We start from the raw sequence: 124,833 nt of genomic DNA, 5'->3' as shown, positions 1-124,833 counted from the left end.
AAGCTCTAAACCTGCGTCGATCAGATTGGTGACCATGAAGGGTAAGTGCACTTATTTCATGTTCAGACAGGATGTAGGAGAAGATGAAACTTTGGTCAAAGTTAATCTGGTTTCTTTGTATCTCCACAGTTGTTGCTGCTCTTGTTTTGATGCTGCTAAATGTACAATTGAGCCTATCTTGTTATGGAGAGGGACAAATTTTATTCTGCCTGAACATACCACCAGGTGAGAACTTTGAGGCTTGGAAATGTGAATTGACTCAAAGTAGTATGTAAAATATGGTTTTATTGAGGTGATATTAGCCATTTATTAAATGTTGTATAATAATCTTCCAGCATAAAAGAATTCCTTACCACAGCTTCATAAAAATGTAAGTGAAATTTCTTTCCTCAAATTAGTTAGAGGTCTAAGCACGATCTTGCGTCCGTCCTCTCCTCCCTTGACTTCCTCTCTGCTGCTAAAAGTGTTCTAAAACACAGAAACACAAAACATTGAGCTGTTTTATTAAAGTTGATGTCGTAGCAATTATCTCACATGACATGACATCTTGTCATGAACAGCTGGACCAGTCATCAAAAATGTCATAAGGTTACCTATAGGCTTCACTGATCTAAACTTGACACTTTGATATGACAGTCCATTTCACAATAACAACCCGTAAATTTTTAAAATCAAATTACCTACGAATGTAGTCATTGTCATAAGATAAGATCATCCTTTATTGATCCCCAGGGGGAAATTCGGGTGTTACAGCAGTACCAAGACAAAGTAGCAAGTCAGTATGAAAAAAATAAGGATAGATGGATAAATAAAAAATTAAAAAATACAAGGTATATACAGCTGTTATACAAGTAGGAGTAAGTGACAAGATAAAGTAAAGTAACAGTTGTGGGATAAAGTGACATGGTATGCAGGATGAGGTAATACAGTATGGTATGAGCTCTAAGGTTTATGATATGGTACAATATAAGGTGCAGTATAAAGTGCGTAAGTAGATAATGATTGCAATTATAGTGTAATATAGTATACCGTATGGTACGGTAACAATAACAATATCGTAATAATGTACATTATGAACATATACATATAGAATACTACAATATAACATACTATATAAACTATACTATATAACAGTGACCAGTAGATATAATAGTATAATAGTGCAGCAAAGTAGTAGGTACAGTACAGTATATGAAGATATAACCTGGTAGATGTTACAGTATATGGCAGGTATATAAGTAAATCAGAACAGCAGAGTCAGTGAGGTGAGAGTTAGAGAATCCTGTAGTAAAGTTCATTAGGATGACAGTCCGTAGCTTCCACTGCTGTTGTACAGTCTGATGGCAGTGGGCACAAAGGAGCGCCTGAAGCGCTCAGTTCTGCACCTGGGTGGGATGAGGCACTGGCTGAATGTGCTGCCCATCTGCCCCAGCTCATTATGTAGAGGGTGAGAGGGGTTGTCCAAGATGGCTTGAATTTTGTCCCTCATCCTCCTCTCAGCCACTGACTCCAGAGTGTCCAGTTCAAGCCCAGTGAGTCTTGATGCCCAATGAGAATGAGTCTTAACTGAAGTTCAAAAGCAAAGCCAATGTTTCTGAAAGTTGATTTATATTCCTGAACACAGCGTCTGCATAAAGTCTGTGGTACGTTGAAATAACGCCCAAATGTTCCCAATCTCTCCCTCTTATGGCTGAAAATGGTCATATGACACATTGTCATATTGACCACATTGAGCTGGTTCATTTTTACAAACGTTAACCCATCCTGAAGAATAAGCTGAGGTCTGGTGATGTTACATTGCGGAGCCACTAGGTGGCAGCCAAACCAGGACTTTGAAATTGCTCAATGAGGAAATACTTGAATCACCAGAAAACATGGATTTAATATATGTATGTTGTAACTTTTAAAAACCTGCTCATATAAGTCAATCTACATAAAGATGGCCATTGTTGCAGTAGCTTTGCCCCCTCTAATACAAGCAATAACATAACAGTAAAGCAGCTGTATGTTCAGAAATCATAAAATAAATGCAGCTTTTTTCATGTAAAATCTGCTCTTGTGTTGCAGTGTGCTTATTTTGTAACAAGCGCCCAACACAATACTTCCCTACTGTTCTTATTATACTGTTCTTTTAGTTTTCAGGCCTGGTTTTTCCTCTCTGGTGATGGTCCTGAAGGACGTTGGGGAGATAAACTCCACTGTGTTTCACAGTGACGCCCTCTCCAATGTGACCAGGCTCAGGATGGAGGGCGCTGACATCACAGGGATCGCTGAAGAGGCCTTCAGATCTCTGCAGACCCTCACAGCTCTCAGCTTAAACCAGAACCTGCTCTCTGAGATCAACCCAAACTGGTTCGGTCGGCCTGGTGTCCTCAGCGAGCTCGGCCTGACAGAAAACCAGATAGAAGTTCTGGATGGGTCCATGTTTAACAGGCTCGTTAACCTCACCAGGCTCAGTTTGAATAAGAACAGGATCAGAGAAATCCATCCAGACACCTTTAGCTCCCAGACCAGCTTGTCTGAGTTGGACTTGTCTGACAACAGGATGACTCGGGTGTCACCGCAGGTCTTCAGGTATCTCAGGTCCTCTACAATCAGACTCGATGGGAACCCCTGGGACTGTTCCTGCGGAGCTGAAGACTTTGTTGACTTCCTGAAAGGTCTGTAAAATATTAGATAACAAAAAGTGTGAACTTTTAGAAACTGAAACTCCTCCTCTTTTCAGATCTCAGGAACAGATCTCTGCTTGTCAAACCGTTGGATGTGACCTGTGAGAGTCCTGCATCTCTGCGGGGTCGACCCGTGTGGAACGTGTCGGTGTGTGTGACATCACCTCCATTAGGACCACCGTCAGTGACAGAAAGTGTCCAACCCAAACCCACTGATGTCCTCCCAGCATCCACTGGTACCGGTTTTTATTCTTCTCCCAGTTTTTATTTGATATATACAATTCTGCAACATAACAATCAGGATATTTAAGATAATTTGAGCTGAGGATCTCTGCCGTTCCCTCTAGAAAAACTACTCACAACACCTCCAACGACACGTCCAACATCTGAGAGTGAAGCCTCAGCACAGACCAAACCCACTGACGCACACACAATGATCTCTTCACACCCTGGTACACACGTTGGTTCTTCTGTCCCATTGTAATGTGTGAAATTCTAGGGTTTAATTTTTACTCAGTGCCTCTGTTGTTTTCTCTAGTGACGCCTCCATCACGACCAACGTCAGAGACAAAACCCTCTGATCAACCCAAACCCACCGATAACCTCACGACAGCCGTGACACCAACTTTAGCGACAGGAACATTCGGTTAGTTTTGTTCATACTTAAATTCCTTCACCAATCAAAAACTACTTTTAGAGGAGATTTAAAGAGACAACAAAAGACAAAAATAAGTAATCAACTTGTGAGTTGATCTGGACTGTCTTAAGCTCAGCTTTTCTGGGGACAAAGTCCCTGCTGCTACCAGGTCTAGTTATATGCTCACACATTAGTATAGATTACTGTCAATAAACCAAATCTAATAAGCTTCTTGTTTGTGAGCAATATGAACTTCATGTCATCCAAGTTTCATGTTGACTCAGAAAAACTGACAGATAACGAGAGCGGAATGAAATTCTCTATTGTGCTTGTTTTTCTAACAATCTTAACTTTAATGTTTCTGAGGCCTCAATATTAGAATATTGATTCATTATAACTTGTGTTAAATGTGTTCTCATTAATATCCTCTGCAGGGCATTATCATATTACCTAACAGAATTCAACTGTCTTGGAAAAAGGCATGGAGACAAATAAATAGTTGTCTGTGTATAGCGCCACCATGTGGTCATTTATAGTGCATGTTATATTGTCATGTATCATTTCTGAGGTGTGGGGCTCTGAAGCCTTGTCCTGTTTTTCTCTGCAGTTTATAATTCAAAGCTAATTTAAGTCCCAAGTTCAGCTGCTGCAGCTCCCTGCCTGAACACACTTTCATTTGTTATCTGCCATTTGTAATATAAGCTAAATATGCTGCACAACACCTTTCATATAATGTTTCCAACAGCCTGGCTTTATGTTTGATTTGGTAAAAGGTCCAGTCTGAGCTGAAGTTAATGAAAAGGATAATTTTCATACTTTATTTGACACTGAGGTGTAGCTGTTCTTTTGTTCCCATTCTGTTGCTCTTGTTTGTGTTGTTTGTAGTGTTGTGTGTCACCTTGTTGTGCATGACACGATGGAACAAACTAAATAACTGACTATTGTTCACCAAAGCACAGATTCTAGTGTGAGGCCCATTGTTAACACGGGATAATTAGATTTATATTATATAGTTGCTTTCTTCTCTTAATTTTGTAGAGGCACAGATTTACTTTCTCCCAGGAGCTCTCATGGCCGTCAGTATCAGATTGAGAAGCGACCTTGTTCTCAAAACAAATGGTGTCATTTACTACTTTTTTTCTGATACTAGACAGCTCCTATTATTGATTGTGATGTTCTTTAAGGCCTGGTAATTTGACATAAACTCCTAACTTACTTTCACATTAGTCCGTCATTTTCTCTTATTAATTTAACACGTAAAGTAGACAGTTCGGCTTTCGATTGAGCAACTTTCCATCTCTTTGATTTGTCTGTTGTTTCCTTTAGCAACTTATGTGACATCACCTCCCTCAGCAACTGAGACCTCTGACCATCCCAAACCTTCTAACCCGCCCAGACCTGGATCTACACCCACTGAAACAGACGGTACGTCTGTTTCTCCTGTGTTCTGATCACCAAATTCCCCGACCCTTGTCTAAATACTTCATGTGTCTGTTGTCCCCTCTAGAAACTCATGCAACATCACGACCATCGTCAGACACAAGTCTTGTCTGCACACTTGTTGTTGTGATTGGTAGGTTTACTTTTTCTTTCTTTCTGTTTGATTATATTGAAATTGAATCCTCTGAGATGCTTTAAAATAATTCTCTTCCTCTGCAGTGGTCCTGTCTTTGCTGCTGTTTGTGGCGAGTCTCCTGGTGGTGCTGCATAGGAGGAAACGCAACAACAAAACTGTGATGCCCGGAAAAGAAAACAGCGGACAGAGTCAGTCTGCAGATCACTCGGAGAGGAGAGAAATCACTGAAAACCATCACTTGGACACAGAGACGGGCTGGAGGACATCCTTTATTGGAGTCAGAGCTAAGTCAGCTAATGCTATTCTCTTTACATCTAATTTCTGTGCTCCTGTGACAGATCAGGTGACTTTAAAAACTGAGAGAGAGGCTCAATCCGAAGACACAGAGGAAAAAGAAGTAGGTGGAGGAAGTGAGACAAAAAATCCAACTAAATCTAATGATGTAAACGTTAACCAAGCTGATCGTGAGGATAAAAACTCTCACAGCGTGTCAGTCAACTCTGACACCGTTCCTTATCTGAGCATCGGTACAAACCAGATTGAACACAATCCTGAACTCAGCAAACAGTCCACTGACGGTCAAAATCAGAGCTCACAGATGGGAAAAGTTATGGGGAGGATCTCCACCTGGCCTCCGACTGCGACTCAGTGGCAGGCAAGGTGTAAAATGAATAAGGAGGAACAAGAGGAGGGAAAAGGGTCTGATGTTTTCACTGTTTGGATGCCAAAGCTTCAGGGGGAGGTGAAGAAACAGTTAACCGAAGAAAAGTATCCGTCTAATTATGAACAGGACAAAAAGGAAGATGAAACCCAAACAGAAGAGTCCCTAAAAATGAACCCAGCTCATGTGAATTTTGGCGACTCTCAGTCCTTGAAGCCAAATGAGAAGGCCTCTTCTTTCACTCGACCAGAAGAGCTGCTAAACACAGAGAAGATGGTCCAGGACTCAAACGCAACCAAAACTCTGAACAAGGAAAACCCTGCTCAAATTAAAACCCTGACACCTGCAGAAAAGAGAACCAGTAAGAGCAGCGGCAAGGCGGAGCTGAGGAATGAAACAAATCGAGCAGAGACGAGCAGACAGAGAGCAGGAAACAGGAGCACAGGCTCACAGGCGCCCTCTGGTGGAGCCTCTCCAGATGATGAAACGCTGCTGTCTGGAAACGAGTACGCCTTCATGGACCTGCTGCACGAGGTGGTGCAGAACAACGGCCGCTGGACCCGCGAGAGGTGGAGGCAAACACACGTCAACAAGCAGAGACGTTAAACAGAGGTACAGAGGGAGTTTAGACAGTGATGTGCACGTATGACATACTCGTTTTATTTTGTCACTCGAAAAGTTAATTGAATTTATTTATTTTTTCTTCTGCTACGATTAAACATGATCTAAGATAAAGCTTTCTTGGCTCACTTAAATGAGGAGATTTTTACCACTCTCTCTCCCTGTGCAGTAGAGGCCGAAATATTAAGACTTTTAGCTGCTGAAGTTCCTACAGTTCCCATAATGCCACACAGAATCTTACATTAGATTTCCCTCCCACCTCTCCGTGGTGCTGTCATGCTAGTGTATGGAGGAACATTACATGTAGATATTGAGATGAAGTAAGATATACTTCTCAAAATACACCAGTCAAATATTTAAAGGTACAGGGCCCAGTTGTTCAAAAAATAAGAATTAATCTGATTTGGAGATCAACTTTTCTTCTGTCCAGGATCAGATAATCCGTCCTACCCTGTTTTTCAAAGGAAGCTGAGTAAGATGAACCTGATCCAGAAACAGATTGACCAAATGTGGATTACCAGAGCTCTGAATGGGACTTCATATTTCATAGTTCCACACATAAATCCACACAAAATAAAGACACTTGCAGTTCCTGTTTGAATGTTTGATGTTTGATATTGAAGCTATTTGGTGAAATATGTCATGGGGACAAAATCCTTTATTTTTTCCACAACCCTAAAGTCTCCCTCTGCTACTATGTCACAGCAGCGATTCAGCATTTCAAGAGCCAAATCTAAAAAAAAATGTCTGAAGTGTTAACATCAAAGTCACATTTAGTTCCTGTAATCCAGCCTGATCCTCCCCTCTGCTTGGATCAGGACAGTCCAGATTTTCTGGATCGAAGTTATCCCAAACTAACTAACACAAACTGGAGGTTTTATCTGGATAAAAGCCAAGATTGGATTATTTTATCTGATCACATAATTACGTTTTTTCTTTTAAACAATCAGTTTTCCAGATTTGATCCTATCCGATAACTTTAATTGGATCAGATAACCTTTGAACAACCAGGCCCATACATTTAAATGTTTTATAACCAAAAGCATTAAGCCAAATAACAGTTCAATGTAAGACTGGAGACATTCAGCACGCTCAAGAACATCATCTTACTTCACAAAACAAACTGTTATCGTGGCTACATGAAGCTGATTCTTATTAAATCAAGAATTTGCTAAATTGGACAGAGCTAGGCTACGTTTTCCCCCTGTTTCCAGTCTTTGTGCTAAGATAAGCTAACAGTTTTTTGTGCTTACCTCATAGATATGAGAGTGGAGTCGTTTTAATCATGGAATCACTCGGAAAGAAAGTGAATGTGTATTTCCTAAATTGTCAAATTCCTCTCTTGAGAATATAAATGACCTGCTGCTGTATTTGAATCTTTTTGACGGTAATTGTAATAGAGTCTCTACTAAACTATCAGTGAACAAAAGCACTCTAATGAAATGAAAACTGTATTTAACAGCAGTCAAATTACACCTTGTAATCATGTGATTGTGTTCACATTAATCATGTTGTCCGATAAGAAATAAAAAGGTCTTCATTCATTTTTCCTCTGGCTGCATGCAGCATTTATTTGTTCATATTTTATATGTCCAAGTACACTCGCTTCTCATAAGAAATAGTACAAAATGGATCAACCCCTTTTTGACAATGACTTAAAAACAGAAAGTGGAGGTAAACATAATGCGTCAGCTTTTGGTAACACCGAGACAACATGCATTCATATAAATACACAGTATCAAATAATGGCTCCAACTTGCAAGCAGTTGATTGGTTATGGGTTTCTCTAGCCGTGGGACATCACACCTAATGTCCTGCTAAATGTACAAAAAAATCATAGTTCTTGGCAAGCTATATCAAAACATGCTGTTTAGAGTTTACATGCCCCGTGTGGTATTGTAAGTATGGACAGGAGGAGATCTGAAGTGAACTCTGTGGAGTGTTAGGATTTGTCACAAGTGAGGACCGAGGACGACGTTAAATGAGTGAATCTGATCATCGATCGCACCGTCCATCGTGGTCGCTCACGCTTTCACTCCTCAGCTCTCCTGCCCTGTAAACTGACACCTCTGAGGGGCCAAAGAGCAACAGTGCATTCCTGTGGGACTCTCTGCAAAATACGTACACTGTTAAACAAAGAAAGCTCATGATGATTCCTCATAAACAAACAGAAACGAGCAGATCTCAAAGAGAAATCTGAGAATACTTCATATTTCTTTAACAGATAAAAAATGGCACTCACAAAAATAAGCTTTTCAGACGCCTGCAGGTTAAATCAAAACAACAGAATGCCCGACGTGATACTGCCCATGTGTCCTTTCTTCACATGAATGGTTGAATACTGTCCACCATGTTGCACAGATTCAGGTTAAAGGGTCGTGCTGTTCTCTCCGCAGAGCTTAGTGCAAAAATAGTTCAAGTCCTCTTTCACTTTTATCACACAGAAGACACCGGAACAAAAGCAACAAAATGGCAAACAATGAATATAGAAAGTTCTTATTTACAGTGCTTCAAATAAATATACAGTGTAGCAATGATAAATCAACATGAAGTACTGCACACTGACACTGCCTTATACACATCGCGTGGCCTTGGAGAGGAGAGCACTTCGTTTCAGCTCAAGAAGATCTTAGAAGCAGACAAACTGTGTCCGTCTCCGTCTGTGCAAAATGATTCTGCTACCACCTGAAACTGGAGATCACAATAAGTCCATATTTACAACTTAAAGTGAAGAAAACTTAAGTAACTAAAGAAAAACACTGGAGCCTGATGTTTGAGGCAAACACTGATATTAATATTTGTGTGTCTGAATATGAAAAGGCCTTAAAGGTTCTGTGATGGGCCACGAGAGGTCTTTACAATTCATACTTTTATTTTCTAATCGTACAATTTAGTGTTTGAGGTATTTTTTAGCTTAAATTGGAATGTGGATGGATTATTTATTTTCACTGCGTTGTCTTTCGCCCACTTTCACGTATATTTTCTTTTTGCTGAGACAGATGAGACACTTGGAAACCATCAGTTATAAAGCTGCATTCGTAAGACTGTTAGCCTAGCTTAGCATCAGCACTGGAAGCTAGCCGTGTTGAGCCCAAAGCCCACTTATAAGCACCTCTTTAGCTTATCACGTGACCCCCTATCTTTTTTTGCCTTTATTTATAGGACAGCTGAAGAGACAGGAAATGTGGGGAGGAGAGAGTGGAGGAAGACATGCACCAAATCTACTCTTATGTAGATAACGTTTCTGCAGAGTAACTCTTATTTTGTATTTAACTTTATTCTGGCAACTACATTTAATTCTGGCTTTCTGGGATTAAATCATCACAGATCCACTTCTCAGCATTTCATCTTTATCTCTTATTTTACCGTACATAGAATGCACATATTTAAAATTTTTTCGTACTTCTATATTATGTCAGATATTTCTGTCAGAGCAACTGTAACGCCGGAATTTCCCCCCGGGGATTAATAAAGTATTTCTGATTCTGATTCAAATATTCTGCGTTGAGGGCTGTAGCCTCTGTTTGTGGGGCGTTTGCTCTGCCAACTGAGCTAAACCAGCGCAACAAGTAATCCCTAATAACTTTTTGAATCTTTGCAACCCCAAAGTTTTCCCGAATTTCCCCTCTGGGGATCAATAAAGGATTATCTTATCTTAAGTTTAAAATTAAGTAAATTACCTTTCATAGGTTTTTGTAAGTTTTTTTTGTGCAACATGTTTATTACATTAGCAAGGTTTAGAGGTGCTGCTAACTGGTTTTTCCCCTTGCTTCCGTTAGCTTAGCCGTAATGCTACGCTAATCAAATCACCTGCCAGCGCTAGCTAACGATCATACAGATGTGAATGGTGACAAGCTTCTCATCTGACGCTCTGCAAAATTTCAAACTCGTCCTGTAAATCTAAAGATACGCACCGAGTAAGACTTTTTACAGCTTGAAAGATAAAAAAGTTAAAAAATATATTAAAACAAAAGAATACATTTTTATAAATTAAAGCATAAATGTATATAAATAAAAATAAATTCCCCAAAACAATAATTTGCTTCGGTTTAGCTTACAAAAATAACTGGTGTAAATAAAGATGCAGCCTAAAACACGTGAAAAATCAGAACTGCAATAAACTGAATTAAAATAAACATTAATTAAATAGAATTTGTTGTGTTGTTTTGGCCTTTTTTGCCTGTATGTAGAGAGAGGGTGGTGTGAGGGGGGGGGCGACACAGGCCCGAGGGCGAGGGGTGGGGGTTGAGCTCGGGGCCACCACATCGAGGATTGTGGCACACTGGCTGTCGTTTTAACCTCTCAGCTAAATCAGCGCCCTTGTTGTGGGCAAAATTGAAGTTTAAATATGACATTACATTTTGACCACCATGATTGTTTCATCTTGTGTAAATATTCAGCCTGCGCTTCCAGAAAATAATGTAATAGTAATAAATGTTACATATTGGCTTAAATATGTTGGATAGAGCCATCAGCCCCATGCATCAATCAGGCGCTTAGATAAATCAAATAACACTGACGGAACAAAACGGATGCATTTTGGCACAAAGTAGAAATAATTAAAGATATTTACAAAGTAATAGAGTAAACTGAAGAATGGCACGTAGTCGTGATTTGGGACACGTACAGCAGCATTAGAAACTATATTCACTCTTTAACAGAACCACAAAAGAATCTGTGTCCAAACCAAAACAACAGAGAGGAAACTGTTAAGTCTAATATGGCCGATAAAAGTGCCACTACAGTGTGTATATTCACAGGTGACAGTTTGTCGTAAAAAAGTTTGTGCTCATAAAGAAAATGAAAATGTTGTCGGATTTAGAAACAGATTGAGTAATAAATTAAGAAAAGTGCACATGTAATTAAATTGAATGATAAAATGCTTGAATTGATAGAAATTCGTTGCCTTCACTTGTAGAAAACATGATTGTTTAGGTGGAGGAGGTGGAGTTGCCCCAAGATTCAGTTGTTTGTGAGTTAAGGTAGAAACAAGCGGAGACGGGTAGGTCAGAGTCGTGGCAGGAGGGCAACTTCACCCCTGAAGTGATGGTTTGATGTCCTGTACAGTATGTGCGCAAAAACTCCTTTGACTTTCCAAAGACCCAACACATCATCGATCAAACCGGCGAGGGTGTTTTATGTTAGTACAGTCGGTGAGTGGGGGGGATCAGGGTGGATTACGAGGCACTCTTCATGCATCCTCCTGTAGCAGCTCGGTGGGAAACAGCAGCTCTCTCGTGGCCATCTTTTTTTAAACGTTGATTATTTCTGTTTTGAGGCTGAGAGACACATAATGCACATTCACGATGGACTGCTGCTCTTGGCCCGAAACGAGCCTCCATCTGTGGGACACAAACCAGCTCTGTGGGCCCAGGCGGGGTGCAGAGGTTAAGGGTCAGGGTGCGGAGGACTGAGGGGATTTCAGAGGTGAGTCTCGTCCCTCGTCTCTGTGCCAAAGTCCTGCTGGTTCCTGGTGCCGCGGTTCTGCCCCACCTGGGATTCCTCTGGCATGTGTGCCAGGGGGTCCGACCGGATGATGTACCTGTGGAGACAAAACAGACATCATAAACAGCCAGCAAGGAAAGGATGTTCTTAACATCTTAAACGCCACATTTGAGCAAGCAAGGCAGCCATAATGTCTGTTTTTTGCCTGTTACTGTGTGATCTACTTATTTAGGACTGTATGTGCATTAAGAGAGAAATTATTAGTGCTGCTAAACAATCCAAATCCTTATTATGAAATGAAAAGTTTTTATCAATCTCAGGTGTGATAATCAGGCTACAAACTCTGACACAGTTTAAACAGTTAAAATGACAATTAAAAATCTACTGGACATACAAAGAAGAAGAAAAGGGCAGGATGTATGCTTGTGGTTCTTACACGATGTCGTTGAGCTCCAGCATGGTGTCAGGAGGAGGGTTGATGAGGACGTAGGACAGCGTGTTCTGGTGGTCGTTCATCTCGTCTGCAAAAAGGAGACAGAAGAGATGTTCAGAGCTGCTCCTCCACTCTACAGAACATCAGTCAGGAAATGAGCCTCTAACACTGAAAATATAAACCTCCCTCTTTTCAACCTTTCACTGACGACAAAGTAACCTCGGTACAGAGTCAGAGCAGGTACCAAGTAAGGGGAATGCTCTGTTCTTAGTCTGGTTATCAGTCAAACAGATGCTTGTTACAACTGTTAATTTTACAGCCCATAGTAAGTTTCATTCATTAGTATTCAGATTACAGCCAGACCCATACTGAACAATTTAGGCTGATACTTATTCATATTTAAGGGTTTAAAAAAATCCACCGACAGATTTTTTACCATAACATTTAACATAAACAAATCCTCTTCATAAAGAAAAGCTTTTACTGAACATTTATTTAAATTAATGTAGCCTAAATGTCGTCTTACTCGCCGTTTTTTGTGTCTCAGTATAAAGTGTGAGATGGGTGAAAACTATGCTTAAATTCCAGATGTAAAGTACGTTAAAGAGCCTTCAATACTGTCCTCTGTGTTATGAAATGTTATGTCCTGTTTTTTTTGTATCCTGTCTTTAACTTTTATGTTGCAAACAGAGCTGCTGTGATGTAAAAGAATTGTCTGCCAGTAAAGTCATATCTTATTTAATGTAAATGACTTCTGACCTGGTTCACTCTTTTATAAAGCAACTTTATCATAGCTATCAGCCAACATCTTATGGTGTTTTATTTCCCCCTCGGTGTGTGTTTATGTTGGCTTCCTGATTTCTTTTGTGAAGCTCTTGAAGAAGTTTAGTATTAGTGAAGTTAATTACACATGCACCAATCTGATTGACTATTTATTTTGTTGTTAAAACAACTTGTAGAACATATAATCCACTGTTTTATTCTGTTCAAATATGAACACATGAATGGATTTGGATATAATTTTGAAAAAATGTGATCGTAAGATTTTAAAGAATAGGTGTTTTTAATCTAACACAACATGTGTTTATCTTCCTCTTGGTAAAACCCTATATTCAGAACAAACAGTGAACATAACAGTTTGATTGCTTTGACTATAAAGGTCCATCGAATCTGTTTTGCACTATGGAGGAGACACATTTTACTTAAGAATCAATAAGAGGAACCTGACTAACACTCAGTCCCCGGACCATTTTACTGTGTGTGTGTTTGAGTTATGTATGCCTGTATGTGTGTGTGTGTGTGTGTGTGTGTTCTATATGTCTGCATGTGTCAGTGTGTGTTGAGTGCTCTCTGGCGGCAGCTCCTACTTGCGTTGCATGATAGACAGAGGAAGGGAAAGGAGGGCACACATGTGTCTCCATCACAACCCACCTGCTTGTGGCCCTTTATAAAGCCGGGTGGGGGGGGGAAGAGAGAGAAGGGCTATCCGTTACTGACAGGGCACTGAGAGGAACACGGGGAGGCCCATGCTGCTGGCCCATGCGCAGCATCAGAACAGAGCCAACATGCATCCCCACCGCATTCCTCTTTCTCCTGCGCATTCAACACCGGACCGACAGGCTTGGTAAGGCGGCAGGATGCCATGCCAAAGGACGACACTCAGCCCCCCACACAACCCACCCGACACCCCACCCTCCCTCCCCTCCCCACAGAGTGACATGTGACACACCCCATAGACACACACAACATGCTCCAGCATCCGTCAGACTGGACCAAACGCAGAGCGACTCAAACCAAACTGAGAGTGAAGCAGAACACATTGGGAGTGTGAGAGTGGAAGAGGCTGACCTGCAGCTGCATCAACATCTGAAAGAACGTTTATCCTACGATACTAAAACATTAAATCCTTAAGAGGACAGAAGAGATGCTTTCAGGAGTGTCATGATTGATGTTAAGGACTCTACCAATGTGCTTTTCACCTCTAATCTGCACTTATTGTAGACTAAACAGTGCATACAATATGAATTATACCATGGCCACAGAAAACAATCCTTTCTGAGTGAGCAGTTCAAAGCACAGAAACCTCACATGCACTGTGCAGTCACACAGCAGAAGGTCAGGGGCGGCTTGTTCTGCTGTGGCTCTGTAGTCCAGAACAGTCTGTGAGTCTGTTTCACTGATGTTTGAAGGAGCTTTTTGAACATAGTCTAGCTCAGTTTTAAGACACTGCAGAAAGTCACAGTCATTACAATATTGGTAAAGACTATCACCTGAATTGTGTCATTTACTGAAGACCACTTCACTAAAGATACTGTGTACGTGAACAATTCCCACTGTCTACCTAGTACAGATGCAATTCCTGGTACTTAAGAGGCTGAATTTAACATACAATGCTACAAATTAATATCAAGTTTAATTACTTGTGTTGAATAATATCCTTTTTTAATTATTAGTGAAATTGTTAATAAATATACAAAAAATCTGCCCCACTTCAGAGTGCAATCAAAACCTATCTGCATGTTTATTTTCCTACCCAACATTCATACTCCGCTCTGGAAAAAATCAAGAGGCCACTGAGAAAATATGTTGTTCTCTAGTTCTTCTATTTATACGTTTGTGTTTGTATTAAACATCTCTATTACTTCCAAATAAAATATTGTCATTTGGGTCTTTTATTTGCAGAAAATGACGACTGGTTAAGATAACAAAAAGATGTTTTTCAGAGCTTGAATAAAGCAAAGAAAACATGTTAATGTTCATGTTTAAACAACAGAATACTAAATGTTTAACTCAGGAGTTTAGAAATAAATATTTAGTGGAATAACCTGATTTTTAATCACAGCTTTCATGCATCTCACAGTGCTGTTGGGCGACATGAGGCCACTCTTTGTCCCATGTCTTGTGATCATCCATCTTCCTCTTGATCACATTCAGGAGGGTTTTCAGATCTGGATCGGGCTGGCCATGACATGAAGAGAGAGATGCTGATTTAAGGAACATTTGGAGTGTTCTCCTTAATTTTTTCTGGAGCTGTATACTAAGTTTACCCCAAATAATGATTCATATTTTTACTTGATGATTATAAATCTTCCTGCTTACACCCTGGACCTGCTGAAGTTACTGTCCTAGAAGTGCAGTTTTACATCTGGGAGTGAAACCATTAGAGGTCAGTAAAAACAAGATTTTCAGCTGAGGTAGGTTGTTCTTCATCATGTCCATCTTTCAGCTTGGATTTGGTTGTATTTTAAGTCTAATGTAAGGGTTACAGAGCGATGACTGATTAGTTTTCATGTCCTTGAATTTGCTGACAACCAACCTATCACTGCAGAAGCTATATCAAACTGCAGGTAACAGTATCTACAGTGAGAGCAAAGTGTAGCTACACTTTCAGCACTTCTTCTCTTTGTATCTGTTGTTAAGTGGCCATGGTATAAGCGTGAAAATACACTGAGGTGTCCTGATACATGGAAACAACAGGCTAACAGGCGGAGGTGCAAAGAAGATTGACTTTCCTCCTTTGATTTGACTTATTTTCCACTTCAGGACACCTCTCATTCATCGTATTCCTCGCATCTACAACACGCTAACTATACATGTAACCTTCCATCCACAGACATAATGCGTTCCGCTCCACTCTTAAAGCCAAACTCTGATGCCCTGCAGGACTCTAGCCATTTGGGACGTCACCTCACGGGAACACAATGCAGAAAAGATACCAGACAGAGAGAGAGAGAGAGAGAGAGAGTGAAGAGCGAGAGAGAGAGAGACTGGCTGCTGATCTACTGCTCACTCTGCCATGACGCGCACACACATACACACACTTAAACACACGCACACACACTCATGCGATAAAGTTGCAGTACTGTGATCAACCAGCTAACCTGACGGCCTGGTCCCCTCTGTATACGGTTGCTCTGAAATGTCCTGCAACTCTAAGCAAGGGCATTCACTGTTAAACTTCAGCGGCCTACTGTTTTCATTTACAGTTAACTACAATTCTTATATCAATAAAAACAATTAAACATCTTCTAAGAATGGATTTATCTAGCTAATTTATAAAGGATGCTGGTGAAAGGACAAGTTCCTTTCTCCTCATGATGGATGTAACCACTCACATGTTGTAAAGGAGTTATAAACAGCACATAAATTACCTTGCAAATATCCTAGATTTACTCGATTCATGACATCGCTCGCAGTGAGATTAGAAACATCCTCTACAAAGCCAAAGGAGGGAAGAGAGAAGAGTCAGAGAAAAGGAAGCAGAAGCACAGAGTAAGAAAGGGGGGAGGAAACAAGAAAAAGAAAAGGATCAGGCAGGCAGCGAAGGCATTTGCACTTTCAAAAAGAACTTTGTCAAAAAGGTGAGAGCGATGCAGAGAAGCCATGCGTAAAGTGTGTGCACAGAATCACTTCCAAATTATTCATTGTCACACGTTAAGATCCTGCTGCAGTAATCCTCACTGACATTCAGGGTTCATAAGAAGGTCTTGAGCTTTTGGGGTTCTTCCTGAAACGTATTTAATCGACACGTTACATAATATTTGGCGGCACATCTGGAGCATGATTCTGCTTGTATTTTGAAGCGTGAAGCTGGGAGGAGACAGAGAAGTCAAAGAAAACAAAAGGAGCAGAAGAAGAATGCAGGCAATTGCAGTTTTTTTTTTGGACCAAATGCAATTGAGACGAGGTGTGGGCGCTCCTGCATCTTCATGCATGACGTGTTCACATCCACATGTTGGTATGATGATCATGACTATGTACTGGTGTGATGTTTGATGACACATGGAGGAAGAGTGTGAAACTAACGTGAGAAAATGAGTCTTTATGAAGGTTAATGACGATGTAGTGTGAGGATGATGATCTGTACTATCAAGACCCACACTTCAATGTCTTAATAGGTAATGAGATGAGGTGAGATCAAATGAGTGGAGCACAGATTTCAGGTTATAAACACAGCTTTTTATCAAGGCTGAAATAATGTAATTGGTTGAGAGTGGGTGGAGCAAAAGAAACACCTTTATTATACACGTTTTCTATTGAGTAAAAAGTAGATGTTAATGTGTTCTTGCTCATCTCCATGGCTGGGCCTGTCTGCTTTTAAACTGCAGTGTACCAAGGACAGGCTGAACAACACGTTTTCAGATTGGCAGGTTTGAGACGTCACAAACCTAAGGAGCCAATCCCGTTAATGGACAGGGCGATGCTATGCATATCATTATGTGCAACCTATGGCAACCACTTCGGCGATACGCGAGCCAGCTGTAACCATCATTGTCATTTTTGTCAACTCACTACTGACTACTAACGTTAACGTTACTTCTATCCATCCATCCATTATCTTCTGCTTATCCGGGGCCGGGTCGCAGTGGCAGCAGGCTAAGCAAGGCTAAGCAAGGTGACCCAGGCGTCCCTCTCTTTCAACAAGTTGCCATTAAACGATGACAGAGACATGTTTTGTTTTCGCGGCGGAGGGGGCGGTTGTAAATGTACATAGTGGACAGGGACTATGCAGATTATGGAATTTTAATGACGGAGAAGGAGGGGATGATTGTTAAGGTAATTTAACGTACTTTGCAGAAAAAACATCAGACACAATTTATTATTTCAAGCAGAGCATTTCATATGTCTTAAAACGTCACTGGAGCTGCTCTTTAACAAATGCTTTCAGGCGTTGGAGCTGTTGCTATGCTATTAGCAGGTTTAGCTATCTTTGCATCAATTAATGCAACCTAAGTAGCGCTAACATTGCTACTTATTTAAACAAGCTAATGTTATGATAGTGACTTGATTTGTCCCTTTAACGTCGCAATTATTAAGCCTTAATTAACTGATTGAATAATTGTTTCAACTCTCAGTGCCTAATATATTCAGCGTTTACAAGCAACTTTTCTGAGAACTCTTGCAGCTAAAGGAGAAAATGCAGTGTAGCAATAACCTGACCTTACCTGAAGTTTAAGGCAGGTGTACAAACCCAGAGCTGCATGTAACGCTGGTAGCTCAGCTGTTAACCTTCTGTTTCTATCATCATGATGAACACAAAAAATAGGGATGCACGGTATTGAATTTTTTGAAGTTCAGACATTTTTTAAGGTGCTTACCGTCACCTACTGTCTCAAAGAGTGAATGACAATAGATCATCAGAATAGGCAACAGCTCTCCTCCTGAGTGCGTATTAAAGTGTCATATTTGTTAAAATGTTAATTTCAGGTCAATGTAATGTTTCTAATAAAAAGAGCCACCACTTTTTTATTTTAGTTTGTATTCAATTTTCACGCCTTTAAAATGTTTCTTTTTCCACCCACTGAGATTTAATTCAACTTATTACATTGTTTCTGCCTCCAGAGCTGCTGTGGCCTAAAACATGTTTATAGAACTCAGAAGTACAATCTGCAACAAACATTATAACTTGCATTATCATTCATTTTTAAGGAACATTATGACTTAATAACTATGAATTAAACTAAAACAAAGACGTTGATTATGTGTTTAGGCTTGCTTTAGAACTACATGTTAACTTTAATGATTAAACTTTAACAAATTGCCTTTGAATTCTCACAATACCAGCGGTTCCACTCACCGTATCCCACGGTGGGCAGGCCCAGGTGCTTCATGCGGTTCTTCACCAGCTCGGACAGCTCCTGCCGCTCCGAGCGTCGGTAAAGGTTGAGTCTCTGCTGTGAGATTCTCTCCGCTCTGCTCGACGGTTTGGCGCTCTTCCTGCTCAGCCGCCGTGCCCACTGCATGCTCTTCTTCCTCAGCAGCGGGTGCTCTGATTGGTCGCTCGTGGTCGAGTTTCTGTGGGCCGTCTTCTCCTTCCAGGTGTCTCTGCGCTGGGAATGCTCCATGCCCTGCTCCACGTTGATGGACACCTGAGACTGGAGAGTATCGGGCAGTGTTAATTCTGGATGCTGTGTGTGTGTGAGAGGGCTCGACTTTGTCATGATGTTCCTTTTTTTAAAGAAATACCTGTCCATCTTACCTGAGCGTAACTGTCTTTGCCCTGAAACAAGAGAAGGACAAACACACATCCAAACAAAAAGAGATGCAATGAAAGATGGGGGCATCCAAAGCAAACTAAATCATCCAAAGCTTCAAAAAACAGCACATAAAATAGTAAATATGAGTTATTTACTATTTTATCATTCATTATTGGGAAATTAACACAAGCCAACTGATGTTCATGTCTTGTTTCAGGCTGGAGATTTAGTCTCTTATAGCAGTTAATTACAGCACATATTATTCAGAGGCTGAGTTGTATTTTATTTATCACATGGCCACTAAAATAGAATTAACTAAAAGTCAATTTCCTTCTCTTGCTTGGCATGAAACAACTAGAGAAATGCAAAAAGATGAATGTATTAAGGATGAAAAGAATCACAAAAGTAGAGATTTGAGCATTTAAAGCAGCTAGTTCGGAAGATAAAAAATAAGAGAGGGAGGGAGAGAGGAGAATAAAATGTGGGCATGAACAAAGGAAGGTCGTCTTAGGAGGAGAGGAGAAATAAAAGCATGCAAAGCAAGGAAGAATATCATGACAATTTGAAGAAGAAATGAAAGGAAGCCAAAGCCAAACCAGAAGCAAAAGCTGGAACCAAACTGAAAGCAGGGTCTCAGATGTAAAGCATCTGATCCAACTGAACTTACCTCTGAGGTGGAGAACATGTGCGACTCTGTGCGGTAGATCCCGATCGGGATCTCAGCGCTGGAGGAACAGAACTTCTGGAAGAGTCTGCCGTACGTCCTGATCCACAGGTGCTCCTCTGTGATCTTCATCTGAAGACGGAGGATGAGAAAAAGCAGAAAAACGCACTCATGTACTCAAAGTCAATACTCATTATACAACAGTTCGTTCTGACCAAGTAATCTGATTGGATGAGAAGCGTTCCATGAGTTGTGATAGAGAGAACAACATCACTGGGACTTTTCACTTTGTGAATCACTCCGCCTCAGCCAGGTGTTCTGAATACTGTTAATTAACATTACAGCAGACCACGTATGTCTACATTGATCAAGCTGGTACCTCTGAATCACACAGCAGACTCTTATTTCACTGGTTGATGATAAATTAAAACAAACAGATAAATAGTTGATAAAAACAGCTGATCTGTGGTCGCCTGTAGACACAGAGTGCAGGAGAAGGTCTGGGTTGTTTGGTAACAAAATTCCAGTTTCAGTTCAGTTGTGGAACTAGTTCAGTTGCTGTGATGATATTCAGTACAACATCAAGAACTGGAGTTTGATATTGCTTAATCATTTGCTCAGCAGTACGTTCATACTTACAGCACACAGGTACCCAGAGCCGGGCGTGGTGTCCAGACCGAGAAGAAGCCTGATGATAGCGATCATGTAATCTTTAACAAAAGACTGTCAAAACAGAGACAAAGATCATAAGGTCATAAGACTACATGAACACGTCCAGCTGCACATCAAGTAGAGTTAGACATGAGACATTTGGGCAAATCGATGCTTTAGAATTATTCAACAAAAACAAACATCTGTCCTTTCACATTATATTGTTGAATGAATAGAAGAAGTTGCGCAATTATAAAGTTCTGTTTCATACGTCCTTTGGACAGGCTGTCTTTAGGATGGGATGGCATAGCATATAAAATTTGATTATTGAATCTTCATCAATAGTTGATTACAAAATAAATTAAAGAAACTAAAAGACCAAAAACAAAATAATAGACACAGCTGGTGTTGATTATTTTTGGGTGTATAGGGCACTGAGGTCTTTTAAACAGATCAAAGTTCTAGTTTAGAAGTGTTTAGGTCACGGAGATCTTTTAAACAGATCAAAGTTCTAGTTTAGAAGTGTTTAGGTCACGGAGATCTTTTAAACAGATCAAAGCGCATAGCATAGGGGTCTAGGGCACTGTGTTCTTTTAAACAGATCCAAAGTGCATTCGAGGGTTTTAGAGCACTGACTTCTTTTTAACAGATCGAGGTGCTTAGTTGAGGGAATGTGTGAAGCACTGATATAAGTGTGGAGCACACTTGTGAAGCTCGGGAGTTTATTAGACAAACTCACACGTGGAACAACAAACGCTTGTCTGAGATGGCTTGAGTGCAAAGATGTGATTAAAATCTTAATAGAAACAAAACACTAGGAAACTAGATTATGGAACCTTTGGTGCCCCTTTAGTTTAGAGCCCCTTTTAATCTCTTTTATTTTTTTGTTCTTTTGAGTCTAAATTGGTATTGACACATTTTACTTAATAAAAACCCTTTAAAACTTTTAAGGGAGTTTCTGATTATAACATAACACACACATAAGAGTTTTCTTCAAAGATAAGCTAGTAAGTAAGCTCAAGCGCATCCACACTAAGACACACATACATCAGGTAGAGAATCTGTCAGTGCCCCTCCTCCGGCTGGGGCCTGGTTAAAAGCTTATAACTGTTGGGCTTTTTGAGGTTAGGGACACTTATAGATTCTTAAGATAGAGAGAAGAGCTAGTCGTAGGTTTCGGTGTTCCCCTTAGCGACCCTCTTTAGCTGGGGAGGTAAAAAGAGAGACTCCTACAGGGACTAAGTAGTAGACAACAAAAACTAAGTGAGTAGTAAAAAGTTTGTCAGGGAGGCGGGAGACCTACGGAGGCCAGTGGGCGAGAGTCACATAGTGGAAGCCTTACTCCGCCTGTCCCCCCTTCCTGTGTCCGCAAGCCTCAAGGCTCATGAGTGTTTCAGGTCGAGGACGAGGCCAGTGAGCGAGGAGCGGAAACTAGGGGACCCACGGTGGTGACCGGACGAGGGAATACAGAAACAAGCCGTGATATATATTTAGATTTAAAGTAATTAATTGTTACTTATTATCTGATAGAGGCAAAGTTAGAATTAGTCATTCAAATTTCAGATTAAAATTAAGATAAAAAAATAAATAAATTCTGATCTTATGATTGCCATAGATTAAATTTGATGTTTTAAGATTTATATTGATGTTATTTCATATTTATAATTGACCAAAATTGGAATCTTAAGTCAATCATTCCTCGAGGGCTAAGGGCCTGCTAGCACAGTCCCGTCGATCCTTGAGTGCCACAGGCGGAAGATAAATGAATGTTCCCTCGCTAGCAGCAAAGTCTTAGGACTGACACCCTGAGGGCAGCCTGTTTAATCTCTTCGTATTGTTGTAGTACCAATTCGCTTCAATATAAATCTGTGCAGTTCATTGCAGGTTGGGAATGACACATTTTGTTAGTTTAGGAGTTATTTTTGCACATTTTTTTGATTAATTTTAATGGTTTTGTAAAAATTTGAAAGTTGGGCACTTTAGCTAGCAGCGACTGCTATCAGTCTGTGAATGTGTGTGAAAGGCTGAATGTGACATGTAGTGTAAAAGCAGCTAGAAAGACTAAACTAGAGAAGACTAAAAAAGCGCTTTATAAGTACAGTCTATTTAACCATTTAAAAAAATGTAATGTTGCAAAATGTAAAATTTGGCCATTTATGTGGACCAACTTCTGTTGGAAACACTTTTTAAATGAAGCTTAATCATTTTTTGGAATTAAAAGATACCAAAAATAACTGACTGAAAAAACTGACTAACAGCCATCAAACACCAATACTGACAAACCTCTCATCTTATGTATTAGCTTTCTTTGTGATAACGCAGCTGCTTAAACTCAGATTGATTCATTCATCATTTGAAATGTGAGCATAAAACACACTTGTTTTTTATTTAATAATCATCCCCATGTTCATTTTGTTTCTTTAGTTGTTTTTTAAGAATGTGAAGTGACTTAGTGTACTATGAAAAGCGCTTTACAAATAAAATGTATTAATATCATTATTATTATTATTATCATTATTATGTTCAGCCGTCTTTTCCTCCCACCTGGTAGAGCAGCGTATCCAACATGCTGATACTGAACACTCTGCCTGCAGCGAACGGCAGCCGGAACATGAAGGCCAGGTTGGAGCCCTTATCACGCTCTATCTGAAGAGAGGAACACAAACAGGAACAGAGCAACCACATATTAAGATCTCACTTTCACCGGTATCTTTGCTGAACTATTGATCTTTAGCTCCAGCTCCAACAAGACTAACAAGAAAAAGAAAAGGCCTGTTTTCTTTCATCTCTGAAAGTTTTTTAAAGAATTGAGAAGGTGAAAGATATCGTTGTGGGTAGGAGAAAAAGATCACACAGAGGAATCAGAGAGGAAAAAAATGATAGAGAAGCAGAAAAAGTGCTTGGAAAAAACAGGCATAAGAATCATATTCATGCACGTGAGGATTGTACAAAATATTAAATCCTTTTACCTGTTTTTGGGATGGTGAAATAGATTTATTGTATCATATTTACAGATCAAGATTCTTCTTAAGGGGAAATAGATATTGGACATTTATCTCTAAATACCCATTATACTCCACATTTAACAAGACTTTGCTCGTGTACATCTATACATCTAAAGTGAGGTAATAAGAGGAGAAATAAACCGGCATTCCCTCAATCACACTAGAAAACAATGTGAAAATCAACAGCTCACCTTCTCCAGTTTGGAGAGAGCGAGTGAGTAGCAGTCCTTGGCTCTGAACTGCATGAACCTCATGTTGGACGGGTGCGTGAGCTCGGTGATGATGCTGAGACTGGGGAACAACCTGAGCGAGGAGCAGATACAGAGAGAGGGATGAGAGGCTTTGTGCTGAGGGAGAAGACCCAGCGTGGCAGTGATAAACACTTTTAATATTGGTTGTTAAATAAAAGAGTTTTACAGCTTTGGAAACTGTTGTTTATCTTTAAGATTAACTCATTTGATCTTTTGGCAAATGCCAAAAAAACAAGCATTTACTGTGCAGCTAGTCCGTTTAGAGGACCCGGTCTCCATCTCCACCTTATATGTAATTACCTGCTGATGTCCCTAAATGTTAATTGTACGTTTCTACACTGTGAAATGTTCTCTCTGTGTTACCTGAACATGGTCTGAACGTTGACGATGGTCTTGGCGTCGGCCATGTAGTCCTCCTCAGCGCTCATGGTGCTCTCCTTGTCCACAACCACCAGGTTGTCGGCGTAGATTATACCACACTGTAGCAGGTTGTCCAAGCTGCTCACAAAGAAATATATTATGGATATTATAAGAATCTGTAATGTTCAATCAATATACAGTCTTTGTGTTCAATGCATCGCTTCAATCCCTTTCCTCGACATGGATCATCTACTTAAACAATAGTTTGGAATTCCCAAAAGTAGAACTATTCGGGAACATGTTGCACCAGCTTGGCCCTGATCTAACCATGCTAACTGTTTACTAAGAGAGATTCATGAATCACAACACTGGGTTGCATCACAAAAACTGCTCAGTCTTACTCACAAATTAGTTGTTACTATTTCTATCTACTATATTGCAAGGTATGACCGTTATGTATCCAACTGAGGAGGATACGTTAACCTTACTACTACTAATTACTACATTTCAAGCTCGCTAAGTTGCCACTAAATGATGGCACAGACGTGTTTTGTTTTCAGCTGTAATTTTATGGTGGAAACGTATTATATAGTGGGCGGGGACTATGCAGATTCAGGAATTTTTGAAGAGGAAGAAGGAGGAGATGTCTTTGGAGGATTGATAGCTAATTTAAAACATTATTTCCACATTAATACTGTTACTTGCTTCTTGCTTGTCTTTGTCTATGTCTTTCCCCTCTGGGGATCAATAAAGCACTATCATATCTTAAATGTGGGCAGTTCTGTCACAACTCTGTTTTGATGAACCAGTGACTTCCTGTTTTAGCTTATTGATAGCTCTCCTAAGATTTAAGAAGTAATTAAAACTCAAATTCGCCGCAGCCCAACACAGGTGCGCACTTCATTCTGCGGAAACTGATCACTCACTGGTTTGCAGTAGATTTAACGTTGTATGATAACTTCACAAAGCTGAGTCTAGAAAGCAGCTCTTGTATCCTCAGAGTCTGCAAATGATATATAATTTATTGTTTATGTTTGAGGGAAATTAAACATCTTCTGCTATCACGCTCCATTGTTTCTGTGTTGGGAATATCTGAGCCTTACCCCAAAGCAATATGTGGTTATAAGAAAACCAATATAACGGGTCTATAAAATCCAAAGTGCACCACCATTAGCTTTAACCTTCAGACCCTAAAAGTACCACTTCTGATTATATTGCATTTCATTAATGATACATGTACGTTACACCGTTGGTAGCTGTTTTAATGATGGAAAAACGACCACTGAGGAGAACTTGATCTTTAACTGAGTTTGTGACATGAGCAGGTTGTTTAATAATCCAAACACATACTTGTCGATGGTGCCAGCCATGAAGTAAACCATTGGAAAGCAGCAAATGGCCTCTAAGAAGTGGTTGTCTGGCCTGTGGGGAACAGGAAACACCATTAATGAAAACCAAAAGATAATTATCTTTGGAAAACACCAGAGAGAGATTATGACATTGATGCTTTCATATTCTGAAATGTGCGTTCAGACCACACGCATAGATGTTTTATTAGGCAACAAGGGGGAAATACTATATGTTTAATTCTTCAATTCAAGTGGAAGATTTAACTGTCTGCTCCGGAAACCTCGGAGGGTTTCAGTTAGCCAGAGCTTTCTTGGCTCGTTTCCTGTGTAGTTTATCTGTTAATGAAACCCTCAGTGATTTAGAGCAGAAAGAGGTGCAACAAAAACACACTCAAATACATACCCTAACACAGTAACAGGCTTTGTTGTGCAGATAGAACTTGTTGTTTATGAATAATGCAAAAGCAATTCCTTTCTTTGTCTTGAAGCAAAGCTAGCCTGCAGCTCCAGCTGTCATTATTAACTTTCTACAGGAAGCAGTTTGGTTGTTTTTAAATTGCAAACACATAAAGCTCTGATATGTAGTTCTTTTTTCTCTTTCATCCTAAATGCGCCCACAAACAAATGCATGTCGCACAAACTGGCACACATAGATTCATTTCCTTATATCTTTTGAACTTGAACTAAAGCTGCTTTTCATTAATAATGTAAAACTATTATTTTCCATATCTTGAGGCACAGTCATCCAGTTTACTTCCTGCTATAATAAGGTCACAGCAGTTCAAAGAAATGCTGAAATTGTGCTCATACAAAAAGTACCAGATGAACTTGTATCCTTGTCAAACTCTGAAATGTTTTCAATTAAAAACATAAACAGAAGACAAAAGTTTGAATTGACACAAAGTAGTTTTGACATCCAAGTAAAGGAGGACCACATCAAAGCCTGGTTCATTATTGCTATGCCTACACATATGCTAATCAGGTAGCAAATTAGCATCTCATCTTTGCTGTGTTGTATGCACATAATTGCTGGTGTAGGTAATACATGTGTTGGAAGCCTCTACCTAAAAATACATTAGTTTTTGAAGTCGCAAACGTCAGTATTTAACGTCACTGTAGGAGTAAAAACAAACAAACAGTGAGAAGAAAGGACAGTGTGGAGTCTTACGGGTAGTCCAGCAGCAGCACTATGGGGTTGAGCTCCTTCCTGGGCCGATAGTAAGCGCGCAGAGGGACGATGAAGTTGTACAGACCGTTTCCCGCTGTCTCTGCAGACACTATAATCAGCTTGTTCTTGAAGCCGTATGCCTTTGCATCCTCAAAGCTGCTATGTGTGCAGCCCTGGATGGAGATGGACGATCAGGAAGTCAGAGAGGTTATAGTTACACTGTGCTACACATGACTGTTTTTATTTAATAATAAAAAATATGGTGGGGGAAAAAAGGGCTGATGCATGCCTGTGATGTTTTTTGATTTGATTTTTGATTTTTTTTCCCTGCATGTGAACTCACCTTGTCCAGGCGGAGGCAGCAGAATGGAGCTTTCTGTGGCAGGAGGTGGCACAGAGTTGGAGAGCTGCCGATGTAGGGCGAGTTGGGAGGATAGCCCTTCACAAAACTGAGTGGAAAGAAACGAGAAAGATCCAATAAACCTTAAACTTGTTTTGTCTCGGGGAAAATACCCTATGACATTTTGTGCAGTTCAGTCAGCAACACTCGTCATAGATTTAACAATTTATTGCAAAATGTTATGCTCGGCGTTGATGGCTCCGCTCTGAAGTTGCTTCCTGGGTTAGCCGAGCAGCATGCGACGGCTTTCCAGGGAGCGAGATGCAAAACCCCCCTTGGTTATACAGAATGGGCAAAAGGCTTACAATGTTACAACTGCATTTAGCAGACGCGTTTGTCTGAGGGATAATACGACACAAGCAAGGATCAAGACAGGCTTCAGACTAGAAAGGAGGAGGCTGGGGTGGTGGAGGCAAAGCATTGCCAGCAGCAGCGGTGTGTGTGCAGCATTGTTGTAGCGGGGATAAGTGAGAAGGAAGTTGCATTTAAAGGGACCGTCTTGTTATAAGAAGCGGCTGTGATTGGTGTGTTACTGATTAGAAACAATGTCTCTGTTAGATATCTAACTGTAATGACGTCAATCTCCGGATTCTTCTGCTGTTAAACCATTTTCTTTGCATATTTTCTCTAAGTGAACGGATTCATATGAGGTATAAACACATCAGTAAGCAACAATAGTGTGGACTCTAACTGAAACATTTACTGAATCATGATGTTCCTGCCTCACAAAGAACTACAGGAGCATCTCAGAATTGCCCTATCAGCATGAATGGCTGCAAAATAACACTGTTCCTTTTTAAGTCATTATTAGGTCCTGCAGCTGCTCGATTCACTGATGCTTTCAAGCTTCAGGACTCGCTCCTGCTCAATAACAACAACATTACAATTCCGCTGTAGTCTGTCTGCTTAAAATTGCGTCTCATTTTGTTTTAATTTAGTTCTGTGTTCTCTGATTTGTTACGTGCCGGCTGCAATTACAGTAATCACTTTAACATTGCCCTCTGGTTTGCCAATAAAAAAGATTGTAACTTGTTAATGGATGCATCTAGAACCTGAACACCACATGGGGGCACTGTGGGACCTTAAGCTGCTATGTGTTTCCTGCAGACAATGCAGTCACCTCCATCTCCTAAACTGTTACTGTGCCTGACAACTGTTAAGGGAAGAAGACCACTCAGGTGTCATGGGGGCAGTAATAGAGTCTCAGAGGTCAGGAGGACTTAATGGGACCCTCAGATGTCTGGGCCTAAAAGTTGCTGCTGAAAACAGCTTGCTATATCCTACACGTCTATGAATTTAATGAATCCAAAAGAGAGGGTAAATAAAAGAACAAAGCTGCTGAGATAGACTGATTCCTCTGAAGCCCTGAGCTGCTATCCTGACGGCTATCTGTCCGGCCAACTGATGGATGAGCAGTGAGGCGTAAGGATCGCTGTAAGGACACACAACACGAGCTTCACTCAAGAGGAAAAGTGCTGACCTTCCTGTCGTGACACACACATCCATCACTGCCATTCCTGCACCTTAAAGCATTATGACACACAGATTACACGCCTATTCTAAACCCATCCATCTCTCCTCCTACAACCGCTGAGACATGACGAGGAGGAGGATGGGTTAGATCAATCACGTATAGGGTACAGGAGGCTCGCACTATGAGGACATTTTACTTTTTTACTGCGGCAAGAGAAGACATAAAGGGACAGTAAGCCATCAAATCTCTTTGGGTCAATTACAGAAATAATAGCCCCAAACAGGTCACTTACTCTGATCCCACAGAGCCCTCATCGTCTGATTGGTTGGTCTCATCCTCTGATTGGTCATTAAGGAGGTCGCAGGGCAGGATGGCGGAGGAGTCTGCGATCTCCAGGACGGGTCCGATGCTTGGTCTGCGGCTCCCGGCGCCGTTCTCCGTCGGCAAGGTCAGCTTACTGCTTTCCTCTGGCGGTTCGGGGTTCTGGAGATCGATGGCTACAGTGCCTGAAATTACATCAGGTTTACTGTAGAGGAGCAGTTGGAAAGAGCGTGTGCAGCACTTTTACTCAGATGTGTTAAATCCACAGTGAATATTTGCACGGTAAAGCCATGGAGATCTCAGGACTATTTTATCTCAGAAAACACTCAGCTGCTGTAAAATGCTTCTTCCTATTGGATAGGGTCCTTGTTTAGCCTGTTCAGCATCTTAGCCGCCGACAACCAACCACCCTCTTTAGCTCGTATTGGGTTGACCTTGAGGAGAAAATGTACTGTACTCTTCTTACGCTACAGCGAAAGGCAAGCAAACTGTATTGACATGTGCGTTTGTCAATAAATATGTCCTTAACATACATCATATTAGCTCTGTGTAATATGATGCAATGCATATGCACAACAGATATATTGGGCATATCAGAAACATGATATATGACCTGTACATATATCATCTTTGCTGTAAAAATGTGATTTTTACAGGGAAAAAAAGCACTGAAAAATTAAAACAATTATTAGTTCATTTCAGTTATTACTTAACTATCACTTAATTCTACTCCATTAAAATACACAACTGCCTAATCAGTGTAAAGAAAAGTGATGCATCATGCACAAACTTACCATATGAAGTGGCCTGATCAACTTTCACAGGTCAAAGAAAAAGCACAACACAATAATGTCAGCCAAGAAAGCAAAAAATGCATGTAAGAAAATAAAACATGCATAACAGTCAGCAAAAGCAGACAGCGTCACCAAGGCAGCCGCCACTGACAGGTGTTCAGTGTGAGTGCAGTTTAAAGTAGATAAATATCAGAACGTCTGTTTTCTCTCGTTATTAAGCAGTGTGATGTTGTGCTGTCTTATGAACCGGGCATTGTATATTTGGAGAGAATTTTCCATCGATTTAAGCTCAGACTTTTATTTTGAAGGTGGCAGGTTAGCATTTCAGCCAGCATGTCTTCCATTTTGGTTAAAGTGATAATCTCAAGGATCTTAATTTAAATAAATTAAATAAATCACTATCGCCGAATGAGGTAACACAATGGTGACTGAGCCTATGGCCCACTGATGAAAGCTTTTGCATTTGCAGTATTACAGACTGGGTGTCTGGTGCTACTTTCATGGGGAAAAAAATCACAAGCAGCGCCCAGTTAGTGACGCGTTTTCCATCAGCCAGCAGTGGTTGGTCTGTCAGAGAGGGTAGGCGGAGCTAAGCGGCTGCTTTTCCACTCTCTGCAAGTGTTGCGAGTAAACAGTAATCTACTATGGCTGAACAAACAAAGAAAAGATGGATGACTACAGATACAACTTCAAAAATAAGTGAAAATCCAAAGAAAAAGAAACAAATTGGACGCTCAGATGAAGGCAAACAGTCTAAAAAGGAAAGCGACCATCAGCGAGGAAAATCAAGAGGTACAACCGGAGCCAACCGTGGACGTCACACAATTACCGCCATAGGTGCCACCAAAGAAAACGAAACTGAGATCTTCGAGATGATCACTCGGTCAAGTTCGGTGACATGTTTTAAATTCGCTTTAATGAAATGCTATTTTTGTGTTTCATCTTAAGGTTAGACATCTTCTCTTCTTCTCATCATCTCATCTCATCTTTTCTGCCTCTGTATCTCAGCCTCACCCATGCTGGCGATGATGCTGTGCACAGGCAGCCTGGAGGGGGCGTCGTAGAGGCTGGTCATGGGCAGACCCTTGTTGTGCTTCTCCTCCTGTTTAAAGATGAAGGCCGAGTTCTCCTCTTTGGTGATGTTGATGTAGTAGCAGGTGTCTGGGGCAGCCATGATGTGCCGGGGGCCAGGATTCAGCAGGATGCTCTTGTTGTCTTCTCTCTTAACGCCGATCAAACACACACCATACCTGAGGAGAAAGGTGGGTACACAGTTCAAGTAAAGCCTCGGCTCTCATTGATTTTGTTTTTGCTCCCTGAGATACTAACTTACTAATAAATTAACCTTAATTAAAGTATTGTTACAGATCGTCAAGGCTAGCTAGTGGGAGTTCCACTTACTTCTTATGAGCGTGGAAAGAGGCGTAGGTGAAGCTCTTTCCATCATACTCCCCAAAAAACTTGCTGTCACACAAGCGGATGTGGTAGACCTCGTTTCCAGAGCAGCGTCCATACGTCCTCTGCCACTGCTCAGGAGATAACTGCCCCTCCCTGAAACAGAAAAATTCACAACCTGAATTACAGTCACATGAAGGTAGGGGTGTGGATTTTTAGTATGGAAAGTGTTCTAGTTTCCATTTGTAGTACGCTTGTAGTCCGAGTAGTAATGATCAATCACGTATCAGCAGGCTGCGGAGTATGCAGGAAAAACATGTGAAGAGCAAAAGCAGGCTTCTTATTAATCTCTACAAACAGACATCTGCAGCAAGTTCAGCTAATCATCTGTTCTAGATCTAAAATTCAACTTGAGACAAATTCCTGACTTCCTTGATTGCATCGCAAATGAACGCTCCGTCCTCTGTTCAACAAACGAGCATTTTAAAAGTAGTTTTTATGACAAAGCTTCATTTTAATTTTTTACAAATCTGCATCATGATGTTGTGTTTATTACAAGTAAATCAAAAGAAAAGTTTCTTTTTCGGGTTCATACCACTGCAGTAAGCCAGAGTGAAGCCTCTGTGTAACTTACTATGTACAGTGAAACAGATAAATGGGAGCTCCTACGGGGGATTTCATGAACCAACGACCAAATGACGCCGTTTATTTTGCTGACAGGACTGTAAACAATGCAGCGCACGGAAAAGGAAGTGTTGGCTGGAAGTCGTTTATCGCTAACTGCTGGCTCAACCGGACACGCCCGACATGTTCACCAAGCCCCCAGAGGCTATATCATCGTCAGACGATAGCCGATGGGATCCAAGGATGGAGTTTCACTACAGCTGACTGACAGCCGCCTTGCCCAAGAAGGGGAAAAATATAACTTTTCCATTAATAAGATGTCTGACTATAACTTTGTTACCATTCATTTTACAACCAAGACTAAACAGTCATTTGAATCAATATTAGAATGCCCTTTGAATTAAATTTGACGTATTTGCATCTCCACAGCGCTCATTTCCCCTTAGAATTAATTAATCAGTCTGTCCTTTTCATGACCTTTAATGACCTTTTACTCCCCAGCCTCCTTAACTCTGCTTAAAATAATAAAATGAGGAGAAAAGGTCATGAGGTCAGATTATTTTAACAGTTCGTGTACTTTATAACTTTTAATCAATCTGATGATGATTCAATTAACCTGCCAGGAAAAAAATCAATTCCCCATTTGTTTCACCTTCACAGCCCCGAGCCCGTTCACATTCACAGAATGGAAATGAAAATAAATGTGCTACCTCCTGGCTGTGAAGTAAATAAAGTGTTGAAATTGCAGAGAATATGAAAACACAGGCTGATTTATAGCCAAACAAGAAGCAGGGTTATGTTTTCTGAGTTGGCAGTAACAAGTTTCTGTTGTGACGGTACAGTAGTCAGCTCTGCAGACAAAATGCCAAGTGTGGTCTGTCTGCATGTAAAATCTTTGCTGCAGGAGTATCTGTCATCTTTGTCTACTATTAATCCATCTGCTGGGATTGAAGCTGTCCACATGAATAATCACACAAATGCATATCAAACATTTACAAAGCACTCAGAGTTTACTTCATGACAACAGTTTGCTGCTCTGGAAGCAGAAATGTCACTGATTCAGTTCAATCTCAACTGACAGACTGTTTATTTTTTATTTGTGTGTTTAAAACAAAGTAAATCTGCCTCCCAGCGTCTCTACTGCTCACCATATAACAAGTGATATCTACTTTGTTGAGCTATCTTTTTCCCCTTTTCCGGTCCTTATGTTCAGCTTACAGTAGCTTCATAATTAATGGACGGATATAAGAGCGGTATCGATCTTCTCTTCTCAGCAAGGAAGCGAGAAGTGTATTACCTCGGATTTAAAACTCATCTTTAATAAAGTGGTCATGAATTCAATTAACTATATTACTTTAGCTATAAGAGTACTTTCAGTCTTGTATTAATTTGAATGCTTAAAACTGTATTTACCTCGCTCACAGCTCACTTCACTTCGACAAGAGAGGTTTGAAACAATACCAACAACTCCGACAAAGATTAAACAACAAACTGATTTTGGATCAGGCCGTCAATCATAAATGCTATTATTAATTCTAGTCATGGTTCAATACTAGGATGTAACATAGACTGCATAAAAAGATGGACGACATGACAGCTCCCTAAAAGTGAAGCCAAACCCTCTCTATCGCCCCCTGCTGACTGGCTGCAGTATAGTTCATAAAGCCCGCCTCCTCCATGTTAACAGATGGGACATGAGTCAAACTATAAAATCAAAATACACGCCAAATACATTTTTCTCAAACATGGTTTCTGTCATAATAGTTAGTTCTTATCATGCTGATTGATGTCTGAGTGTTTATTTATCTGACAAGTTAATTTTTAATTAATTATTTGATGCTATAAAAAGGATGATTGACAGCTCTGTTACGGCTCCTGCAGCCGATCTGTTCCGGATTAGCAGAGTAGAGGAGGAACGGCAGTCATTGAAGTTTCCATATCTGTGAACATCTGCTTCAGACCAACACAAGAAGCTGTTCTGCTGTTACATACGCCGGTGTGCGGGATCCTTGCTATTTTTTCTGTAAGTTAAATGTGTGTTTTGGTTAGCGGGAGTAGCTCCTCCGCCGATCTCTACTACGCTGTCTCTGGCTCCAAAAAACATCACCAGCACGAGATGGCAGCACCCACCTCGGGGGTATTTTGGCTTCAATTTTGTACACGAGAGTAGATAGTGACGCGTCGTCTATCTTTATATATAAAGTCATTGGGATGTACTCACTGTCCTCTGGAGGTGTGGACCAGGAGTGTGACTAAGGTAGACGTGGCCGGACACACACAGTTCAGCGCCAACATGGCATACTTGAACTCCTCTTCACACACGACATGATCTGATAGAAATGGATACATTGCAGCAACATTAATAGGTTAGAACAAAGACGTAATAACTGTGTTTCTGTATGTCAGTGGACTCTGCGCACTTACCTGCAAACTTAACGTGGAATTTATTTTCTGGTTTGAGAATCTGGACGTAGAGAGGGCAGTTTGGAGCAAAGTCCTTCGCAGCCCAAGCCCTCAAAATTGTCTGGTGATCCTGCAGGGCAGAAATGGTTTTATTTAATTTATGCAGGGACTCATTTGTAAATTCAATCTGAATTTTATGGACCATAAAAATTTCCTCAGCAACTCAATATGCTCTCAGTATCCAATGGCAGTTTCAAGAGAGTCACAACATCATCTGGATAACCCAGATTCTCTCGACTAATTTGTAAAGGAGGTAGAGTGTGAAGGGAAATTGCTCCAGTGAAATTATTCCTATCAAAGGGGTGGGTTTTATTTACGACCGCTTTGACAAATTTCAGTCGACAGGACTTACAGCAGCAGTCCGGTCGACCTCGTTCCTGCTGCTGAGGATGAAGCAGGCCTCAGCGTCGTCCATCCTGAAAATTGACAGAGAGACGAACGATAAAAGAGAGAAAGACACAAACAGGAAGGTTCACGGGTTTGTGACTGTGAAGAGGAAATCCAACCAAACGTATAATTTATGATTCAAGGCGATCAATGGTTTAAAGAAAAGCTAGGAAGGGGCGATCGCTAACGTCCCGTGACAATGGCTGAAAAGCTGCATTCTAGCGTGAAAAAAGAGCAGCGCTGGTGACATGTGAAGGCAAGAGATCATTCATTTATGAGGAAAACTCACATGTTCTGTGAACTTGAAGTGAGCTACAATATGAAATTAATATAAGGCAATCTCTCAGCACAGCATGGCTGATGCACCTAAGAGGCTATTACCTGACTAACCTGGCTGATTTTATCGGTTAAATATCAGTGCAGGAAATTGGCCCAGCATCTTATCACCTGCGTACCTTTGCACACATACATGAAGACGGGCTCCGAGACTAATTAATGGCTTTGATTTCACAGCATCATGTGCTCATGTGAAGTAGTAAGAGGGAACTATTTCACTGGCTTCACATCATAGCTCGACGAGCAATAAAAAAGCAGCAAGATCCGCTGAAGCAACAGTAACAGCATGAATGGCACACTGGAGATATTTCGATAAAATTAAAGGGCGAACAAATTCCAATGTGATCCATCACAGTTTCTATTACTGCCGATGTATGATGTGAGCAGATGATCAGTGTACTGTAGAGTGAAATCCCATTACACTGATGTGCGCGCAGAGGGCAGCCCAGTGAACTTGTAAGCATCTCCTCCTTTAACTGCTCTTCAAGGACTCAAGGATTCGCCAGTGGAGGACATAAACGTACATTTACAGTTTGAGTAATGTCGAGGGTCCTATACAAAACTTTAGATGAGATTCAGAGGTTTACAAACGGGCTACAGCAACCGACTTTTTCATATACATAGTCTTACAACAACAAGCAAATATTTTGGGTCGTCTAGACATTTTATGCACTTTCACTCACTTGGCCCTCATCAGGTCCTGGTCTTTGAGGGCAGATCCTTGAAGGTAGATAACCCTCTGAGACCACAGGGGGATTTGAAGGATACGACGAACCTGAATGTCTATCTCTGTAGGACACAGGATCACCACGTAGTAGTCCTGCAAAACGAGGGTTATGAATGATTAAAATCAAAATGTTTCTTGTACAGTGTATGTTTAAAAATTGCATAAAGCATGACTAAAGCTAAATGTCTCAGTCTGTAGGGATTGGCTTGGGAACGTGGCCGGTTCAAGTCCCAGTACGGACCAAGTATGGAATTGGGGCAGGTAGCTGCAGAGGTGCCAGCTCCTTTCTTAGGCAATGTTGAGGTGTCCTTGATAAAGGCAACGAATCCCCCACTGCTCCGGGCGCATGTCCATGTGCAGCCCCCTCACTCTGACATCTCTACATGACTGCATGCCCATAGAATCCTGTTCGTGCATGTGTGTCTTTTCAGCCCCATGTGTGTGTAGCATGTTTGTAGTAGCAGAGTGAAAACACTGAATTTCCCCTCAGGGATTAATAAAGTATGTGTTCTTGTAATGTCAGTGCACATGATCGAGAACTCATAAAGTAAAGTTGCATGAAAACATAGACACCACTTTATGTGTTTACAGAAAATATGAGGCTGGAGCCAAGAGACACTATAGGTGGTTCTCATTACATGAATTTGCTCGGCTTCCCCCTCCGCCATAATGGAGGATCTTCCAGTTTCTTAAATGCACCTGGAGGAGATGAGGATTGAGGAGAGAGGAGGCTCCAGGAGGAGCTCTGAGCGAGGATACACAGGTGGATCCTACATGGAAGTGTTTTAACCAAAGATGTGACGTGATCTGTGTGGAGGTGCTGCATTCGCCAAAACGCTCTTTATTCACACAGTTTATTCTCAGATCTACAGAAAATATAACAGTTTAATGTGCCGTGATTTCATAATATATTGTCACACATTACAACTACATAACTAGATACAGGATCATTTCATTACAAAGTGCTGTGGCATCACACAAAGCAGCAGGAGGCCTGTTATTTTTTTTACTTTACAATGAAATCAGTAAACTTGCAGCTCTGTGGTGGATTTTTGTGCAGGCAATAAAAATGCAACTAAATAAAAAGAATCAGTAATCACAATAACACTGATCTGTACATAAAAAAGATTTAAAGGAAGATTAAATGATTAAAATAATTAACAGAAGTTTAGCGCTTATATTCGGCCATGGTAAACAATTTACTGTCTGTCCGTCCGTTCGTCTGAAAAAGTTACTTCAGGGTTTCAAATTGTAAAGAAGCGGTTCTGTGAACATCGGTTTGACAGCTGATCCAGCTGAGCAGCACGTCATCAGTACAATACGTCGCCTAACGGGGACGCTATTGACCCAAGGATTTCTCATTTGCCTCCTCTGTCCTCGCATCTCTCATGTAATTCCTCGTCGGGAGGAGCTAAGACGCGAGGAAACAAAGCGAGTGAGGGACGCAGGATGTGTAAATCAATGTAATGAGAAGGACCCAAGATTAGCTTAACATAAAGACTGGAAACGGGGAAAACTGCCTTGTTTTTCCATAACATAACAAAATCAACATACCAGCATCTCTAAACTCACTATTTAACATGTAGTATCTTATTTGACAGAGCTAGGCAAGCTTTCCCCCTGTAACCAAAGATTACTTAATTGCAATGTGTATAACATGAGATGTAAAACTCATCATTTAAAAACTGGCCATGAATGTTTTAGATTTTAGCTTTGTTAGAGCTGTGATGCTACATGAAGTATAATTGTGGATCCCCTTCAGGCATTTAACTGCATATCTTACATTTATCCCACAACAAAGCTACACAACACACTTTCTTTAATGTGATAAACTGGAACAAAGTCTGTACATTACAGTGTATAGCCATTATCATGCAGTACACAGCTGTTTGTCTGGGTACCTGTAGTCTGGGATGAGCGTAGAACTCGTTTAGGAAATCCATCAGCAGATCAATCTTCAGCGAGCTGACACACAACACCACATGTTTCTCCGTCTGTGCCCGGTGGCGGCTGTAGTTCCCTCCTAACTTCTGGCTCTCCATCCACAGGTACGCTAGTTCTTCAAACTGACATAAAAACAAACAACACGGTTGTGGAGTCAAACACAGAAAGATGGAAATAAATTACAACAAAGACAGATCCGTTGTCTGGACACAGATGGCGGACTCACTGAAGCGAAAACTGCTGATGCGTTAGTTTGCCAACAGCAGGAGTTCACTTCTATTTCTCACTCAATTTACGCCGCGTGGACGGTAAACACTGTTTCAAGTGATGAACCTGTTTGTGATCTTTTAAAATAAATTGCACAGTGAAGAGGCACATTTATCATGCAGGGAGAGTGAGCCAGCATGACATGGCCTGAATGCTGAGGGAGATTTGTGGACTTTTTCTGCAGGCAAAATGTCAGAGCTGTAAGCACCGTGTGAGATTTCTATTTGGTGCTGGCCTGAGAAAGCTGCACGAAAATGTATTAAATGTAATTTAATATTTGATGAACACCCGGTGAAGGTCGTTACTAGATATACAACATCAAAGAATTTCTGATTCTAGGACAGGATGAAACGTGGAATCCCTCACTGCACTTTGAAAAAACACCTGGTTAGTTTTTTCTATTAGCATCATTACCTGCAGTGGAAGCACCACCAGGGCAACACAGATGAGAATAACCACCAGCAGCTGGGAGGGCCAGATTTGTGGCGTGACATCCCCGTAGCCCACGGTGGAGAAGGTGACGATGCAGAAATAGAACGAGTCGAACAGAGACAGGTGTTTCCCGGCTCTCTCTAGATGCTGGATCCCACAAACTCTGCAGAGAGACGAGCAGTTAGAAAAAGGTGTTAAATGAGACGAGATAATTAAGATAATTTAAATTAAACGCTTAAAAAGTGACGCTTCATTGTGTAATCTGTTTCATTGTAATGTTTAAGCCTGCTGGACTGGGTATCAAATCCAATTTGCCAGAGATCAAAGAGCACTAGAGTCAATATAGCTTAGGCTCCTGCTCAGTGTGTCATTTAAAGTGATGGTATTGATTGTTCTGTCGGTTCCACCTCACTGCTCAGGCTAATTCATTCCTGTTTTTTCATTGATAAGTTGGAGATTTAATGAAACCCTGGGGCACAGGGGAATAAGGATGTCTATCTGGACAGATTGGACTGGAGGAGGTAGAGGAGGTGCTGGGTGGTGGCCAAGGTACACAAACGCTGCCAAAGAGCATAAGTCTAAGATGTGACAGCTTTTCATTAAAATATACTGGTGTTTTAGAGGAAGAGGAAATCATGAACATCAAAAACATTTCAGAGATTTTCTCCAATTAAACACTTTGTCCTGCTGTGTTTCCTTTTTTTAAGCCTCTCTCTTATAACGTGATAGCGTTTTTGAAAAGCATGGACTGTAAAATTCGGTGTATAAGACGCACTTTTAATACATTTCTTTGCATCTAAAATGTGGGCTGCGTCCTACACATCAGTGCAACCAATAAATCTGTATAAAATGCAGAGAGGTATTTTATTGTGGCACAGTATTTTACCCAGACGATGGCGCTATAATCTAGCTAAAGCTTCGCCACTGACATGCGCCATGATCACTAGTGCAGCCGCCATCCTCACAACAATCAACGTTACTGTAGGCTGAGCTGAACTACCACACCGGTAGCTAGCAGCATTGCAGACTAGATATGGTGAAAACAGATGATGATAATTTGTGTGTGTTTTGAATGTGTTTCAAATCAAATTAAATTGAAATAGTGTTAGACCAGTCCAGGGTGTATCCCGCCCTTTGCCCAATGACAGCCGGGATAGGCTCCAGCCCCCCGCGACCCTGAACAGGATAAGCGGTATAGATAATGGATGGAGGGATGGATGAAATAGTGTTAAAAAAACCTGCATACATGTTTTTATTAATAAATAGCTATAGAAACATTTTTTCCTCTGGGACACCCCCAAAAACAGACGTCTTATATTCTGGTGCGACTTATATTCCACATTTTACGGTGTTTTGTATCCTGCTTATGTCCAAAATTTTCCAAAAGTCTCCCTCCCCCCAAAACTGAGGTTCTTTATAAAGTATAATATGCATTTTGGCATTTTAGTTTACCTACAAATCTCCAAATACGTTCATATGTTCTTTTAGTAGTAGCAGTATCCATCCATTTTCTATACTGATTATCCTGTTCAGAGTCGTGGGGGGGCTGGAGCCTATCCCAGCTCAGTGTAGTGACCAAGTCATCTTTGCTCAAGTCTCAACTAAGTCTCAAGTCATTTGGTCCAAGTCTCAAGCAAGTCTTGAGTCATATTTTCTTGGGCAAGTCAAGTCACTTTTTTTCCACCCAAGATGCAGCACTCTTACCTGTAGTATCCGGTCTTTATAAAGAGAAAAGACAAGGTATTAGTAGCTCGTCTAATAATGATATTATTGGCCAATGTATATAACCTGTTCAAAAAGTATAACAGTGAATTGTATCTGTATTATCTTGGCACAGACGCAGCCATGATGATGGTCTGAGACCGTATTGAGTAGTAACGAGTACGACTGATGAGGCTTCTCTTTGGGGGCTTTGATGTTGCGTGTTGCCATGGCGAGGAGTTTGACTGACAGTCATCCAATCATTATAATTATATACCGGGGAGCTTTTTGAGTCGTCCAATCATGATTCCCAGTTTGTGCTGCGTACATACTTAATAGTTAGCAACAACATTGAATTTTATCATTTTATATTTTACAGCTAACATTCAAACTTATGAACACACGCAAGTCATCAGAGTCATCAAGCCTCAAGTCAAGTCAAGTCTCAAGTCCACATCTCTGCCCCAGCTGTCATGGGCGAGAGGTGGGGTACATCGTGGGCTGATCGCCAGGCAATCACTGACAAATAGAGACAGACAACCTGTCAAAGTCACACCCACACCTACGGGCAATTTTAGAATCACCAATGAACCTAACGAGCATGTCTTTGGACTGTTTTTGGGAGGAAGCCGGAGTACCCGGAGGGAACCCACGCATGCACGGGGAGAACATGCAAACTCCCCACAGAAAGGCCCCCTTCGTACAAACCTGGGAACATTCTATCTGTGAGGCAACAGCGCTAACCCGCAGTAGAGATCTTGTTTCATAATATCAGCTAACTCCTACGCTTCACATTTTGTTGCTTTTTTATAGTTACATTCGGTCAAATTTCACTTGCCAGAGAAACTAGACACCTTTGGCCCCACCACTGTGCCAACGACATCACACTATGTCTGCTTCCAAGGAACATTTGAATAGCTACCCTTCAGACTCTACTTTTGCTGTAAATATAGCCTCTTCCAAATAATCGGCCTTGCCCAAGATGTGCAAGTTACCAACAGTGGGAGAGAAACTGTGCAAGAGATGATGTTTTCTGGGTCATGTGGTACAAATTTCAAAGAACACATTTTGCATCGAAGGTCAGTAGAAAGACCTGGAAGCCTTAATATTCAGTGTCCCATTTCTGTGACTAACAGCGAGAACAGAGGTTCACTGACTCACCCTGTAAAAACCAGACACAGTAATGTGCAGATGAGAATGAACACCTGGTTGAACATGGCAGAGTGAGTCCTCTGGATGGCACGATGGAAGTCATTCTGGGAGAAGAAAGAGAGATAGTCAGGTGATTGATCTGTTGGTCTACTGTGAATAAAGTGTTTCTGTTTATAGCATAGCCATTGTGAACTGAAACAATGCTAGAAAAAGTAAATTACTGTCTTATAATTACTGACTTTGTCCTGACCTGTACAGATATTTTCTAAGTACATATAATGGTGGATAAAAAGCATATATTTCTGCTGTTTAGATGAACATACTACTTAAATAGTCCTTTCTCCTACACTGGTATGCTGTCGTGAAATGTAGGCGCTCACGACTCAATTTCACTGGCACCTTGTTAGCATGTTCTGCCTGTCACCGCCTCCCTTCGCCGCCTCTCCAAACTGTCACTGATTTCTCTCCATGTGCTGGTCTGCTTGGCCTCATATTCCACCATCTGCCAACTACCGCCTTGGCATGAAGCTCGTACTCTGTCATGGTCTCATCTGAATTGCAGTGAGAGCACACACACTACACTACCAGCTGGATATCATCTTAATTGCTTTGAATTCCATGTAACAGTCACTCTGCACCCACAGTAAATCCTGGACAATATTGATACTACAACACCAGAATCCTGAGCAGCAGTCCTGTCTTTCTTTCTGTGTTGTAACATTTTGTCCTGTTTTTGTTTTTAACAGTATTGGCCCCTTTTTTCCCGCTATATTTGGCTTGCTGTTGGTTGTTCTGTTGTGTTAAACATGCTGCTGCATCTCTAGCTCTCAGGCACTGCAGCTCATGGGGTAATGAGGATTAACTTAATGAATGGGAGCAAAAGCTAGTCTGCTATATAACATACCCGTGGATCTGCTCAGTCTCAATGGAAATCATTTTATCTATTAAGTCAAGAGACCCTTCGCTAAGTCCCGCCCCCCTTACTGTTACTGTTGCTACGCCTGTCAAGCTTATGCACCGGCATTTGAACATTATGTTCCAAGGGAAATAATAGCAAATTTCAGGAAAAATAGTTCCCAAATATCAGAGAGAAGTACACAGACAGGACTAAAACACGCATTTGAAAGCTACATATAATTTGTCAGCGGAGTTTTGAGAACAAAGAGGACATAAAAATCGAGGCCAAAGCTCGCCGGTCCCAATGCAAGCGTCAGGCCCCCCACGTCTTGACACGTCATGATAAGGACAATCATATAGGAACAACAATGTTCTTGCACAGCACGGTAAGTCAATATATTGGGTTTTTTTAAGCTAATGTTTAGTTATGACTCCCTTTACCTTTCATTATCTAATATGTTCTATCCCATTACTAGCAAAACTAAATAATTATAAAATTATCCCACTTTTTCATTTTGTTTAAAGCGTGTCAGGACATTGCTCGCATATCGCGGGCTTGCACATTTTTTAATCCATGCCCGACATCTCTCCTCTTTGAGTTTTTGGCTTCGGAAAAAGCGAAAAATATCCTCTAAACTTGGAGGATATCTGCTGTCGGATTTGTAGATTCCATATGCACACCGTTTTGGCATTTCTCCTTGCTCTGAAAGCTTGACAGGCCTCCTGCGCCTAGTTACGGTTGCTACTGTTGAATTGGACAGTGGCTGTTCAAGGGAGGGGCTGAGCGAAGGGTGAATTGTGAAAAAGTGTCTCCTATCCCCAAGATCTTTTGTCCTAGCAGAAGTCAGTTAAGTTAACCTGAGCAAATGGTTGGTGTTAATTTGATCGCTAGTTCATTTATCGAATTAACCAGCCTTAATGCTAACAATGTTACATAAACTAATGTAGCTAAAAACACCAGCTTGAAAAAGCTACATTGGCTAGTGTATTGTTGTTACATTTGTGCCACAGCAGCCGCTCCTATAGCAGGCAGTGTTACTCATGATCTGAGTAGTCTCCAATATGGCCGCACAGCATGGATGATGTTTCTGCAAAACCCTCAGTAGTAATGAAACAAAAACTGAATGGAGCGCTCTGCGTGTGTGCTCCTTTAATGAATGCAGCTACAGTTTGTAGAGTACAACAGATGACTGCAAATACTTACTATCATGTTCTCCAGGGCTCCTTTGGCTAACCAGCAGTTTAGAAATACAGGGACGAATATGTTTCTCAATGGAGGCCAGAAGATCTTTAGGAAGAGAGGAAAGAAATGACTAATCAGTTAACATACCTGACACGCAATTACAAATCTTCTTTATAGGCATAAATAAATTTAAATGGATATTGGATATGAGCTATAGTTAGTTAAAGGTATTGAAGTGTTCAGTATAGAATAGGGTTCAGGTGGCATTGGGCCATTAAATTGGATTATTGGATTCCTCAGAACAATCCGATACCTAAATAACCTCGAGCCTAAAAGAAAGTGGATATTCTGCAGAACAGATTCACTGATAAGCTCATTTAGTTGATTACTTACTGTGATTATAAATGGCACTGTGTTGATCATCTCCAATATGAAGGATATCTGGAACATCTGCTCCCAAATGTTCCCCTGAAGCACAAACATTGGATAATAACTTAATGAAACAGTTGTTTTAGAGAGAGGTGTGATTCCAGTAATAATGACAGTTGAAAGGAGTCAGCTGTGTAGAACACAAGACTGTATAAGAAGCAGGGCAACAGTTTTTATGTTGGGAGTTTAAGTCCATGTTAGATTCTAATGGGTGAGAAAAATCAGCTCAGATGAAAGACAAAAGAAGCATGTTTGTGGTGGAGTACATTAATGTTGGGTCAAGAAAAAAACACTTCATAGACCTGTTTTTTTGCCCGTTTGTGCAGCCTGTTAATGAAGCACAGCTAGTGTGTAACAGTGTATATACAGAAACATAATTATCATTATGACCATGACCCTTTAAGATCAATCATAAGCACATTCCTCCAGATTTTATGACCCTTTTGAAGAGTTTACTTCTTCCTTCACTACACTCTCTGCTCTCGCCTTTAGACACGTTATGTAAATTAAGTTAATATTATCTATCCATTTTAACGTGCTGAATTATGCATTAAATATGGCCTTGAGTGGAGTACAGCTATTTCCAAACAGAAGAAAAATAACTAGTTTATTTGAGACTGGATTTATGTACACTTGCTAACGCTGATTATACAGTAAAAGTATGTCTGCAGCTAATTGCAAAATCAGCAAGTAGGACTTAATACTAATCACACTTAAGGAGCGCAGCAGAGTTTACAAGGTGCAGCTCAGTGGTGGATTCTGTCTATGATGGAGCCATTAAAAAGCTTATTAAAGAAGTGAAAATTTTGTGGCACAAAAACATTTCACAACACCACTTTTAATTTGCTCCTCATAAAACACCGACAGCAGGAGTCCCTTAACAACCTTCTAAAACAAGAAGGAGGAAATGGCAAGACATAAAAGCATCAAGAAGAAATTGCAAATAATAAAACTCACACCAAACTTTAGAAGATGTCTACGTGGAAACCTGTCTGAGACAGACTACGAGTCCCAGAGCGGCAAAGTTAGAGCCAATATTTCCAAACGAATACGAGCTTCCTTTGAGACTAGAAGTATTTGATCTTCTAAAGTTGTGGGTGGTATTAATTTGACAGGTGTGTTCTGCTTATTTAGTCCCCATATCTCTTCGTCCCCGAAGGGTGGTTTATGGTAATTAGTTTCAATATTGTGCTCAGGTGAAAAGGTGGATAGCTTCTCTTTGATGTCCTTTTGTCTAACACGTGAAGTAACCAGGAAACAAAGACCTGACACAGCATCCGAGAGGTTTTAAGTGGCCTTCTTTCAGGTTGTATTTGATGAATTACACTGTAAGGTACGCTTAATATGTTACTTAATTTGCATACAGTATAATACTGTTTATAAAGGGCATAAACCCCTCTGCTTATCTTTGCTTATTAGCAGTGAAGGAATCTCCACTAACCTTTTCTTTTCAGGGGCGACTTGAGCCATTTCCATAGAATACATTACACTGAAATCTTCATTCACCATTTGCATAATAAAACGTTAAAGGGCAGGACAAAAGTGCGTCCTTAAATGACTCGCATAGATGAAACAAAAGTGTGCAACAGACTGTGTGATGTCTGAGTCTTAAATTGGTGGCTTAAGTCTTCTGGCCCTGCAGCTCTGATACTCTGAACTGCAAGCTGTCGGCCCATGAGAGGGAACAAACGGGCGCTGCTGGTCTTTGATCAGACAGCTGTTAGACATCAGCACAGATTAAAGAGAGAATCTGTGCACTGTGGACGGGTTCCTCACCTTGTAGCTGAGATATGTGATAAGCATGGTCTCCAAGAAGCTGATTAAGGCCACTGACACCTGGAGCAGAGGGGAGAGGGAGATTAATGAACCCAGCAAGTGCAAGCGTATCTCTTCTGGCTGCTCAACCTTCACAGAGGAACTGCTCTTCTCTGCAACGCTTTTATCTAATAAACTGCTGTGAGTGTGTTTGGGTTGGATCCTGCATTGAGATTCAGTTCGTGCTGTAGGATTTGATTTATGTGCACTTTACTCTCACCTGGATCCCCCATAGAGGAACCGGTCTGCTAACCCAGAAAATCAAGTGCCTGTGAAAAACCATGAGAAAGTTTTCTTCACACATTTGCAAAAAACTGCAACACAGCAAATTAGCATGCTGAAGTTAAAGATAAAAACCATTTTGACTGCAACCTACCAGTTGATTGTTGAGTCCGTTGTATTAGACCAACTGGTGTTCTGACATATTGAACTGCAGAGATAAAAAGGAACAAAAAAAGAAGTGAATGTGGAAACAAACCTAGAGGGAAAGACTTCCATCACTTGGTATGATGCCATAAAGAAGAAACCTGATCCGTGTCTCTAAAAGCTGCAGGCGGTCAGCAAAATAAAGACAATCCAACTTCTACATGACTTCACAGAGGGAGCAACTTGGCAACTTTTTTTAGCCAATTATTTATTTTGGTTACGACTAAAATGATTGAAATTAAATAAGAAAACTCAAAACATCCTTAATCTTATCCAAACTAAATAATCTCGAAGATTTTCATTTAAATAAATGTCTGTTAAATCACTATCTATCGCCGAATGAGGAAACACAATGGTGATTGAGTCTATGGCCCACTGAGCCTTTGCATTTGCAGTATTACAGACTGGGTGTCTGTGGCCACTTTCACGGAAATTATCACAAGCAGCGCCCAGTTAGTGACACGTTTTCCATCAGCCAGCAGTGGTTGGTCTGCCAGAGAGGGTAGGCGGAGCTAGGCGGCTGCTTTTCCAGTCTCTGTTGTTGCAAGTAAACAGTAATCTACTATGGCTGAACAAACAAAGAAAAGATCGATGACTACAGATACAACTTCAAAAATAAGTGAAAATCCAAAGAAAAAGAAACAAACTCGACGCTCAGATGAAGACAAACAGTCTGAAAATGAAAGCGACCGTCAGTGAGGAAAATCAAGAGTTACAACCGGAGCCAACCGTGGACGTCACACATGCAACACTGTCTGGATATCTGGGAAGTGTGCTCCCGCAATTACCGTTTATCGCCACAGGTGTCGCCAAAGAGAACGAAACTGAGATCTTCGAGATTACAATTTCAAGCAGTATTAAGCTTATTATTTCGAAAACATTTTATTCCTGTTATCTGCTCCCATGATATCTTTCATATTTGTAGCTCTAAGCACAGGCCAAGGGGAAATTGTTTCCTCTAGCTAAATCGTCTGGCTGGTTTGGAAATAGTAGAAAAAGAAAAAGAGATGCCAAGCTTAGACTGTCAGCAGGATAAAGAACTGATAAGACATGAAAGAAAAGCTGCATCTAGAAAACAGTTTGTTCATAGTAAAACTTGTACTAAGGAAAAAGACGTCTAATTAACTTTTCTTAGCATCAAAGTTGTTGCAAAAATATAAATCTAAACACTACAATATACTACAACTTATATTGATAAAGAGCATCAACGAAGAAAAGATGGACACATCCTCAGGCTGTGGCTCTCACCATGGGTTGTAGTTGGGGTCATTAGGGTTTTCCAGGCTGACTCTCACTATGTAGAGGACACAGGTGAGGATCTTCAGTGAGAAGTTGAACAGGCGGATTCTCAGGCCTGTTGACAAACAAAGGTATATCATTTCATGGGACTTAAACAGGTCTGGCTTCACTCCAGGGGTACTCCTGAAAAGGAGTTTGTTTCGGGCTCTGGTAAGTTGGTCAAAAGCTTTACTTTGAACCTTTGCATCCCCTCGGATTATAATTTCACACTTTCACATGTGCATCCAGAGTGTATACGATGCACCTGTTTTGTTGCACCATACTCTGTCAGTGAGTTGAATATCCTGTCTCTAACTTTGTGTTGTTTTGCTGCTGTTGTATGGACCCGGTCTCTCTTGAGAATGAAACCCCGTGTCCCGCTGAGATTACCTGTCTAAGTAAAGGTAAAATAAAATACACATAATGCCCTGAAGTGTTGTGTCCACCTCTGTGATTGAGAGCTTCCTAATGACGCAGATGCAGCCAGATCTCTGCTTGTTTGAACACCAGTTGTTTAGGTCCATAAAACGCCTTTTGTACAAGGCCTAGAGAGGCTTTATCTGTCGAAGCCCTGAAGCGTGACTGATGCAGTTCCATGCTGCTCTGGCAACCTGTCACAACTGATTTCCTCTGACACGTAACTTTCAAACCTCCAGATTAACACGAAACAACACCAGAACTTTCAATAATTCTAACATGACGAAGCACCACAAAAAACAGCAACATAACTGAACGGTGTGATTGTACAGAAATAGTCATGAGGGATAAAAACTTTCCTGTTTGAGAAAGTTCAGGCGGATAAGCACACACACTAAAATATGCAGATGAGAAACTTGACTGCAGACATGCTGGCTCGCCAGAGGGTGGTGCTGGTTGTATTACCCATTTCCAATTACCCTTTCGAGGTTCCTAATCTCTCACGACACGACCTCATCAGATAAAGCCGGCATCAATGTTAAAGTGATTTCAAAGTGGACAAACAAACGGCGCCGCGATGGAAAAGAACAGGAGACCCCCGCAGCAAAGTGTGACATTTTCATTAGACTGTGCTGTTGATGGTCTCAGACTCTCCTGGCTCAGTGACAATGACAAGTTGAGGGAAAGACAGCAAAGCCACGTCAGTAACGAGGATATTTCACAGACGGTGAGATGTTCTTCTATCAGAGACACAGAGCTCCTGGTGCATTCTTACAGCTTAATGAATGGCTTCTAGACACACTGCACCAAACCCTGAGCAGTACAAGGACGGATGTTTTGGCGCTTCCTGTCTTATCTCCTTTTGAGAAAAACACTGCAGGCCTGCCTCGTTTCTCAGCTAATGAGCCGCGCAGTTCAGACCTTGTTGTGCCACACTAGCACACCCACAAACAGTGTTTCACAATGAGGCAGCTAATGTAATACTGAAGCCCCAACTGAGACAGAAATTGGATATGCGTCATCACTGACTCCAATTTCCTACTTTATGCTTTTATATGTTCATTTAGCTCTGAGCACGTCCAGCAGCAGCGCGCCTCTGAGCATTACGGGAAGAGAGGAGATTGGTGTGGCGTCGGCCGTACTTACTTGACCTTTGGTTTTTGATGAAGAAAAGCTTCAGCCTCTCCTTGAAGGTGTTTTCGTTCACGTAGAACTCCACCTGCACCCTGTGGGGAACAGTGACATTTTGTCAGTGTGTGTGTACAGGTGAGCATGCACACGGCACCTCCAGCCAACATAGATGCACACAAAGGGCCAGAAAGAAAATGTAATCAAACATTTTTCATGGTTCATTAAAGTAAAGAGTGAGCCAAAGCAGAGGATTTGATTGGTAAAATCAGCAGCATTTACAGGAAAGGAAACAATCACAGTTTTTGTTGTCCAGGCAAATTCATACACGTAGACAGGTTTGCATTCAGCATTGGTATTGGTTGCAATTGTTCAATACATGCGCCAAGACAATACCCAAGTTTCAGTACAGATACCAGAATGATACACGGTATTAGTTTGAAGAATATGACACTGTTGAGTCAAAACACAATTTGTACAATAAACAAAATATGCAAAAACTCCTCAACATTAAATATCCACGCACTGAGATGTTTGGCAACACCTGGACATATTCTTTTTGTCCTTATTGTCAACAAATCAAACAAAAAGACCAAAAACAGACAATGCATTGATCCCACTAACACGTATCTGTGTAGCAAAAGCCTGGCATATCTTATTCCTGTGAAGCATCGACATTCCTGTTTCTAAAGACAATTAAAGACACACAGATGAGCAGCACTGTGACACATATGAAAGAACAGCAGTTCATCTGAGTCCATCCCCCTGTGTGATACTGCTGATAATAATCACTACCACAACCAATCCATGGCTGTAAATTCCCAACAAACATGCCATTTACTCCAGGTCCTGTAGGGTTTTCTAAGAAAGTGCAGTGCCCAGCTGTCTCAGGAATTGTTTGGTATCCCTCTGAAAGCTACGGTCCTGAGTTGGACCCAACTGGCTTGGGATGGAGTGAAACACTGAGGCTCAGGCTGTCAGTAAGAAAAAAAAATAAAAGAGCACTCCAAATGTTCCTTAACTCAACATCTCTCTCTACGTGTCATGGCCAGCCCAACCCAGATCTGAACCCCACTGAAATTGAATGTGATCAAGAGGAAGATGGGTGGTCACAAGCCATCAAAAGCCGAGCTGCTCCAAGAGCGGCCTAACGTCACCCAACAGCAATGTGAGAGACTGGTGGAGAGCACATTGAGACGCATGAACGCTGTAATTAAAAATACAGTTTATTCTTCTTTCTTTTTTCTTCTTTTTCTGTTTATTTGTTCTTTCTTGTGTCTGTTTTATTTTTGTTTCCTTGTTTGCTTCATTTCTGCTTTGACAACGTCTGATCTTTTTGTTTCTTATTGTCCTAAAACTTCATGTTTTGTAAGGGTTGTACTGTATTTCACTTGTATTGTCTTCATATTTTCTCACAATAAAAAAAAAATCACCAAATGTTGATCTCTGAGTATTCTGTTGTTTAAACATGAACATGGACTAGTTTTCTTTGCATTATTCAAGCACTGAAAAACATCTTTCTTCTTAACCAGGTGTCATTTTCTGCAAACTAAAGACCTAAATGAGAAGATTTTATTTGTGAGTAGTGATAAATGTTGTAAACGATAAAACAACAATAGTAGAACCTGAGAAAAACAAGTTTTTCTGGAGCTGTATATCATCATCTTTTTTAGGCTTTTTTAAAATTATTAAATAGCAAAAACAGACTATCATCAGCTTGTCCATTACAAAATAATCTTACAAGAACTTTGTTGGGTATACTTTGGTCTGAATAGTAACTTCTTGCAATGCATAAAATAAGAATTAGAATCAGACCAAGCATTTGTCAAATGAGAGTTTGATACTGTTTGCAGAGGTTTCATTTCAGAAGCTTCACAAACAGTATTTATGTGATTGATATCCTGCTTTAGTTTGCATGATGCTGTTGTACACAAAGAATGTTTTAAAAGACAATCACTCCCCAGCTTTAGACACCTTTAAATCTTAGTTTAAATAATCTATTGTGCCTTTGATTGATTCTTTTCTGCACTTTTATTTCCTGTTTTATTCAGGGCAACAGACAAATGGTAACAGCACTGTAACTTGCACTGCAAGTTTTTTTTATGTCATCTTATTTTTAACAAGGTTTTACTTTCATTTGATTTTATTTTGTTTTTTTGCTGATTATTTTTAAATATCCTTCACACACTTTCTTTGCCTACGTAAAGCTCTTTGAATTTGAATTGCCTCTCTGTTTGAAATGTGCTGCACAAACAAAGCTGCCTTTCCTTGTTGGTACTGTTAACCAGGCGGCCATAATTATGTTCCAGTAAAAAGGACCATAAAGCCTCCCTTACCTGTCAGTCAGTATGCACAGTCTCCCCTCTCTCAATGCAACAAAATCAGGCACACCAGCTTGAACTGGTGCAAGTTAAATTATGCATATTGATAAATTAATAAAGACACCTTTTTTCATACCTTGACATTCTCTTAATGGTGCCCTTGCTGTGCAGCATATGCATACTGTAGAGACATGACACACACTGAGTTTACGCTGAGGGAAGGTTTTAATTGCTCAACCGAGACATTAATCCTAATGATCAATTTGTGCGTGAAACAGGCACCCAGGGGGGTTTGACAGTTTCTGTTTCATATACACATTTAGAACCAAACCATATCATCTGTAATTTTGTTTTCTGTTTGTGACACAACCTGTTTCACTTGGGTTTTCATTATTTTCTTGACATACATAAATGAGAACAAGAACGGACAGCCTGGTTTATACTGAGCACTAACACAAAGTGTGTATTAATAATTGATCAGCTCCTGTTAAAAACTACAGTTCCTCAAACAAACAGGTTTTCTCACTTATAACACATATAATGAGAAATCCACAGCTATTAAAGTTTTTTAAAGCAGAATTAATGGACTTTAATCGGCTTGAGGGCTTGACCAAACGCTCACTTAAGCCCGAAAGATGAAGCTACTGTAGGCGGTTCATATGAGACAGACTTATTAACACTTACTGTTATGTAGAGGGCTTGTTGTCACTAATGAGCATGGAGGGGATTTAATAATGGCCTTGCTGTTCCAGGAGGGACCCTTAGAGGTTTCTACCTTGTCTGACAAGATGAGTACAGGGTGCAAAAAGAAAGAGGAGACGAGAGCAGGAGGGCAATTACAGCAGCCGAGTCCTGCGGGAGGAATGTACGTGTAGATAAAGAGTGTAGGTGGGAGATAGAACATGAGCATATGCACCATCTTCATGCTATCCCCCTCTCTACCCCCTCTTCTGACTGTATCGCCATGGAGACAGCTTCCAAGGCAAGGAAATGTTCACTCACGTGTCTTGAGTGTTGTGTTGTTTCCAATTCAGGGAATTAGCTGCAGCTACACACAAACACACACAAAAGGATATGGACGCGTCTATAGGCTCTAACCACACACTCCCGTCCCCGTGACTCCAACCCACAGCTATATGTGAACCACGTAAGCCGATTGTATTGATTGAGAGAAGCAGTGAAGGACTGCCATAAAGACTAATGGTGGGAAATCAGACTGTCGATACTGCGTTGTTGTTTTTACTGTCTCCATTGACGCAGCTGTCAGAATAGACATGGAAAGAAGCTACGCAGGCTTCATGTTTACCCAGCTGGCCTCCTGGTCCCTGCAATTACACTTGATATAGGAAGCGTGAGCTCAGCAGAACCTGATATGTGACTCATAAATAAACTCAGCAGTACAAGTCTTATTGTATTATTTCACATGGGATTGGTCTGACAACTCAGAGTAAGAAAAGGCTATTGAGCCAGGTGTGTTTGTATTTGTGAGGGTTTCCCTGCTTATCCAACGAGGCTTTAAACACTGACATTGTGTTGTTCTGGCTCTGTACTTCACATCTGATTTAAAATGAAACAATGACCATGAGGCTAAGAGCTGACATTAAGCTCAGTTTGACTGTTTTTGAATCCATCCTGGGTGAAATCTCTAGTACTGCTATTTTAGCACTGCATTTTTAGCATTATTAGACATGCTAGCAGCATCTCACTTGATTTTGCAAGTGAACGCCTAAAGTAACTTTTAGCGCCTTGCAACACAGCTAACCATGTTTGGGCAGACCTTAAATATTTTGCCATGAAGAGACTTGCATATATTGCAATCCTTAATTATTTAATTTGCATTTTTTTTAATGCATCTGCTCTTTTTAAGGCCCTTAAGTCACAGCCTTAAAAAACATTTTGAAGTTAGAAGTAGATGCATGAATATTGATCAGCTGATGGCAGCATCAGCCACTATGTTTACTCTAGTTAGAGTCAGTTAAACTTAGCTTCTACTTTTATTTTTTTAAATCATGTACACTGTATATATATATCTGCTTTGTGATGTCATGGACAAACAAATAAGCATGTGATGTAAGCTGTAGCAGCATCTTTAAACTTTTTAGAAAGGCTTTGACTGCTTTCCATTGAAATAGTTCATTCAGCACCACGGACAGTCAGTCCGTCTGTTGATCCACGATTTCGGTCCAGACTGAAAAATCTCAACACTTTTTTTATGTATTGTGATTAAAATGTTGAACACATTCATGTTCCCCAGAGGGTGCATCTTTAAGACTTTGGTGATTCCCTGACTTCTCCTTTGGTGCAACCATGATGTTCACATTCATGATATAGACTGAAAAGTTATTGGACGGATATCAACTACATTTGGTATTTACATCCATGTCGCCCTCCCCTCTGTGATAGCTTTGTAATTTTTTACCTGACAATGGTGCTAGATGAAATTTAAAAAATCACCAATTTAGCCACTGCTTTAGCTATTATATTATAACAGTTATATTATAACAGTTTAACATTAGCTTTTAGCAGTCATTGTGAACATATTAGCATGTGGATGTGCCAAAGTAGAGCCCGACAGAGCTGCTAGCATGGCTGTAGACTCTTACGTATAGTTTCTAAATGTGAGGGGACCAATATCCTATCATATATGGTTTTTAATTTCACAAGATTTGTAAACATTGTTCTGTTGAGTTCTAAAAAACATTTGCTTTAGCTCCTTGCTTAGCTTTTTGTTGAAGATGGCTCTCTGAGCTCTCTTCATAGTAATTAGCTGAGCTGATATGAAACTGTTTACCCAAGATCCATCCTCAAACTTTTCAGTCGTTATTTATATTCATTAATAAACATCGGAACATGAACATAAATCCTCTGTCAGGCGTTGCACATTAACATGTCTCTTAGCAACTCCAACTAAGGTCACAAATTGCACCTCTTACACACTTGACCACCGAGAGTACCTTTGCACCCACAGCAATACCTTTTAAGTACTTACCCTCTTGTCCTCATGTTGTCTGCAAACCACCCCCACCAACGATCTATGGACATTAGCCAGACTGTCAAATATAAACACCAGCAAGTTTGATTATCCCAGAAGCCAGACAGCATATAGGGCAGATGGGTACTCCTGTCTCTAGGAAGAGCCCCTACACTTTAAAGATGATGGGCAAGGCACGAGCCAGGAATGTTTGCACATGGCCACAACAGATGAAGCATGACTGTATGTCCTTTAACTAACAACTCTACATGGTATGTAGAGCCTTTTGTATACATAGCAGCCTTTCAGAATGTGTGACAGGCAGTCAGGGGCAAGTTCATGGTCATAAAGAAAGTGATGAGGAGCAAAGCGTGCAACCGAGAGAGATAAAGTCTTACGGCACAAACCCTCACACGGCCTTTTCTAGTGATTAGATTACAATCCTATTCACCCTGCCCTGAAACACAGAGAGACTACAACTACTTTGTACACTCTGTAAATAAGCATCAAACAGCTTATTTACCTCTGGATGATCGTGTTGACAGAACAGCGCTTTTCTAAAAAGCCTGTGTTAATGGTAGAGGTGGAAAAATATATATTGGCATACACTCGCCAGATGTTCTGCGCCATATGGAACATCTGCCAGAGTGTTATAAGTGAACAGCAGTATCAGATGCCAAGTGCACCATCACCCGGGGATAAAACAATCATGGGGACTCTGGGAAGCTGCAACACATGTCAGTCCTGCATGATGTAACGGTGCATACTCTAATCATTTCCCGCAGCATCTTTGTAGTATCCAATCTTGTCGAAGCTGTTATACAGTGAACATTTGGCAGCATCAAACCTAATATTGTAATTCATTTATTCAGGCACAGGTACCTTATAACTGTTGGCAAGGCAACAAATGTGGAAACTGTCAGCCCAGTTGATCTCTGACCAATCAGGTCACGTGAGTTTAACTGCTGAACGCGCTGTATCATTGCTATGATAAGATCTAGGCTGTGGGCTACAGAATCAGCACATGCACCAGTTAAATCTCATCCTGTCTTTTAAACAGTGTGACAGCAGTCTTTCCCTTCACAGCCTGAAAACACATCTCTCATGTTATTTTCATATCTCAGGTTTGCCCTCCCCTCCGTCTGACACAGCAAAATCGTTGTAAATAGAAATTCTTCCCATGCACCACCCTCAACGAGAGCCCGATATAAAAGCTGCTGGGATTCTAAATATATTCCCCCCTCGACATGAATATTCAAAAGCGCTGGCATCTTTTTTATCCTCTGCTTTTGTTCCAACAAGCAGCATCTAAAACTTCCCATGAGGAAGATACTTGTCCAATAGACTCGCTGCAGTGCAAAAATAGTTGAATGGGCTTCAGGCCAGACGTGGGTAAATAGAAGCTGTGAAAGTACTTAGCTAAATGGATACTGATGGTAGGAAGCTAAAGAGGGAATGTTTAAGTTTCTGTAATAATCAGTTGGAGGGAGGATAATCCCCCTAATGGAGGTGGCCGGCCTGTAGACTGACAAGATCGACATTAAACAGCAGGTTTAGGTCCTGTTAGATCCTCTGAGGCATCCATGCACTCTATAAGCTGCTGTATGTGTGAGGGAGTTGTAGAGAGGGTCTGAGCCCCTCTGTATGTGCACATGTTGTGTTCAAGGACCTAACTCCGAAGCATTGTGTTCTAAAACGCTTACTATGGGCTCCTTAAGTGCACTGCAGCAGAGTTTATCATAGTTAGCCTTGAATCGGCATCTCAAAGGCGCTGATTCAAAGCAGCTTGTCTTTCAAGGTCGGTCAGGGAGTTCTGACACAAACGTGCAGTTATAATGAGTTATTCTCACTATATTGTCGACTATACTTTTTATGTTGACACAAATTCCTCCTCCTGTCGACTGTAGCGATGGAAAATTGATGAATAGTTGAATCTGCATAGCAATCCCTGAGAAAGGCACATTCACATAAATGAAATGTTCCTTGTTTCTTAAAATGCCAAAGAGACAAATCCACAAGATGTCCAACTCAGAAAGCTCCTGAAAACTTAAAGGCTTTGGGAGAAGTCTGGTAGAATCCTACAGGATTGTCGGGTATAAGATCTCTTTCTTGGAAAGAATTTCTATGAGAAGTTCACTCACAAGAGTACAAAAAGTATTGAGGCCAACAAACAGTGGCTGAAAGTTCGGAGTAAGGCGGTCAGTTAATGACATCTTTGGGGTGTAGTAAATATGTAATTATGCTTAGAGTTTTTTGTATAAGATCTGCTTGCTGAGCAGTTGTCTCTCTCTGAAATCTTTATACAAGACAGATCATCACGTACTGGGCATCAAACTAAAGCTCAGAAAAAGGCAGATAAGGTCAAACTTGCTCTGTGTGAGAAATGGGACATTAGACCGAGTAAAAAAATAAATCATAGCCCAAAAGGAAACTTCAGAAAGCCCAAGAGGCTATTTTGTGTGGAGGCATAAACTGAAAGCCATGAATGCTCCGGGACATTGGCCTGCATCTTAAATGCATCTTAAATGCAGCAATTTGTCAAAGAGAAAAAGAACAGAGCTCTGAAATTATCAGATGAACCAGAGCATTGAGAGACAACTGAATAGGATGTTGATGTAATAACAGTGGTGATGAACGATGCCTTTGAAATTCACTTCTCCCTTCCCTGCAGTACGGTCTGAGGAAATGATGATGGCAGAGATTTTCCCCTGAATGTCAAACTGTTTTATAACCGAATGAAAGAACAGTGAAAGACAGTTTCACTGTTTCATTATCAGACTAATGGTAATGACAGATATGGTAGCCCAACAGGCATATTTGAACTAATACTTACATACATTCTCGTATATTTCAGTTTCGTGATATTGAGCGCCACCCACCACCCACTGGCGATAATCAGTAATAACGGGAGCACACTTCCCAACTGAACTTAATTTGACGTCTATGGCTGGCTCCCTTTGTCATGGTTCTAACGAGCATGATTGATTTTCCTCGCCTTCGTTTGTAGACTGTTTGCCTTCATCTGAGCGTCGAATTTGTTTGTTTTTCTTTAGATTTCATGTATTTTTGAAGTTGTATCTATAGTCATCGATCTTTTCTCATGTTCAGCCATTGTAGATTACCGTTTCCTTGCAATGCTTACAGAAGTGCAACCACTTAGCTCCGCCTACACTCTCTGACCAACTTCAAGGATTTAAAACTTTGGTCTGAAAAAAATTGGTCCACCATCACATATTCTTTCTATAGTGAAGAAGGATACTATATGGAGCGCTAGTTTTGCTCAGTTGGTAGAGCAGGCGCCCCCATGTACAGAGGCTACAATCCTCGACACACTGATCGCAGGTTCAGCTCCCGGTCCAGTCCCCCTGTCTGCCGATCATTTGGTACATGTCATCCCCCACTCTCTACTCCCCCCATTTCCTGTCTCTCTTCAGCTGTCCTATCAATTAAGGCAAAAGCCAAATAAATAATGATAAAAAAAGAAGAACACTACAGAAGAATAACAGATATTTTGTCGAGTTGATCCGTTAAAAGAAACTCAATTTCATATTTGATCAATGTAAACCCACGTAGATAAACATGACAGATTTAGAAAACAGAGAAAAAATATGAATATGATGTCCCTCATAAACCGGCATACTAAACTGCTCAATTGACTTTTCTATGAACTGTTAAGAAAATGTGTCTTTTCTCCTCACATAGAACCACTTTCAATAAAAGCCTGAGAGTAGCTCAATACTGAGGCCACCATTGACATTTGAAAAGAGTACAGCAGGAAGCTTTATAAATCAAGGTCATACAGCGTTTAAAAATGAAGGCAACATTTTTTTCATATTGAATTACAGAAAAAAATCCACCTTTAAATCCTTGTACAAGTGTACAGTATAAGTCACCACTCTGATCAACGCATGTCAGCAATTATTTTGTTATTATGCAATTAAACCCGCCACCTACCAGGATGTGTCTGTGTCAAGCTCTTCCATATTGAGAGGACCCTGCACCAGCTGAAACCAACATTGTGGTTCTCATGTGCACTGATGCTCTCGCTCTTTGAAGACCTGAAACTATGACACTTCCTGTGATGATATAACACTGCTTAATCCTTTTTCTGAAAACACAGGAAACACCGGCATGCTATGTCAGGTATTTTATGTTCAGGTGCTGTTGCTTTGTATTAAAACCATAGAGCAACAGTGAAGACTTGTTTATGATGCTAATTGTCTTAAATAATGTGGCAAGATAATGAAATAATGAGGAATCTGCTGCACGAGTGTGTGCGAGTTCAGGATTTACATCATGCATGACAAAAATCGCGACATATTCTGTCAGCCTGTGTTTCTACCTTAAGAATCGCCACTATAGACAATACCAGTGGTGAAGGAAGCACTTACATGTCAACATGTGCCGACAGCTCTCCACTTAGCACATCCCCAAGGATCACAATCCATTTTCCAACTGTAGAACAGCCCCAATAAACACGACACTTCAGCTGCAACCCACCACAGCTGAGTGGTGAGACCTCTGCAGCAGGTCGGCTTCTGACATGCACTCCTGGCATGTATTGACGACATGATGGTTGCATTATTATTTGAAAAAGCAGTAAGAAGCTTGATCGATTATTTTACTTATTTTTAAGCACTTCTTGGACACATTTCTGAGAGTGGAAGTGTTTCATTGGGGGTACATTGCAGATTTAAGAGGTATGGTTTGGGGCATAGAGACAGAGCACAATACTGTTCACTCATAATTCAATGTTCTCCATTGACTTATTTGTATTGTGAAGATGTCTACAAGTAACTTTCCTGTTGAGAGCCCTGAACTGCACTTTTAAAAGGAATCCAAACACACAAACTGATCCTTTAAGATCATAAAGGATAAGCATAAGATATAATATGACATAAGATGTACTAACGGGCATCACCAGAGAGACTGGGAAAACTGTAGGATCCAACCATAGACTGTGTAAAAAGATGGACGACATGACCGCTCCCTAAAAATGAAGCCAAACCCTCTCTATCGCCCCCTGCTGACTGGCTGCAGTATAGGTCATAAAGCCCGCCTCCTCCATGTTATTAGATGGGGCATGAGTCAAAATATTACTAATACACGTCAAGTACATTTTTCTCAAACATGGTTTCTGTTATTGTAGTTAGTTCTTATCATGCTGATTTACGTCCGAGTGTTCAAATTATTTTTAATTAGTTATTTGATGCTGTAAAAAGGATGATTGACAGCTCTGTTGACAAATACGGCTCCTGCAGCCAATCAGTTCCTGATTAGCAGAGTGGAGGACGAACGGTGAGAAGAGACGTAACTAAAACAATCACTACAGTCATTGAAGTTTACATATCTGTGAACGTTAACCTCAGACCAACACAAGAAGCTGTTCTGCTGTTAAACACGCCGGCGTGCGGGATCTTTGCTGTTTTTTTGGAAAGTTATGTGTGTGTTTTGGTTAGCTGATGTGGCTACGATGGCTCTACCTGCCGATCTCTGCTGCACAGACTCTCACTCCAAAAGACGTCACTATCGCACGCAAGGTGGCAGCGCCTATAACTGGGGCTATTTTGGCTTCAATTCCGTACAATGAGAGCAGATGGAGACGCGTCGTCCATTTTTATATACAGTCATTGGATCTGAACTATAGAGCTAAGCTATGCTAGGCCTGGTGTTCTCTTTGTTAGGTTTAATAATGATTGTCTGGTGATTTGATAACTGCTGTAAATATTGAAGTATTTTACTGCTGGCAGGTCAGTGGGATCACTTCTCCAAGTAATATCAATGTAATGAGTGGTGATACTGAGACAGACCGACAATCCTGAGTTTGACGATGTCCTTTTTCTTCTCTGATATACGTAGGACTAAAAAAATACTTTGACATGTTGATATCTTTTGGTCCTAGCTTCTTATAGATGTTTGTTAGCATTTCAGCACTTGGCTGCTTATTGTGATGCCTATTTTTTCCCCCTTTGGTGGACATGGTTATCACAGTATGATGCGTAAAGTTCTGACCCTACGTTTGCTTGACTGACAGGTATCTCAGCCAATCACTGTCTGCTTTGGTGGTTGGTGTTTGTTTTCCCAAGTTGGCAAGAGAATCATTTGTATTTTGCAGCTTCATTAACAGCTGAAATCACTTCAAGCCATGAGCCCAAATTAACCCCTCAAAATCTTCTTTGAGAAAGAGATGCTTTATTTCCAACCTGATGAATCTGTGGCACTTGCATAGTTAAAGGATAAGTCCAACACTCCTTGGGGCTGCCCAATTTAGCCATTAATCAATGTGTGGGTCATAAATATATATGCCCTTCTAATAGTGATTAATGATGTTTTCCGGTGCCTGTTGTTTTGCCTTACGATACCACGCAACACAGACCTCTCTGCTGCAGGGGGACACCAACAAGGTGAAGCAAACATTAGCCATGAAGCTGAGAAAAACATTTCATGCAAAAAGTTGCAGAAACAAAGAGTTATATCAACAAATTCCAAAATAATACAATATTCACTGTGAATTACTGGTCCGGCCTCCAGACTTCACACCTTTTATCACCACATCTCGACAGCTCGGGTGTTGCATAAGACTCTCAGTTTATCGAAGGCGAGGAAATTTAAACCTGATTTGACTCCAAATATATCACATCAGCCGTAACAGCATTATTATAAACATTCATGTGATCAGTGACTCGGCATGCACAGACACGCAAGAACAGCACAAACAGCTAACATGTTGGTGTTTTCAGCACCTATTTCCCCAATATAACACGCAGACTTTAGCGACTCTCATCCCTACTCGCATGATTAATGCTTCAAGCCCTGATCTTAACACACTGACAATACCGACAGAATGAAGACTGGTGCAAACATTCAGTCAGGAGACAGATAATACACCTGCAATATGCTGATAAAAACGCACAGGCTGCCTTTTCACCATTTCCTGTGGTGGGGGTCGAATTTGACAAATCTGTGTTGAGCAAATCAATTTATTTTGTCTTTGTCACGACAAATGTTGAAATGGTAGCCACAAATGTATGAATTACTCTCCGCATTCTGCACCATTGCCTTAAAAAAACATTGCTCTCTTTACAGATATTGGTAATGTAAATGGTAATATAACCTCCAGACACGCTCAAGGCATTACGTTCACATCCAGTCTATGCACAATCCAAAGTGAACATTCCTACTATGCATTTATGTGCTCGCAACATTTTTCCAATCAGTCCTGCGTACACTTTCCATTGCAGACACAATCCATGCCATGCAAGCATGATGCTACCAGGGACTTACTGGGCATTGGTTGAGTCCATACTGTACTCCTCTTGATACCTGCACGCAGCACACATGGACACAGATAGGCAAAGGTTAGGAGAGAGTGGGGAGCAGGTAAGGGAAAAAGAGGGGGAAAAGTGCAAGGAAAGGAAGCTACTCAGGATGCCAATGCAGTTTAGTTGCATCACTTGCATCTTGAGAGAGAATGCAACCATTGTTAGAAACTTAGGGGACGAAATGAACACAGTTTGTGCAGCAAGAAGGTCAAAGAGGGGATCTGATACCATGTCAGATGGTTGATATTCCTTTTGGAATATCAGTACAATCTTTGGAAAAAACATTGGTAAGACATTTTTTAATGTCTATGTATCTGATCCAGTGTTTGAGCAGCTGCTTCTTACTGCACATTCAAGGCCTTGTCCACCGAGGTTTCATGGGGTCCCCTTCAAACTCCTCATAGAAGTAATTATAAATAGTTACACTGGAAATTCAGGTCGTCTAAGCATGATTAGAAATACAGATAGTATTTCTGGACATTGAATTCACAGAGCACACGTAAAGCAAACAAACAGTTCACATTACATTAATCAGAAACAACACTTCAGCTGACTAACGAACAGATGGGACAATGAATGCAAACCACAGGGGGTCAGTGGACACACCCTCCTGGTCAATCTCTTATTGGGCCATTTTGAGATGACCATGGAGAGAACACGGAGGCAGCTGACAGACAGAGACATACCAAGATATTGATTGTAGTGACCAACCAATGGACTACTGCGATGAGCTAGGGGTGAAAGGTTAAACACACAGTTTGTTTTGATGCAGAGCAAATTGACTTGTGCACTCTTTGGCTTTAGACGTCCTTTGGAAACCAATTACTGACGCTAAGGCACAGAGTCTGCACACAGTCATTTGTTCTGTGACAATACATTAAATTGTATGTTGTCTTTTTAAAATATCTTTATTGTACACACATTCATGTTAAATGTGACTGCAAATAAAATCAGCCAGCAGAGACACATAACACAGCACAGCGTGGACTTCTTGGCTGAGTCAGAAGCCCTTTGAGCCACTGGGACTCGGACAGTTAACTTTTATCACCGTGGGCAGTTTAACTTGGTGTTTCTGATAAAACAGATGGCACTTATAACAATGGTTATGTCTGCCCTCCATTAAGGTGTTCCAGTTTAAGAGGCCTGGTACCAAGCCAGCTGGTTTAGACCAATGGAATGGCGCCATTAATAATATAATTAGTTACATTTGTGCTTTAGGTGCTATAACAAGTCAAATATCTGCAGTAAAAATGGTCTAGTTCAAGCAAAGGAAAGAAAAAGTTTCCGTATCCCCCGTACAGAATTGTATAGAAAGAATTAAATAAAAGTCACAGAAGGAACAGACAGCAGAGCTTTTGTGCAAACAGCTCTTTCTTTGCTCACCATCCTTCAGAAAATGTCTGACACCTTACTCTGTGTTGTAAACATTCAGTCCTGAAACAGTAAAAGTTACTTGGTTTCAGAACGCTATTGTTAAAAGCCAATTCAATTGCAAATATCATCTCATGCCATTCAGAAACTGTGCTTGATTTCATAGATTTTAACAGTGTACTCAAGTTTGAATGTGGGCAAACTCCCAATGCAAAGCACATCTAACTGTCAATTTCAGCAAAAGCAGACGGGTAAGAATATTATTTAGGTTGATATCTCTTTGTAGCTTGGAACTGATCAAAGTCTGCCTGCTGGTCATAACTAAAAAGAAGAAAAGCTGAAGGAATCTGTGCCGGAAAAAGGTCATTACTTGACATTTCGGAACGTTTCTGACGCACACTGAACATCGTCATCCCATTAACGCCATTTGAAATGGACTAATGGAGTGTCCATTAAACCCAGGAAGCAGCTAGGTCACAAGAGAGGACCTGTAACTTCCCAGTTCCTCATCAAGAACCTTTTGTGCATTTCAACAACAGAGCACGGTCAATTATTGCGGTCCCCAGGACCCACTAAAATCATCAGTTGTGGGACTAAGAGTCAAATGGCTCTTAGTGGAATCGTGACAGAAGAAGAATGTCAGCAATTGTTTTTGACTGTAACTTCTTTTGCAAGGCTACAGCAAAACTGACAGTGGTCTGAAAATGATCACTGCAATTAAAACTGATTAGATTTTTCATTCATTGAAATATGGCTGCAACAAAGTATTTTTCATTGTCAATTCATCTGTTGTTATTTAGTAGTGAGACATTTCAAACAGGGTTTTCATAACCCCATGATGACATCCTCAAAAGTATTGTCTTGTAGACAAGCTTAAAATATAAGAGTAAAGAATTCAGAAAATATTGCACTTGAAAGATGCTAGAAGGAAATAATTTTCCTTTTGTCTCAAAAGTTACTTAAACAGATAAATCGATTACCAAAATAGTTCACGTTAATTTAATAGCAGGCAGCTCTACAAAACAGTTTACCATCTGCCAGTGACCTTGAATGTTATATTGCATTAAAAAGGTTTACACTTTTAAAAGCCAGATTCAATAAGATATACAATTGGTTTACAAAGTATAATCCTGCAGCACATACAAGAGAGATTACAGATCCAAACATGATGAAATGATTTCATAACAGCAACAATTCTCTGTGTAAAGGATGAATATGACAGTATGTAACTCCTATTTTCCAGTATAAAACTGAAACATGTGATCAGAGTTGAAATGATTAGTTTGCTTATGAGGGATAATGTACATAGCAACTAAATCAACTCCTCTGCTGTGAGCTCACAGTCCATTTGGTGGCTATTTGACAACACTTTAATGAGCAATAAAGATGCTATCTGGCTGCTAAGAGCTTTAGCAGTATAAGAGCTAAGATAAACAGAGACGCTCTTTGCCTCCATTAGCATCCAGCAGATACAGTCAACACACTGACTCTGTTACTGCCTTTATTTCACCATGAACCAAAGAATATTCATGCAGTTAGCATCACTTTGCCCTTCATGTCTTCCTCCAACAACAACAAATCACATCCAACAGAGAAGCAAACTGAGTCTCACCTCTGGGCAGCAGGTCCGGATCCCACGTATGAGCTGAGCTACGGAGCCAACAAGTGCAAAATGACCTAAAGTATGCTTTCAATTGCCATCAGTGAGGTCTGCCTCAAGGACTGACTGATAGAAAGTGGGAGGGCCTCACGCACTCACGTTCTCTATCTCTGCGGCAATTTCAAGGGCAAATGGGATTTGTAGTTCTCATTCAGTTTACCTGCTTCGGGAAGCTTGCCAACATTTCCTCATATACTACAGCTCCCATGCTGTTCTTCACACGTCACACAGACAGCTCAGGTTCTCCCCTCCAAAAATATGACGAGGTGGTTCGAGCACAGTAACTTAACACCCGGTTCAGAAGCAACACCAACAGCAGCGTTCCCAACAAGCACGAGAATACAAGAAAACCACAAGATCCTGACCTGTAGCTTCATTATCTGTCCATGTTAAAGCACTGACTGTATTTTCAGCTGTGGCCGCACGATCATCAACTCCCACATATTTTACTGGATCAATCTGGCTGGCAAGTGTACAATAAGACCTTATAATAGAACGCCTCACACGTCGTTCTGGCCGACATCTAAACCTCAGTTCTAAATCCGTCTGCAGGTATGTCAAACTGCAAGTAACCATAGCAACAGCACCTCTGTACCTTTGTGCTAGGTTGTGCTAGCTCATACTCCATGGACTGACCTAATCAGGTGTTAAAATGACTAGAATTAACCCCCTCTCCGAGTTATTTAGAATTTCTTTTACATCTTAGAGCCCACATTTGTGCAAAAACTGGATTCTTTTTTCACTGAACACAACCCCTTTCAGTTTCACAATAACATATCCAGAAATCTCTCTGTATCTTGATACATATCGCTAGAAAAGATGCTCATTATATCGTGTCCACCCCCTGTTGATGCCTTAAGCATGTGCAGAAGTGATGGATTTAGAGTGTGTAAGTGATTCATCAGAGATCTTAGACTTAACGTTAATAGCATTCTAGAGAGCGCTCTACAAAGCTCCATCACCCAGTCAGACTTCTGTCTTCCCTTTCCTAGTAAACAACTCATATCTGTGCTGCTGCTCCTCTGCACACTGCACAGACCGGGCTGTGAGCCTTTTCCGGTGCGCGCCTCAGATTAGAGCCGACTGTATGAGCTGTTGAGTTTGGCAGCTTCACGCAAATGATCCCACGTTCTCACATTCTTCAGGCCTTCTAATTGATTCCCTGCTAACTAATGCTCTCAAGAAGCAGGAGAAGATGTCAGGCGATAGATGCGGTCGATAATTTGGCCTATGCATGGACAGAGAGTACATACACATGTGTTATGTAGGACACACAGCCAGGCACACACAGCATCTCAGTGTTACAGAGAGTTAATTAAAGTCCACTTCCGTGCTGTAAAATGCGATCTCCTCCTGATATCTAGGGTATCTTTAAAAGTCATTTTGCGTAGGGGTAGCAAAGCAACCAGGGCGCTCGTTATTCTCAACTCTCAAATCCACTTGCTTAGAGATGTCATCCTCTTGGTTTAATGAACAATAATGACGGACAGCGTGTTATTTATCCCAAGGGCCGCATTAACACCCCCTCGTTAGACCTCGGGTACTCAAATCAAAATGAAAGCATAATTGTTCTGTGAAAGCAGGGCGCTATAAATAAACATTAGACAAAAGAGAGGAGGACACATACTGAAGCATTCTGTGCAATTAAAAGTATTAACAGCAAAGTTTAATTGGGCAGCATAAAACGGGAAGTAATCGGCTGGAAACATTTTGAGTAACAAAAAATTACTACCACATATGTTTCCACTAAAAGGCAGAGAAATGTCTCCGTCCTTATAAGATGAATTATACAAATCTAAACAAGTTATGTCTTGAGAAAGCAACCACAATAAAGCAAAAGTCTAACTCTAAAGAGAGGATAAAATAGTTGAGATTTAAACAAGCAGAGTACACGAGGCGTGGAAAACACTGCGTCCTCTTAGATGCCTCCATTGCTTTGCCAATATTCCATCTACATTAATCTCAGCATTTAATGAAAGCGCGTACGTGACTTTTACTTCCTCCTGTTTCCAAACAGACTGCGTACACCGAAGGAAAATCTCATTTAGCTGTTGTAGAATAATGACAGTCTATTAGCCCAGGCAGCTCCTCCTTTATCATGTAGGCTGGGGAGACTTTAACATTTGTAATAAGGCTGAGCAGGATATTCTGGTTAATTTTTCAACCTTTAATGCAGCTACGTGATTGTTTGGGCTTTTTTCACAGCGCACATTTTGACATCCGACATGAGGAAACGCACAGGTGTTAATAATAACTTCAACAATGGTTCTGTTCTATTCTGGTGTGAGAGAAAGCCATGGCAGGCAGTCAGCATGAACACAACCAGGACCATGAAATTGAAGCGGCTAAATGGAATACAGCCATCATTAATGCTACTATAAACACCTGCGCTTTTCCTCCTGTTGGATGTAAAGAAAGATTTCCGCTGTGAAAAAGATGCAAAATATGCAGCATCATTTGAAGACGATAACTGCATCAAGGTGTCTGCAACCTCAGCTAACTTTAAGAGTTTTTTTTATCTATACACGGTTTTGCATAATAAAGACTTCATACTGAAGTTACCAGAAACTGATAATGCCTTTAATTATATCCTATTTCCTGCAGGGATCCTTCCTTAAAACCTACACTAATCCATTCCTTTCCCAAATGTAGGCTCATCTGCTAAAGCACAGCTCATGTACCTATTATAGCTTAGCTTCACATCCTGCCCAGGATTTTTGTCGCATGATATCTCCCTCTGTGTCCCAGTTTTCTTAATCCATTTAGCTGTCAATTAAAAGGATACATGCAGAAACAGAACAATATTAAATTGAATGTATTCATCCAGGCATCAAAGCAGCACTTAAACAGTGGATAGAGTGTGATTTTTAACGTTACTGAACTTTACAAAAATAAAAAAAAATCTAATTCAACTTGACTTATTGCTTGTAAAGCAGAAATGCTTTAGACTGACTGACTGAAGCTCTGCAGAGGGCTCAGAGCTGCTGAAACGTCAGCAATATGTATAAAGTCTATGCTGCATTTCACTCAATCAAAAGTCTTGCTCTTTACCAAGTAGCTACTCTGCTGGCTCATATCCAGTAAATCACTCATCATACTGTGTAATGTACTGCAGTAGTAGCCTTAATGAGAATATCCCACTTGGTTATTCCCACTGGGCTCTATAATTCAGATTCATTGCACACCAACCGGCACAAACCAAATGCCCATTTTCCAAACAGATTTTTCACAGAGAAGCAATGTGGTGTCCAGGCTGATTGAAGCCAAAATAAATCTGTGCTGGAGTATCTGTTTTGACCACATCCTGTGTTCAAAAGATGCTCAATCCCTCTGTTCTTGTAGATCCTCCAAGTCTCGTTTGGTCTGTTTACTACCAACAGCAGCGAGAAGTCAATACTGTAAAGGGAAACCTATATACACACACATAAAAAGGGATTCCCAGGTGCTGTAAATTATGCAGAAATATATGCATTCTTTATTGGCCAGATTATTGATTTTGTCACTCCTCCCATCTCATCTTCTCATTCTACAGCCAGCTGGACACAAATCCCACGCTGATCATGTTTCACAACCTGGGAAGCTCTCTGATTCCTGACATCCCGTCAGCCTGCAGGGGACACACAGTGGCTAGGTAAAATAATCATTCTGACAGAGTCGGGCATAGTGAGCAGAGGGGGACATAAGCCAAACATTTATTCATCCATCTAAGATTGAAGAACTTTCTGCCAAAAGCGGCAACCTAACCACGCTGATACGTCGACAGTGGTGCAGATCTGGCCGCACAGGGCAACTGGCCAACTGATGCATTAGTTTAAACAGTTTCATGCCTCTGCAGATATTGTGTATTACATTCCCATGCATACACCGCAGCAATCTAATATTGTCAATGATTTACTCTAACTGCTTGGCAGTCAATCTGTTCTTTATCTTTCACTCTGTTCCGAGCAGCTGTCAATGACTCAGATGCTTGTCGCTCTGACAGATCTGTAGTCATACCTACAACCACCTCACAGATAACCAGCACCACCATTAGCTTCATCAGCTCCATCACTGTCATCGTCGCATTATCTCACCTGCTGCTACATGTCACTGCCGTCTCTGCTGGCTTCATCATCATAACTAACATTAATGTCAGTTTCATCCTGACCTGTAAACTGCTTTCTTACTCAGTGTCTGAGTTCTCACTTGATAGCAGTGATGACCAACTGCTGCATGCACAAATGTCAACCTGTCATCATTGTGGCTGTGCAGCTATTGGCTGAATTGAGTTCTTTTGTTTTCTGCTCTGTTGTCATGCTCACCATCCTTCTAACTGACAGCTTAAAACAGCCTACAGAAACCACATTCTCCTGTCATCTTAAGCTACATCCATCATTCTCGTTGACACAAACATCAAACTCAGAAGTCAACTACAAGTAACTCAACATCATCTCTACTCTAGTCATCATCATTTCTTTTGCAGCCTCGGCTGAATCAAAGCAGTATTTGTAGTTCTTGTTAAGAAAACACAGCAGACTGCTCGGATGCTGTCATCTTGACCCTGTGGTCATTATAATCGAAAACATCAGACAGTTTAGAAAGATGAGCAACATTTGAGATGTGCCACCTTTGCGTACTTGAAGGAGCCGGATGAAATACAGAGTTCAATTTGGGGGAAACCTTGTTTCACACTCTGACACACTTAAATATATTAACAAGAGCGCTCAAGAATTCTTTCAAACTTCCATTTACATCACCACACTGTCTTTGCTGAGGGAATTAAACAAATATTCTCCTTCCTCCAGGTCTGTCTTTTACAACATAGCAGCTAAGCTAAAGACATTTTGTAGAGGTGTATGCATCAGATTACTGGAGGACTGTTGGTTTAAGTTTACTGAGAAATATTAAAAAGATGCTGAAGTATTCATGGAGGAACTTTTCTACATACCTCTCCATTGTTAATGCTGAATTAGAGCTCCTAGAGAAGGATGGAAAACAAGCATGTTATTTAATATTTAAAAAGTAGAACTTTGTGGTTATCACTTTAAGTGATAAACTAATTATATGCTAAATTATTTTACTTTAAATCTTCCTTACACGTATAAATTAAGGTTTTGAAAATACTGATATTTTGTGTGGAATAATTGTGCTTTAATGTTTCCCTTTGTGCCATTTTGTTTCTTCTGTTATCAAATATGAAAATGTTAAAAAGCACATGTTTTACATATTAAATGCTCCTGCAAATGTGGGATTTCTCAGGGAACAGATCCCAGATATTTTATCACAAACATACCAAAAAAACATATTGACAAGATGTGTGCTGTAAATCCTGAGAGTCAGAACACGCTGACTGCAGCAGCAGCAGCAGCATATTGGCTGTGCAGTGGTCTCTGACACGCCGCCAAACAAGCACAACCTTTCCCTTTCCAGCCAAACCAACCTCATATAACCTGCAGATAAGAGTGCCGGTGTGAGCTTTAATGGCAGCAATTCTGCATATCTCGCGTTCTTTGTTCCCTGAAAGGTAAAAAGACATTTAGTCTCGCTCTGTTGTTACGAGTTCAGCCCATCCCACACACACACACCACAATCTCATTTGTCTACCAAATGGTAGCAGAGCGTCCTGACAGGTGGACGTCTGCATGCACAGTCTGCTGAGTGGTGCAGACATGTGCCAACAAATGTTGTCTTTACATATGAATATGAAGGCATGTCAGCTTAACCCCTTGTGGTTTGCATTTATATTGCATCCATTTCTTCAGCTTAGAATGCAGTGGCAGCCTATAATAAGATTTTACCCATCCAATCAGAACACCAGGATTCATAAAATTGTAATGGGAATGCAGCATCCAGTGAATTATGTAATCACTATATACTGCAGCCATTAAGTGAGTCCCGGTGATGCTGAGAAAACATGATTGAAGCGTTTACAATCATTCAATAATCTGTCATGAAAGTGACTCATAAAGAGGCACAGTGATGGTGTTTATAATTACCCCCTATGGGGGAAATGGAGCCAATTCCACCTGGTGATAAACGGTAATGTCACAATCCACGGCTGAGTACATTTAAAGGTGATTGAATATCGTTCTCGGCGTAACTTTTGCCTGAGGATAATTACGATCGAAGTTATCAGGAGGAGTTTATGCACCATGCGCTCGCAGCATCATGTTACCTCGCGGATGCTGCGTGTGCGAGCGGGCTGCATTCACAAACATGCGGATCTGCGGCAGCTACCTTTGGCCGGCATCGCTCCCGAACGAGCCCATGGTCCGGAGAGGGTTGGAGGGGTTGACCCAGGTGGGCTCGGGGGTTTTCTGCACCTCGGTCTTGACGTCGGGGTCGATCTCCGAGGGCGATGGTGTCAGCTTAGCGCCTGCCATACCTGCCTCTCCGCCTCCCGGGCGCGCTGCCTCCAGCAGAGAGCGGCCAATATGTTTCCTCCCCCTCTTCCTCCTCCTGCTGCTAACAGAACGGGCTCACTCAGCGACCGCCGCCGCCAGTAAACCGCATCCCCGTCTCACTGGTGCTGCACGAAGGTGGAGGCAGAGCGTCTCCCTGCCTGCCGCATCACGCGCTCCTCAGACACACTGAGGCGAGCAGCAGCCTGTCTTCTGCTCATCGAGCGCTCCTCCATCCCTGATGGAGATGCGAGCTCCCCGTGCGTCCACAAGATTCACACGTCGTCACGATGTAACGTCAAGCGTTCGGCCAACCCAACGGACTCCCCAACGGCTTACATAACAGAGATTGATCCGCGAGTCCTTCTGATCAGGCCAACGTGCCAATCACTCACCTTCATTAGTGTTTCTAGATGCTTCTTTGTTGAATCTATCCTCATAACAATTCAACAGAATGGAAGGGGGAATCATCTCAATCAAGCCGCCCTCACCAAGAGGTCTTCATTACTCAGCTTCTCTCGACTATTGTTTGAATACAAACAAGGATTACCTGAATAATGAGATGCTACAGGCAAACAAGCTGGTGGCCTTCAGTAGACAAACACACATGTAATCACAGAGCTGGTTTGCATGGAAACACCAGAAACACACACACCACACACTAGTGACACCTGGAGCACAGCCTACATCAGATTAGTCAGTTAATTTCAACAGGCCAAAAGGTAACCTCTCATCACAGGTGTCTTATGAAAAGGGGAATCCCGAGAGATATTAATTTCACATATCGATGATGACTAGTGGATTTTAAAACACACTGCCAAACATCTTTAACCATGAAGTGGAAAACTTGACTTTTTCTATAATTAAAAATTGCCAGTCAATCATATTCAGTGTGTAAAATGTGGTTTTAACTGGTCTAGTCTGCGCCTTATTTCACAGCCTGTGGGCAACAAGAGCAATAACAAGTTCCTTCCTCCAATTTTAAAGGAGAGACACATTAGGAGTCTGGTTTCACTGACTCATTGTTGCAGAAGTCTGATGGCCACATTTTCAGTGATTACATTTTTAGCTTTATAAGCTGTGGAGACAAAATGATGCAATCAGAAATAGAGCTGTGAATCACAGTAATCTATGAAACATGAGATTTATAAGAGCTCGTCAGAAAGTGTTACAATAACACGACAGACCCACAACAAGCTGATATAAAATCACTCTTATAAATGCCCAGAGACATACAGTACATGTCTAGCAGCTGACAGACTGTCACTTAAACTTGTCTTGCCATCATTACCCATGAGTCATTTCCTTTTAAATTCATCTGACTTGCGTGTTTTGGGAATTTGGAGGAAACTGGAGCACCTTAATGAAACGTGCAAATGGGTGAGAACATGACACAGATTGGACCATAAACTCCTCCCAGTGAGCTGGCAGAGTTAACAAATGTGCCACTGTGCCTCTCGCATGTTTGCATTGATTAAGCATTAAAGAATTAAAGTAATCAACCAGGAAGCTGTCGTACAATGGGTCAGGTAGGGCTGCACAGTTGACAGAATATTAATCCTGATCACGATTTTGGCTTCCCTCGATTAAAAAACATGATTGAGTACACTATTGATGTAGAAAACTCTGCTGCATATCAAGTCAAGCGCTCCCTAAACTAACAGCTACTCCCCCAGGGGGCGATAGACAGGTTTTGGCTGTGAAGAGTGAACAACAGAGACTGGTCGGAAGAAGCAAAAGTCAAATGTCGAAGAGCTTGTCCCCTGAAACGGCTCGTTATCGGTTGTTTGGAGGCCTTTCGGGTTTAGGGCAAGAGATGTTAAGCAGAATGAATAGTATGCAAAGAGTGAATGAAACCTGTTTCTGCCCCGCAAAGCAACACAACAGTAGTTCAACCACCTGATAAAACAGCTCAAAGTGTCGTATGATGAGTGTATGAAGGCCCAGAGGAATAATGTCACAACGCCCCCATCTTGGTCCGGCGTCAAGTCAGACATCCATTACAGCGAGTGTACAGCGCAACACCTTATTGATCCAACTCGCAGAGACACACTGAAAAAAAATAACACATTATACCAACGGCTGTATATCGGCTTAAAAATGAATCCAACACGCCGATATCCGCCGATATAATTAACCGATAAAATAATTGGCTGCTGCATACTTGATTAAATGCCCGACCTCGGCGCAATGTCCCCGGCGCGAAGAAGACCTGCGCGGCGCAGCGTGATGATGTCACGTGTGTCTACCTGCAGCATGAGAGAAGCCAAAATGTCCGTGGTGTGGAAGTTTTTCAAAGTGTCCGAAATAGATAGCAAAACTGCTGTTTGCAATGACTGCTCAGCTTCGGTGATGCGAGGAGGAGCCAAGGCAAAGTCTTTCAACACTACAAACTTGATTAACCATCTGAAGACCCATCACCCCGACCGTTGTAACAAATGTGATGAGAGTATCACCATTATACTGTACGCTAATTCCAATACAGAAGAGAGTTGATGATCTCTGCAATTAGATGTGCGGGAAAAAAATATCAGTATCGGTATCGGTATCGGTAATCGACTAAATGAGTTGTAAAATATCGGCATATCGGATATCGGCAAAAAATCCAATATCGTGCATCCCTAGATTCACATTTCCATCTGCTTGATTGATGCCAAAATAACTCCTGTGGCGGGCGCTGCCATCTTGCGATGGTGACGTCATTTGGAGCCAGAGTCTCCACAGTCGAGATCGGCGGATGGAGCTGCCCCAGTCACTTCCGCTAACCAAAACACGCACTTAACTTACCAAAAAAAACAGCAGAACAGCTTCTTGTGTTGGTCTGAAGCAGACGTTCACAGACATGTAAACTTCTGTGACTGTAGTGATTGTTTTAGTTACGTCTCTCTCTCGCCGTTCCTCCTCCACTCTGCTAATCCAGAACAGATCGGCTACAGGAGCCGTGTTTGTCAACAGAGCTGTCAATCATCCTTTTGACAGCATCAAATAAGTAATTTAAAATAAACTTTTCATAAAAATGAACACTTGGACATAAATCAGCATAATAAGAACTAACTATAATGACAGAAACCATGTTTCTGTGGGCTTTATGACCCATACTGCAGCCAGTCAGCAGGGGGCGATAGAGAGGGTTTGGCTTCACTTTCAGGGAGCTGTCAAGTCGTCCATCTTTTTATACAGTCTATGTATAACAAATAAATATGTATTGATACAGTGTATCAATACATATTTATTATTTGCATCGAGGAGACGCACCATATTCAGCTAAAGAACCTAATTTTAAGCCTTCATTTGAAGCTAAATTTGTACATGAGCTGTCATGTAGCACAAAATTGAACTAAAAGCTTTGCTTTGTCCATTTTAATGTGAAAGTACAAAAAAAAAATGTTGTCCCTAAAATTAATAAATAATCCTGATTAGTAATCGGGATCTCAATATTGATCAAAATAATCTGTTTATCATTTTGGCCTTAATCGTGCAGCCCTGCTGTCAGGTGTACATGACAGAGGACAACTCGGTGCTGATGTTTCTTCTCTGTTGTAATAAATGTTTTGTGCCAGACATGAGCTAATGCAGTTTTGGTAAATATTGCTCATCTCCTGTCCATGATCATGATCTACAGGCCTATTCGGTTTGATTTCCAATGTAGCCAGAGCAGCCACATGAGAGGCGAGCTCCCATTAGTAATGCATTCAGGAAACGCATAATACAATCCACATTCATTGCACATGGCACTTTGAGCTCAGCCTTCAGGAAGCACATTAAATTATGTGATGATAGCAAACCTGGGATTAGAGCGATGGACCTGTGAGGAGAGGGCTGCAGCTTTAATATCTGAATGGACATTTGGGGAGGTGAAAGGGAAACAATTTTTTCCCCAAAACAGTTTGATGAAGTTTCTGTGTATGTACGTTCTGGCTGTAAAATCACAGGCTGTAATGTTATTAAAATGTACTGTGTCATTTTCCTCTGCGTAAATAATCAGAAGTATAGTTTCCACCCCCGCTCTTGTCCTCATTGTCAAACAGCATTATCCAGCCGCTCAAACTGCATTTCACAGGAAACAAAATTATGTTGATCAATGAATAATGTGGTGTTATTTAATCATATAAAAAATAAATCTGCTCTTGAGGAGCCTGTGTCTGTGCTGTAAGTGCTTGTGGGTGTCTGGGCTGGTTTCAGTTGAGTGCAGCCATAAAAAAAAGGAAGAGAATGAATGGAGTCAGGAGGAAAGATGGAGAGAATCATAGAGAAAGGGATGCACACAGAAACAGGTGGAGAAGCACATATTTGAGCACAGAGACACTTTGTGGTGAAGTAGAGGACTGCAGAGCGTGTGGGTCTGATAACAAACAGCAGCAGAGCAGAAAAAAAACAGGCGTCAGCCAGCGCAGAATTAATGTCCTGTATATCTAATGACACAGATGGCCGTGTAGCCCAGGGTTTTAACCTCCTGTGAGGTCATAATAAGGCAGCACCCTTGAACATGCTGCCTTTTGTATGCTTCAGGTACATTGCATTAGCTGGTGGAACCTGCAGAACAGCAGGAGGGAAATAAGACTAGTATTAGTATTAAAACCAAAATCTAAAGCGGTGATTATTCAGAGTTTTGGTCCGTTTATCAGCTGGAAAAAGAGGACTAAATGAAGGATTCATACGATCTTTTTAAACATGGTATCAGCAGCCAGCTCGTGCTCCATTGTGCCTCACATGAATTAAGGATACAGCAGCAATTTAAGATTAATATTTCCCATCTCCAGTCTGTTATTATGATTTGACAGGCGTATTGCCAGGCGTGTGCTTACAAGATGCTGTTAATTTCTAATGTAGCTGGAGCTAGATCATTATTACAGCATGATTAGACAACTGAGTGGTTTCAGACTCGCGCTGGATATTTGCATACAATATATTCAGGTTCAGGCTGGATTTTTGAGGGGGGGCAGCAAACTGCAGGGATATCGCGTGCAGTAGGAGAGCTGCAGTGAAGCCTATTAGCGGAGTACCGGGTGAAGCTGGTAAATTATTCCTCTAAGAAATGCCAGGCACATACTGCATACTTGAAAATATTCCAGATCCTGCAAGATGAGTAACTTCCCCTCTAAGACTGAGAAGAGAAAAGGAACACAGGAAATAACTGGAGGGAAATAGTTGAAAATGCACCACCATGCTGCATCATAGCTGCTGCCACATTTTCAAACGTACGGTTGCAGGAAAAATGCAGTTGAGGGCGTTGCTTGAAAAATATGTGATTAAATTGCTTGATAAAAATGTGGACATGAAGATTTACATGCAATTATTTAAAAAAAGGCAGATTTTTTTGGGTGATTTCATACATTTTTGAGCTACATTCTCTTGACAGGTCAATACACTTTAAAAAGTCCTGGTGAGCGACCAGGCCCCCCTCTAAAGCTCTTTAATCATTGGGTCTGCCTCAGCCTCATGCTCCGTGCTGCAGATGGGCGTCGAGAGCTGTGATAATGCTTCCTCTGTCAAAACATATTAAGGCAGTGAGCTGGCGCTGCTGTGGGCGAGCTGTCTGTCTGCGCGCAGCATAGCCAAAGAGGAGGAAGAAGTCTAGCCAGTGCCACTGGCAGGCTTACACACAGGAGTGTACGCACGCACACACAGGGAGGCTTCTTCTGCTCGCTGACTGCTGTTCTGCCAAAGGCTGTTCCGTGCGAAAAGGTTCAACTACCCGTTTACTGGTCATAACCTTGTGTTCTCTTCTAAAACTGAAGACGTCTTAGAAAGTTTCCCCTGTGTGCAGCGACTTCGCCTGAGTCAATGGTTCATGCGACATAAAAATAAAAAATCCCATCTAATCTTCCAAATTGTCTTCGGCACCATTAAATAATTTCTCTCTATCTCCAATATGTGCCCTGAGAAGATGAAGGAGGTCTGTTCAGCTTGTGCAATAAACATGCACAGCATTTACTGTACACTCCAAATACAGTCCTTATTTGGTGTTCTCGGATATTTCTCCCATTCCCCTTTGAAAGTTCTCTGAAAATATGCAGGCACTTTTATTAGGCCGCATTAAAGATAAACAGGAACATGTTCAACAGTTTCATGAATAAAACAACGTCTCCCAGCATGCCGCTGTGCCAGAAAGTAGTGTTGCTGTTCTCATTTGCATGAGATTGAATAGTCAGCTGTTATCTGCAGGCTCATACAGACAAAGAGATGTACTTTTTTTAAATATGTGAACAGCTGCAGGATTAAATATTAAACAGTAGCAGAAACTTTTTATCCTTTTCTTCAGTTATAACTCACAGTCAGGTCTGTACAGTATTGATCCTTGTACCTGAACTTTTTGAATAACAGCCTCCTGACTCACTTTGTCCCAAAAAGTTTTCCTCCATAAATCAGAGATGGTAACTTTGGACCGAATTCAAGGTTTTTTTGATAGTTAAATTGTTTCCCTCACATCTTGTATTGACAAAAAGCTACATCAGGCGACTACTTTCAAGGTTACTATTAGATTAGAAATCTAGATTTAAGGCCCCTGCCTTTTTCATCTCTTTGATGCAGTTTAACACATGAGAAAAGTTTGAGAGACAAATCAAAAGTATTGTGGTTGTAGTGATCCAATCTGCACTTCCACAGTCCCTTTCTTCCAGCTAAAACAGCCACATAAGCTGTACTAGTACACAGTGTGTCATACAGTTTACAAAACCAGAAACACAACTTTAAGACATCACAATAACCAAAATACCACATCTTATGTCACAACATTGATGTTATATAACAATACAGTATACTGCATAGAGCCCAGCTCTGCTTTTAAGGATTTTCAAGGCCTGTACAGGAGAAACGCTGATATACTAAAGATGCACGATATTATCTGCACATTATCGGTATCTGCAGATTATGGCTTGAAAATGACATATCAGCATCAGCAGATATGTCATTTTTCTGCCAATATTTTCTGCCAATAAAATAACGCTTTAAAGGATAACTTCTGGATTTTTCAACCTGGACCCTATTTTCCCACGTGTTTGTGTGTAAGTGACTAGTGGAGACAACAATTATTGAAATCGATCCAGTATTCAGGGAGGGAGCACCGGCCGGCAGCCGCCAAATGAGATACAATGTAACTAAACGGGGCACCGGGCATACGCCAATATACAGCCACTAAGAGCGCTTGTTTTTGCTACTGACAGGCTCAGATCATTATCATAAGTGTCTGACAACACTGTGGCAGCCATGCTACTTCACCTTATGCTCTCTGTTGTTGTCTGTGACCAAGTCTCGCTCACGGAGAAGTATCGCGCTGAAATCTCGTGCGACGAAGACAAATAGGGAGAAGTGCCGTTTGTTGTGTTGGAGTACAGAAAGCGTTTCTCGTGCTATCTAAAAGATTGTCATGGCTGAAGATTTATCTGATTTCTACGATCCACATTATAATATTTTTATGCTTTGTATTTATTGCTTATAACATTCTGAAAGCAGGGGTGACAATTATTTTATATATATGAAAAAAAAGAGATTTTCTGGACAGTGTTTGAGTTTACACACAGTAGGAGAAAAACACATCACTTGACTGGCAGTCAGAGCGCCTGTGGGCTCTTTACTGAAATAATGCTGCAAATCCGAGATCACCGATCCACAGCGGCTGTATTGATTATGAAAAAGTCTCCTGATTAACTTGGCCGGGCAATAATCTAACTGGAAGCAGCACCACAGATTAAATCCTCTCCCAGCTTTTCACGACTCTACACATGCAGAAACAGAAATTACTTTGTGGTATTTAGCTTATATTTAAACGGATTATAATCCATTTTAAAGTGTTTACAGAAGCTAGTGAGTATTTTATGTCAAATGCAGCTGCAAGATTTCCTCCTGGCACATTTAACTGAATATTTTTGAACCACTAGAGAGATCTACTACTGCAAAGAACAGCAGTCTGTTATCCCTGAATAATCCTCCATGTGACGCTGTGTGTCTCACACTCCCGCACAACATTGGAACCCCCTCTACAGCGCTGACAGCCTCATGCAAATGCCTCCATCATCACAGCTGCTGACAAGCAAACTACTGCGATGCTAATTGAGCTGGCAAGACAGAGCGTGGGGGCTAAATGCAGCAGAGATTTCCAGGCACAGAGATGCAATGGCCCTGAACAGAAACAAACACCGAGGGGTATAATTCACTCCTCGCAGCCTACCTTTAATTGTCTCTCTTGTTTGAATGATCCCTCTTGGACTGTGTGCTCAGCCACTGTAATGTTCCAAATTGTTTCATATGAAGAGCGCTTTAGGAGAGTTGCACATTCTTTTCAGCTTAAAAATGTCATGCTACTTTCGTTTATACTTCCACTGTGTTAATAGAAAATAAATCAGCTGCCAAAATGGAGCTTTTCAGGAATGCCATACCTCAGCTCTCCCTCATTCTCACTGTGTACTTGTTCACATTGCAGATTCTGCTCACTGGCTGCACAAATCCTTAGAGAAACTTGCCCCCAGAGAATGTGACATACAGTGTGTGTCTGCTTCATTGTGACAGTAACAATCCTAATTCGACAGCACGCCAAAGACACACACAGGCTCTCTGCTGCTGATGAGAACAAGTCTAGCAGCCCTTAAGTGTCGCCCACCCACTCTGCGCTGCTGATGGTGGTGACTAATGCCACCTATGGTCTAAATTGCAAGCTCTGGTTGCTAAGCGGAACCGTGCGTGTCACCAGTAACAACATTCAGCCTTTCAAGCATGTCAGACTTTCATAGTGAGATGACGCGGGGAGACTGTAGGGTCATAAACTTTGAGATGCAAAATGTCTCATGGTGTCAAAGTGTTTTCCCTCCTTAAACTGAGATATAGCTTTTATCATTACAAACAGTACTACATGGATCCCTCCCTCAAACTACAAATGTCCAATCATAGTTTAGCAACCATAGCTAGGCTGAGCTAGCCTGGCTAACTAGCTTAGTATGAAAGCCAAGCCTTACTTGGAAAAAAGGACAGAAGCAAAAAATGTATTACATACATTGTTTGTGGGGAAACATATTACATAAAATAAACTAGCTAGCTAACAATTGCAGTCCATTTACACTTGATTATAGGGCGGGGTATTGTAGAGTTGTGACGATACCAGTATAATATCAGACCTGATACTGCCTAAAATGTGATATCACATACTGATATTTATGCCTACCCCCAAAAAATCACCTATATCCCTTTCCCACCAAAATTAGCGCGTTAAAGCAGGTTTTTCAGACCCAAGGCGGGATTATTACGCCTCTGTTACGTTCCGTCTTCTATGTAGAACGCACAGAGGCGGAATGGCGGGGCAAAGTCGTTCTGCCTCTGTGTAAACTGCAGAGCCGGCAGGGTGGAACAGTGCCTTGTGTGTGTATTTGAAGCACACGCTGTTTATTTTACACCTCCGCAACACCGGAACGCTATTTAGAAACACACACTGGAGCGGCTTTACGATGGCATTGCGTGGTCCAATGTAGAATGACAAAGGTGGCATTAGGACAGAGCTTCATTACGGCGCTGAGGCGGAACTCATTCAGCCTGTGTATCAATCTTGCCAAATTTGGAACGATGTTCGAGCGCTCCTCGTACAGAGACGGGCGGAATTTGTACCTGTGCCCATCATAGCATCACGCCGGAAAGGGGGCGGAGATTAGCATGTCGACACGTTTTTTGTGTTCCCATCATTGCCAATCTTTCCCACTAAGCAAAAAAGCCGGGTATTAGCTGTTTGTTTTTGACCAGGGGGAAAGGGGCTTAAGTTTCAGGACAATTATTGTGGGACAACAACAAACAACAGTGCATTGCTGGCAGGCAGTGTACTGTGAGTATTTCCACATACATTTTGTACACATTTTTTCAACTGCACAAGTATTGGAGGGGGTAGTCGATATCAGCCAGTGCTCAAGTTTAGGCATCAGAATCATTATTAAGAAGGAAAAAAGGAATCTGAGCCTTAGTAATGTATTGGCAAGAAGCCAGCAATAACATACAGGGTATGATCACAGTACAGGGGTTGCAATTCAATATATTTCTATACTGTAAGCAGGGTGATATATTGCAACTGTATTAATCAAATTTTAGGAAAACTGTTGTCTAGTCTATATGCAGTAAAACAATGCTTATTTTCTGAACAATGGGATCTGCATTTGTATTTATCACAGTGCCGGTAACATCCAACACCATAGCAGAACTTCTCTGCAGTTCCAATACTCCAGGGTATCGATATCTTACACCCCTACTTGATAAGTAGATTCGATTGAGCCAGCCCTACCTTTAATTAAATTAAAGGATCCCAGGAGGATGCAACCTAAAGCTGTATAAGTGTTTTTAACACTGCGCTCCGTTTACACAGGTATCAGATAAACATTAAATCCCATCCTGAATCTGAAATGAGCTGAAATTCGGAAGTGTGTCCATAGCCTGAGAACACGTCTGCTGCTACTCCTCCATGACTGATTTAACCAAATCATCCCCATCACCATCTTCATATCAGTGTCGCTGATCACTCGTCTGCCTCCTTTCTCTCTGGTTATTTCTCCTTCTCTCCTATCTGTCATCAACTCCATCCTACTCTTTTCAAAGTCTCTGTTTTTTGTGTTCTTGCTTCTCCTCACCTCCCCCCCCCCACCTTTGTGTTTGTCCCCCACCACATCATCAGCCTTCTGTGGTGGAAATCATGTAGGCATCAAATCCCAGCAGTCCCTTCTGCTATAGAATTGGTGCAGACAAACAGCTGCTGCTGCTGCTGCCAGTATCAGTGCACAATAATGGTCTCAGGACACCTCATTCCGCTCGGAGTTTGGTTCCGTAATGTTATCTGGGCTGTAAAAATCTATAAGAGCCCTCCAAGGGATGCAACCCATCCCTTTAAATCAAAACACGGCCTTTTTATGTACCAGAAATATATTTCTGGGGGAAATTCAAACATCAACAACTACGGTTTACACCAGATCAACCAAGAAATCGATGATTTACAAGCTAAAAACAAGTCTTTCATCGTGCTGTTGTAAAGCTGTCATCGGAGTGATTTTGGAACGATCAATTTGTGAGACTGTTGCGTGATGTGCGTCAGTGCTGGGACACCCTGTAAGTGCCGCTATTGGACTCACAAGTAGTGTTAAGAGTTGATTTAGTGACCAATTAACACCGCTCACTCTGTCGACATTATTCTCAGCATCCTGCCTTGATTAGACGTGAACCCACCCCCCCTCAATAAGATTAGACACACAGAGGACAGATTTACGGAACCAATTTTCTTCCCCCCGCTCTCCGTTGTCAATTCTGTCGGCATGTCGGTATGAAAGTGTTCGGTGGCTCGTTTCTATTTCTGACGTTTACAGAGGCTGCCCCCTCTCCCTGCTCCGCTCGCAGACAGAGAAATAAACCCACACACACTCGGATGTATAATCAGACACTCACAGGTGCATGCGTACCTGCGTGTCCACAGTCAGAGCACACACACCAACACCTGCACAGACAATACACACACAGCATCTGCTTGTTAGACCAATGACTTCAGCGTGATTGCTCCTCTTCAGCTCCCACACAGCCAAGCAGTCATAACAGCTCTCTGACACCCAACCCTGGAGATAATGACAGCTCAGGAGGGAGACCCCCCCGCCCCCCCTTCCCCTCCCTGCACAATGTACGCCCACATCCACAAAGAGATGAACGGAAACACGAGGACACACACACTCAGCACAGAAGGGCTTACAGCCTCGATACTGTTGGGCTGAGACACGTTAAAAACCTGCATTTGTCCTTGGACTCATTTCACATTGTTGCAAAGGAAAATATGCACCAAAAAACTATTTCTACAACCTGGATGGTACTCTTATTGAGATTCGGGGACATTAGGAAATCGCTTAAGTCAAATTACTTATCAGACAGGTTGTGCAAGAATCCCCAGTTACAAGTGTTGTATTTGGAAATATGGTTAGAACATATATATTGCGAAAAACACTAGCCTCTGCTACAAAACAGTATGTGTATTCCTGCTCTAATCTTTTCTCCATACTTGTAAAATACTTTGGTTTTGAAGTCACTTGGCCATAAACGTTTGCTCAAATCTGATACGGCTTCAATGTCATTAAGTATTGCACTGTGTCTGGCTTTTAATTAGCTGTCAATAACACATTCCTGTCTGAGCAATTTGTCCATAACCAGTTTCTCAATTCATGTTCCATAAAATTCATTCTATCACATCCATCCATGCTATATGAAATTACATAGTGGATGGATGAATTCATCCTCATTAAGCCATCCTTTTGTGGGAATTAAAGTAATAATCTCAAAGATTTTCATTTAAATAAATGTCTGTTATCGCCGAATGAGGTAACACAATGGTGATTGAGCCTATAGCCCACTGATGAAAGCCTTTCATTTGCAGTATTACAGACTGGCTGTCGGCGAAGACTTGGTTGGTCTGCCAGAGAGGGTAACCTCATATAGTTATTTTTTATGCATGTAACTGCTGGGGGGGGTATAGGTGTAAATACCACCACTTAAGCATGTACAGGACAAAATCAGGTATGGCTTTGTCCACAGGGGGCGCCAAAATCAACCCAACTCCTCCCAGGAGCTTGAAGCATAAAAAAGGTGCCCGGATAAAACACATTGAAAGTTCCTTTTTATTGTTCAGATATGATCAACTGCACCTGATATGTTTGTGAGTATTTGCATTTTTTTAAGCAATACACAATGGCAGCTTTATTCCTATTAAAGAGTCTGAGCAGTGAAACTTACTGCTAGAGCCTTATTGTTTGCGTTTCATTGCTCTTCTTCCGTCTGATTTCTCTCTGCTCAAGGTGTTTGTGCAGCAAAAATTTGCACCAAGAAAAACAAAGAAATTAGCAGGTGGGTTGTGAATTTCACCCACTTCTCAGTCACACAAAATGACACTCATTGACTTCAAGGCCACATTGTAAAAGCCAAGTTTACGTGCAAATATCTTGAAAATTAAATTTAATCTGCATCTTTGCTTTAATATTATTAAATTTAAATTTAATTCATTTTCTGAAAATCATACTGTACATTTTTTCATGAATCCAATCAACCCAAAAAACGTAATCCTCAGACTCCACTGATATTAAATTGTTTAAAAATGTCAATACGTCAGTCTGCTTCAATTATACAAGCCAATCAACTTTGAGCAAAATAATAAATGCAGTCATGTGAAACGAGCTTCATGAAATGTTTTTAAAAGTAGATTATATACCTGAACATCAGAGCATCAGCGTAAAGTGAGGTCAAAATGAATTAAGAATAAGATATAGAGTTTTGCTGTTGTTCATTAAATGAAAAACAAACATCAAAATGCTCTTAATGTGCTCGGATCACAATCAGAGCGTCTTGTGGCTCTAGTTTCAACTACATTAGGTGTTGGATCCCCAGGTAAAACTCTCTTTGTTACATCTGTTTCAACATCTGACTGCTCTTGTTGTTGCCATACGGGACTCCCTTATAGCAATGTTGTTATGTCAGTTATCACTACCCGAGTCCTTCAACCCACTGCCTTTAAGGCCACTATGACAGATGCGAGGAAACAGATGCAAAAGGCCATAAGGGAGGCAGGGGGGATTGGAGGTTCTGATTTTCCCTACGGGCTGTAATTTGTTTAGAGGCTTTACACTCGACAAGGCATCCGCACAGGGAATAATCAACATCACAAACCATGAGCATGCCGAAGATCATCAACCAAGAAATAGAGCGTCCCCAAAGCCCAGTGACATCGCCTGCTTCCGTTTCCACTCCAGAGCACGTACAGTAGCGATTACAGCAGCGCCATAAGATGCTATCAATAACAGTGCTCTCCTCCTTTTATCTTCATTCATTCTTCAACACGTATTTGTGCAGAGGTGTGTGAGAAGCTGCAATTTACAGTTGCTGTTTGTTTTGAAGAAACAGAGGTTGCTGTGTTTTTCAGATCTGTGAATTATGTAGCTCTGTGATGAGACCTTGCATGTGCACACACACACATATTTGGATGCATACTCACTCGTTCATGTGTTGGTAGCCCGGCAACAAACCCTAATTACCCTTTGCAATTTAATAGTGACCAGCAGAACAAATCACAGGGGACCTACTGGATGCTACTTGCACACAAAAGGTACATAACTACACACACACACACATTTTTACACGCAAAACAAGACTACACATGCAGAATGAAGCAGCCCGATTACCATATTCTAGCATGTCAAGGTCTACATGTGCTAGTATGTTGAAACAGTACGCTGACTCATTCATGTGTAGTGTAAACTATCCTGTAAGTCAGTGTATTTGTATATGGCTCACTTTGTATGTTGTTATTTATGTCAACAGAGCTGATAAAACTGGCACGCAGCTAAAGTAAACAAAGCCATAAGCATCTGTAGTAGAACACAGACTAATCACCGCAGTGCATCCCATGGGAACGCACACAGAGCAATGTGTGTGGGGGAAACGGTCATCCGCTGCTCTTAATGTTATGTGTCAGACAAAAGGCCTTGCGCAGATATAAAACATTCTGACAGCAATTTTCTGCAGGGACTCCCAGAGACAGGGGGCAAGCTAACAAAAGGATAGAGACAGCGAGAGAGAGAGAGGAGGGTGACAAAGCTGTATGCCCTCTTTACTTTGATACGAACATTTTTGTATAATGAAATTTCATTATAAACCAAGACAAATCGTACAAGATACCAGTCAATGAGCTAATTGAAAAACACAAAAGCCTTCCACAGAGGTTATTGACTCATTGGGAAAAATGGCTGCCGTAGCCAACAATCAAAAGCCTGGAGAGGAGAGATAACATTCACTATGTGCCATCTGCCAGATTCAACCATTGATACAACGAGCTGTTAAAAGGCGGGTAAAGCTATGCAAATTACCAACACAAACAGTTAGATGTAATGTTTAATCAGTTACGTAGCCCTGACTCTCTGCGTGACACACAGAGGAAGGCTTCGGAAGAGATTGGTGCAATAATACCGTCAGTTCACGGTAACTGAAAAAAGAAAAAAGTGTTGAATACCTTAGAAAATCCAACCCCAACTGTAGTATTTGCATGGCGAGATAAAATGAAGGTCGAACTGTCCCCTCAGATTAGATAAAACTACCTCTTCATTTATCTTTGTTCGGTTTCTTTAAGAAGAAGGCTGTTAGCCGTGTGCCTTAAGGCAACAGTCTTGATTATAAATCAACCGTGTCCGATATCTCAAAAGCTTCAGGCTGCAGGCAACTGCTGTTATTAATGGACCACAAGCACAATCTTAAGTAGATCCTCTGACAAACACCATGTAGATGTGCTAATGTGATAAAGTTAATGAAATACAAGTTAACTTCTGATTTAGAGTAAATGACAAAGCAACAGGAAAACTTTATATCAGTGCTCTCTATTTCCTCTTTGAAAGCCAACACTGAAGTGAGTGCCGATCCTGCAGTGAGATGGCTTCATTTCAGCACCATGGAGAGCACCACATACTCAGCCGTGGTTGATGCTCTGCTAATTCTTCCCCCTCTTGGGCAGCAAACAGCATCTGTTAGCCTGCCTCTCCAACCGCAGCAATAATTGAACTCATAGGAGACCGCCGAACACTCAAGCGGTAACTGTAGCACCAGTTAAGGTCCATGGGACGAGCTATTTCATGCTTCATTCAGAGCAAGATGAACATGCAGCCTCCCATAACAGTTATCTGATTAAAAACAGAAATCCAGTGCACACTTTTATTAAAGCAATCAGACCGTGCGTGTCTAAGCCTATTTTCTGTTTGTTTTTCATTTCTGTGGATATGTAGAGATTTTTTTTTAATTGCACTAATGTGATAATTAAACAACATCAAAATCAATATTGAAGAGGCAGAGATGTCTCTATTGACGTAACCCAAATAGTCAACAGTGCAAACGCAGTGCAGACACAAAGTCTGAGCAAGAGGTAAGACTCTTACTTTCACTCCAAACATCTCACTGCACCGTTTCTATTTCCACTGCTGCATACACCTACACATGAAACCAGCAGCTGAATACAAGTCCCGCCACGGGTTGTTGTGAGAGGTCATTCTGGGAAATGTAGGAAAAACAGTAACTGAGGTAGAAGTGATGAGGCAGCTCAAAGGCAAGTAGGGAACAGCAGTATATTCTACAGCACTCTGCACAAAGTAAACGCTGAACAGTGTGGAATATCATAAGCTTTTGCAAACAGTGTTTCAAGTGTCCAAGGAGATTTGAACATAAAGTAGACATATGAACGCACACAAACACAAAAGGCCTCCTCCAGGAGTATCCCTGGGCAACCTCTTGTATACCGTGGTACAAAAGCAAACTGTTTTTTTATGCTACCTGTCATCATTCTGAAATGTCTGGTCCCCCAGAAGCAGGTCCCTGAAGCGATAGCGAGGCGGAAGAGGAGGCACCTCTGTATCCATCTCCGCCATCTTGAGAGCCGAGATGTCCAGAATAACGCCAGAGTTGCTGCTGTTGTTCCTCTGCAGGGTCTCGGTGGAGGTCCTGTGAGGTAAGAGGGACAGCGACAGCTTCTTATTAACATGCCATATTTGTTCTGGCATGACAGTGTGACACTTCAGCTTTAAATCAGAGTAAACAGATAAAACAATAAGGCGCCTTAGATTGTTTGGATTTACAGTGAATATGAAACCTTTCTGGGGAGGGGATTCAACGTCATAGAGAGTTACAAGGTTACATAATAAGTAACAACAGACTGTTTGCAATCAAAACAATCAATGTTCAAGGGGACTACATGTTCTGCTGTAATCCCCAGATGAGAAATTATTTATCTGGGACAAAAATGTGGGTCATCTTCGCTCTACAAACACTTGAATAAAGATTCTTGCAAAATTCTGAAGCAGTTTTGTCAAGCACGCCTGAGCAAACACACAAGACAGATGATCTGTTAAAGAAAAGATCAACATGAACCTGATGCTCCGCATGGAAGTTAGTCATGCATGAAATTCAGAACTAGATGATTTGATGTAACTGTTCTTGTTCATGCATGCCATATATTATTAAATAAATCAAAAATGCACATGTACAGTCACATTTATTATTCAAGAAGAAAAATGGACATTCTTCTCCCATCAGAGTTGACACTTAAAGCAGCTCTGAGGAGCTTTTATTCTGTGTAAAGTGGCGGCGCCTGTGGACAAAAACGGTACGCCTAGTGCCAGAAAGATCTTGATCTGGATAGTGTGTATTTATTTTCGATGCCAGTGGAAGAAAGATACCACTTATTGTTTTTAAACACAGTGGTCTGCAGGAAGTGCAACAATGGGATTATGTATTTATTTGTGGATATGTACGATAAATAGTATTATTACTGTATTATGAAAACATTATAATGATGTAAACTTTGTTTTATTGTCGTTCACCTCCCGACTTAAACTTGTATACAACCGGTTTGGTTGGTCAGTAACAGGGACTTTGTTGATGAAGCCATTTTTTCACATTGCCTTAGAATGTTATGTCTTTAGAATAATAAGCCAAAAAAAGACACACTCAGTGGCAACACAACACAAAAGTAACGTTATAAGCCTGCTGCGTAACAGTAAGGTCTACCATTACCTCTCTGGACGGTACACAGCCACACCTTGCATTGCATTATTAATGAAATAGACATATTAAATACCTGTCTAGAAGGAGGAAGAGAGCAAATTCATGGTTGTTTCTTAGCCCAATGCTTTCCTTTATTTACTTATTGCTGTCCTCATTATCTATCTGTCTGTCTATCCCCTGTGAAACGTTGCCTGGGACAATGTAAACATGGGCTCTCACTTGTGTGCTGTAAATCACTTCGTCTGAATCAGGCCCGGTCACAGTGTTGACAGGCGTTAAGAATAACTGTAGAAAAAGCAGATCTCCTCGCTGATGGTCTGTTTTGCCTTTTTTAGGTCATATAGGGACATCAGTGTTAAATTGGGACTGTTTCATAACCAGCAGATTCCTCAGAGCAGGTTAAAGGAATACATGAGTGCAGAGACAAACATAAAAATGAAACCCATATACAGTATGTGTGCATGTCTTATTAGCTACATTTTGTAATTTGTGTTTGTCCATGTGCTCCCACTTTGACACACAATGTCACATGTAGGGGAATTAAGTGCTTGAGGGAATTACCTGTCACCATGGGAACTCGATGATCGGCGTGGAGGGCTCATGACTGCCTCTTGAGGGGGGATTTGAGTGTCGAATATGAGAGCGAAGGGAAGGAGAGAGAGGGCAGAGAGAGGAGGGAAGAAATGCAGGGAGAGAGATTAAACACAAGTATTAAAAATTCACCTCTTTAGCAAAAGTGTGATATGATTACATTCGCTGGCCGTGTCGCAGCTTAACTCCGCTCTGAGTTCAGTGAGGAGGCCTCTGAAATGTGCTGCTCTTTAAACAGAGCCGGATTACACCGACGCGCTTTAATGCCACCGTGCAGTTTAATATTAATTCCTACGCTGTCTCACACATGCCCAATTGAAGGTGTTGTATTATTTATGGTGTTTATTCTGATAACGTGGAAAGGAGCATTTCAGGTGGGTCAGTCAGCTATTATGTACCTGTGTTTACTGCAGGCGCCCAAGGGTGCAGGTTTTAATGTATGCATCCATGAAGAGGAGGAGGGATCCCCTTATCGTGCCATTTTCTGCCCACATGCAACAATGTGCGAATAAATTACTCCAGATAAAGGACACTGACATTTTCACACAATGTTTGTACAGTGAATTTATGTATGTTCCTTCTGGCTTAATTCATGTGTGTATCGCTGTCCAGCTTATTTTTTATAGATGCCGTTACATGTCCAATCATATGATTTATCCATGGAGATGGCTTTGATCTCCTCCAAATCCTCTACCAAGGGGACAATAAGTGGGTAATGCAGAGCTGTGTACTTGCATACAGGCCATCACGGTACAGTGTGGGCAGCCTTGAGTGGGCTAATAGCACCCAGAGACATGCTCTCTCTGATTAACAGTGAAAGCACAGACCCTCAGAAGTGCAGACACGGGAAGGAATGAGGGGATATAACAAACAAGTGTGCTTGTGAGGAGAGGGGAGGAAAGGAAAACAGGAAATAAAGCGGTGTGTAAGGAACACAATGTCCTCAATGTGTCCTTTACTTTTGGGGAAAGGAGGAACTAAGGAGGACTGGATGATAAGATGAAAGAAAAAGAGATGATGACTGCAAGTGAAAAATGAGAGTAAATTTAGCCTCATCCTCTATTAAAATACAGAGTGTGCAACCTTTGAGGGCTGACTTAATGGATGTGGCAAAGTGACCACAATAATAGGGAACAGAGTTGCTCCCGGTAAGAGACTGCCTCCACTTAACGGAAAGAATACTGCAGATTCAGACCAAAGAAAGCAGATGGAGGGTTGAAAAATAAGTGCAGGGCAGAGATAAAATTGGCGTCTAAAAGATAAGGAAGGCCCAAGGGGAGAATAAAAAGCCAGAATCCAAACTGGCTTCCACATTCAAAACGATGCATTACTTAAGACTCAAGGAAGCTGCCACATTTTCTGTCGATGAGATTAAATTACAGAGACCAGTTACCATCTTCATAAGTCTTTCATTTAGATGTTTCATCTTATCACTGACAAGGTTAATTTTCCTTAAGAGATTTGTGATTTGGACAACAGTCTATCTCTGAAACATCATATTCAAAGAGTGTATGTTAGTGACAAATGGAACCAGAAAAACAACTACTGCATGCATAAAGCAGGAATGTGTCATAGCAAATTTACATTTATATGTTTCATCTTAACACTGACAAAGTTAGTTTTTTTATAAAACAAATTATTTAATTTAATGAGCCATTCGCAGTTTCACTGTACGGGCCGTGTGTACTTAGACTTGCATGGCTTAATCTTTGAGACAAGCATATGCTACTGGCAGGATCAACCAGGTAGCCCAGTGAATTGGCCCATGCATAAAAAAGACATTTAAAATGAATTACATAACTGGTCAACAAGAAACTGCTTTTGAGAGTTTAAAGCAAATTTACATTTATATATTTCATCTTAATCATCTTTCATCTTCCTTTTAAAGAAATGTGGGATTTGGACATAAAGGTCCATCTCTGATATATCATATTTAAATAAAGTTTGTTAGAGGAAACACAAAGCCTAATGAACAGGTCCATGCATAAAAAAGACACATTTAAGATGAATTACAGTTCTGTTCATTTGAGAGTTTCAAGCACCTATTGCAGATCTATCAAAACATCTGTCCACCATATTAGGCTGACACTATACACATGGCTAATAACAAATGGCATCATAGAAGCATAATTAGCTCCCACATGGGCACAACATTAGGCTTTAGTATCACATTGAAGCCTTTCAAAATACCTTACAAGATCATTTATAACCTCTGTACCACAGGCTACATGTTGTCATTGAACTTAAATAACATTAAGTCAGCAAGAGTTCAAAGAAAATTCCATTCACATCAGCTTGGATGGCAATTATGTTGCTTGAGTCAGAGATACAATAACAGACAGATACAAGGAAAGTAAACTTACACATCAGCACCAGTCTCAGTGAGTAAAGTCAGGGTTCCTGGAGGAACATAGTGGTTGGACTTCTTGCTAACTTCGTTTACCTGGCAGTGTTCCCGTTTCTGACCGAGGTCCCATCATCGTAAACATAGGCTTGGTTTAGAAAACCTCCACACACTGCCCATACAGCACTGCCAGAGTGACAGAGGATGTTTGTTGTCAACGCGCCCCTGCGAAAGCTCTGTCATCATTGGAAAATGACAGTTACAAAAGCGGGAGGGAGTCGACTCCAGCGGTCAGGGAGCAAACAGGGGACTAACAGAGTTAGCTTAAGCCCGCAGGTAAATCAAATCGATCCACTTTAGGTCCTCTTGGCGACAAAGAGTAGAGCTGCACGAGAAAGCTTTCCAATAGTACTTTTAAGCTAGCTGTAAGCTCGCGTGCTGGGTTATTTAGGAGAAAAATTAGTCCCGGTCATCAGCACTGATTGGCTGACACGCCTTTCAAACCGCCGTAGTTTATCTCACCTGACAGTTTATTTTAATATCAATGCGACAGCCAAAAACTGACACCCTTTCGGAGAGACCTCATTGTCGCTTAGCAACAACTTTGTTTGCTAGTGTTGAAGAACTACATTGCCTGGCGGAAGGAGGACGAACGGTTATTTTTAGTCCGATGCAGTGGATTGTGAACTTGGTTTTCCTCTTGTCTTCTCCTTTTAATTAGCTCGCGATCCCGTGCAACGATTTATAGCTGTTCTTACGTCACAACCTCTGGTCTCAAATCACTGTAAGTACCACTTCTTTCTGTTCTAGTTTTCACTGCTGCTGTCTTCTGCCATATTAGCAAACGCATCTAGGATAAAGACATCATGTAAGCGCGCTGTACTCCCTGCTGGTGTCCATGCTTTCCTGTCAGCATCAGCATCCTTTCCTCCCAGGACAGAGCAGGAGGAGGACGGCGCTCATTTTCCAACCTGGAGTCACCCACGGGTGCTTCGCCACCTACCGGGCAACTTCGAAATGATTCAGTGTCTTACATTCCTGAGGAAAATGATGCGTTTGATGCTGACAGGAAACTTCAAATATAAAGGCTTTTAGAGGAATAAATAAACCTAACAATAGATACTGTAGCCTAATTCTGCTTCATCATGATTTTTCCAACAACGTCAGTCTTGTCTGCGTTTTAAAGATGACAGACTGGAGACAGATAACACTGCTTCTTCTGTTTTATAAGCACTGTAACGGTGGGAAATTTTACTGTTGATAACGGTGTGTTCTCATCAGTCAGTGTCAGGTAATTGTAAAAGGTGTAACCTTGTATGAACTTTTGAATAAGAAATTAACCATTACAGCTATAACACTTTCATATCAGTAAAAATATATCTGCAAAAACAAGAAAAAATGGACTATATGGACATAATTACACAACAGACTTATTTATTATTTTGTCATTAATTCTATTCAACATCAGTGATACAGTAAGAACAGTGCATGCAAAGTCTTGGCAACTTCTAGGAATTCACAATCTCTCAGTATTTCCTTCCGTTAAAACATACCTGGCATGGCTCTTTCCTCTGCTATTTGCCTCACAACGCTCCCCCTCAAATTGAAAAAAATATTCATTCTGTGTGCACAGAGGGACGGCAGGGAGACACCGCTGGCTCGTGTGTGTGTCTTCGGAAAAGACGTGTTGCTCTGTGTGCAATCCTCAGCGTTCAGCCTCTCCACATTTCAGCCCATTATTCTCCAGGGGAAAAGAGCTCTGAGCGTCATCATTTTAAAGCCCACACAGCCACTTATGCTTTCCCATGCCAGCAGTCAGAACTCACTCACTCACTCGCTTATCTCACTCAGGATCTTGATTCCCACAGATTTTCTTTTCCACAACTTGGTTGATCTAGCTGTTGGGGTTATTTTAACAAAGCTGTCTGTGTTTGCCTTGCCCAATGTTGGACGTGTACGCCAGCTAAATGTTGAAATAAGATTACAGTCGGTGCTGAAGGGTCATTTACAATATGATAACATAACCAGTATTCCTTTTGTACACACAAAATTTAGCGGGATGATAAAACATGTACATTTCAAAGAACAAAACATGATATTTAAAGACGAAGCCATTCATGAAGACTCGTAAAAACACATCCTTACTCTGTACATTCAATGTTCTTTCTCTACTTACAATAGCCACCTAGGTTTCTCACCTTCTTAGTATCCTTTTACAATACATCAAGGTTACTACTTTCATTTAAATACAGTAACTGACAAAAGATTTGTCCCTTACTTAATATTCCTGCACGTTCTGTACCCAAATAGTTCCATATTTGCCTCCTTCCTTTTGGCTCACACCTGTTAACTTCACATCAATAATTAATTGGTACAAATCACATTATTTACAAGTGTTATTCATGCATTATAATGCACTGTTTTAGAACAACCAATCTCATTATTATGTGTAAAATTGTCCTGTTTTTATCTAATATTACAGTTATGGCAAAAATAATGAATTGGTGATATTATTATCTCATTGCAGATGTATCACTATTCAAACATATCTGAGGGATCCAAATTAAGATTGTTTGTTCTTGTTTTGCATTTATGTTACTACATATCAATAGTTGTTTTCAGATTGCTTTAAAATGTCATCTATATGTTGATGTATTGGACAGTCTTATCTGTGATGGGGAGAATAAACACAACCTCATATGAATTATCCGCTGACTCATCTCCATAAAATAGGTCTGTTTTGTAAGCTGGAGACATAAAAAGACCCCTAACTTTGATGGTAACCCGGTAGCCTATAATGTGCTTTAATTTAATGCTCTCTGTTATTTTGCAACAGAAGCTGCCAGCGTTTACTAATGCAGCGGTGTCTCATTTTGGAGTGAACTCTTCAATTATTCAGTCATTACGCTGCCTTGCTTGGACCGTATTACAATGTGTCCGTAAGCCTGGCGTACATCCATTAGGCCATCTCTCGCTAACACCTCTGTCCTGTTCGCATAATGCCAGCTTTGTGGAGTCTCAGCACAGCACAGCCACTCTCCCGCCCGGATGCTTGCTCTTCATGCTTCCAAAGTGTCTAAAAACAGATGGAGAGGAGAACAGTCCGACTCAGACAGTGAAGCACTCAGATTCAGTCAGCAGCCCGAAGGCATATATAATATATAGGAGCCTTACATGGTGCATGAATCACAAAGTGACTCTGTGTATTTGTCTGGATGTGAGCAGCAGACTTACTTTATGTGAAGTATTTTTGTGCTGAGCTTGAAACCCATTTCATAACTGTATCATGGCGGCAAGTTCGACAGTGATCTGCGTTATTCATTAATGTATAATTAAACAGGATTAATGAGCCTACTTATGGTGATAATGCTATTCCATTTGACTGAGTCATCATATCACTTTTTAGTAAATCTCTCGCATGACTTAGACCAAAGTCACAGTCAACATCTCTCCCTTTTCAGCATCCACACTGCTATGAAGTCTGTGTCATTTCTCATTAAGTAGAATGTAAATAATTTCAAACTTTTATTCCTCACAAATGTGTTAACTAATTACACACACAAGTTTTTATGCTATCAAACTCACTCTTACTTATTTAACCCTCTTTTTTTTTTCACCCTAACAAAAGTATTCAATGATTGCCGGGATACATTTAATGTACAGTATGCCTTGTGGTACTATTTTAAGTCTTAATTATTACTGCACCTTGTTTCGTCAGAATTTAAACTACAAACTATTTCCATGTAAACACATTTCCACATCACTTATTTTTATTATAATAGCAGTAAAATTATACCCGAGTGATTCATGTCAGAGTCCATTAAAAAGCATTAAGATGTGTTGTTTTTTATGTTTCCCGGAAAGGGAATGGAAACAATAACAGAATAAACAACATAGACTAAACTTCCCAGAATAATCTCTGTGAAGCCCCGTTAAAATACGTCACAGCGTTGAGCTCTACGACATATCAAGGATGTTAAAGCATTGGATGTCCTTTTACCTCCATGTGTTGCTGTCATGACAGTAAACTTCTATTGTTTTCAGGTTGGTGACACCGTCAGAGCCACCCACAGCCAGCAGGGCACCGTTGAAGACGATGAGTGACATCTAAAAGGCACAACAGACAAGAGTGAGGATGAGAGACTTCTGGAATTTAAAGAGCCCCTCCAATGACAATCAAGTGTTTAACCTTGTAAACATCTCCATGTGGTGTTCTTCATGTGCTACAAGACATATCAGGGACAACAACAGCAGTCATCATGGCTGAGCCTGTCTGCTTTTAAACTGCAGTGCACCAAGGACAGGCTGAACAACACGTTTTCAGACTGGCAGGTTTGAGACGTCTCAAACCTAAGGGGCCAATCCTGTTAATGGACGGGGTGACGCTATGCATATCATTATGTGTAACCTATGGCAACCACTTCGGTGATGCTGACTCACTACTGACTACTAACGTTAACATTACTACTACTACTTACTACATTTAAAGCTAGCTAAGTTTCAACAAGCATGGTTCCCACTCTTTTTAAGACATCATTTTCCAGGAGTTTTTCTTGACAATACAGGACAGCACTTGCTCGCAAGCGGTCATATAATTTACCGGTAGGCCTAGTACTGACACATTTAATCCCAGTTTTATTCCTCCTTTTGTTTAATGATGCAGGGTTAATGATGAAGTGTCTCAAGCCCCTTTTACACTGCCAGTTCAAGGCGGGATTATTACACCTCTGTTACGTTCGATCTTCTGTGTAAAACGCACGGAAAGATTGTAATATTCAAGTGTCATACTTTTCTATCTTCTTTCAGTTGGTTAGAAAGTGTCTCAAGGCGGCCATCTTATATGGCTTGCAGGACTCAATTGCGAATGTGACAGCTGTGGGAGCCTAGACTGGTAGACTGGAGTTGAGGCAGCAAACTTGTGCTACTGGCTAGCTGACATCAGAATATGTCATCAAGTAATTTAAAGTCAAAAGATCCGGTGTTTAGTTGTGTCCTAATGGAAATTAGCAAAACAAAAATCCGCACCTAGGTTTATGTATGCAATCTGAATGAGGGGCTAAAGTAAATTAAAATTTACCAGGACAACATAAATTATTTCCATTCCATTTGGTCATTTTAATCAATTTCCAGGTGTTTCCAGAACTGGAAAAGTAGTCTCTAAATTTCCAGGTTTTCCAGGATGCGTGGGAACCCGGAACAAGCTGCCACTAAACGATGGCAGAGACGTGTTTTGGTTTTGTGACGGAGGGGGCGGTTGGAAATGTGCATAGTGGGTGGGGACTATGCAGATTCAGGAATCTTTAATGAGGGAGAAGGAGGAGATGCCTCGGGAGGATTTTTACAAGGTAATTAAACATATTTTTGGATAAAAAACATAAAAGACACAATTTATTATTTCAAGCAGAGCATTTAATATGTCTTGAACCATGACTGGAGCTGCTCTTTAAGAGTGAAAGAATGACACTTTCCAATCATATACTTTTCTGAAATGGCATAAATATAATAAGACACATTATAAAATCAACCTGACCTCTATCAATAATACACGTTTTAGCCTTGCCAGCAGTATGTCTAAATGGCTCGCAATGTGGATCAGTTTGTCCACCATTTGAGTCCAGAATGAAAGATTTCTAAACTATTTCATGGATCATGAAAAAATGTACAAATAATCATGCTGCCCAGAATCTTTATACTTTGGTAATCGCCTGAATTTTAATCTTGTGACACCAGCTGTTTTCAATAAATCTGTGTAAATCTTCATAGATTGTAATTTAGATTTGTATTTTTATGGTGCCCTGACAGTGGGTTCTCTCCGGGGTCTCCAGCTTCCTCCCACAGTCCAAAGACATGCTTGTAAGGTTAATTGGTGACTCTAAATTGCCCATAGGTGTGGGTGTGAGTGTGAAAGGTTGTCTGTCTCTATGTGTCAGCCCTGTGATTGACTGGCGACCAGCCCAGGGTGTACCCCCCCCTTCGCCCAGTGACAGCTGGGATAGGCTCCAGCCCCCCGCGACCCTGAACAGGATAAGCGGTATAGATAATGGATGGATGGATGGATGGTGCCCTGACAACTTTGGCAAAACCTTCATGTTTCTTCTAGTGACAAAAAAACGTGGTTCATGGTCAAATATGTGCAAAACTGTGAACATTTCCATTGGCCTCATCTGTACTTTCTGTTTAGTGCTGATTCGCAAAGAGCTAGGATGCAAACAAGCAAAGATGGTGGACATGTTAAACATTACACTCAACAATCCTTCCACAGCATTTCAGAAGAAAAATATTTACAAGTGTATCCAGTTATAATATTCTTTTTGGAGAAATCTTTACTGTATCTAAAGATATTCATGAGACCCCGCTAATTACTGGAATCGTTTTTTCGGTAATTTCCAAAGAATACATCCTTCCCTAAGTCAGTGTTTTTCCTCTCATCATCTAGATAAACTGGACCTTAACTCAGAAGGGAGGCCTTGCATCTGATGTGTCCCAGTGATGCATTACTCACGTCATCCCTCTTGCTCCTCATGCGTTTCACAGGAGTCCACCTCATAGTGTCCGGGTTAAACCTCTCGACAGCGCAGAGCTTCAGGTTGAGTTCGTCTCTGCCCCCGGCCACGTAGATGTGACCGAGGTACACGGCGCAGCCAGCGTTCTCCCTGGGACTCAGCATGTGGGCGCATATCGACCAGGTACCGTCTGCAGGGTTGTACCGCTCCACTGGGGGATATTTAGAGGATAGCCGGAGTCAGAAGAGGCCACATATACCATAATACCCCACTGTGCACACTCTATATGAGTAACACTAGCTTACAGATAGACATTTATCTACTGCAATTTTAAGATCAAAGCTGTCAGAACACACCAAAGACATGGGTATAATTATTTTTTTTTTTTTACTGAATGCCCCTTTAATATAAATAAAAACAAATAATTTGTTCCCATTTTGTAATGACCGTGAACTTGATGGGAACCGAAAAAGGTTGTGGGAATTTTACGGACGTGCTCTTCTCAGACGGAAATAGACAGTGACAAGTGGCAGCACAACATAACCCCTGTTTATCTTTGGCAAGGTCAGGGGCTAAGGAATCTGTGTGTGTGTGTGTGTGTGTGTGTGTGTGTGTGTGTGTGTGTGTGAATATAGTCTTCCAGCTGAATAGGTCAGGCTAGTCTTCATGTGTGACTTAAGTCCTGCCACACGTCAAAGAGCTGTCAAAGAAAGCTGAGATTTTTTCACAGTGGGAACATGTGAAACCATGAAAGGCCTCAGTGTTTGTATGTAGAGGAGCTTCCTGTATAAATAAGTCATCAGTGTCATTTCAAGCTGCTTTCATGTATTATTCTTTTTAAAGTTGTGCTACTTGTAGAAATCGTGCCAGCTGTAGTAGGTTACATTAGCATATAAAAACTCAGCCTGTGCTGTAAAAATAAGGACATTTATTTTAATTTAAATTGAATTAACAGACGGGAGGAGAAGAAAAGTTGAAAGGAAAAAACACGACAGATTTAAAGATTTTCATGTAAATAAATGTCTGTTAAGTCTCTATCTATCACCGAATGAGGAAACACAATGGTGATTGAGCCTATGGCCCACTGATGAAAGCCTTTGCATTTGCAGTATTACAGACTGGGTGTCTGGTGCAACTTTCGCAGATAAAATCACAAGCAGCGCCCAGTTAGTGACGCGTTTTCCATCAGCCAGCAGTGGTTGGTCTGCCAGAGAGGGTAGGCAGAGCTAAGTGACTGTTTTTCCGGTCTCCGCAAGTGTTGCGAGTAAACAGTAATCTACTATGGCTGAACAAACAAAGAAAAGGTCGATGACTACAGATACAACTTCAACAATAAGTGAAAATCCAAAGAAAAAGAAACAAATTGGACGCTCAGATGAAGCAAACAGTCTGAAAAGGAAAGCGACCATCAGCGAGATAAGTCAAGAGTCACAACCTGAGCCAACCGTGGACGTCACACATGCAACACTGTCTGGATATCTGGGAAGTGTGCTCCCGCAATTACCGTTTATCACCATAGGTGCCGCCAAAGAGAACGAAACTTTAAGAATCAATTCACCTTTGAAGTTATTTGGCAAAATAAATCAGTTGTGAGGATTTGCTTGATTTTTCTTTTTTGAATGGTTGTAGTTTGAATAACTTTGGATTCTGCTCTGCTGGTCAGACATAGTAGGGTATATTTTACTACTTTCTTACTTTCTGCACACTCAACATTAATTAATGAATCGAAAAATGAATTGACAGAAATAACAATTGGTTATGTAACAGTGTCATTTGGGCCTTTATGTCTTACTGTCTTGATAATAAAACTACACATATTCTGCTTATAGTTTAAATGTGACTGGGAGGGGGCGCCTGTTTAGCTCAGCGGTTATATTGTGCGTCCTATACACAGAGGCTACAGTCCTTGATGCAGCAGCCCCAGGTTCGTCTCCCAACCTCTGCCCTTTGCTGCGTGTCATCCCCGCTCTCTCTTCCTCTGTTTCTGACACTATCCACTGTCCTCTCTCTCTCTCTCTCTCTCTCTCAATGAAAGGCATACAAGGCCCCAAAAATTAGTTTCAAATTAATTAATTTGATTAGGATGACCTCTAAAGTCACCTCCTCCTTAATTTCTTCTTCTGTGGTACCTACTATAAATTCCATTTGGCCCCTCCCGTCTTCCAATATTTATGATTCCCCTGTGTGAGAGGGCGGTGTCATTTCTTTATGCTCATCTATCATTCTAATCCATCCCTTTATTCCCCATCCCCATGTCATTTTGAAAGTATTTATTCCCCTCTGTTTTATAAATGTATTTCAATGAACTGATTCTTAAAAAGCGTTGTTTAAAGAGTGATTGTTGCTACCTTAAAGTTACAGCAATTTATTTTATTTGAGTGGGAGAAATCACTGAAGTTCATCAGTTACAGTCGTTCATAAAACATTCGCTGAATTTGTGATTGACTGATTTTTGTCTAATGTCAGAGACAGGCTCACCTGAGTTCAGAGCCATATCCCCATCGTTCCCTCCGATCACATACAGGTGACCCTCCAGCACGGCGGCCACGGCTCTGGTGCGTCTGGTCAGCATCGGTGCCTGCTTGCTCCAGGCGTTCATTTTTGGATCGTACCTGTAACAATAAAAGAAAGGGAGGTGATTCAACACACGGTCTGTCAATCATTTGTGTTTTTCATAACTCAGATGATCATTTCTTTGTTCTGTGATCTGAGTCAGCCACTTCAGATCTGTCAAGGTAATGTCAGGTAATTAAGATTATTATTTCTTTGATTCTAGATATATGTAAGACACTGCCTACTCGTTTAACTCCACTGCCATTTAATGTTCACTCTTAAAAGGAGGTTTGATTTTGTTAAAGAAAAACAAGCTGAAGCCTCAGTGGCTGTATGAAAGAAGAATTTAAAAATGCTTTTATTTTCTTAGTACAAACCAAAGAGAATTTTAAACTGAAGGACTTTAATGCTGCTTTATTTCGATGAGATCTTGTGAATGCATTCTCACTTGTTTGCAGCATGTTTAAAGAGGAGTTAATTTGATAGGATATTGATCTTTTGTACCACAGTACCTCTCCACAGTATTCATGGCAGTAATGCCGTCGTGTCCACCGATAGCGTACAGGGATCCGTCCATCTCCACCAGACACACACCGCTGCGGGGGCTGCTCAAGGGTGCTACATCTGAGCTCCAGCTGTCTGTGTCTGGATCGTACCTGCCGGGATGGAGGAGCGGAGGGATGTCAAAGGGAGAGAGTGAAATCAGATTCTGCTAATAACAGCGTACTGTAAGGTCAAAAGCAGGCACAAGGTTTCATGAAAACTTTGATCTCTCGAGTGTTTTGTACTCTTGCACTTGTGTGCTTTTGAGGAAAACAGATTCACGCTGAGAGAAAGTATTTGAGCTGTGTGGGCATCTGTGTGTAGAGTGTTTCCCCCTCTGCTGGAAGGCTATTAAAAACTGCTTTTTTTCCAGTTAAAGCCATTAGATCCAAACCCACATCCCCCTGAAACAATACTTCCATCTAATTGGCAATTTTTCTGCCTTGGTGGGACGTCAGTTATTCCCTAGAAATGTCACAACAGCACTGTAACCGCCCCTCAGGCATGAAGAAGCAACCAAAAGTGAGCACTCGCTGCTTGAGGCCATTAACAGCGGATCAGCCTGGAGCAGGTCTTTCCCTGTTGGTCTGCTGCCAGCCTGGAGATAGTCATTATGGGGTCAGCCGGCTGGAGATCAGTTAAGGGAATGGTGTCTGTGGGAATGGGACCAGAGCCAGCTCCTTGGAGACGTCTGATGGAGTAGGAGGAGAGGAAGTGGGAAAAAATGTGCCAGCAGAGTACGTGCGTGTGAAAGTGAATTTATGTATGACTTTCTCTGCCTATTAGAAACAGATACCCTGGCAACGTGGGAAGAAAAGGAAAAAGCCCATAAAGTGAGGATCTGGGTGGTTCACTGCAGATAAAAATATGGTTTATGGTCACAACTTGAGGTTATTGTTCAAAGCTCTACATCTAATTTCTGCCTTGATGCTGACCTCTGCTGTTCAGTGATGTGAACAGCAACCACACATTTGGATGGGCATTCATTCCTCCACCAAACTTCTTTTGGTATCAGTTGTTTATTTATTTAGTTGTTTCTTCATGTATATTTTTTCTTTACGCCATTTTGTGTCACCGGTTGGAAACAAAATCACAACGTCAGCCCACTGCTCTATTTGAATTTAGAGTGGTTGTGGCATGAATTGTCCATCCATCCATTATCTATACCACTTATAGAGGCGGGGTACGCCCTGGACTGATCTCCAGTCAATCACAGGGCTGATGAATTGTTCAGTCATTTAAATATCCAGCCACTCCTGTTGGTTTGTATGCATGAGCACGCTTAAAATGAGAAGGGCTCGGGTTTACTACAGGTGTGAAATTGGGGGTTTAGAAAAATGAGAAAAAAATGAAAGGAAACGAATAAGAAATGTCTGTTACCTTTTTTAACAGTACCTCTTCTGTTTGTCCCTTCTCCCCTTCTGTTCTCAACTCTGCAGGTGAACCTAATTGCAAATGAAGTGCACCTGGCCTTGGATCAGTAGCCTATTTAAGACACCAGCACCGACATCAAGAGAGGCTTCTGGAGTGGGGACTGCTGTGGTTCTGCCTCTCAGACTGGGATTTTGTGTTGTTGTGTTCTAGTTGCTTTTGTTAGCCTTCAGTTAATTTGGTTGTTAGTATTGTCTATAATAAATCCCTTGGTTTTGACTTTTTTAAGGTGTTTCCTGTGAGTTTGTTTGGTCAAATGTGGATAGTTGTTAGCCCCATAGGGCCGCCTTAGGGTGGGGCGTAACAAATGGGGGATCGTCCGGGATCGAACGTCCATGAGGTGAGGTAAATGTGTGATTTGTGTATCACGCTGATTTATGTCTAAGTGTTCATTTTTCTGACAAGATTATTTTTAATTAGTTATTTGATGCTGTCAAAAGGATGATTGACAGCTCTGTTGACAAATTAGGCTCCTGCAGCTGATCTGTTCTGGATTAGCCGAGTGGAGGATGAACGGTGAGAGGAGACGTAACTAAAACAATCACTACAGTCATTGAAGATTCCATATTTGTGAACGTTAACCTCAGACCAACACAAGAAGCTGTTCTGCTGTTAAACACGCCGGCGTGTAGGATCCTTGCTGGGTTTTTCGGTTAGTTAGGTGTGTTTTGGTTAGCGGTAGTGTCCACGGCTCCAACCGCCGATCTGCACTGCGCAACTCTGGCTCCAAATGACGTCACCATGCATCGCAAGATGGCAGCGCCTATCACGGGGGCTATTTTGGCTTCAATGAGAGCAGATGGAGAAGCATCATCCATCTATACAATCATTGGTTTAGACTCTCATGTGATACAGATTTTTAATCTTAGTAAGGCCCCTTTAATACTGTATATAAACAGCAGGACAGATGTCTGCAGATGTGTACAGTAGCTCTTGTCAGAGTCATCTCAGCTCCTGCTTGTTCTCATTGAGCACTGACGTACATTAACATGACTCTTTCTTTCACAGATGACTGAACGCCTGAGATGAATCCAGTGAAAGACCCTGACTGTCAGAGCCGGACAGGCCGTTTGTACTTTAAAGGAGATGACTGGTATGTCAAACTGTCACCCCGCTCCAACATGTTTGCTTTCACTTTGTCAGCCTGTGATCCCCACTGTGAGGTAATGAAATGTCAGCTTGAATCATCCTACACTGAGAAATTGACATACACCAAAATAAACATTTCAATTACAGCCCCTCATAGAGACATCAGTTTGATGCATTTAACTGGAACATGAAATTTAACAGAGCATGTGACAAAACAAACAAAATGTGCTCAAAGGAGGATGTGAGGTTCCTACAGAGAGAAATGCTTCGCCTAAGGAGCTTAAAACAATAATAACATGGGAGAACATTTTAATTTAAACCAAAGTGTGACATTTTGTGATGAAAATAAACGCCGGTCTCTCACCTCTCCACACTGCTGTAACATCTGACTTTATCCTCTCCTCCTACTGTGTAGATCCTGCCGTCCAGGGTGCCCACAGCCACGCTGCCACGGCTGTTAACCATGCGTGCAGCTGATCTCCACTCGTTGTACTCAGTGCAGAACTGCTCTACCAAACAGGACGGGTCATCCTGGGTCCATCCTCCAACTAGGGAAACACAACAGAGCACTAGCATTACTTTTTTACAGTTTACGTGGAAACATATCTTCTGTCTGCTTTCTGATGAGGGGGTGCCAGGCCTGAAGGAAAATAAGGCACTTCCTTTGCACCTGAAAGATTTTACTTGAAAAATTGGACCTTAAACAGAATATCTGTCCAACCCTTATCTATACCGCTTATCCTGCTCGGGGTCGTTAATTAGTTATTTGATGCTGGAAAAAAAGGGTATAATGTCAGTTTTGGTCAGCAGAAGGGGCAGGACATCGTCATCGCGGCTCCACCTGCCGATCTCTACTGCGTATCTGGCTCCAAATAACGTCACCAGCGCAACATGGCAGCGCTCGCCTCGGGGAGTGTTTTGGCTTCAAATAACTACAATGAGAGATGGAGGTGCGACGTACATCTTTATATACAGTCATTGGTAGAGTGAGACAACCTTTCACGCTCACATTCACACCTACGGGCAATTTCAAGTCACAAATGAACCTAACGAGCATGTCTTTGGACTGTGGGAGGAAGCCGGAGTATCTTGAGGGAACCCATGCATGCATTGGGGAGAACATGCTTGACTCCACACATTTTAAGTTTGATGAAAGTGTTCTTTTACAGAACCTCCTTTTCTGGATTCATTTCTCTTTGTGCATTTCTCAAGATGCAGTAAAAGCAAGAAGCACATATAAGCCTGGATCCAGTACTGAGCTGTTCTGTTTCCATCGTGATCCTCGACTGCAGGAGGACTGATTTAGGAACGGGAAATTCTGAACCTAAAGTAATGACTAATTTATAACACAGCGTCTGCACTGTATGTGTTTAATGGCCTCTGCTTCACCCTCGAGGGATCCACCTGTATTTACTCTTTTTGTAAGACCTAAAGTATTGATTCGGTGTTTGGTCCGGTCTTTGTACACAGCAGATATGTGAGCCAGCCTTCTGGCACCTGAAGGCTGATTCATGCACCGGCCTCTGCATATAGGGGACGTACAGTTGTTCTGCAGACTCTACATGAACGTCTCAAGCTCCCTTTAGTTTCTCTGGAAGCTGGAGTTGCGTGTGAGAATGATTGGTTAGCTATAAGTAACGAGCAATAAATATTAACAGAAGAGCCTCTTAAGCACGTTCTGCTGTCTGGAACCGACCGGACAATTACAGTAAAAGCTGACCACAGTGGTCTCTGGACAGAGGCTGCGAGAGGCAGCATGAACTGGTCTTTTAAGACAAGGTGAAAACAGTTAATTAGAAACTCCTTCAAATGTGCAGGTTTACTACACAAAAAGAAGAAAGATAATAGGCCGAATTCACTTCTCTCTGCATCAGTTTCAGGGCTCTGGTGCCGAGCTAGCTGCCTCACAATCACATTGTCCTTCATTACCAGGACTCTTGTGTAGAATAGAGCCACTGCTAAGGTTAGTAAGAACACCACTGCCTTCTCCTGCTACATTTTGCTGTCTTTAAAAGGCCTCCTCCCAGTAGATTTCTAGCGTATCAACTCATTTTAAACCATTCAGTTAAAGTTGAACCTAGTTGAACCTAAATTGCACTTTAAAGCAAAAGTTTAGCACACTTTAAAAGCAGACATTTTTCTTTTCAGATGTACACCATTGCAAAAAAACTGACCCACAAACATCATGTCATTGAAGACATCTTTTGGGGGGACTCTGCTGAGCTGTCTGCGGAGGGAGAGGGGGGATGCCATGCGGCGACGGCGGGGGGACCCTCCTTTTCTCTCCTTGATCTGCATGTGGCGGGTCTCTGGTTCCTGCAGGGCCGCACTGAAACATACAGATCATAGACACGAACATATAGCTGTGATAATGAGGTAAGAACTTGATTTTTAGGAAACGATTCCAGAAAAAAAAATCTGATTATGGTTGTCAAAGTACCATCATTTGGGCACCTCTGGTGGATTTACACCTTGATGAGTATACAAATGTGTGCTATACAGTCATGATATCGCCACACACCCTTCCATCAAATGAAACTTATAACTCTTAATTGTACTAACACACAGGCTGTAAATCTTGTTAATAATCTTACCCTTGTTCATTGTAAATCCCCATCTTTTATCTCCTTGGCTTCTGTCTGCAAGTCAAGATGTGTGCGTCCGCCTCAAAGCAGCACCTTCCTGTCAGTCTGATCTCTGGCCTTACCGCCTGCAGTCTGGCCTTAAACTACTTTCTGTCTGAGTGTTCGGCTCTGAAGGACGTTGCACTCGACCACTCCAAGGAGACAAACCTCCTCCCCCCTTAGCAACACCACCAACGCCCCCCCTCCCCACAGTGATTCATCCCAACACCATCCCTGCAGCCTGAAACCCAAGACTCCTCTCACACACCCCAGTTTGAGCTTCCTTTTGACAACTGTCGAGCCAAAGGAATTGTTGGCATGGTCTTAATTTTAGGCTCAGATAAGACTGCATCAGTGTCCTTTAAGTTAGTGTGTCATTGGGGTAAGTTTAGACCGGGGACAGGGGCCGCCATGTTGTCTGGATTGCCAGTAGATTGTAGAGGTTGAAATCTCCAGAGGCCAAATGAAACGATATTATCCCAATACTTCAGCCAAAATACTGTGATTGTAAACATTTTGTTATGCGCTGAGAAGTGGGATAAAATACTGTATGTTTCAAAGTTACAACTTCTTTTAGTATTGATTTTATCCATAGCGACGATCTGAGAGTTAGTAGAGCACAAGCAAAGATCAAGACAGGAGGGAACAACGTGAGTAAATGTCGACAAACAGCTTCAACCTATTTATATAAACGTTTTTTTAACCGCAAATGATGTCCCCAGGAATCTGTTTTATCCAACAATGTTATGTTTTTAGTCTGTTTTAGTCTCACTTTAATCTATTTTAGTGTATTATAATGGTTTTGTCAAGCAGTCAAACCAACCTCACAATCTGACCTTGTATTACAGTCTATATAGTCCAACCAAGCTGACTGCACTGGTGTGCACACTTCTATTACAGCCTACTGGGAAAGGAAGGAACTGCTAGTTTTTATTTCTTTCATTCTTTATAAGATAAATTGTGTTTATTATAAATGTGTTTGCCATTACAGTACGATTATAGTTATTTTGAAATCACAATAAGAGTTTTGCAGTTGTTTCAGCAACTAAAAGTAATGAATGTAAAATGTTTAAAAAGCTAAAATTGTTTTTGCAATATTATTATTATAATTTATATGATAAGATTGATACTTGCTTCCTGTGTACCGGTATGTATTTATTTAATTTTTACATGGATTCATAATCTTGAAGATCTCTCTCTTTCTCTTTGGCGGCACCTATGGTGATGAACGGTAATTGCAGGAGCACACTTCCCAGATATCCAGACAGTGTCGCATGTGTGACGTCCACGGTTGGCTCCGGTTGTAACTCTTGATTTTCCTCGCTGACGGTCACGTTGAATGAAATTACATAAATAAGTAAGAGGGAAGCAAGGCAAGCCAACTCGAGCAAACAGGGATCAATGATGAGATAGGGCCTTATTATTTGTAATGAACCTCAAAGCTCCATGATATACAGTATCCAGGGAGTGAAGGCATTGAGAAGGTGCATGCATATATAAAACATCACCACAGTCAGTCAGGGGCATTGCTATACTATGCTGTATTGATTTTTACCCACTCGTAGTAGGTGGGGGTTTTCCTTTCAGTAACCAGCTCTCGTCCTGTGCTGGTTTCTGTAGGGGGTCTCTGTGCATGCAGATTAGTCTTCACCATTCCACATTTTCACCCGAGGGGTCCAGAAATGTGACCTCACCCCTGTCAGCTCCCTCCTACAAATCAACCTCTCACCCCGTCCATCACCGCTGTCACTTCTCTGAAGTCTCTGTGACTGCCTTTTATTTATATCTGAGTCCTGCGGAAAACACCTCAGATGGTGTAATGATTCATCTCACGCAGGTCAGCGAAGGTAGGTCAAATGCAAATGCAAGCAAGTGTAGTCAGCGCTGTGCTGTTGTCAGGACATGGCTTCCACAGCGCTGACTAATACACTGTGCTGGACTCCATTAGCATTATGCAGATGACTCAGATATACAGACTCTTAAGACTCTATGTGTACAGAAGATTTAAAGCCAGTGGTGGGAAGTAACTACATGCTGATAGAGCACTCTTTACTGATGAACTAGTAAAATAAATACTTCACTTAAGCACCTGCATCTTGTAATACTTAATGTTTGTACTTATCTCTATTTAATAGCTGCAGTTCGTTTTCAGATTAAGATTTCACAAACAAAAAAAGGATTCATTTGTATGATATGATGCATTACAAGAGATTTAACCTTCCAACAGTTTATGAAGCAGTTAAAATTAGCTCAATGTCAACAACTACAGCATTAAAGCACGTGTGTGGTATTGCTTATTTTACTGAAGTAATACCCTGAATGCTTCCTCCACCACTGGCAGAGAATGAAATTAGCACCTGTTACCTGCCAAATGCAGGGTGAATGTTGGCTGTGGAGGTAAAAACTTCACTTTAGTTGTCTTTAGTTATGAGTAGTCAGAGATTTACATAACATAAAATACCTTATATTTCTACAGTTAAGTGCTACTGAATCAGTGTAAACAGTTCTGAAGTGTTCTACACAGATTTCAGCAGCCATGTTAATCTAACTGCCACCGTGACAGGTGAAGAAGAAATGTAACTTCAGACCCTGCTCTGTGGTTACAGCTGTGTTAAATCACATTTTAGACTTGACATCGTCTTTATTTAGATTGTTGAAGTATTTGACTTGCTTCCTGGATTTTGACTCAGTCAAGATGTAAATGTTATAAATGAGAAGAAAAAGCTGTTTTCAACTGACAATAAAGACTTTTTGGCTTTAATTATTATTTTTTAATCTTTATTGTCAGTTTAAAGTTTTTAATCACAAGTGGATCTAAGAGGGGGTCTAGAATTACAGGTCCCCCCACCAGTCACAGTGACAAGTAGATGTCAGTACCAGATCCCACATCATTATTTAGGATACACTTGTTGACTTACTTATTTGTATATGCCCTTTCTTGTAATGTTGCACTGTCCACTTTGCTGCTGTAACACTGTAAATGTCCCCGTTGTGGGACGAATAAAGGATTATCTCATTTTATTAGAAAAAAAAGTTTTTTTTGTTGTTTTTTTTACTCAAGACCCCCTGAATAGTGGTTAAACCCGATTCACAATAAAGACCATTTTTTCATCTTTTTTTTAATACTCGTGATGTTCGATCTGGTACTGACACCAACCTGTTGCTGTGGCAGGTGAGGAATAATTGAATTGTAGACCCACTGCCCAGTGGTGAACGCTGTTTTAAAATCACAAGTGGAATTTTTGGCCTGATTCCCCCCCTCCCCCTTTTTTTTGATGATGATGAACGGTCTGAATCTGTTATTACAAACTAAATTGAAGACCCTTCAAATTTGGTACTAAAGTTCATATAATTCACTTTTTTTCCCCTAAATCTTGATCATGGTGCATAATTTCCATCGTGAAATCTTGAAAGTTTTACAGACAGACAGACAGAAGGATAGATGGACACACCAGGGGAAGTAGCTGCAGAGCCTATGTCGACGAGGACTTCACAGTAAATCCAACAGGAGATGAGTCCGGGGTCCTGAGGTGAAAAAGACAACAGATCCCTGTAATAATCCAGATATGAGTGACTTCCCAAAGGCTCTGCTGAGATGATCAAAGTTTCCTCCTCTGAAATGTCTGGAGCAGAACTGCTCAGAATGGCTGGCAGCTTTCATTTAACCACTTTCAGTCCTTGGCTGGTAGTTACACCCTCCCGTCTGGGGCCTCTGAAGCCATTCGGTTGTAAAATCCCACATTTTCAGGAGGTCATGACTTTACTGAGGTCTGAGAGCATAAAAAAACTGCTGACAGGCAACCTGCTGGAGCGTAAACAGGTCCTTCATGTGAAGAGTCTGCATGCCTTCTTTGACCTGCATCAACATGGGGAAAAAAACGTGATAATATCAGCAGATGGTCGGTTATTGCAACTTTTCTTTTAAAAAACCTTCTGCATTGGTCAGTGAGAAAGTTTGAACATCTATGGTGGACCTCAATTCAACTTTATTAATATCTCTGGGGCAATTAATTAAGTAAAAAGAAAGTAAAAAGCAGAGTGTTGAAACCGGTGAAAAGTAACTGGTGGACATTTTAGGAAGGGGCATGTTGTGAACCAACATTTCCTCTCAGTGATCTATAGTATATGATGAGATAACAACATGTCTAATCTGGATTCGAGGTCTTGACTTAGCCTTTTCAGAATCCAAGCGCTCTTAAGAGACACTGCAACATGTTGAGAAATTCTTACCCACATCCTAATAAAAGCAACAATACCAATGCTAAATTTTTGCATCAGCACAGACAAACATCAAGGGCACTTCATTACTGTCTTTAGCTGCATTTCCGTCGAAAGTCCCAGGAGCAACTTTTCAAAGGACTAAAAGGTTCCTTAAGGCCATTGTTGGCTGTGTTTCCACCAAGTTCTTAAAGTTAGAATCTCAAGGATTTAAGTGTCGTACTCTTTGGTGGCACCTATGGCGATAAACGGTAATTGCGGGAGCACACTTCCCAGATATCCAGACAGTGCTGCATGTGTGAAGTCCACGGTTGGCTCCGGTTGTAACTCTTGATTTTCCTCGCTGACGGTCTCTTTCCCTTTCAGACTGTTTGCCTTCATCTGAGCGTCGAGTTTGTTTCTTTTTCTTTGGATTTTCACTTATTTTTGAAGTTGTATCTGTAGTCATCGAACTTTTCTTTGTTTGTTCAGCCATAGTAGATTACCGTTTACTCGCAACACTTGCAGAGAGCGGGAAAGCAGCCGCTTAGCTCCGCCTACCCTCTCTGACAGACCAACCACTGCTGGGTGATGGAAAACGCGTCACTAACTGGGCGCTGCTTGTGACTTTTCCACAAAAGTCACCAAAAACACCCAGTCTGTGATACTGCAAATGCAAAGGCTTCATCAGTGGGACATAGGCTTAATCACCATTGTGTTACCTCATTCAGCGATAGTGACTGAACAGACATTTATTTAAATGAAAATATTCGATATTATCACTTTTTAAGACCCAGGAAGATTAGCAACGTATGTTTTTCACCAACCAGAAATGTTCAGCTCTACAACACAGGGTTTATTTATTTGCGGGGTAAAATAAAGTCACAGGGACTTTATTTAGATCCTGATCCCTGCAGTGGAAATGCACTGAATTTTTCCAAAAGTCCCTAGTCCCTTCCTGGGGTTGATATGCATGCTCATTTAGAACAGATGATGTCACAGTTGAAGTTTACGTTATTTTAAAGCTGCTATGTGGATCATGCAGTGGAGTTATTTCCTAAGCAACAGCTGGGTCTAGTGCATGCATGCAGCATTTCAGTCCTGTTCTCACACTCATAAATCTGAACAAAAGCAAGGTGACTCTAGAGTGCCTCGGTGATGCGACTCTGCTGTCTTTGAACTTTGAACGTCCTTGACTTACCTGGACACAGACATTTAAATTCCTAACTTTTATTTGATACCAGGTCTGATTGCAAACAAGTATAATATCTAAGCATGTGTGAGAGTTCCTTGCAAGTGCACGTGTATAAATGGAAGCCATGCCAAATAATTATTACCCCGGGGGCTTTTTATATGGCAGGTAATGCAGCTTATTTCCTTAAAAAATGGTCTGAAAATCTGTTTCAAATGTACTCATCGGATGTATTAGGTATTTAGGTGACCCCTCGGTGAGGTGTAAGTGACGTGCTTTACAGTACAGTACAATGGTCACGTGTGGGAAGACCTCATGCAGCTGACTCTCCTCCGTCTCACATGCCACAGAGCCTGCCTGCCTCCCGATGACACACCACCCCGCCTGCACCTGTCTCCGGAGACTTCCTGTCAATCACCTGTCATAACAATAGGTGTGAAAGCCATCCTTAACCTCGACACGTCATCCCCCTCCTCACAGCGAGAGAAGATATACTCGGGCATGTGTCCGGGGTGGAGCAGGAATGCGAGTTGCTGGGGAAGGTTTGGTGATTCAACCGGAAGACATTCACTTTATCAACCAGTTAGTGTTTAAATTTTACTTATTATATTGTTAACTCATAATGTTTTAATGCTGATTATTAGTTCAGGTAATGAGATGTTAGTTTTACAGTATGAATTCTGTTGCAGCCTTACATCAGTAAAACTGAGACCCTTCACATCACGCACAGTTTGGAAAGTAGGCTAAGTGCTGACTAAGATAAAAGCCGTGGTTGCTACTAAAAATACCTTCCTCGATGTAACCTCACATTTAAAGTTGGTGGAAAGGCAACAAAAACTCTCCTGCAGAAAATGAAAAAGCTGTCTAGACAGGTGAGGTCATAATTATGAATACATTCTCCGCAGCCTTTCACAAAGTAAGCCGGTGGTAGAGCGACCGTGACCCTGCATGCCACATGTGAACCTTAAAAGGCCCGAAGAGGTCACATGATTTTTGCAGTTTTAAAAAAAGTGCTGCAGTTGACACAAAAAGGCGGTTGAAGGGAAAGTGATACAGAGGTCATGAAACGGACCTCAGGAAGACGACCCCCGGCTCTATAAAGTTAACAGCTGCCAGGCTTCACTCTGTGACACCTCTGACTGAGGAGACGGTACGAGCTGGATATTTAGGGTGAGGCTAAAGGCAACACAGAGCTTTTAAAACGTGTATCACTTAAAATGTTATTATAGAAAAGGTTTTAACAGACATTTATATTCTAGCATCTGCAAGTGTCCTGCTAATTTGTGTTTTAATGGCCACCATGTACAAGATAATAAAATGTTAAATATGTCATATTTCTAATCAAAGTTTAAAGCAGCTCTGTAAACTTTTGTCTGATGAGTTCATGGTCTCAATAGCTAGTTTAAAGTCTTCTTTGATGCAGCATTATGTTTATGTTGTTAATTATTGTCCAATTTAAAGTAAAATCTACGATCAGGCAGGTTATGTTTCTGGGCGTGGCTACCCTGTGATTGACAAGTTGGCATCAGTGTGGCGGTGTGTATCCTCCCCAGCTCCACTCTCTCGTCCAAACGCGGTCACTTCTGTCTCTAAAAAACAAACATGGTGACCGCCCATGATACCAAATACGAGGTTTCAGTTTGCGCGTTTATAAAGCAATGTGTGATGTCACTGTGTCTGCGCCCACTTCTTATATACAGTCTAAGGCCTCTAAATTGTGACAATGGAAGCCTCCCTAACTCTTCATTAAAATATCAGAAATACCCTAAAATCTGTTCTCTGCATGTGCATATGGAACGCTAAAATAAACACTGAGTAATTATTATAATGGTTATAATCCCATCGTTGCTAATCCATCAACAAACAGCCATCAGCAAAAACCATTACAGGCTGTTTGCTGAGGGGTGTGGGCAGCTGTAAAGCTACAGTGCAAACCAGAGACAGGACTCCATTAGTGTATGTGTGAAACACGCAGGGGCTTACTGATCATATTCACATCTGTAATGTCTTCAGACAGGCCTCACATTCTGCATACACACCTCTGCACACCTGCACAAGGATCTGTGCAAGTACCGTTAGCTTTCACTACACGGGTACAATGACTGACTTAATGAAAAAGTGTCTTGTAGATACTTTTATAATATTATATAATGTATCATTAAATTATAATGTAGGATTTTAATGCGTTCTCTACACCTTGATATGTTCTCCTTTAGTTAGCAACATTTCCTACATCTCCCGAAATGACTTTCTCTCACAGCAGGTGATCGGTTGAACGTGTCACATTTGTCGTTAGCACAGCAAATTAGTTTTTCCCTCCTGTGAAAACTCACAGCAGCAGTGTTGCATTCTGGCCTGTCAGAGCTGCTGTCAGCGGAGAAACTAATATCTCCGCCTCGTAGATGGTATGGCTTCTTTTCTGGATGATACACTGTTGTGTCATGTGTCTTATTCATGCTGGACTGCAGAGATGTTGTCTCTATATCAATCAATCATCCATCCATCCATCCTCTTCCGCTTATCTGGGATCGGGTCGCGGTAGCAGCAGGCTAAGCAAGTTAGCCCAGGCGTCCCTCTCCCTGGCAACATTTACCAGCTCCTCCTGGGGGATTCCGAGTCGTCCCCAGGCCAGGTGGGATATATGATTCCTCCAGCAGTCTCTGGGTCTGCCCCGGGGTCGGAGACCTCTACAGGGAGGCATCCTAATCAGATGCCCAAACCACCTCAACTGGCTCCTTTCGATGCGAAGGAGTAGCAGCTCTACGCCGAGCTCCCTCTGTTTGTCTGAGCTCCTTAGCCTACCCCTAAGGCCCAGCCCAGCCCCCCTGCGGAGGAAACTCATTTCGGCCACTTGTATCTGTAATGTCATTCTTTCGTTCACCCAAAGCTCATGACCATATGTGAGGGTTGGAAGGTAGATGGACTGGTAAATTGAGAGGTTTGCCCTATGTGTCAGCTCCCTCTTCACCACGACGGTCTGGTACAACGGCTGCAATACTGCTGACGCTGCACCCACCCGTCTGTCAGTCACACGATTGTACCCTCACTTGTGAGGCAGTAACTCTCTTCCCACCCGAAGGGAGCAATCCACAGTTTTCCGGGCAGAGAACCATGGCCTCAGACGGTCAATCAATCAGTGAATTTTTATTTATATAGCCCCAAAGCTATACAAATTTTATCTTGTGATGTAAAGCTTATCTCAAGACACTTTACAAAAAGAGCAGGTCTAGACCATACTCTTAGTTATATTATTTAGAGAGAGACCCAACATGAATCACCATGATCAACACTTTGCAACAGTGGCAGAAAAAACAGTAATCTGCTTCGACTGGATGGGCCGAAAAATGGAATAGAGGGAAACTTCTAGGTGGAAAAAATGTGCAACTGAGGCTTGGATGTGACCGCTGTTAGACTGACCCATGTGAGACTTTCCTGGAGATCTTAAACTTGACGACAGGATTGAAGCTAAAACCTTTAGACACTACATTCTGCACTCAGGTTCTCGGTGAGACTGCTTTCAAATAATAATAGTAAGATGTCTCTTACCTTTTTCATCATGAGGCCTCATGTAGTCTCGTCCAGAGCTACATGAGGTTGCAGTCGGCAGGACAGTCTCTCTTTTCTTCTAATCCTGTTGGTGACGCCGATTATGTTGGAGAAAACATTTTAGAGATCTACTAAAGAGAAAGACAGAAACTACGACTTGCAGATTCTAATGAGTTTAATGCAAAAAACCTGACCCCCTTTTTTTACTCTCCTAACAACAATGGCATCATGTTGTGTGCCTTAACTACCGCACACACATTTCCAGCGCTAGGTCAACAAGACCCAGAGCAAGTCCAAGTTCTGGAACTGCAGAGTCGGAGGTTAACTGCATAAAGTAATGTGGTTCATTGTTATATATTGAATTGTGCAGCTTTACTCGTCAGCATTAAGAGAACTGAACCCTTGCCATTTGCTCAGGAAGACTTGATCAGTCGTGTCATAAAGGAAACTTGCTCTGAGAGACTTGAGACTGAGTTTGTGGTAGTGAATAATTTGACACTTTTTCAGATTTAAAAACGGCTCCGCTTTGTGTTTCAGATTGCTGCTTTAAAATGGATTTCCTGTATTAGTGGAAATATTTCAACATCAATATTGACAATAAGAAAGAAATTAGAAAAGCCAGTTCTAATTCTACAGATAGCATCAACTGATTATCTGACCTACAACTGTGTTAAAAGCGATGCAAGTATCACTTTCCGTTGCCCTTGAAGGCCCCTCGTCTCTCCTCCTCTCAGCCTGTTTGTAAAAAGAAGGAAGATATTTGTTCAGTAAGGTCACTCCTGTGTGATGAATGGAGACGGAGCCTCAGAGACACCCCTTTATTTCAGCCGCACTGAGCTCCTGTCTTTAACGCTTCAGCGAGGATTTACGGATCACTCCGCCTCACCTTCCGTGATCCGGCTGAAATCACCCAGCGAGCTGAAAACAGTTTGAAGGTGTCTGTCCTGGTTTTACCTGATGGCTTACACTTTCTCTTACTCTTATTTTTAAAGCTGTCTGTATATATTTCATGAATTAACACCACGAGTCCACAGATTCATGATGACCTGAAATGCTGGTTTAATCATTCAACTCTTCTCCCTCTTTGTATTCTTGTAATGAGCTCTCTTGTTGTTGTCCTGTCTATCAGGCCGGTGCACGGTAAGCTACACTATTAGCATGCTGGTTTCTCAGGTGTCTTGGAAAGTAAGGTCAAACTTACAGTCGTAACATAATCACCCTTCTATTCTGCTTGCAGCTTGGACATCAATCATCCTCTCACAGCAGTACAGTGCAGTATAGTGTTACTGACTGCAACCCGGATTTAGAATCTGATACATGCAAATCACAAAAATAATCTCTTTGACTAAGCAGAGGTTTGAGGGTTTTAACACAGGGTCAAAATATGATAAAAATGCAACTAAGGATATATTATACAACTACATATGTATAAATATGCTGAAACAAATACTACAGGGGTTATAGAAGTACATTGTGAAATGCACTTATAGTATTTTTATGCCAAAGCATGTGGACAGGTGATTCCACCGCCTGAGTCACTGTTTATGAAACAACAACACAGCACCTTTAAATTATCCATAATTATCTGCACACAAACACCCCCGGCTAGTTGCCTGTGCAGGGATGATGCATAGTGAGACATGCAAACATGCAAATTACTCCAACACAGCCAGGTTAAAGGCCGTAATGTGTAAAGAGACAGCAGTGATAACCCCTGAACGCTGCCTGCAGTGCAAAACAAAAGTGTGTGCTGTTAATTTCCCAACAGCAAAGGTGAAAATAGACCAAACGACATCACTCTGGGGTGCTGGTTTGGCTTGGTTGGTGGAGCAGGCGCCCTGTGTGCAGGGGCTGCAGTCCTCAGCACACTGATCGCAGGTTTGACTCCTGGTCTGCCGATCAATTGTGTGCATGTCATCCCCCACTCTCTCTCTTCAGCTGTCCTATACAATAAAGGCAAACAAGCCAAACCCCCCTCCAAATCTTAAAGTGCTAATCCCGAAGATTCCAGTTTCTTTCTCTTTGGCGGCACCTATGGCGATAAACTGTAATTGCGTGAGCACACTTCCCAGATATCCTGACAGTGTTGCATGTGTGACGTCCACGGTTGGCTCCGGTTGTAACTCTTGATTTTCCTGGCTGACGGTCGCTTTCATTTTTAGACTGTTTGCCTTCATCTGAGCGTCGAGTTTGTTTCTTTTTCTTTGGATTTTCACTTATTTTTTTAATCTGTAGTCATCCATCTTATCTTTGTTTGTTCAGCCATAGTAGATTACTGTTTACTCGCAACACTTGCAGAGAGCGGAAAAGCAGCCGCTTAGCTCCGCCTACCCTCTCTGGCAGACCAACCACTGCTGGCTGATGGAAAACGCGTCACTAACTGGGCGCCGCTTGTGATTTTTTCCACACGTTTTGCCACAGACACCCAGTCTGTAACACTGCAAATGCCATAGGCTCAATCACCTCATTTGGCGGTAGATAGTGACTTAACAGACATTTATTTAAAAGGAAAATCTTCAAGATTATCACTTTAAAAAAAGATCACTTTACACTAAAAACTAAGTGTGCAATAAAAAATATGCACAAATCTCAGCAAAGTAAGACAAGCAGAAAACACACAAAGAATTAATGTCTGATTTGTAGTATTTCTCTGAACACACTGCATGAACATTATGAACATGTTGTGTGGAGCAGGTGGACACATTAGCACTACAGGGTTATAATAGGATCCTTTTTTTTACACCGCCATCATTATACTTTAAAACTAATAAAACTTTGCCTTTGTTTTATTTATTATATCTTACAAATAATGTGACATAATCTGGGTTGTTATTTTACATTTGGCTCTCGCATGCAGCCTGCTCCATGTCCCGGTCACTGAGGTGCCAGGTTGCCACATGGCTCTGTCGGCCTCCAGCTGGGACCGGCTCCGGCACCCCGGCTGCTCTGCACAGATGGGACGAGCCTCTCAGTACATGGATGTGTGTTAACTTAAGATGCGAGACGGGTGGTTTAACATAAGGTGCCATCCTGAGCTCAAACACTGTTGGTCTCAGCATAAACTCCGAAAATATGCACCCGGACAATCGCCAGTTTTAAAGGTCACATTAACAGTATTTTTACTGATGATATGAACTATTCCCATTCTTGTTCAGTAAGAAAATGTTGGAGGTTTTGAAATTTAAACTGAAAGGTGAGGGGCTCTTTATGGGTTATATATTTTCCAACTTTTTCAGCTTAAAGTAATTATCTCGAAGATTTTCATGTAAATAAATGTCGGTAAAGTCTCTATCGGAGCTAAGCGGCTGCTTTTCCGCTCTCTGCAAGTGTTGCGAGTAAACAGTAATCTACTATGGCTGAACAAACAAAGAAAAGATCGATGACTACAGATACAACTTCAACAATAAGTGAAAATCTAAAGAAAAAGAAACAAACTCGACGCTCAGATGAAGGCAAACAGTCTAAAAAGGAAAGCGAGCGTCAGCGAGGAAAATCAGGAGTTACACCTGTGATAAAGGGAGGATGGTCCACAACGGTGGATGTCTGGCTATGTGGGACGTATGCGTCCGCAATACCTTTTCATTGCCATTAGGTGGCACCCAATAGAATGAAACTGAGAACTTTGAGATTATCACTTTAAGGATCCCTTCAGAAACCCGTTTATCAGAGGGAACACACTGTCTAAAAGTTCAAGAAAGGGCTGTTAATCATAGCACATGAAAAGTTAATGTTTTGGAGATGCATAGCATAGAGACAAACAACCACTGACACTCACACCTACGGGCAATTTAGAGTCACCTATGAACCTACAGAGCATGTCCCTGGACTGTGGGAGGAAGCCGGAGTGTGCACGGGGAGAACATGCAAACTCCACACAGAGAGGCCCACTATGTCTAAACCAGAATTCGAACTCGGGACATTGAAGCTGTGAGGCCGCGGCGCTAACCACTGCACCATCCTGCAGCCCCCGACCTTAACAGTAAACTGGAATAAACACAGCAGTGATTAATCGTGATAAATGTGTGGCATTAAATATAATCTAATGATTAAAAATGGATTTGGCTGTTAGTGTCAATAACTAAACCTTGTTGATACTAAAGCAGTTACAGCACAATGAGGTCATGTGGAACTTGTCCATTTGTTCAGGTGTTAATGCATGCAGTGGAATAGATTTATAAATGTATATATAAACCTGACAAAGTGCTAAGAGAGTGTTTTCTTATATCGGTGTGCGTTTGTATGTGTGTGTGCTGGCATGCTAACATTCATTCCTAATGTGTGTCATCAGTGTGCAGTAAGTGCTGCTTCTCCCATCAGCAAAAGTCTCTCCCCTGTGTGATGTCCTGCTGCTTTTTGGTTTTATATCAATTTAACCAGAACATGAAATTTTAAACAGTTTTGCAAGATGCCAGTTGAATTTTCCATCCCAGACTGCCTAGCAAAACAGCCTCGCGTGCTGCTGGAAAAATTAACTAAACTTGCCAGGTCTCGGCCCCAATAAGCAGCCTTGAGTTTGAGTTTGTGACAGCAGGAGGAGATGATTCAGCACTTCAGACTGAGAGGTAATTAAACCACAGAGGAAGAACAGACCACCAGGAGAGCCCGAGGAGGAGCTGCCAGCCCACACGCTCACACAGCATATGTAATGATGAGAGATGACAGAGAGGAGGAGGATGTGATGCTCTGAGTGGTCTTATTGCACCCTCAAGTGGCCAGACGCTGACATGACAGGACGAGAGAGGTATACAGTGTGACAGCTGATGTTTGTTCTGGCAATGCAGCAGGGCTCTGCTGATTTTTGTATTTAGTGCCATACCCATATACGTATAAAACTGCTCATAGAAATTCATAGAAATTGCATGCAAAACACCAAATTGCATGAGAACTAAGAAATGTAAGAGCTATGACTGTAAGTCTGATACATCAAGATTGACAGCCTGCAGTTGCTCGATAATCAATCCTTGTATGTCTTATCATTTATCATTTATAACTGATGATGTTGGAATTTCTGCATAATCCTCTCCTGCTCCAGGTTCTTCACTGTCTATCACCAGAAATTCATTATTAAAACATTAAGTTTCAGGGTGTTACTTTAGCTCAGATGGGAGAGCAGGCGCCCCACATAGAGAGACCACAGTCCTTGACTCAACGGCTGCAGGTTCGACTCCCACCCTCAGCCCTTTGCTGCATCTTTATAAGTGTGACATGTCACTGTCTCAGAGACACATAACATCGGGTTGTTTATTTTTATATGTTTCTGTCATAATTCATGAATATTGAGTTAATTCGTCCATTAAAAATTATTTAAAAATGTAATAAATAATGTTAAAAAGGATAAGGGTATTATGGGTCAAAACCAACATGGCTGCAGAGGAAGGACATACAGCCCCAATTTTCAACCTCAATCCCATCATGCTATTATGGGGAGCAAATGCGAAACGACGCTATCCGCTCCTCCAGTGGGCCCTGGAAAACCTCCGCCAGACTACGTAAAACATGTCATCTGGCGGAGGCCAGGGAGCTCGCTAAACTACTCTCAATCCAGGACGCCTGCCTCCGATGTCATGTCTTGTTCAAAATCATCAGGTTTGAAATGTAGACGACCCACCGGTATATTCTCATCATATTTGGGATTTTGTACCGCTCTGAGCCATTGCCTGCAGCGATCAATGTGCTTGACTGCAAAACAGTAGTATTTCACTCCAGCGTCTCTGGCTGGGCCGTTCCTTTCAGAGGGAGGTGCGCAATGCATGCTGGGTGTTGTAGGAATGTAGAATGGGCGAAACCACAAGCTGTTTGTACAACTTTCTCCACAGCTATGGCACCAATTTAAAATGTTATTGCTTCTATCGATTACAGAGAACACCAGCTTTGATTGACAGTGGCTTTTTCCAGGGGCGAACTGCTCCTTTAATTTGTTTCATACTTGTGCACAATGTTTGTTGATATGCCTCTTCATGGACAATGTGAGACATTTGCACTCATTTTATTTGTTTTCTGCACATTTCTGTTGTGCTAACGTGTCCCAACCTGTTTATCAATAGACGCTAGCTTGAGACACTTTTATCATGACCGAGTTAAACTTTTATGTCTTTATTTTTCTTGTAGTTTTCACCGTGTCTGCTGACGAAAGAGAGAGAGAAAATAAATCATCAAATGACATCTGTATGATTCGTGGCCTTTATATCATCGGGCCAGTAGCGACATGACATGCATACAATTTGTCCCATCTGTCACTGGCTTCCAGGCCTTGGTTCAAATCCTCAGATACATTGTTGACAGCTTCTGCGACTCAAGCGGTCGTAGTATGAATGCGAACTTACCCAAACATCCCGTAGATGAATTACAGGATCTATGGATCAGCAGCTCCTGTGTTTTCTCGCCTTGAGTTGCTGTCAAACCACTTCCATGAAGGCCATCCCATCTATCAAAGGAGCAGGATAAAACTATTGGAATCACTGCTTTAGGTCACTGCTGCTATATATTGGTTACAAATTATACAAAATGAAGAATGGGAGGAAATGAAACGCACTCTGCTCCTGTGTCTCTCACACAGGGTGAACGCTCAGTAATCTAAACTGTCCCCCGAGAGCAGGATATTACACAAGCCGTCTATAAAACACAGTGATAAACGGCTTTAACACAGCTTGTAAACTCTAACATCAACAATCAATGTGGCCTCGCTTTCACACAGTCACTGCGGCAACTTATATTTCCACATTGATCACTTATGACTTTTACAAATCTGAACCTTCAGAAGATGCTGAGCGGAGGAAAAAAATGACGAATCACTCCTCGTGCAAAACAGCGCTCATGTTCTGTAATGTGTCACATCATGGACACTGGAGGGCGGAGGAGTGTGTTGAGCCAATAATACACTGACACATTGCTTCAGTGAGCATGGCAGGAAAAGAAATGCCAGACTGCCAAGCCAAATACGCTCAGACCCCCTATGAGTTTATGGATGTAATGGATCCAGCTCGGCCTCCAGCGGCCCTTTGGATGTGGCACACGGCTCATAAGAAACCTCACGGAGCCAAAGCGTGCATGCACGGAGGCCTTCTGAGAGAGAGATGAAGCGTGTGCACAGCACGAGCATTCAGACGGCTCACAGAGGAGAGATGAAGAGAGAATGAGCAGGTCTTTATGGGGCAGGAACAGCAGGAAAACGTCTGTTATGTAACAATAACATTGTGCGATGGCGAAGACGGCGCAGGCTCAGGGGGAGTGATCAAAGAAGATGCATGTTCTTGGTCTCCTTTAAATGGATAAAAACCCCCTTTCTCCCCACAAATAATGCCGTCTTAAATGTTTTCATATGTTTTATATCCACTGTAGGAAATGATCTGTCTTCTCTTAATCCCTCAGATGGATGAGAAGATTTCCTGTCTGTTCCGTCAGTATTTAAAGCAGCCATGTACAGTCAGAACTTCTCTTCCATGCCGCTAATTACAGCAATAATCTGCCAAAATATCTGCCTAGTAATCAGATTTTAGCCAGTTCCACATTTAACTTTTCTCTGCTACAGCAACGTGGCCTTTTTCTTAGCCAGAGAAAGTTCATTAAGGTGAACTGATCCTTTCAAAATCAGGTTTCAGCCAGTCCACAACATTTACCCCAAACAGGATTGAGACTTCCTCCTGACTGTGGTAGAAGAACATTTTTAAAGCATGTAAGCAAATTCTCGGCTCTGGAAATTTTGACCAAACAATCTCATTCTAAAGCAACGTTATGTAACTTTTTTTTACACTGAAATAACTCCTTCAAAATCATTTTCATGGTACACTCACTTTTAAATCGGTCAGTCCGACTCCAGCCCCTGTTCACTATGTCACCTGGGTTGAGCAGGTAGGGTCCCGAGAAGAAATATGCTACCGCTTTCTGGCAGAAAGCCCTAAAACAAAACACCTCCTGTTAGCGATCTTAGCTTGGTTTGTCAGTGGGAACATCGTGGCAGAGGCGGATGAAGACCATATGATACTTTTGAAAGCTCTGGTAAAAGGCTATAGTAGTAAGCGAACTCTAAAGCATAATTATAAATGGTCATCTATTGCAATTACCCTCAAGAGGAGTGTAACTCATATTCTCCACAACAAGTAAAAACTAGTCAAAGATTCACTCTTCATTTGTCACTCTCTTTCTTCTCCTTCTCCTACACCCACTTCATCTTGGAAGGAAAGTCTTAAATGTACTATATTATTATAAAAGCTACGAAATGAACATGTCAAAAGACTGATCAATGGAAGACAACCGTCAAAGAGCTTCACAGAAAAAGGTAGAAGGAGGAACTTAAGTTGGGACTGTGACCTCCGACAAGTTATGTTTTCAGTTTGTCTGCGGGATTACAGGAAATCTATTTATCTGACTCTGATGAAACTTGGTGGAAGAGTGAAGCATGGGCCATGGAAGAACTCATAAAACCGGTGATGGAAATGTCTAACAAACACTCACATGCGAGCCCTTGGTGGAGGTCAGTTGCCTTTAAGAGCCCTTCTAGTTTTGTACAAGTTATGTGGAACTTTTTTATTTACATTTTTTCTTCTTCTTCTTTCTGTCTTTTTTTGTAAATTATTCACTGAATTGCATAAATATTACTTAATATACCTATTATTAAAGTGCGGTTGCCTGGTTTAAGGGATGAAGACCAGCTGAAGATCAGCATTCATGATATTTCTTGTGAAGTTTTAGTGTCGGGTGGTGCTCTCAAGGCTGTTCCAGAGGCCTTTTTAATCTGGTCAAACTAAAAAGGGATCCTCTTTTTAGTTTTTGGCATGAAAGCGGCCAAACAGAGTTTCAGCTTTTGGCAGCTCGACTATAATTCATTATTTAAAAACATTGGCATCAGCATCAGACTTCCAAAAAAACAAACACAAAGCTAAAACAGCAGCCAAACCCTACTTAGGACAGTAAACACAAAGCTTAAATCTTATCAACCAACTGATGAATCAGAAACGTTGTAAGAAAAGGGAACACCATCACGCGTGTCCAGAGCTCAGAGTGAAGGTCAGGTACCTTTAAAGATGGATGAGGAAGCGGGGCGTGTGTGTGTGTGTGGGGGGGGGGGGGGGGGGAGGGGCAGTGCCAAAGGTGTCAGCTGCTCAGGTGTCCGTGTGTGAAGAGAGAGCAGAGAACAGGAGATCAACAGCTGCGGACGTATCAGATCACCGGCTGGAAAGAGACATTGAGCTCCGTACCTGGACAAGACGACAGGTAAGATCTCTGTGCTGAGAGGGTTTGATGGAAAACTAGAGAAAAGGGGACACAGAAGTATTTTAAAGTGAAACACCTACACAGGTAAAATGCTTTTAGACAAAGGGGGATTGCTTTTGAGGATGAAGAAATCGACAATGGTTGAAGGAAAATAATTATGTTTACTTAAGTGCTGTACTTCAGCAACATGTTAAGGATATTTTAATTGTTTTGAACTTCATATCTACTCCGCTACATTTCAAAAGGACATATGGCACTTTTAACCTCGCAAAATTTGACAGCTCTAGTTTCTTTAGATTAAAGTTAGACTAAAAAACATTTGATCTACTTATTCAAATGACTGGTACTGTTAAAGATGGAAGTAAACAGGTTAAAAAGTGGGTAAAATTTGCTTAGTAGTCTTTGTACTTAAAGTACATTTTGCTGAGTATTTGTGTCTTTATGCTCAGGGGTGGACAGTAACTAAGTAAATTTACCTGAGTACTGTATTTAAGCATAGTTTTTGAGTATCTGTACTTTGCTTGAGTATTATTTTGGGGGAAAGTTATTACTTTTACTCAAAATATTGTACTTTTGACTCCATTACATTTCTATGAATGTTCTCTGAAGTCAGAGGATGATTTTTCTTTTCTTTTTTAAAATCTGAAACACAATAAACTGTGTGCGTGTAGTTCTGCGTGTTGTTTGTCTAAGTGGTGTTGCCGTACCTGTACCTTGCGCGTCTCCATTGTTGAACATAGATCAAACGCAGAGCAGGCGGTTCATTAAGTGGTGGTAATGATGGCTACGGCAGAGACGGACAATGATTCACCCGCGTGTTCTTGACTGTACTTGTGTTGTGTAAATACAATGTTTTGAGATTATTTTAAAAAGTAGTTTGAATAGTGAAGTATTCTTAAAAGCAAGAACTCAAGTACTTTAACTCAAGTAATAATTTGACTGACCAACTTTCACTTGTATTGGAGTAATATTTGGAGTATCTATACTTTGACTCAAGTAATG

At 41.3% G+C, this 124,833-nt stretch overlaps 1 protein-coding gene across 7 annotated transcripts; it reads right to left on the bottom strand.

The window, feature by feature from the left end:
* Positions 1-9,576: 9,576 nt before the first annotated feature.
* Positions 9,577-93,064, bottom strand: kcnt1b (potassium sodium-activated channel subfamily T member 1b). 7 transcript variants are annotated; one of them, XM_069682502.1, is made up of 36 exons: positions 92,497-93,064; positions 88,570-88,618; positions 86,779-86,946; positions 61,034-61,072; positions 48,476-48,555; positions 46,883-46,988; positions 45,585-45,638; positions 45,429-45,477; positions 45,170-45,229; positions 43,358-43,432; positions 42,986-43,069; positions 40,894-40,988; positions 38,014-38,194; positions 37,290-37,454; positions 35,345-35,481; positions 34,291-34,354; positions 33,900-34,008; positions 33,697-33,805; positions 30,858-31,007; positions 30,471-30,706; positions 29,457-29,477; positions 28,634-28,847; positions 26,811-26,916; positions 26,468-26,640; positions 25,301-25,372; positions 23,954-24,088; positions 23,531-23,642; positions 22,879-22,980; positions 20,323-20,406; positions 19,687-19,815; positions 19,022-19,042; positions 18,620-18,917; positions 16,194-16,256; positions 15,924-15,974; positions 12,046-12,130; positions 9,577-11,706 (listed from the first exon to the last, which is right to left on the bottom strand). In XM_069682502.1, the coding sequence occupies exons 1-36, from the start codon at positions 92,561-92,563 to the stop codon at positions 11,586-11,588; spliced, it is 3,864 nt and encodes a 1,287-aa protein (XP_069538603.1). In that variant the 5' UTR covers positions 92,564-93,064; the 3' UTR covers positions 9,577-11,585. The 7 variants fall into 7 exon arrangements, with proteins under 7 accessions (XP_069538603.1, XP_069538607.1, XP_069538606.1 ...); XM_069682506.1 differs by lacking the exon at positions 92,497-93,064 and adding an exon at positions 90,963-91,001; XM_069682505.1 differs by lacking the exon at positions 15,924-15,974.
* Positions 93,065-124,833: the final 31,769 nt, after the last annotated feature.

This window comes from Semicossyphus pulcher, unplaced genomic scaffold (genome assembly GCF_022749685.1).
Source record: "Semicossyphus pulcher isolate SPU_LCO1_2020_fin unplaced genomic scaffold, fSemPul1.0.p SCAF_6, whole genome shotgun sequence".
Taxonomy (NCBI): Eukaryota; Metazoa; Chordata; class Actinopteri; order Labriformes; family Labridae; genus Semicossyphus; species Semicossyphus pulcher.
The sequence above is the reverse complement of the archived record's forward strand: the minus strand, read 5'-3'. Positions and strand labels throughout refer to the sequence as shown.

Excerpts from the sequence above, each read along its gene's own strand:
- kcnt1b (XM_069682502.1), bottom strand. The coding sequence starts at position 92,563 with ATGAATATTTTTTTCAATTTGAGGGGGAGCGTTGTGAGGCAAATAGCA. Across the intron at positions 43,070-43,357 it reads CAGTGCCATTTATAATCACA|ATCTTCTGGCCTCCATTGAG; the intron begins GTAAGTAATCAA and ends CTCTTCCTAAAG. Across the intron at positions 22,981-23,530 it reads CTCTCTCCAAACTGGAGAAG|ATAGAGCGTGATAAGGGCTC; the intron begins GTGAGCTGTTGA and ends TCCTCTCTTCAG.